The 144,179-nt window shown below is 38.2% G+C and overlaps 3 protein-coding genes and 1 long non-coding RNA gene across 9 annotated transcripts in view; all 4 read left to right on the forward strand.

The window, feature by feature from the left end:
• The first annotated feature begins 49,571 nt into the window (after positions 1-49,571).
• LOC133245190 (guanylate-binding protein 6-like) lies at positions 49,572-75,458 on the forward strand. The gene is made up of 9 exons (XM_061413162.1): positions 49,572-49,761; positions 50,536-50,663; positions 61,729-61,936; positions 63,486-63,731; positions 69,066-69,346; positions 70,029-70,241; positions 70,562-70,664; positions 71,026-71,219; positions 72,161-75,458. Exons 1-9 carry the CDS (start codon positions 49,572-49,574, stop codon positions 72,383-72,385), a joined length of 1,788 nt encoding a protein of 595 aa, XP_061269146.1. The 3' UTR covers positions 72,386-75,458.
• An 8,078-nt stretch (positions 75,459-83,536) lies between these two features.
• LOC133244307 (guanylate-binding protein 6-like) lies at positions 83,537-103,562 on the forward strand. Its single transcript, XM_061411305.1, has 10 exons — positions 83,537-83,727; positions 85,549-85,676; positions 86,327-86,436; positions 86,617-86,813; positions 94,008-94,253; positions 94,972-95,252; positions 96,105-96,317; positions 99,977-100,079; positions 100,409-100,602; positions 101,601-103,562. The coding sequence occupies exons 1-10, from the start codon at positions 83,538-83,540 to the stop codon at positions 101,820-101,822; spliced, it is 1,884 nt and encodes a 627-aa protein (XP_061267289.1). The 5' UTR covers position 83,537; the 3' UTR covers positions 101,823-103,562.
• A 12,192-nt stretch (positions 103,563-115,754) lies between these two features.
• On the forward strand, positions 115,755-119,014 carry LOC133245328 (uncharacterized). The gene is made up of 2 exons (XR_009735642.1): positions 115,755-116,052; positions 118,808-119,014. It is a non-coding gene; the product is annotated as an uncharacterized LOC133245328 (long non-coding RNA).
• A 20,830-nt stretch (positions 119,015-139,844) lies between these two features.
• LOC133244308 (guanylate-binding protein 5-like) overlaps positions 139,845-144,179 on the forward strand; it is a 16,219-nt gene continuing 11,884 nt past the window's right edge. For 4 of the 6 annotated variants that reach the window (XR_009735359.1, XM_061411309.1, XM_061411311.1 and 1 more), the window contains exon 1: positions 139,845-140,063. The gene's annotated coding sequence lies outside the window, so the exon portion shown is untranslated. Of the gene's footprint in view, positions 140,064-140,400; positions 140,458-144,179 lie in introns of all 6 variants that reach the window. The other 2 variants (XM_061411308.1, XM_061411306.1) reach the window with 2 other exon arrangements.

A 144,179-nucleotide genomic window follows, 5' to 3' on the forward strand; every position in this document is an offset into this window, starting at 1 on the left:
TGGACTGCAATGTTCGGATACTGGCTTTAGTTCTGGGAAAGCCTAGCTTTTCCATTTGAACCAATGGTAGCTAGAAGGTGACAGCCCCACATCCTGTCATATAACCAAGACAGCAGCAGATGGAGTGGAGAGAACCCTGCCTGAAGAGATGAGAAATTAAGATCTTTTCTTATATATTTGTGGGGAAGGTAGGAGCAGGAGGCATTTTCTCCATCCATGACCTCAAGTTTCCTCACTTGCATATGCATTGCTGCTGCTGCTGCTAAGTCACTTCTGTCGTGTCTGACTCTGTATGACCCCGTAGACGGCAGCCCACCAGGCTCCCCGTCCCCGGGATTCTCCAGGCAAGAACACTGGAGTGGGTTGCCATTTCCTTCTCCAAAGCATGGAAGTGAAAAGTGAAAGTGAAGTTGCTCAGTTGTGTCTGACTTACCGACCCCATGGACTGCAGCCTACCAGGCTCCTCCATCCATGGGGTTTTCCAGGCAAGAGTACTGGAGTGGGGTGCCATTGCCTTCTCCTGCATATGCATTAAGAGAGACTCATTACTGGTTCTCAACCAGGGCTCCACACTAGACTCACTGTCTACATTTTTTTTTTTTTTTGAGTGAAAATCATACTTGGCTCAGGCAGTTCTGGTTGCATTTATTTATTGAATAAGGAAGAAACCTGTATGCAGGTCAGGAAGCAACAGTTAGAACTGGACATGGAACTACAGACGGATTCCAAATAGGAAAAGGGGTATGTCAAGGCTTTATATTATCACCCTGCTTATTTAACTTACATGCAGAGTACATCATGAGAAACACTGGGCTGGAGGAAGCACAAGCTGTAATCAAGATTGCCGGGAGAAATATCAATAACCTCAGATATCCAGATGATACCACCCTTATGGCAGAAAGTGAAGAAGAACTGAAGAGCCTCTTGATGAAAGTGAAAGAGAGTGAAAAAGTTGGCTTAAAGCTCAACATTCAGAAAACGAAGATCATGGCATCCAGTCCTATCACTTCATGGCAAATAGATGGGGAAAGAGTGGAAACAATGGCTGACTTTTTTTTCCTGGGCTCCAAAATCACTGCAGATGGTGATTGCAACCATGAAATTAAAAGACACATACTCCTTGGAAGGAAAGTTATGACCAACTTGGAGAGTATATTCAAAAGCAGAGACATTACTTTGCTAACAAAGGTCTGTCTAATCAAGGCTATGGTTTTTCCAGTGGTCATGTATGAATGTGAGAGTTGGACTATAAAGAAAGCTGAGCGCCAAAGAATGGATGCTTTTGAACTGTGGTGTTGGAGAAGACTCTTGAGAGTCCCTTGGACTGCAGGGAGGTCCAATCAGTCCATCCTAAAGATCAGTCCTGGGTGTTCATTGGAAGGACTAATGTTGAAGTTGAAACTCCAATACTTTGGCCACCTGATGAGAAGAGCTGACTCATTTGAAAAGACCCTGATACTGGGAAAGAATGAGGGCAGGAGGAGAGGGGGATGACAGAGGATGAGATGGTTGGAATGCATCAGCAACTTGATGGACATGGGTTTGGGTGAACTCTGGGAGCTGGTGATGGACAGAGAGGCCTGGCATGCTGTGGTTCATGGGGTTGCAAAGAGTCAGACACAATTGAACAACTGAACTGAACTGTACTGAACTAAAGGAAAAAACGAGACCTCAAAACCAATGGGCAAACTAAACATGGCAGCCACACTTTTACCCCAAGTCACACCTTAAAAGTTGGGAAAAAAGCATGTTGTCTCCTGGCCTTGGCTATAAGTCATTGCTCTGGCCCAAGCTTGCCTCTGACACCCCAGGGAGAAGCTTCTTTCTCGGTAAAGTTTGAAAATTGTGAAGGACCAACTCAGCATTCCTGGAAAATAAGTAGTTCTTTCTTCTTTCTTAATGAAGTCTTGTGGTAGACATGTCTAAGTTATGCAGACCCAACTGAGGGTAGGGTTTGATTCTGAATTCTTTCTCATGGATATTGTTGAACAGATACATAGAAAGAAGAACCCAATTCTGTTTCCTTTTTGGAATCTTAGACTGTTTCAGTCCCTTAAATAGCATAAATGGTTCTATAGATATTGCATTTCATTGAACTATCATATGTCAAACCAGAATTGTCAGTTTTAAAACTCAGATTTTGATGAATGCTTGCTATCCTCATCACTAGTTCTAAAACTGTAATCAACAACTAAGACCAAGAGACAAAAGATATATGAAATCTCTGTCTTAACATTTTCCGTTAGGATGACCTAGTCCCTCAGCCTTGGCTTCACTGATTAATTTTCTCTTAGCATGTGCCTTAGGTCTGGGGAGAAGATGGTCAATGAGGTGATGAATTTGCTTCTCAGAAATGATGACCACTCTTCCTCCCTCTTCCTCCCACCTCCTCAGCTTTAGTAGAGTTGCTGTATTGCATCACAGGATGTGGTTGCCCTGTGCCAACAAAAACATTCAATCTGAGATCCTCACAGCATTGGGGGTACTTTAGCCATCTTAGATATTCATTTTAAGTTAGGAACCAAAAATAGATGAATTTTTAATTCTAGGCCTTAACCTATGCGCACTGTGTCAAGAACATAGCAAGAAGAATGACTAAACTCAGAGACTGCTAAAGAGCAGCCTAGATCTGAAGACTATTTGCACAGAGTCATCAGGTGATGATTATCTCTGTTAGTATTGGATTGATGGTTAGGGACGCCCCAGAAAGAACTGTTGTGTTTCCTTTTGGTTACTCATTTTTTTTCCTTTGTTTGTTTCTTTTCTCCCAGTTTCCCTGAAATATAATTAAGGAATAGAGTTTCCCCCAGGACCAGAATGTAGGCTGTTGAGTGGGTTGGCCTCAAAAACTATCAAGGTCTTGATGGATGTTTAAAGGGAAAGGGTCAAGTATTTATGGTTACCAAGGTTTGTTTTAGTGAAGATTTTCTTATTTTATCGGTCTTTTGTTTGGACATCAGGCATGTCTCTGGTCCTGTGATGGTCAGGGATAATGTCAGCATTAAGAGCTTGGAATAGCTCACATATTCTCAGGGGCCTTCTATGTACATTTTCTTCATGGCAGAAGCACCAGTGGAATAAATAAAGATCTCATATGGCCAAATATAAAAGCTAGTATTACAATAACAGCATTTTACAACTCTACTTTTTGCTTTCAACTATTTTTGAGATGAATTCATTAAAAAAAATAGCCAAAAAGCTAGTATTATTTTAGTTTTGATATATAATCCAGATTTTCTCCTGTATGATTTAAGAGACTAATACTTTAAAAGAAAACAATAATTAGTTTATGTTTTGGACACACAAGTATAAAGGTGTTATTCTGTGACATCAACAATAGAAAAGAATGGGAACAGAACTGTAAAGGAGCAGAGTTTGTTTATATTATTCAGTTAAACTGGTATAAATTGAAATGAGTGTATCACAGATTTAGGATATTAAATTGAACCCCCATTGTAACCACAGGAAAAAGTAGCTGGAGGATAGAGACAAAAGGAAATCATTGAGGAATTAAAATATTTTAATACAAAGAGCCAACTAAACATAAAAGAAGATAGTAATGCAGGAAATGAGGAACAAAAAAGCTATCATGTGAATAGGAAACAAACAGCAAAATGACAGAAATAACCACTTTATCAGTAATTACTCTAAATGTAAAAGACAGAGACTGGCAAAATTGACTTAAAATTGAGCAAACTATATACTGGCTATAGGAGACTTACTTTAGAGCCAAAGATACAAATAGGTTGAAAGTGAAAGGATGGAAAATCATATTTCATGAAATTGTAACCAAAGGAGAGCATGGGTGGCTATACTAATATCAGACAAAATAGACCTTAAAATTAAAATAAAAAGTTACAAGACACAAGGAAGGACATTATGTATTAATAAGATTTCAGTATGGATAGAAAGTATAAGAATTAGAAGAATTTATGTACCTAATAATAGCAGATTATCAAAACACACAACAAAAATTGAACAAATTGAAAAGAAAATTAAGAGTTCTAGAACAGTAGCTGGTGATTTCAATATCTAACTCTTTATTATGGATTCAATAACCAGACAGAAGATAATCAAAGAAATAGAGGACTTGAGAATTAAAGTAATCCAGCTAAATCCAGCAGACATATAGAGAATACTCTGCAAACAAAATCAGAACACACTTTCTCCTCAAGTGCATATGGGCCATTTTCCAGGATAGATGATATATTGCTGCTGCTGCTAAGTCACTTCAGTCGTGTCCGACTCTGTGTGACCCCATAGACGGCAGCCCACCAGGCTCCTCTGTCCCTGGGATTCTCCAGGCAAGAACACTGGAGTGGGTTGCCATTTTCTTCTCCAATGCATGAAAGTGAAAAAGTGAAAGTGAAGTCGCTTAGTCGTGTCCAACTCTTAGCGACCCCATGGACTGCAGCCTACCAGGCTCCTCCATCCATGGGATTTTCCAGGCAAGAGTACTGGAGTGGGGTGCCATTGCCTTCTCCGAGATGATATATTGGGGCACAAATTAAGTCTCAGTAGATTTTAAAGTCTAGGTATCATGTCTTCTATGACCACAGTGGATGAAGCTTAAAATCAATAACAGAAGTAAAACTGGAAAGTTAACTAGTGTGTGGAAATTAACAGACTCTTAAACAATCAGTAGATCAAGCAAGAGATTACAAGAGAAATTGGAAAACACTTAGAAATGAGTGATAACAATAACACTTAGATAACCTAGATGAAATGGACAAATTTCTAGACATGGAACCTACCAAGACTAAATCATGACAGAAATCTTTATGGATCCATAATTAGTAAAGAAATTAAAGTGAAAAGTGAAGTCGCTTAGTCATGTCCGACTTTATGCGACCCCATGGATTGTAGCCTACCAGGCTCCTCTGTCCATGGGATTTTCCAGGCAAGAATACTAGAGTGGGTTGCCATTTAAATCAGTAATCAAAAATTCCTATCAAAAAACCCCTGAACCTGATAGCTTCACTGGTAATTCTCCCAGACAAACTGGACTTCATAGACATTTTAAAAAATGTGCACCAAAAGTATCAATAGAGTAAAATTTCAGCTCAGATAGTGGGAAAAAATATTTACAAGTCGTATATACAGTTAGGGCTTAAATCCACAATATATAGAGAACTCCTAAAACTCAAGAACACAGAAACAAACAATACAATTAAAAATGGACAAAGGACTTGAATAGACATTTCAAGAAGATATACAGCTATCATAAAGAGGATACACAGATAACCAATAAGCACATGAAAAGATGCTTAACAATACTAATCAGAAGGGGAATACAAATACAAACTAAAAAGAGAAACTACTTCATGCCCATTAGAATGCTGCTGCTGCCCAGTCCCTTCAGTCATGTCTGACTCTGTGCGATCCCACAGACGGCAGCCCACCAGGCTCCCCCGTCCCTGGGATTGTCCAGGCAAGAGTACTGGAGTGGGGTGCCATTGCCTTCTCCGGCCCATTAGAATGACTATCATTAAAAAACAGAAAATAGCAAGTGTTGGGAAGGATGTGGTGAAATTGGAACTATTGTGTGCTATTGATAGGAATGTAAAAAGATACAGTCACTGGAAAACAGAATGATGTTTCCCACAAAAATTCAAAATATAGTTTCTATACAATCTAGTAATTCTAGTTTAGAATACATATCCACCCAAACTAAAAGTGGGTCTCAAAGAAATATTTGTATATACATTTTTATAACACCATTGCACACAATAGGTAAAATGTAGAAGTCACCATAATGTCCATCAGTGGATGAATGGAAAAGCAAAATGTGGTACACACATATGATAGAATATTATTTAGCCTTAAAAACAAAGGAAATTCTGACATATAGTACAACAAGAGTGAATCTTGAGGACATTATGCTTAGTGAAATAATCCAGTCACAGAAGAGAGATACTGTGTTATTCCACTTATATGAAGTATTTTGAGTAGTAAAAATTATATATAGAGAAAATAGAATGGTGGTTACCAGGGGCTAGGAAAATGGGGGCTTGGAGAGTTATTGTGTAAAGACTATAGAGTTTCAATTTTATAAGATGAAAACTGTCTGTCCATGGATGGTGGAGATGATTATACACAATATGAATGTACTTAATACCACCGGATTTTCTACTTAAAAATGGTTAGGATGGTAAATACTATGTTATATGTATTTTACTACAATTAAAGAAAAACTTTTAAAAAGTGCTTCTGTACCCATTTTCAGAATGGGGGTTCAATTCTCTCTGTAGACCTCCTTGATCAAATACCATCCCCTTACAGAAATGGTGTTTTATGGATCCAGAGAACAAAGATAGAAAAAAAATTATCTTTGGAAGAGATCATTTCATATTTATAGAATACTGCAGTAAGGGCTTTAAAAATCATCAGGTAAGAATGAATTTAATTCATCATATCACAAATTTTTATCACAAAAAATTACTATAGTCAAAACTGAGTTTTTTGTAGACATGTTTCCCATAGAAACATTAGAATCACTGGTGGCTTTTGTTATACTCAGAGACTGGGGCTTGGGACTCTAGGTTTTACAATCATGCCAGATGATCCTTGTGTATGTCAAATTTTGAAAATCACTTCTGAACAGGAGTTTTTAACACTGCTTTGTTTATATGAATCTAAAATTTGTGCTTCTTTCAGAGCTGATACAACACAGACTAGTTAAAAAAGAGTTTGCAATAAAATTCGTATCTTTTTATAGTTTCCCTTAATCTTGTTGCTGAAAAGGGGGAATGCAAATCCAGTGATTATAATGTAGTTATTAGAGGTTATGCTTTATACAACCAAATGACATTTTTCAGAGTCTAAAAAATCCAATAGAAGAATGGTGAACAGAAATGGTAAGTTTTCAGCAGATTACTGTTTTGTTCTGGTGAAAAATTTATTTCTGTACTTCATGTCTTTGTAATTTACAGTTCATACAATGCATTGAAATATTATACATTAATTGACTAAATTGTCATTATGTCATTCATCTACTACTGAAAGCATATTTTGTGCTAGACGTTCTGCTAAGACAAAAGCTTATAGCATCTCAATAAAACCTCAAAACAAGCCTTGAGGTAGGATTTATTATTTTACCTATAACACTCTTACAATTACTTAAAATGTGAGTTAGCCAGGTTAAGCCCCTTGCAGAGGTCACATGGGTAGCAAACTACAGAGTCAGAAAATTGAAAGTAAAGATGTGCTTTAAATATTTAATATATAAAACATAAAAATATTTCACACTGACTAAATGCTTTTACATGTTCTTACAATAAAAAAATTTAGAGATATCATAGAGAAATATTTCAAAGAATAAGTATTTGCTGGAGACTCATACAATAATGATACATTTAATATTTAATTATTTCAAATTAAACTATTTTGAAAAATAATCTGAATTACAGAGAAAGTTTGATTACAATGAAATATCATATACATTTCATTTATACTTATTCTTGGTGGTATTTTGGGACATTTGCATTCTCTTCTTATAAATAGATGTATAAGTTTTCTATTTTCTAATTCTGATTATTATTTGGGAGTATCAGTAGCAGAGGCCATGACCTTCAGCACCAAACATGTAAGCACATAACTCTTGAAATCCAGATACCTTCCAACCTTCCTTCTTGGAAGAGAGTTGCATTCCTGGCTCTCCCTCATTCCCATGGCTGTTCCTTCCTTCAACTCTGGCTCCTGGTCCATCACTGTAGTGAATGTGTGTTCAGGAAGATCATTCTTGGCCTCCTTGCTTACAACTACAGTGAGATCTCTCTGTGTTTACCATCAATGGCTTCTCCCATCTCTTCATTGTTCAGTGTCTCCTTGCCTCTAAAAACCCATGCTCTCCCTGTACTATCACCCCTTAGAGTTCCTCAAGGTTTTTCTTCTTTGTACTGTTAAGCTAAATTCAGTTCAGTTCAGTTCAGTCACTCAGTCAGTCGTGTCCGACTCTTTGTGACCACATGAACCACAGCACGCCAGGCCTCCTTGTCCATCACCAACTCCTGGAGTCTACCCAAACCCATGTCCATTGAGTTGGTGATGCCATCCAACCATCTCATCGTCTGTCATCCCCTTCTCCACCTGCCCTCAATCTTTCCCAGTATCAGGGTCTTTTTTTTTTTTTTATCAATTTTTAAATTTATTTATTTATTTATTTAATTTGATTCTTTTTTTAAATTTTATTTTATTTTTAAACTTTACATAATTGTATTAGTTTTGCCAAATATCAAAATGAATCCACCACAGGTATACATGTGTTCCCCATCCTGAACCCTCCTCCCTCCTCCCTCCCCATACCATCCCTCTGGGTCATCCCAGTGCACTAGCCCAGTAAATTTATTTTTTTAATATAAATTTATTTATTTTAATTGGAGGCTAATTACTGTACAATATTGTAGTGGTTTTGCCATACACTGACTTTTCAAATGAGTCAACTCTTCACATGAGGTGGCCAAAGTATTGGATTTTCAGCTTCAATATCAGTCCTTCCAATGAACACCCAGGACTGATTTCCTTTAGGATGGACTAGTTGGATCTCCTTGTAGTCCAAGGGACTCTCAAGAGTCTTCTCCAACACCACAGTTCAAAAGCATCAATTCTTCGGTGCTCAGCTTTCTTCACAGTCCAACTCTCACATCCATACATGACCACTGGAAAAACCATAGCCTTGACTAGCTGGACCTTCGTTGACAAAGTAATGTCTCTGCTTTTTAATATGCTGTCTAGGTTAATTAGGTCACCTCAACACATGACACTGTTACTATGTATACACAACTTTCTCTCAGATACATAAAACTCACCCAGACCCTTTTGCCTCAGAATAATTTCAATTTAACAGGTGTTGACTGAGTGTATTCTATGTGCCCAGCATAGGGACTGAGCCAAGAATAAGAGAAACATGGTACCTGTCCCCCCAAGCTTGGACTTTAGTGGAAATAATTGTAAGTGTGATAAGCAGTGAATTGTGATCAGTATCGTATCATCTGTGGTTTTCCTAGTTTGAAGTGGTTACCGGAAAATTCTTGTAGCTGTCCCCTCATGTCCATTTTCCCCTTCCCCCATACTCATAGAACCTTTGCTTGTCTGCTATGTACATGTTTTCCCAGAATACTCACGGCAATTTCAGCTTCTCTTATGGCAGTATATGGTAATTTAATAATTTAAGAGCTATTTTTTAAAAAGTAGAAGTGGTTAGTTCTTAAAGGAAGGATCTATTCTTCTAGCTATTCTCTAATTCACTTTGATTACAAATAATGATGGTACACAATCTTGGACCTTGGGCTACTCCTTATATTTGGGCTGCTCCTTCCCTGGGTCAGGAAGATCCCCTGGAGAAGGAAATGGCAACCCACTCCAGTACTCTTGCCTGGAGAATCCTATGGAGGGAGGAGCCTGGTAGGCTACAGTCCATGGGGTCGCAGAGTCGGACATGACTGAGCGACTTCACTCACTCTTATATTTGGTTGAGCTTATGATAGAAAGGTTCTGGGTTACAGGTCTTTTTTGAGGGAATATTATATTATTTTATTTATTTTTGAGATATATCTATTTACAATACTTTATTAGTTTCAGGTGTACAGCACAGTGATTATATATCTTTATAGGTTATATTCCATTTAAAGTTATTATAAAATATAATGGCCATATATCCCTGTCCTGTACAATATATTGGGCTAGAGTTCTTTACGAAACAAATTTCTACTCACTAGTTGTGGACTACTAATCCTAGAATTTATATAAGAGATTAATTTAATTAAGTTGTCTATGCATCTTTTGTCCTATTTGTCACAACTAAACCTAATCCTAACTGATACAGTTAATCTAGTATTGCTTTGAAAGCAGGAGCCATAGCTTGTAAATAATTTTATCCCAGGAAACAAAGATAGTTTCAGGAGCATAGCAGATGTTCATCCAATTCATTTAAATAAATAAAAGACAGTATTAAGAGAAGGAAAACATGAAAGCACACCATTCAGAAAATACTAAGTCACCCAGAACCTTGATGGAACACTGGTCAGGCAAGAAAAGATAAGAGCCTGGTATCAAACCACTGAGTGGTTTGTGGAGGGAGAGCCTGATTCTGCAGAAGTAGGAAGAATTGATCTCATCACATTAGTTCATTAGCGAATGTGTTGTTGGTATAGCAGAGTCAACAGAAAGCCTCTATACATCAGAGATCCAACCAGTCCATTCTAAAGGAGATGAGTCCTGGGTATTCTTTGAAAGGACTGTTGCTAAAGCTGAAACTCCAATACTTTGGCCACCTCATGAGAAGAGTTGACTTATTGGAAAAGACTCTGATGCTGGGAGGGATTGGGGGCAGGAGGAGAAGGGGACGACAGAGGAGGAGATGGCTGGATGGCATCACTGACTCGATGGACGTGAGTCTGAGTGAACTCCGGGAGTTGGTGATGGACAGGGAGGCCTGGCGTGCTGTGATTCACGGGGTCGCAAAGAGTCGGACACGACTGAGCGACTGATCTGATCTGATCTGATATCCACATTAGTGAGAGGTTTTTTTTTTTTTTTTAACATCATGACTGGATGTTGAATTTTATCAAATACTTTTTTCTGCATCTATTGAGGTGATCATGTGGATTTTGCCATTTTAATTACAATGTATCTTGGTATAAGTCTCTTTGGGTTCATCTGTTTGGAATCCTCTTTCTTTCCTGTATCTGAATATCTGTTTCCTTCTTTAGGTTTGGAAAAATTTCAGCCATAAGTTCTTCAAATGCTTTTTAAATCCTCCTTTCTCTTTCTTCTTAGATCCCTACTATGGGTAGATTGGCATGCTTTATATTATCTTATAATCCCATATATTGCTTCCTGCCTCCCCCCATTTTTCTGTCTGCTATTCTGACTGGGTGATTTTCATTATTCTATCTTTCATATCACTTACTTTTCTTTTTTGTATTATTTAGTTTGCTATTTTTTGCTTTTAGAGTAGCTTTTATCCTGGCAAATGTGTTTTCTAATTTCAGCTGGTCTCTGCAGTTTTTAGTTTTTTGTTATAGGGGTCTGCATTTTTACTGGTAGCCTTTCTTGATTCCTTTAGCATTTTTATTGCCTCCTTTTTGAACTCGGAGTCTGGTAGACAGTGAAACAAAGAATTTCACTGTTTGTTCTTTCAGGGGAATTCTCTTGATTTTTTAATTGGGAGTGGTTCCTCTGCTTCTTCATTTTACTTTTCTCTGAACGAATGAGAACTTCAATGAATTGAGAAGAATTCAGTTATCTGCTGTGGTCTAGAAGGGCTGTTTTTATGTGGGAGAGTTCCTGTGTGGCCTGCAAGAGTCTAATGTTTTTGGCGTGAGTGCTGTTCTTAGCCCTGGTGCCTGCCACATCTTTCCTCGGTGTGTGCTGCCCATTAAAGGGCATGTGATTAGTGTCGTGGTGAATACAGCCTGCACTGGATGTTGAGTGTGGTCTTCTCTTTGCTCTGTGGTTTTCATGGCCCTGGTGGGGGAAAACTCTGCTCCCCAGTTGTTGGAGTTGAAGCCATCTGTTTCTGAGATGTGGCCTGTGTTAGGAGGGGCTGGGAGAAAAGCCACTGAGTATTCCTCTGCTGGACCTATCCATCAGGGAGTACACTCTGTGGTGCTACCTGCTACCCACTGTACTGGCGTACAGGGTACACTGTTCTTGGCACTGCTCTTGGCCCTGCCTCAATTGTGGAGATGCAGGCTATCAGCCTGGGTGCCCCTCAGGTGCTGTGCTGACAAAATCAGCAGTGCAGATCTGTCACCATAGATATTCTGAGGTCAGGCACCAGGACTGCTGTCATCACATACCTGGACCTGCTATGGAGGCGGTGGAATCAGCCCAGATCCCAGGTCCCACCTCAGTGTGCAAGTACCCACAACACTCACAGCTGCTGGCATCAGACCCACCCTAGCCATGGGAGCACCAGTAATCTACTTGGATGTCCCACAGGTGCTGAGTTTACACAGGTCACAGGGCTGACTGGGACAAGGGTCAGATTTCAGCCCTGCCTCTTCCTGTGGTCAACTCACAGGTACTGATGGGTTCCCAGAGCAATTAGAGGTGGGGGCCACCCATTGTGAGCAGACAGAGATTGTGGCTGCAGTGACAGGCCCTGTGCCTCTATATCCAAGCTGTAACAATAGGGCTTCTAATGGCGGATCTGGGCTCCACCCTGCAAACACTCTTGTTTGCAGCTCCTACCACATTCCTGCCCCTTCAGGCTGTATCTATGAGCCAGTCCCAGTCTTCTCCTCAAGTCTGTCCACTGAAACCCGAGTATCCTTACCCAGCCTCTGTGTGCACCAGCCAAGGCATATCTTGGGAGGGGGAGTGCAGTGATGGGCACAGACCCTCTGTGCTGGTCTCCCTGTCTTCTGCCTGCTGCAAGCTTGCTGGTGCTCTCCTCTGAGTCTCTAAACCTCCCTATCTGTCCCAGTTGATCTCCTGGCTGGTTAAGGGTATTCCCAGGGTGAGGGAACATTTCCTCTTTCACAGCTTCCTCCCAGGGCTGCAGTTCCTATCCTAATTCCTTTTTTTCTTTCTTCCTACTTGGTTATGTGGTGATCTTTCTTACAGTGTTCATTGTATGAGATATTCTTTCAGAGTTCAGTAGGCAGTCTGCCAGAACTATTCCACACGTAGATGTATTTTTGAAGTATCTATAGGAGGAGGTGAGCTCCACATCCTTCTATTCCATTATTTGGTCTCCCTCGACATATTCATTGTTTTTATTTGATATAATGATTATCAATTTCATTGCTTAGGTTCACTGCTAATATGTAAACCCTTTGAATATATTGTCATCTTCATTGTATTTGTTTTTCAAGTGTTTTAAAATGTTTGTAAATACTATGAGACAGTCTTCTTGAGTGTATTCACTATCATATTTATCTGCTTTTTATAACTAATAAAGATAAGTAATGTTTAGTAGCAGCACATAGACATTTAATTTAATTAGATCTATTCTGAGTTTTCAGTTGTGACTAGCATAGTATACCTTGTGACTTACTTTTTGTTAAATGAATATGTGATGTTGCTTATTATTGAACAATGAATTGCTCAAAGGCACTCTAAGTTGTTTTTCACTCATACTATCTCATTTTATCCCATTCAGGAAAAAAAAAGAGCTCTTTGTGGAATGTATTATCAGAATTCCTTTTTAGATGAGGAAACTGAGGTCACAGGAAATGTCAATGTAATTGACAAAACTCAGATTTTACTTTTAATTCTGTTTTCAAGGTTTTTCCTTTGTATCAATACTTTACTATCTGAAATAACAAATAGAAAACTGATTAAAGAAATAAGAATGAATTTCTGAAGAGAAGACTGCTAGTGCTTGCTCTAATATATTTTCCAGGGTGATCTTTGCCCTAGCTGTGCTTCTGAGCAGTACTCTAGTAAACAACAGCATGAGCACCATCAACAATGATGCACTGGAGAAAGTACAGTATCCTTCCCAGTTTTATTGAGAAATTGATGAGAATGGAGACCAAAATGGATTTCCCGTCCCTGTGGCTGAGTTGCCTTTGGTGGAACAGTGGGAACCAAGGGCAAAAGAGAATGTTTATAATCATTTTTATGAGGAAAATGTGGGAATTATGGGTAGAAATTTCTTTTTCCTTAAACAAGTCCTAGGTATGTGTCAGAGCTCACAGAAATCACCAGGGCCAAGTCCTCTCCACATTGGATGAAGTAGAAAATTCCACAGAGTTTATGAATTTCTTTCCAGACTTTACCTGGGCTGTACTGGATTTCACCCTGAAGTTGAAGGTACACATTTACCCTATCACAGAAGATGAGTACCTGGACAATGCCTTGCCTTGAAGCTGACTACTAGGCAGTGAGTAGTCAAGTAGAGGGTAGGATCTACTAAATACTGTCCATCATCTCTGGAGTTGCATTTATATTTGAAACTAGATCAAGGGCCATAGATGACTGCGATCTAGGCTGTTATTCCTTGATAAGTTCTAGTGACTACAGTTATGCTCACCCAAGAAGAATAGGGCTTAACAAAGTGAAATTATTCAAAACTAGTTTGTACTGAAGATAATTTGTACCTTAACATTCAGATACAGTAGGAACTAAGACTTTTCAAGAACCAGATGCTTGCTTCCCTTATTATGCTTCTCCCAGAGACATTGCTTTGCCAACAAAGATCTGTCTAGTCAAGGCTATGGTTTTTCTAGTGGTCATGCATGGATGTGAAAGTTGGACTGTGAAGAAAGCTGAGCACCAAAAAATTGATACTTTTGAACTGTGGTGTTGGAGAAGACTCTTGAGAGTCCCTTGGACTGCAAGGAGATCCAACCAGTCCATTCTAAAGAAGATTGGTCCTGGGTGTTCTTTGGAAGGAATGATGCTAAAGCTGAAACTCCAGTACTTTGGCCACCTCATGTGAAGAGTTGACTCATTGGAAAAGACTCTGATGCTGGGAGGGATTAGGGGCAGGAGGAGAAAGGGATGACAGAGGATGAGACGGCTGGATGGCATCACCGACTCGATGGACGTGAGTCTGAGTGAACTTCAGGAGTTGGTGATGGACAGGGAGGCCTGGTGTGCTGTAATTCACGGGGTTGCAAAGAGTCAGACATGACTGAGCAACTGAACTGAACTGATTTGAGTTGAGAAAAACAATGACATAATTGTTAGGCATAAAATAATAATGAAAGATATTTCCATCAGTTTTTATTCGTCTCAAGGAAGGGTATAACTTTCTAGAGTGTAGATAGGAAGGACATAACTTTCTAGAGTGTGGATAGGAAGGCTGTAACTTTCTAAAGTGTGGATAGTTGTATCTTCTACAAAAAGTGACTTTAAACCTTAAAAAACCTGATGATCTTCTTTCAATCTATACTTTTTCATTATTTCTGATAACAACCAGATCTTTCATTTTATTTTCCTCATCATATCATTCTTTTTATTTTAACATATTCAGTCACTATTTAGTCATATTTAGTTACTTGGTCACTATTTTAAATTAATAAGTCATTGTAATGAATTACATTTAAAGGTGGGTGAGTACTTGAAAAAAGTGCTGTGTTTATGGAGTAGTGGTAAGTTCTTCAAATTACATTTAGGTTCCTTTTAGTCTTCAGAGTTTCTACCCAAAATGGCTAGTCTTATTTGTATTATGTGAATTCAATCAATGAAGTTTTCCTTAACTGAACATGGTATCTATGTCCCATGTTAATCATTACTCCATTACTTTTGTTTGTAGTTCTTCTTCATTTTTTTCCTATGATTTACTTCCTAGATGAGTTGGAGTAAACCGGAAATTGATATTTGATTATCATTCATTAAATCTTTTATTTGATAAACATCTAATGAACTGAGTACCATGTGTATTTCTGTGCATTGAAGATGTAAGTTTCTTTACTTGGAGCTGCTGTTTCCTAAAATTGCTCTCCAGGGATATGCCATTCATGTGAGTTTGATTTTTAATTTTTATGTATATGTTAGAGGAGTTCTATGAGAATAGAAGACTCCAAAGATAAAAAAAAATCCCCTCTCATAAAAATTTTAGTTGCCTTATGCCAAGACTCTGTTTTCTTTCTTCTTTAGGTCAGAATTCCAAAGTTAAAGATTCCAACATATCCAGGGAGTGTATCGGGCATCTTTTTTCCAAAATGGAAGTGTTTCATCTTTAACCAGCCAGTACATGAAAAGGAATTCCTAGCCCATATTGAGGAAATTTTGGAAAGCCAAGTGGATCCTACATTCAAGGAACAATCAAATAATTTCTGTTCATGTATCTTTATCTATGCAAGGACCAAGACCCTCAGGGAAGGGGTGAAGGTCACTAGAAATAGCGAGTTTCATTTTTCAAAATTATATTTCTGTGTGGCCTGTTATGTGTTGACTATTTATAATATATTTTCTTTAGTAGTTTTGCTTCATTGTATGTAGAAGTGTGTAGTTATTTTAATTTTTTTTTAATTTTATTTTATTTTTAAACTTTACAATATTGTATTAGTTTTGCCAAATATCGAAATGAATCCACCACAGGTATACCCGTGTTCCCCATCCTGAACCCTCCACCCTCCTCCCTCCCCTCCCCTCCCTCTGGGTCGTCCCAGTGCACCAGCCCCAAGCATCCAGTACCGTGCATCAAACCTGGACTGGCGACTCGTTTCATACATGATATTATACATGTTTCAATGCTATTTTCCCAAATCTCCCCACCCTCTCCCTCTCCCAGAGTCCATAAGACTGATCTATACATTGGTGTCTCTTTTGCTGTCTCTTACACAGGGTTATTGTTTCCATCTTTCTAAATTCCCATATATATGTTAGTATACTGTATTGGTGTTTTTCTTTCTGGCTTACTTCACTCTGTATAATAGGTTCCAGTTTCATCCATCTCATTAGAACTGATTCAAATGTATTCTTTTTAATGGTTGAGTAATACTCCATTGTGTATATGTACCATGGCTTTCTTATCCATTCATCTGCTGATGGGCATCTAGGTTGCTTCCATGTCCTGGCTATTATAAACAGTGCTGCGATGAACATTGGGGTACACGTGTCTCTTTCCCTTCTGGTTTCCTCAGTGTGTATGCCAAGCAGAGGGATTGCTGGATCATAAGGCAGTTCTATTTTCAGTTTTTTAAGGAATCTCCACACTGTTCTCCATAATGGCTGTACTAGTTTGCATTCCCACCAACAGTGTAAGAGGGTTCCCTTTTCTCCACACCCTCTCCAGCATTTATTATTTGTAGACTTTTGGATCGCAGCCATTCTGACTGGTGTGAAATGGTACCTCATAGTGGTTTTGATTTGCATTTCTCTGATAATGAGTGATGTTGAGCATCTTTTCATGTGTTTGTTAGCCATCTGTATGTCTTCTTTGGAGAAATGTCTATTTAGTTCTTTGGCCCGTTTTTTGATTGGGTCATTTATTTTTCTGGAGTTGAGCTGCAGGAGTTGCTTGTATATTTTTGAGATTAGTTGTTTGTCAGTTGCTTCATTTGCTATTATTTTCTCCCATTCTGAAGGCTGCCTTTTCACCTTGCTAATAGTTTCCTTTGTTGTGCAGAAGCTTTTAAGTTTAATTAGGTCCCATTTGTTTATTTTTGCTTTTATTTCCAATATTCTGGGAGGTGGGTCATAGAGGATCCTGCTGTGATGTATGTCGGAGAGTGTTTTGCCTATGTTCTCCTCTAGGAGTTTTATAGTTTCTGGTCTTACATTGAGATCTTTAATCCATTTTGAGTTTATTTTTGTGTATGGCGTTAGAAAGTGTTCTAGTTTCATTCTTTTACAAGTGGTTGACCAGTTTTCCCAGCACCACTTGTTAAAGAGATTGTCTTTAATCCACTGTATATTCTTGCCTCCTTTGTCAAAGATAAGGTGTCCATATGTGCGTGGATTTATCTCTGGGCTTTCTATTTTGTTCCATTGATCAATATTTCTGTCTTTGTGTCAGTACCATACTGTCTTGATAACTGTGGCTTTGTAGTAGAGCCTGAAGTCAGGCAGGTTGATTCCTCCAGTTCCATTCTTCTTTCTCAAGATAGCTTTGGCTATTCGAGGTTTTTTGTATTTCCATACAAATTGTGAAATTATTTGTTCTAGCTCTGTGAAGAATACTGTTGGTAGCTTGATAGGGATTGCATTGAATCTATAGTTTGCTTTGGGTAGTATACTCATTTTCACTATATTGATTCTTCCAATCCATGAACATGGTATATTTCTCCATCTATTAGTGTCCTCTTTGATTTCTTTCACCAGTGTTTTATAGTTTTCTATATATAGGTCTTTGGTTTCTTTAGGTAGATATATTCCTAAGTATTTTATTCTTTCCGTTGCAATGGTGAATGGAATTGTTTCCTTAATTTCTCTTTCAGTTTTCTCATTATTAGTGTATAGGAATGCAAGGGATTTCTGTGTGTTGATTTTATATCCTGCAACTTTACTATAATCATTGATTAGTTCTAGTAATTTTCTGGTGGAGTCTTTAGGGTTTTCTATGTAAAGGATCATGTCATCTGCAAACAGTGAGAGTTTTACTTCTTCTTTTCCAATTTGGATTCCTTTTATTTCTTTTTCTGCTCTGATTGCTGTGGCCAAAATTTCCAAAACTATGTTGAATACTAATGGTGAAAGTGGGCACCCTTGTCTTGTTCCTGACTTTAGAGGAAATGCTTTCAAATTTTCACCATTAAGGATAATGTTTGCTGTGGGTTTGTCATATATAGCTTTTATTATGTTGAGGTATGTTCCTTCTATTCCTGCTTTCTGGAGAGTTCTTATCATAAATGGATGTTAGATTTTGTCAAAGGCTTTCTCTGCATCTATTGAGATAATCATATGGTTTTTGTTTTTCAATTTGTTAATGTGGTGTATAACATTGATTGATTTGCGGATATTGAAGAATCCTTGCATCCCTGGGATAAAGCCCACTTGGTCTTGGTGTATGATCTTTTTAATGTGTTGTTGGATTCTGATTGCTAGAATTTTGTTAAGGATTTTTGCATCTATGTTCATCAGTGATATTAGCCTGTAGTTTTCTTTTTTTGTGGGATCTTTGTCAGGTTTTGGTATTAGGGTGATGGTGGCCTCATAGAATGAGTTTGGGAGTGTCCCTTCCTCTGCAATTTTCTGGAAGAGTTTGAGCAGGATAGGTGTTAGCTCTTCTCTAAATTTTTGGTAGAATTCAGCTGTGAAGCCATCTGAACCTGGGTTTTTGTTTGCTGGAAGATTTTTGATTACAGTTTCAATTTCCGTGCTTGTGATGGGTCTGTTAAGATTTTCTATTTCTTCCTGGTCCAGTTTTGGAAAGTTGTACTTTTCTAAGAATTTGTCCATTTCTTCCATGTTGTCCATTTTATTGACATATAATTGTTGATAGTAGTCTCTTATGATCCTTTGTATTTCTGTGTTGTCTGTTGTGATCTCTCCATTTTCGTTTCTAATTTTATTGATTTGATTTTTCTCCCTTTGTTTCTTGATGAGTCTGGCAAATGGTTTGTCAATTTTATTTATCATTTCAAAGAACCAGCTTTTGGCTTTGTTGAGTTTTGCTATGGTCTCTTTTGTTTCTTTTGCATTTATTTCTGCCCTAATTTTTAAGATTTCTTTCCTTCTACTAACCCTGGGGTTCTTCATTTCTTCCTTTTCTAGTTGCTTTTGGTGTAGGGTTAGGTTATTTATTTGAGTTTTTTCTTGTTTCTTGAGGTATGCCTGTATTGCTATGAACTTTCCCCTTAGGACTGCTTTTAAAGTGTCTCACAGGTTTTGGGTTGTTGTGTTTTCATTTTCATTAGTTTCTATGTAAATTTTGATTTCTTTTTTGATTTCTTCTGTGATTTGTTGGTTATTCAGCAGGGTGTTGTTCATCCTCCATATGTTGGAATTTTTAATAGTTTTTCTCCTGTAATTGAGATCTAATCTTACTGCATTGTGGTCAGAAAAGATGCTTGGAATGATTTCTATTTTTTTGAATTTACCAAGGCTAGATTTATGGCCCAGTTTGTAATCTATCCTGGAGAAGGTTCCATGTGCGCTTGAGAAAAAGGTGAAATTCACTGTTTTGGGATGAAATGTCCTATAGATATCAATTAGGTCTAACTGGTCTATTGTATCGTTTAACGTTTGTGTTTCCTTGTTAATTTTCTGTTTAGTTGATCTATCCATAGGTGTGAGTGGGGTATTAAAGTCTCCCACTATTATTGTGTTATTGTTAATTTCTCCTTTCATACTTGTTAGCATTTGTCTTACATATTGCGGTGCTCCTGTGTTGGGTGCATATATATTTATAATTGTTATATCTTCTTCTTGGATTGATCCTTTGATCGTTATGTAGTGACCATCTTTGTCTCTTTTCACAGCCTTTGTTTTAAAGTCTATTTTATCTGATATGAGTATTGCTACTCCTGCTTTCTTTTGGTCCCTATTTGCATGGAAAATCTTTTTCCAGCCCTTCACTTTCAGTCTGTATGTGTCCCCTGTTTTGAGGTGGGTCTCTTGTAGACAACATATGTAGGGGTCTTATTTTTTTATCCATTCAGCCAGTCTTTGTCTTTTGGTTGGGGCATTCAACCCATTTACATTTAAGGTAATTACTGATAAGTATGATCCCATTGCCATTTACTTTATTGTTTTGGGTTCAAGTTTATACACTGTTTTTGTGTTTTCTGTCTAGAGAAAATCCTTTAGTATTTGTTGGAGAGCTGGTTTGGTGGTGCTGAATTCTCTCAGCTTTTGCTTGTCTGAGAAGCTTTTGATTTCTCCTTCATATTTGAATGAGATCCTTGCTGGGTACAATAATCTGGGCTGTAGATTATTTTCTTTCATCACTTTAAGTATGTCTTGCCATTCCCTCCTGGCTTGAAGAGTTACTATTGAAAGATCAGCTGTTATCCTAATGGGAATTCCCTTGTGTGTTATTTGTTGTTTTTCCCTTGCTGCTTTTAATATTTGTTCTTTGTGTTTGATCTTTGTTAATTTGATTAATATATGTCTTGGGGTGTTTCGCCTTGGGTTTATCCTGTTTGGGACTCTCTGGGTTTCTTGGACTTGGGTGATTATTTCCTTCCCCATTTTAGGGAAGTTTTCCACTATTATCTCCTCAAGTATTTTCTCATGGTCTTTCTTTTTGTCTTCTTCTTCTGGGACCCCTATGATTCGAATGTTGTAGCGTTTAATATTGTCCTGGAGGTCTCTGAGATTGTCCTCATTTCTTTTAATTCATTTTTCTTTTATTCTCTCTGATTCATTTATTTCTACTGTTCTATCTTCTAATTCACTAATCCTATCTTCTGCCTCTGTTATTCTACTATTTGTTGCCTCCGGAGTGTTTTTAATTTCATTTATTGCATTATTCATTTTATATTGACTCTCTTTTATTTCTTCTAGGTCCTTGTTAAACCTTTCTTGCATCTTCTCAATCTTTGTCTCCAAGCTATTTATCTGTGATTCCATTTTGATTTCAAGATTTTGGATCAATTTCCCTATCATTATTCGGAATTCTTTATCAGGTAGATTCCCTATCTCTTCCTCTTTTGTTTGGTTTGGTGGGCATTTATCCTGTTCCTTTATCTGCTGAGTATTCCTCTGTCTCTTCATCTTGTTTAAATTGCTGAGTTTGGGGTGTCCTTTCTGTATTCTGTCAGTTTGTGGAGTTCTATTTATTGTGGCGTTTCCTCGCTCTGTGTGGGTTTGTACAGGTGGCTTGTCAAGGTTTCTTGGTTAGGGAAGTTTGTGTCGGTGTTCTGGTGAGTGGAGCTGTATTTCTTCTCTCTCCTTTCGAAGACTTGGGTTGCTTTTCTGGGTGCCTGATGTCCTCTGCCGGCATTCAGAAGTTGTTTTGTGGAATTTACTCGGCGTTTAAATGTTCTTTTGATGAATTTGTGGGGGAGAAAGTGTTCTCCCCGTCCTACTCCTCCGCCATCTTAGCTCCTCCCCCAGAAGTGTGTAGTTATTTTAAAAAGTGTCCTGCCTCAGAGATAAATATGTAAATGTTTTAGAAATTCTTTGTCATTATGGGATTAACAAATTCCTTTCCAAAACCCTTGTCACTGCTATCTGGGGTTGCTGGAGGGAGGAGGGAGGAGGGTTCAGGATGGGGAACACATGTATACCTGTGGCAGATTCATTTTGATATATGGCAAAACCAATACAATATTGTAAAGTTAAATAAAATAAAATTAAAAAAATAAATAAAAGTTGAAAACTGAAAAAAAAGAAAAACCCCACCATTGGTAATAGAATCACTAACTGGGTATGAAAATAGAGTATTTGTCTTCTCAGGGAAAGTTCTATACTATGTCTTTTTCTCAAGGAGATTTCTTAAGAGTTTAAATCAGTGCAAAATAACTATTAGTTTCTGAGTCCCTGAAAATCCATAAACAGTTTAGGAATTAGGAATGAACATTATTTTTATTATCCTGTAGAATTTATTTGTGCAGTTTATATTCTTCTTTTAATTTGTGTTAACCTGAAATAATTTTTCTCAGACACCTCTAATTATGTTAGATGAAGATAGATATTTAATATTTTTTAATGTTATGAACTGGAGAATAATAAAGAGTGTGAAAATGAAGGTGATGACAGTGGAAATAAGTAGGGGTGTGTGTGTATGTGTGTGTGTGTGTGTGAATGTGTGTGTCTGGTTTAAGAATTGCAATTTCACAACCTTGAATCTCACTGAGTGAGAACTTGATATTTATTCATATTTCTACTTTATTCAGGGCTGGGTACTCTGGTGGTAACTTAGGTGGATGCCGCTAATACTGGAACAATTCCTTGTTTGGAGAATGCAGTGACAACTCTGGCCCAGCTGGAGAACTCAGCAGCTGTGAGCAGATGGCCCACTGAATAAGCTTCCCTGTAGACACGCTCCAGGAGCTGCTGGAGGTGCACATAACCTGTGAAAGGGAAGCCATTGTCATCTTCATGGGGGTGCTCCTTCAAGGATGACCAATAGAAATTCCAGAAGAAGCTCATGGTACTTTGTCTTAGCATTTGTCCTTTTCGATTCTTGCCCTTCTAGAGTGATGCCTGGGTTTATCTGCTATTCAGGGCAAAGTAGTCTGGATTCTCATGAGAGAGAGAGAATGCTAGAGGACTATATTTCCTTCTTTTTCCTTAAAGCTTGGGAAAGTTTTCAGGATCTCTCTGATTTCTCAAGCAAAAGTAGCATTGAGCATTGATTTCTCCTTTAGTGATTGTGGCATGGTTCCAGAACTCCACTAAGTCATTCCTGAGATGGTTGTTCCCTGCGTATAATCATTCCTATTCCTAGATAGGAGACAGAGGTTGAGATGGTTGGATGACATCACTGACTCCATGGACATGAGTCTGAGCAAACTTCAGGAAATAGTGAAGGACAGGCAAGCCTGGTGTGCTGCAGTCCATGGAGTCACAAAGAGTTGGACATGACTGAACAACATTCCTTGATACTTGATTTCCATGGGCAAACTTTCTTAACAAAAGCAAGTTTGTTATATTTACTTTATTAGTTGTCATTGTTTTATTGAAGACAGAGCCATGGGATGTTATAGCTACTAGGAATGATAGAGAATAGATAACTGCAGTATTTTACAGATCGGGAACCTGAGGCTCAGGGAGGTTAAGAAACTTTTCCATACTCTTGCAGAGGTTTCAGTGTGTGCATGCATACTTAGTCTCTTCAGTCATGTCTGACTTTTTGTGGTCCTATGGACTATAGCCCACCAGGTTCTCCTCTCCATGGGATTCTCCAGGAAAGAATACTGGAGTGGGTTGCCATGCCCTTCTCCAGGGGATCTTCCCAACCCAGGGACTGAACCCACATCTCTTATGTTTCCTGCATTGGCAGGCAGGTTCTTTACCACTTGTGCCACCTGGGAAGACTGCAGGGTTTCAGAGTTGGGAATAAACATCTGTATTTTGGCTACATTGCTTGTGTGGCTCCACTGCAATGGTTTTTTTTTTCATGAGGACCACCTTAGATCAATTCTTCTACCATATTCCTTGGAAATTTATCTTCTCTGTTCCTTGCTTCTGGTGACATTCCTCTACATTTACCCTGTAGGCACTTATAAAGAATAAGGAAGGTTTCTTGCTGCAGAATGAAGAGGCATCTTCTAAATACTGCCAGGCTAAACTTGATCTGCTTTCAAAGGCCCTAATGAAAAGTATTTCAGAAGGCAGTTTCTCTGTTCCTGGAGGGAACAAACTCTACAGGAAAGCAATGGAAAGGTTACAATGGGACTATTTCCATGTGCCCAGGAAAGGAGTGAAGGTGAGGAAAAAGGGGATCATGGTGAGCCTACAGAATAGAGTTCAGGGGGTCTCCTGAAAATCTGAGAGCAAAACACCATGTGTGGATAATGAGAAAGCATGGGGATATCATGACAGGTTTAGTTTTTAAGGCCCACTACATGGCATTTATCCCTGAGGAGAAATGTCCATCCTCCCCGCCCCTCGCCCCCACCCCCCCACCTCCCCACCGGCCACCGAAATGGATTTCTAAAATCACAAGAGACAGAACAGAAATTATTCATTTCTTCATATAACAAAGTAACATTTTATGTGCCACATGTTGAGGATTTATGATGCAGTCAGAATCTTTGTATTCAAGGCTGGATCAAAATGCAAGAGGAAGTCAAATAAATAGACAAATGCATATAAAGGGATAGCACTTTATGTAACTGTGATCCTGGGCTTCACTGATGGTGATAATAAACCTAATGATAATAACACACCAGAGTATATTGAACCATTATTGCCTATAGGCATACTGCTAAGCTGTTTCTCTAAACATTTTAATTTAATCCTGGTAAAAATGTTTCATAACACTTATAAAAATCTACTTTTATAGATGTTACAGATCTAGGAGGCACAGGGTGGCTAAATAACTTGCCTAAAGTTACACACCTGACAAGAGGCAGTAGAGAACAGCAGCATATATTAGAGTCTGATTTTCACATTGGGCACATAGTTTAGGAAAATTCCCTGGAAAAGGAGGGGGATATAAGTTGAAATATTTTTCAAGTTGAGATGTTATTCAAAGGGAAGAGCCCCAGGTAAATGTGCAAACATACGACATTGTGAGTTTGTACAACTGCATGTATTTCTGACTCCTTGATACCTGGAGCAGATGAAAGGAAATATCACTGGGCAGGGGACTGGAGGGTTGCCATTTCCTACTCCAGGGGAGCTTCCCTAGCAGCCGAGCAAAATTCACACCCTAATGGTGTGTGAATGTTAGTAAGATTGGGAACTATCGTTCCTCTCACTGTCCAGATCTAACTCAGAAGATATTCTCTGCTGTAAATATTATCCTTTGATGATCTAATGCTTCTGCTGCTGCTAAGTTGCTTCAGTTGTGTCAGACTCTGTGCGACCCCACAGATGGCAGCCCACCAGGCTCCCCGTCCCTGGGATTCTCCAGGCAAGAACACTGGAGTGGGTTACCATTTCCTTCTCTGTGATGATCTAATAAAAGAGAATAATTATATGTGTCAAACAGATAATTTAACAAAGTTCTTAAATATAAAATCTGATTCTTGAAAAAATAAGAATTTTCAAACTTTGCATTTTCCTCTCTTACCTTCCTTTAGGTTCAAATCAATCTGCTTATTGAAGGAGTTAGTGGGAAAGCTGAGGGGATGAAAGCAGAGATGAATCATCTCAGAAGCAATTGAGAAGACGAAAAAGGATAAAGCTCCTTGGATTTCACAGACCTTGGACACAATTGCCACTGAAGCACCTGCAATTCTGTCTGCTCCTGATAAACTAATTGGCCAGGGTCTGAAGGACTGGAGCTCACTGGTTAAATAGGATTAGCTTTTATTTTAAGTATATCACAGAATGTGGGTATATGCTCCACCCTAATTTTGGCATGCATGTTTTTTAGTTTCATTCTGAAAGCTTTTAAGCATAAAAAGTGCCTACTAGATGATATCACTGCCTGACACACTTTACATAGACTAAATGTTGGTTTTACCAGTTAGTTTAAAGGGAAAAACAGATAACTTTATACCAGGAGTTGGAAAACTTTGGCTTCTAGACCAAATCTGCCCTGCTGCCTCTTTGTCTAAAAAAACTTCATTGGCACACTACCATACTCATTCATTGCATATTGTCTCTGGCTGCTTTCATGCCACAACAGCAGAATTGAATAGTTTCCACAAACATAGTTTGACTCACAAAATCAAGATATTTCCTTTTGTTTCCTTGACAGAAAAAGTTTGCCACCTGCTGTTTTAAAAGGTTGAAAGATACTAAATTTGCAATAGAGGTAAAAATTACCTTGAAAAAAAAGTGTCAAGAATGCCACTGAAAATCACAAAAGAAGAATCATATAGTTTAAATATATTAAAACCAATTCTCCTCTAATTTGTTTGTAAATTTAATGTGTTCTGTAGTAAAAATATGTTTTTGTAAAGAGAGGTAGACTACTAACTTTCTACATATTTATATGGGATTGCTTAACATACTTTTAAAAATTATCAGGATAATACAGAAGAAAAGTAAAGAGGAGGAGCCATGTCTACTCCATATAAAAGCCTGTTGTAGAGCTGCATTCATCAGATCAGTGCACTCTGGGTCCTAACCATACAGACAAAGGTACAGAAGAGTTTACATAGTCTCGAGATAGAGAGAAACACTTCTAGAAGCTATCTTGATGATTTTATTTCATATTAGCAGGAAATAATGAACTGTTGAATAAATCGTGTTAAGACAACTTGACAGCCACTTAGAAAAAAAAGATTATATATTATTTATACATATACATACATATATATATATAATGGCAAAGTAAATTCCAGATTTCCTACATTTAAACATGAAAATTAAAATCATACAAGTTGGTTAACACAAACAATTTTTGAAAATGTCAGAATGTGGTAGTCTTTTCTAAGCAAGACACAAAACCCAGACTACATCAATTCAGTTCAGTTTAGTCACTTAATTGTGTCCAACTCTTTGTGACCCCATGAACCGCAGCACGCCAGGCCTCCCTGTCCATCACCAACTCTGGGAGTTTACTCAAACTCATAGCCATTGAGTCGGTGACGCCATCTAACCATCTCATCCTCTGTCATCCCCTTTTCCTCTTGCCTTCAATCTTTCTCAACATCAGGGTCTTTTCAAATGATTCAGCTCTTCACATCAGGTGGCCAAAATATTGGAGCTTCAGCTTCAACATCAGTCCTTCCAACTGCATAAAACTGAAATAAATCCTTTATGTTCAAAAAACCAAAAGACAAAAGGCTCTCTGAAAATGCATCTTCAACTTTTATCATAGGAAAAGCTTAAAGTTTCACATTTAAACAACATGAAAGAGATTATGTGAGTAGAAGTTAACAGAAAATAACTAAAACATATACAAAATTATTCATAATTAGTAAATAATATAATCATTCACTTCTCAGGTTGACAAAAGTAAAAATATTTGATAACAAGTTATGTGAGAAAGTGTGGAAAGAAAGGCTGTCTCATATAGGAGTGTGAGTGAGTGAAGTTGCTCAGTCGTGTCCAACTCTTTGTGACCCCATGGATTGTAGCCCACCAGGCTCCTCCATCCATGGAATTTTCTAGGCAAAGAGTACTGGAGTGGGTTGCCATTAGTATAAATTATAAAATTTCTGTTGAGAATTGATCTTAATATTTCTTATGTTTAATGTGTGTATGACTTGATATAACATGTTCACTTTTAAGAAAATATATGCACACAGTTATACACACACACACATAAATGAGAGAAATTGTGGTGTTAATAAAAATAAATAATAAAAGTTGTAATATAAACATAAAGTTAGTACACATATGTAGTAGATGTCTAAGTAGCCACTGAAATAATTTGACAATGGAGTTTATATATACTATTATAGAAAAATCTTCAAGATATATTTTAAGGTGAAAAAAATGAGTTGTCAAAGCTTAAGTCTAGTGTAGTTTTTGTGGATAAAAAATTGGAATTCATGAAAACTGGTAACATTTGTTCTTTCTGGGGAAAACTGGGTGGGATCAGGTGGAGGAAGGACACATAGTTTACATTATATATTCTACCTTTGAAATTTTGTAATAAATAAATTTATATTCAAAAATAATAAAAATGAAAGAATCAAAAAATTTGTAAAAAATATTCAAAAATAAAGCATAAATTATAATAAAATACTAATAATCAATACTAATGGGATGTGAAACTGACCACTAAATGATGAATTGTTCCCTGCTCCAAGAAATGACATCAGCCAGTTCAATGAAGCGTTTAAGGCTAAGAATCGAGGACTGGAAAACACAAAATTTGCATCCTAATCTTTTTGTTTCATTTTGGCCTTGATTCTTTAATTCTTATATTCACTTCTAAACTAAGGCAAAAATTTTCTGGTGATCCTTTGAAATAGTGCAGTAGCCTTCATTGTTTATCTCTGAAGGGAACTTTAAGGTTTTAGAAGGAAAACTAGCCAAAAAAAAGAATGTGCACTATTGAGAGGGATCCTGTCATCCTGTCTTAAAACTTCCTGCTATGTGTCAGGGCAGGTGGGATGACGTGCCACCTCAGAACTGGACTCCTGGTGGTGTTAACCAGGAGAGATGAGAGACCCTGTCACATGGAGGTGAGGTGTTCACTTTTACACATATTGAAGTGACAGTGGAGCCTGACCACAGAGAACTCAGAAGAGGATGAATAAAACATGATCAAGTGAAATAGGGAGGAAACAACTAATGGATGGAGTCAAGGATAGCTTATGAGGCTGCTGCTGCTGCTAAGTTGATTCAGTCATGTCTGACTTTGTGCGACCCCATAGACTGCAGCCCACGAGGCTCCCCGTCCCTGGGATTCTCCAAGCAAGAACACTGGAGTGGGTTGCCATTCCCTTCTCCAATGCATGAAAGTGAAAAGTGAAAGTGAAGTCGCTCAGTCATGTCCGACTCTTAATGACCCCATGGACTGCAGCCTACCAGGCACCTCTGTCCATGGGATTTTCCAGGCAAGAGTACTGGAGTAGGGTGCCATTGCCTTCTCCACTTATGAGGAGGCAATGGATTTATAGCCCCAAAGAAGTTTTTCAATCCCTAGTCTTGATCTGAGCCAGTTTCAGATCAGGAACTCATTACCTGGAGGATCTGGATCCTCAGGAAGAAGGATCCTGAAACTCCAGGACAAGAAAAATAAAAATGACTTTTTCTATCTCCCTCTGGAGGACTATTTATTCAAGTAGATATGCAGTCAGGAAATGAGACATTTAAGGACTTGACTCAGGATCCAACTTGGCATTGTTACCCAGGTATCAGAAAGATGCACACACTACCCTGTTAAAGTAGGGGCATATTGATTTAGGTAATAACAAGTAATTACTAGAGTCCTTATCCAGGTGTAATTAACTGGTGTCTAGTAATTATTTTAAGGTGGCAAATATTTCAGTATTTTTTCAATAAATATTTTCAGTATTTTAACACCTTAAAGCTCATCTAAGGGCAGAGACCATTTTTCTGTTCATCCTTTCAAGTTATATGCATAAAATGTGCATCAATTCTTCAGCATGCAGTTTTCTTTATGATCCAACTCTCATTTCTGTACTTGACTACTGGAAAAACCATAGCTTTGATATATAAACCTTTGTCAGCAAAGTGATGTCTTTCCTTTTTGATACTTGTAAACTAAGTATATAGATTAAGAAATATATTAAAAGTGCTTCCTTAACCAAATTACCCAGGAATCCCAGCTAAGAGAAAAATGCTTGAAATATACTTGCTTTATACAGTTTTGCTTACATTTGTGCTATGGATTTTCTATTTTTCTTGTTGCCAAGAAAACTGAAGCCAACTGAGAGAGAGGTATAGAGAAGAGAAGCTATAAAGGCCTTCCAACATGGGAAGGCCTAAAAGAAGCTGTAGAAATATCTTATTAGGATGTGGCCATTGAGTGAGTGACTTTTTCTAATCTTCACCACACACCTGTATTTCTGGTATGACCAGTGGATTTGGTAAGACTCTGATAACTCTAAAAATACCAGGAATTATTTATACTTTCAATTTCAGTGAAACCACACCATTTTACTGGAAGAAATGAGTAATTTAGTCTTTTTTACCTTTGATAAATGAAGGACAAAGAGGTGAAAGGACTGAGTGAGCAACGGGTGAGAGGCAACTGAGAAAATTCTTGGACCTGTGGTGTGTGGAGCAGGTACGTCTATATCTTTTAGTGCAACTTCAGCTTGAACTCCAAGTTGATTTCAGGTTAAGAGTAACAGTTGGATAGGGAAGGAAGGCACATTGCCTACTGTCTGGCTTCCAGGAGTCTGTGGTTGGCTTTAGTTTACGGTAAGCTCGACCTCTCCATTTAGAACAGTAGAGGCTGCAAAGTGGGGTGGACAACCAGAAACACTATGTCCTATCTGAGAAAGTCAACTCAGGGCAGCAAGTGGGGTGGAAAAACTCATAGGAACCTATCTGCCTATCTTGCTTGTCAAGTTCTGTAGGTGGCATCAATTCAGTCACTCACTTGTGTCCAACTCTTTGTGATCTCATGGACTGCAGCATGCCAGGCTTCCCTGTCCATCACCAACTCCTGGAGCTTGCTCAAATTCATGTCCATAGAGTCGGTGATGCCATCTAACTGTCTCATCCTCTGTCATCCCCTTCTCCTCCTGCCTTCAATCTTTCCCAGCATCAGAGTCTTTTCCAATGAGTCAGTTCTTTGCATCAGGTGGGCAAAGTATTGAAGCTTCAGCTTCAGCATCAGTGCTTCCAATGAATATTCAGGACAGATTTCCTTTAGGATTGACTGGTTGGATCTCCTTGCTGTTCATAGGACTCTCAAGAATCTTCTCTATACACTTCACAAAACAAGACAGTCTCCTTTAAGGAGGTTACAAGCAATTATAAGCTAAAGGGATAGTTTCTTTTAAATATTTAGATTAGTCATACTTAAGGAAGCTTCAGAGTGAGAGCTCTGTAAATCTCTATGTGGAGGTAAGCATTGTCCCCAGATCCCTGATCTTTATTTGTTAAAAATTACTATTGTTCAAAACCCTCTTGCTCTCTCTCCCTCTTGCTCATTTGCTCTCACTGGCACTTGTGATCACTCTCTGTCTGTTGGTCTGTTTTTTATAATTACATTGGAGTCATTTGTGACATTTATTCAACATGGAGAATCAATCCTGTCCAGTGATTCTTCTGTAGATCCAATTTTGAAGATCAATCCTAAACAGGATTGAAAAGCTTTGTTAATTTGAAGTTAAAAGTCCTCTGACTCATTCGAACTAAGAAGCCACACACCTGGATTCTATAAAGTTGTTTGCAGTTGTTCCTCTCACATCTTCCTACAGATTCCTTTAGTCTTCACTGGAAAGAATGACTTAAAACAATGGTGAGTTATAATAACTGTTAGAGGCTCATGTTTTACTTTCCTATTCTTTGCTTCCTCAACTGAGGAATCAGACAAAAGGAGATGATGCAAGAACAGTGTTTGAACTCAGTTGCTTTTTTGATCTGATAGCAAATTTTATTTGTAGACTTTTTCTTCTTGGTAGCCTAGCATTTTCAGATTGTGTTGAAATGGACCGAATGAACAAAATTGTTCAGTGCAATTATTTTGAATAAATCTCCACCTAACACAACAAACATATATTGCACACGCTATACTAAGAAATAGGATTATAGTATCAATTTTATCCTCAAAATATCCTCTGGGCTGGACCTATAATTTTATTCACATCACTCCTATACTTCTCTTTAAAAACTTGGGTTTAACTAGATAAGGATCCCTGTGTAAGGACACACAAGTAATAACTGAGGAAACTGATATTTTTGATGGTATTAAATGCATATTCAATATTTGACCTATAAATAGAAGACTGAATATTTGAGACATTTTAATGTAATATGTTTACATATTCCAATTATGAGACAGGCTTAGATATTGTAGAAAATCAAATTAATATAAATTACAAACACAAATATGCCAGGAGATTTATGGTTTAATTGCATCTTTGGTACTTAGTTTTTAAAAGTAAACTTTGCCTTAAAAAGGGGCATACACACTGAGGAAACCAGAAGGGAAAGAGACACATGTACCCCAATGTTCATCGCAGCACTGTTTATAATAGCCAGGACATGGAAGCAACCTAGATGTCCATCATCAGATGAATGGATAAGAAAGCTATGGTACATATACACAATGGAGTATTACTCAGCCATTAAAAAGAAAGCATTTGAATCAGTTCTAATGAGCTGGATGAAACTGGAGCCTATTATACACAGTGAAGTAAGCCAGAAGGAAAAACACCAATACAGTATAATAACACATATATATGGAATTTAGAAAGATGGTAACAATAACCCTGTGTACAAGACAGCAAAAGAGACACTGATGTATAGAACAGTCTTATGGATTCTATGGGAGAGGGCGAGGGTGGGATGATTTGGGAGAATGGCATTGAAACATGTAAAATATCATGTATGAAACGAGATGCCAGTCCAGGTTTGATGCACGATACTGGATGCTTGGGGCTAGTGCACTGGGATGACCTAGAGGGAAGGTATGGGGAGGGAGGAGGGAGGAGGGTTCAGGATGGGGAGCACATGTATACCTGTGGCGGATTCATTTTGATATTTGGCAAAACTAATACAATTATGTAAAGTTTAAACATAAATTAAAAAAAAAAAAAAAGCAATTGTAAGGAGAGACTTCTGTGGAGGTCTAGTGATTAAGACTCTGCACTTCCTCTGCAGGTTCGACCTCTGCTTAGGTAACTAAGATCCCACATGCTGAGGGGCATGGCCAAAAACTAAAAAAAAAAAAAAAAAAAACATTATGAGGAAATCACATATCTCTTTCAACTCAATTTATCTTTTGGTAACATTTTGCCAAATTTGTTTTCTCTCTAAATATGTGCATATGTCTTTCAGGATAATATAAAATGATATTTGCATTATTTTTTTCTTATTCTTATCCTCATTTGTGGGAGTTGCAAAAAACCTGACCCTTCTCAGCTAAGGACTATACAGGACATTCTCCTGCCTTCCCTTTTTGAAAGGGAGGTTGCAAGCTTTCAGTTCAGTTCAGTTCATTGGCTCAGTTGTGTCTGACTCTTTGCAATCCCATGAATTGCAGCATACCAGGGCTCCCTGTTCATCACCAACTCCCGGAGTTCACTCAAACTCACGTCCATCAAGTTGGTGATGCCATCCAGCCATCTCATCCTCTTTCGTCCCCTTCTCCTCCTGCCCCCAATCCCTCCCAGCATCAGGGTCTTTTCAAATGAGTCAACTCTTCGCATGAGGTGGCCAAAGTACTGGAGTTTCAGCTTTAGTATCAGTCCTTCCAATGAACACCCAGGACTGATCTCCTTTAGAATGGACTGGTTGGATCTCCTTGCAGTCCAAGGGACTCTCAAGAATCTTCTCCAACACCACAGTTCAAAAGCATCAATTCTTCAGTGCTCAGCTTTCTTCACAGTCCAACTCTCACATCCATACATGACCACTGGAAAAACCATAGCCTTGACTAGCTGGACCTTTGTTGGCAAAGTAATGTCTCTGCTTTTTAATATGCTATCTAGGTTGGTCATAACTTTCCTTCCAAGGAGTAAGTGTCTTTTAATTTCATGGCTGCAATCACCATCTGCAGTGATTTTGGAGCCCCCCAATAATAAAGTCTGACACTGTTTCCACTGTTTCCCTATCTATTTCCCATGAAGTGATGGGACCGGATGCCATGATCTTAGTTTTCTGAATGTTGAGCTTTAAACCAGCTTTTTCACTCTCCTTGTTCACTTTCATCATGAGGCTCTTTAGTTCTTCTTCAGTTTCTGCCCTAAGAGTGGTGTCATCTGCATATCTGAGGTTATTGATATTTCTCCTGGCAATCTTGATTCCAGCTTGTGCTTCTTCCAGCCCAGTGTTTCTCATGATATACTCTGCATAGAAGTTAAATAAGCAGGGTGACAATATACAGCCTTGACATACTCCTTTTCCTATTTGGGACCAGTCTGTTGTTCCATGTCCAGTTCTAACTGTTGCTTCCTGACCTGCATATAGTTTTCTCAAGCTTTAAATTGGCCTAATTACCACACAGCTACTGCCTTTTGTACTTATCATTCTTCTACACCTGCAGATGAAAAATGAGCATTTGGGAACCAATAAGCAGTAGAGTGCACATTTGGTGTATGATAGTCACTAGAAAGCTACTGCACATTATTGATAAAGGAATTCTAAGACAACCAATGTGTTTGAGGAAGATTATTCTGCCAAGTAATTTGTTGCTCTAGACTGGATACACTTAACATAAAATTTATCATCTTATCATATTTAAAAGTACAACTTAGTAGCACTAACTGCATTCACATTTTTGTACAACTATCACTACTGTCTATCTCCAGATATTTGGGTTTCTCTCATAGCTTAGTTGATAAAGAATCAACCTGAAATGCAGGAGACCCTGGTTTGATTCCTGGGTCAGGAAGATCCGCTGGAGAAGGGGTAGGCTCCCCACTCCAGTATTCTTGGGCTTCCCTTGTGGCTCAGCTGGTAAAGAATCTGCCTGCAATGCAGGAGACTTGGGTTTGATCCCTGGGTTGGGAAGAGCCCTTGGAGAAGGGAAAGGCTACCCACTTCAGTATTCTGGCCTGGAGAATTCCATGGACTGTATAGTCCATGGGGTCGCAAAGAGTCAGACACGATCACTACTGTCCATCTCCAGATATTTACATCATTCCAAATAGAATTTCCCTGGTGGTTCATACAGTAAAGAATCTGCCTGCAATGTGGGAGATGCAGATTTGATCCCTGGGTCAGGAAGATCCTCTGGAGAAGGGAATGGCAACCCACTCCAGTAGTCTTGTCTGGAGAATTCCATGAACAGAGGAGCCTGGAAGGCTACAGTTGACTAAGTGGTTGACACTTTCGGTTTTATCACCATTGTCCATTTCCAGATATTTACATTATTCCAAATAGAAACTTGGGCTTCCCAGATGACTCAGTGGTAAAGAATCTGCCTGCTAATGCAAGAGACATGGGTTCCATCCCTGGATAGGGAAGATGACCTGGAGAAGGAAATGGTAACCCCCTCCAGTATTCTTACCTGGGAAATCCCATGGACAGAGGAGTCTGGTGGGCTACAGTCCACTGGGTCATTCACAACTTAGTATCTAAACAGCAGCAGCAACAAATGAAAACTCAATACACTTAAACAAAAATGTCCCTCTCCCGCAGACCCTGCCCCAGCCCATGGTGAATACTATCCTATTTTCTGTCTGTATTAGACTGTTTTAGCTACCACATATAAGTGGAACCATAAAATATTAGTCTTTTTGTGTCTGACTTTTTTCAATTAGCATCATGTCTCCAAGATTTGTCAATGTAATATGTATCTGAATTTCCTTGTTTTTACAGGTGAATAACATTCCATAGTATGATATGTTGCATTATGTTTATCTATTCATCCCTTGATTGACATTAGATTTGTTTTCCCCTTTTGGATATTGTGGACACAGTTGCTATGGACATAAGTATATAAATATATGTTTAAGTTCCTTCTTTTAATACTTTTGTTTGTGTACCTTGAAGTGAAATTGCTGGATCGAATAGTAACTCTATGTTCTATTTTTTGGATGATCCATTATAATGTTTTCTGCAGTGACTGCACCATTTTATATTCCCACCAGTGAAGCACATGTATTCCAATATCCCTACATGTTGGCTAGCACTTGTTTGCTGGCTGGTTGGTTGGTTAGTTTCTTCATAGTAACCTAATGTGTATGAGGTGATAGCTCATTGTGGTTTTGATTACATCCACCTAAGGATAAGTAATGCTGAATATGTTTGCATGTGCTTTCTGGCCATTTGTGTATTTTCTTTGGAAAAATTTCGATTTGAGTCTTTTGCCCACTTTTAAATCTCATTATGGTTGTTGAGTTTTAAGTGTTCTATGTTCTGGGTATTAACTCTTTATCAGATGTATGGTATGGAAATATTCCCTCTTATTCTGTGGTTTGCCCTTGTTACTCTTAATGCAGTAAAGTTTTAGTTTTGATGAAGCCCATTTTATTATTTTTGACAATTTTTGCCCATGCTCTGGTGTCATATCCAAGAAAGCCAAATCTAATGACATGAAGGTTTTCTCTGTGCTTCTTCTAAGATTTTTAATAGTTTTAGCTCTTATATTTAGGTCTTTGATACATTTTGAGTTAGTTTTTATACATGATGTTAAGGTGATTGTCTATCTTCATTCTTTTCATGGTCTATTTTCATTCTTTTCTCAGTCACATTTGTTGAAAGGACTGCTTTCCAGATTGAATGGTCCTGGCACCCTTGTTGAAAATCACTTTTTTTGTTTGTGTAGCTCTATGGTAAATTTTTTAATCAGGAAGTGTGATACTTCCAAATTTACTTATTTTTTTCAAGATTCTTTTTGTCTATCTAGGATTCCCTGAGATTCTATATTCATTTAAAAATTCAAAGACCTTTATTTTTGTGAAAAAATATTGTTCAGATTTGACAGGAGTTTCATGGATCTGTAGATCATTTTGCTGGTATTTGCATCTTAAAAATTTTAAGTCTTCTAATCCATGAACACAAAATGACTTTCTGTTTACTTATGATGTCTTTCGGCAAACTTTGATAGTTTTCATTGTGTGAGTCTTCCACCTCCTTGGTTAACTTAATTCTTGAGTGTTTTATTCTTTTTTATAATATTTAAAATTAAGTTTTCTTAAATTCCTTTCTGCTTTTCATTTGTCAATGTATAGAAAAACAACTGATTTTTATGTGTTTACATGATATTTTACAACATTGCTGGATTCATCTGTTTGTTTTAATAGTGTTTTGTGAAATCTTTAGAGTTCTTACATGTAAAATCATGTCATCTGCAGTAGACATAATTTATCTCTTCCTCTCTAATTTGTGTGTTTTTCATTTCTTTATCTTTTCTAATTGGTCTGGCTAGAACCTCTAATACTATGTTGAATAAAAATGGCAATAACAGGATTTCTTGTCTTGTTCCTGATCTTAGAGGAAAAGTTTTTACTATTTTATCATAGAGTATGAAGTTACCGGTGAGTTTTTCATATATAGCCTTTATTATGTTGAGGTAGTCTCTTTCTATTCCTAAATGATGAGTGTTTTTGATCATAATAGTGTTGAATTTTGTCCAATGCTTTTTCTGCATTGATGAACCTGTAATCTTTTTCTCTTTTATTCTTCTAATATGGTGTTACATATTTATTGATTTTGTATGAGGAAACATCCTTGCATTTCAGGAATAAACATTGCTTTGTCATAGTGTACAATGTTTTTAATATGTGGCCAATTTTGGTTTACTATGGCACCCCACTCCAGTACTCTTGCCTGGAAAATCCATGGATAGAGGAGCCTGGTAGGCTACAGTCCATGGGGTCGCGAAGAGTCGGACATGACTGAGCGACTTCACTTTCACTTTTCACTTTCATGCATTAGAGAAGGAAAAGGCAACCCACTCCAGTGTTCTTGCCTGGAGAATCCCAGGGATGGGGGAGCCTGGTGGGCTGCCATCCATTGGGTCACACAGAGTCGGACACGACTGAAGCGACTTAGCAGCAGCAGCAGTATTTTCTTGAGAATTTTTGCATAAATCACTATAAAATATATTATTGTAGCTTTCCCTTGTCCTGTAGTATCTTCACATGGCTTTGGTATCATGGTAATACTTTTATCATAGAATGAGTAAGGGAATATTTTCTCCTCTTCACTATTTTTTGAAAGACTTCAGAACTGGCATTGTTAGTTCTTTAAATGTTGGAAGTCACCGGTGAAACCATCTGCTTGTGGCTTTTCTTTGTTGGAAGTTCTTTTTGATTCAATCTCCTTTCTCATTATAAGTCTATGCAGATTTCTTATTTCTTTATTATTCAGCCTTGGTAGGTTTTATGTTCTAGGAGTTGGTCAATTTCATCTAAGTTATCCAAGTTTATTGGCATACATCATTCATTCATAGTATAATTATAATTCTTTTTATTTCTATAGAATCTGTAACTGTGTAACCACTTTGATATTTGTTTTTCTTTTTGTCATCCAGTCATCTCTTTTTTCTCTAGTCAGACTAGCTCAGTATTTGTAAAATTTTTTTATCTTTTTGAGGAAGTAGTTTTTAAAAAATATTTTTTCTTTTGTTTTCTATTATTTTTTTAATTTATGCTCTAACCTTTCTTATTTCATTTGTTCTGCTAGCCCCAGAATTTTTCTTTTTCTATTTAAGTGGTAAATTTAGGTTGTTGATTAATGGATTCTTTTCGTCTTGTCGTAATCATTTAAAGTTATAACTTTCCATATTAACACCATTTTGCTATACATTGTAAGGTTTGTTATGTAGTGCTTTTATTTCATTTGTCTCTATTATATAATACTTAAGATTTCATCTTTGACCTATTAGTTAAAAGTGGTTTGTTTAGTTTCCACATACTTATTCCAGTTTTACTCCTCCTGTTTATTTCTAGTTTTATTTCACTGTAGTCATTAAAGGTATTTTGTATAATTTGTCTTTTAAACATTTATTAAAATGCATTTGTTTGATAACATGTATTCTATCCTTCAAAATATTTCATCTGCAGTTGGGAAATGTGTATTCTCTTGTTCAGTTGGGTACTTGTGGTTGTTGTTCAGTTGCCAAGTTTTGTCTAACTCTTTGCAACCCCATGGAGTGCAACACATCAGGCTTCCCTTCCCTCACCATCTCCTAGAATTAGCCCAAGTTCATGCCCAATGAATCTGTGATGCCAACCAACCATCTCATCCTCTGTTGCCCTCTTCCAATTGATTTATAGAGTTGTTCATGGCCTCTGTTTTGTTACTGATCTTCTGTCTGGTTTTTCTACCCATCACTGAAGGTAGGACATTAAAGTCTCCTGCTATTATTGTTGAGTGGTCTGTTGCTCAATTCTCTCACCGTTTGCTTTGTATATTTTGAAGCCCAGATGTTTGGGGGCATATCACCTTAAAATTGTCTTATCTTAATGATGTGGTAATTTGGTCTTTTTGTCTCTTGAAACAGGGTTTTTATACACCCTTTTTAAAGTTCATATTGTTATAGCTACTGAAACTCTTTTTCCATTACTTTTTGCATAAAATATCTTTTTTTTTCAAACTTTCAGTTTCAATCTATGTGTATCTTTGGCTCTAAAGTGGATTGCTTATAGACTGTCTATTTGGATAACCTTTGTTTTTTGATATGCTTCTGCAAATCCATGCTTTTATATTGGAGAATTAACCCACTTACATTTGATTGCAGGAGTTTCACACATTTTACATTTAATGTAATTACTGATAAGGAAAAATTTTTTAAATATATTTTGCTATTTATTTTCCATGTGTCACTGCTTTTTATTCCTCATTTTCTTTATTTCTGCCTTCTTTTATGGTTAGTTGATTTTTTGTAATGATAGTTTTTACTCTCTTCACCTTTCCTTTTGCATATATTCTATAGATTTTTTTTTTTTTTTGCAATGGTCATAAGGATTACATGTAACACTCTTATGCTATAAAATTTATTTTGAATAGACACAGACTTAACTTCAAATGCATGCAAAAACTCTACTCTTTAATTGTTCTGCCTTCTCTCTGCTTTAAGTTTTTGTTGACAAAAATTACATTTTTATGCATTTTCTATTCATTAACAAAGATTTGTAATTTTTATGTATTTATTTCTTAAATGCTATAGAAAATACAAAGTGGAGCTACAACAGAAAATTACAATAAACTTGGTTTTATATTTACTCACATATTCCCTTTCCCAGAAAACATTAAATATTCCTATGGTTTCCAGACATTGTCTAATATTCTTTTATTTCAAACTGAAGGACCCGTGTTTGCATTTCTTATAGGGCACACCCATATGAAATGAATATCATAATAATGAATATCACCACTTTTGTTAATTTGGAGATCTCTTAATTCCTCCTCATTTCTGAAAGATGATTGTGGTGGAAATAGAATTCTTGATTAACTGAATTTTACCCCCTTTTTAGCACTTTAAATATGTAATTCTATTGCCGTTTAACCTCCAAGACTTTTGCTGAGAAATTGGCTGATTGAATTGGAAGAAATAGGTTGTTTCTCTTTAGTTGCTTTCTAGATCCTCTTTTTGTTATTTAACATTTTCTTTATAATTGGTCTCAGCATGAGTCTCTATGGATTTATTCTATTTGGGTTCTTAGGCTTCTTGTATTTGTAGATTTTTTATCTTTCACCAGATTGGGAATTTCTCTGGCCATTATTTAGCAAATAATCTCTCTGCCCCACATCCTACCTTCTCCTTCAGGGACTTACATAATGCATATATCAGTCTACTTGACTATATCCCATAAATCTCTTAGGCTATATTCACTTAAAAAAAAATTCTTCCTTTCTTCTGTTCCTGAGAATTGATAATTTCAAATGTCCTGTTTTCTGGCTTTGCTGATTATTTCCTTTGTTTGATCAAATCTGATTGCCTCTGGAATATATCTAAATTCAATTATTTTCCAGCTTCAGAATTTCTGTGTGGTTTGTCTCTCTTGATTTTCTGATTTTGTTCACATGTTTTCCTCCTTTCTTTAGTTCTTTGTCTGTTTCCCTTTCGTTTGTAAGCACACTTGTTAAAGTCTTTGCCTGGGACATCCAATGCATGTGTTTCTTTGGAGATGTTTTCTACCAGCTTATTTTTTTCATTTGGTCATATTTTCCTGTTTATTTATATGCCTTATGATTTTATTGTTGATGCTGAAAATTAAGAATTTACAAAAGCATCCACCTTCCCTGTTCTTTGCATACTGACTTTCTGCCAAGAAGTCTTTTTCTAAGCTAGTACTTGATTTTGAGTATTGAGAATAACCTAAAGAGATGCCTTATGGCCTTTTCTGAAGGCCTCAGGCTTTTCTGAATATGTATCTTTCATGGGTCTCAATGTGGCTTTTTTCAATTTTTCCATATATGTTTTGCATTTAAATATCTTAATATCCTGAAGTGTATCTCCTTGGCACTTTTGATCACTTGTTTTTTTGTCTCCACCATGAAAAGGTAAAATTCCATTTCTCCTCTCAAAACTATTGTTCACTTCTGGTCACTAGATGTATAGGTATTTGTTTCACACCAAGCAATTCTTTTTAAATTTTTTAAAATTAATTTATTTTAATTAGAGGCTAATTATTTTACGATATTATGGTGGTTTTTGCCATACACTGACATGAATCAGCCATGGGTGTATATGTGTCCCTCTGTCCCAAACCCCCTTCCCACTTCCCTCCCCATTCCATCTCTCTGAGTTGTCCCAGTGCACCGGCTTTGAGTGTCCTGTTTCATGCATCGAACTTGGACTGGTCACCTATTTCACATATGGTAATATATATATTTCAATATTATTCTCTCAAATCATCCCACCCTCGCCCTCTCCCACAGAGTCCAAAATTCTGTTCTTTATATCTGTGTCTCTTTTGCTGCCTTGCATATAGGGTCATCCTTACTATCTTTCTAAATTCCATATATATGCGTTAATGTACTGTATTGGTGTTTTTCTTTCTGACTTACTTTACTCTGTAGAATAGGCTCCAGTTTCATCCACCTCATTAGAACTGACTCAAATGCATTTTTTTAAATAGCTGAGTAATATTCCATGTGTACATGTACCACAACTTTCTTATCCACTCATACGCCAGTGAACATCTAGGTTGCTTCCCTGTCCTAGCTATTGTAAATAGTGTTGCAATGAACATTGTGGTCTCCTTCAATTCTAGTTTTCTCGGTCAAACCAAGCAATTCTAATACTAATTACTTAAGTTATTCCATAAGCTTCTGGTTAAGAGTTCAGTCCCACAAGACTATCACTGAGTTCAGACGCCTATTACAAGTTCTGGTTTTTCGTGTGCTTCTGACTGCTGCTGCTGCTGCTAAGTCACTTCAGTCGTGTCCGACTCTGTGCAACCCCATAGACGGCAGCCCACCAGGCTCCCCCACCCCTGAGATTCTCCAGGCAAGAACACTGGAGTAGGTTGCCATTTCCTTCTCCAATGCATGAAAGTGAAAAGTGAAAGTAAAGTCGCTCAGTCGTATCCGACTCCCAGCGACCCCATGGACTGCACCCCTCCAGGTTCCTCCATCCATGGGATTTTCCAGGCAAGAGTACTGGAGTAGGGTGCCATCACCTTCTCTGGTGCTTCTGACTAACTGGCTATAAATTGAATTTTCCCATCATCTTTTCCTCAGGCACAGTAATTTCCTAGAATAGTAGATGAAACTGAGACCAGTTCCTCAGGTTGCCCATGACAGGTTAAAACATTGTAAATACTGTTTCTCAGTTCTATTTTGTTTGAAGAAGGGAATTGGAAACTAGAATGCTGCCTTAGATGGTCTTTTTTGTGTCCTAACAGTTATCTCTTGCCCCAATCTTTGTGAATCTGTTTCTTTGTGTTTTTCTTAAGCAATTTTCATTGCTTCTTTTCAACTGATATCCAAGTTGTGTTGTTACCTACTCCTCCTCTATCCCTGCCTGGGATCCATGTGAGGTAGACAAAGATATGAAAATGTAGCCTTTCAGATCAGATCAGATCAGATCAGTCGCTCAGTCATGTCCGACTCTTTGCAACCCCATGAATCGCAGCACGCCAGGCCTCCCTGTTCATCACCAACTCCTGGAGTTCACTCAGACTCATGTCCATTGAGTCAGTGATGCCATCCAGCCATCTCATCCTCTGTCGTCCCCTTCTCCTCCTGCCCCCAATCCCTCCCAGCATCAGGGTCTTTTCCAAAGAGTCAAGTCTTCGCATGAGGTGGCCAAAGTACTGGAGTTTCAGCTTTAGCATCATTCCTTCCAAAGAAATCCCAGGGCTGATCTCCTTCAGAATGGACTGGTTGGATCTCCTTGCAGTCCAAGGGACTCTCAAGAGTCTTCTCCAACACCACAGTTCAAAAGCATCAATTCTTTGGTGCTCAGCCTTCTTCACAGTCCAACTCTCAACATCCATACATGACCACAGGAAAAACCATAGCCTTGGCTAGACGAACTTTTGTTGGCAAAGTAATGTCTCTGCTTTTTAATATGCTATCTAGGTTGGTCATAACTTTCCTTCCAAGGAGTAAGCGTCTTTTAATTTCATGGCTGCAGTCACCACCTGTAGTGATTTTGGAGCCCAGAAAAATAAAGTCTGACACTGTTTCCACTGTTTCCCCATCTATTTCCCATGAAGTGGTGGGACCGGATGCCATGATCTTCATTTTCTGAATGTTGAGCTTTAAGCCAACTTTTTCACTCTCCACTTTCACTTTCATCAAGAGGCTTTTGAGTTCCTCTTCACTTTCTGCCATAAGGGTGGTGTCATCTGCATATCTGAGGTTATTGATATTTCTCCTGGCAATCTCAATTCCAGCTTGTGTTTCTTCCAGTCCAGTGTTTCTCATGATGTACTCTGCATATAAGTTAAATAAACAGGGTGACAATATACAGCCTTGATGTATTCCTTTTCCTATTTGGAACCAGTCTGTTGTTCCATGTCCAGTTCTAACTGTTGCTTCCTGACTTGCATATAGGTTTCTCAAGAGGCAGGTCAGGTGATCTGGTATTCCCATCTCTTTCAGAATTTTCCACAGTTTATTGTGACCCACACAGTCAAAGGCTTTGGCATAGTCAATAAAGCAGAAATAGATGTTTTTCTGGAACTCTCTTGCTTTTTCTATGATCCAGCGGATGTTGGCAGTTTGATCTCTGGTTCCTCTGCCTTTTCTAAAACCAGCTTGAACATCAGGAAGTTTAGACAGGTTATATTACACAAATCCTTGGTTTGCCTCTTGGTGGGTCTCTAGCCAAAAGACAATGAAGACAAAGATTGGGAGAAGGATTTATTACATGCAACAATGAAGGAGAACACTGAGGATATTTCCCAAAGCAGTGTCTCCTTGAACAGCAAAATTGGAGAAGTTTTAAGCTAAGAGTATATGCATATTCATGAAGGGGCTTGAGTAGAGAGAATTCAACACCAAATTAGGGCAAGGTTGACAGAGTTCAAGCTTAGTTGATGGAAGTCACAAGGGTCAGAAAGGTGAAAATCACCTTTCCTTAAGTTCTGACCATTCTAGGGTCTCATCATGTAGCTACCATCCTCCACTTGGGTGGAGGTGCTAGTTGCTGTTGGACTCAAAAATATGTATCAGATTGGTATGTATATTTCTTGAGTAGGATCTAGGACTGTGTTTTATTGCTGAACTATTGTTTTTGCAACGGTTTTTGCTTTTTTCCTGCATTCTTTCTCTTACCTTAAGATCATTAATTACTGAAATCTATTCAAGAGGAAGCATCATGGCCAGGTTTATCTCACAAAATGACAGATAAAAAATGATTTCTCTTATGTCAGTGTAGCTCTAAGCTCTTGCTTTGAATGATTCTATGAAGACCTATAAGACCTTCTAGAATTAACACCAGAAACAGGTCTCATTTTCATCATAGAGGATTAGAATGCAAAAGTAGGAAGTCAAGCGATACCTAGAGGAACAGGCAAATTTGGCTCTGGAGTATAAAATGAACCAGTGCAAAGGCTAACAGAGAAATGCCAAGAAATGCACTGGTCATAGCAAACACTCTTCCAACAACGCAAGAGTTGACTCTACACATGGACTCACCAGATGGTCAATACTGAAATCAACTGATTGTATTCTTTGCAGCTGAAGATGGAGAAGCTCTATACAGTCAGCAAAATCAAGATCAGGAGCTGGCTGTGGCTCAGATCATTGGATCCTTATTGCAAAATTCAGGCTTAAATGGGAGAAAGTAGGGAAAAACCAGTAGGCCTTTAAGGTATAACCTAAATTTCTTACAATTATACAGTGGAAGTGAAGAATAGGTTCAAGGGATTAGATCTGGTAGATGGAGTGCCTGAAGAACTATGGACAGAGGTTCCCAACGTTGTACAGGAAGTGGTAACCAAAGTTCTCCCCAAGAAAAAGAAATGCAAAAAGGCTAACATTGTCTGAGAAGGCATTAAAAATATCTGAGGAAAGAAGAAAATTAAAAGGCAAAGGAGAGGGAAACATATACCCAACTTAATGCAAAGTTCCAGAGGGTAGCAAGGAGAAATAAGAAAGTCTTCTTAAGTTAACTTGCAAAAAAAAAAAAAAAAGGAAAACAATAGAATGGGAAAGACTAGAGAGCTCTTCAGGAAAATCAGAGATACCAAGGGAAAACTTTATGCAAAATGGGCACGATAAAGGACAGGAATGGCAAGGACCTAAGAAAAGCTGAAGATATTAAGAAGAGGTAGTAAGAATACACTGAAGAACTATACAAAAAAAGGTCTTAATGACCCAGATAACTATGATAGTGTGGTCCCTAACCTAGAGCCAGACATTCTGGAAATTGAAGTCAAGTGGGCCTTAGGAAACATCACTACAAACAAAGCTAGTGGAGGTGATGGAATTCCAGCTAAGGTGTTTCAAATTCTAAAAGATGATGCTGTTAAAATTCTACACTCAATATGTCAGCAAATTTGGAAAACTCAGCAGTGACCACAGGACTGGGAAAGGTCATTTTTCATTCCAATCCCAAAGAAAGGCAGTGCCAAAGAATGTTCAAACTACCGTATAATTGCGCTCATTTCACATGCTATTAAGATAGTGCTCAAAATCCTTCAAGGTAGACTTCAACAGTACATGAAACAACAACTTTCAGATGTACAAGCTGACATTTAGAAAAGACACAGGAACCAGAGATCAAATTGCCAACACCAGCTGGATCATAGAAAAAACAAGGGAATTCCAAAGATACATCAATTTCTGCTTCAATGACTATGCTAAAGCCTTTGACTGTGTACATCACAAAAAATTGTGGAAAATTCTCAAACAGATGTGAATATTAAACACCTTACATGCCTCCTGAGAAACCTGTATGTAGGACAAGAAACATCAGTTACAACCAAACATGGAACAATGCCCTGGTTTCAAATTGGGAAAGAGGTATGTCAAGGCTGTATATTGTCACCCTGATTATTTAACTTATATGTGGAGTACATCATGCAAAATGGTGGACTGGATGGCTCACAAGCTGTAATCAAGATTGCTGGAAGAAATATCAAAAACCTTAGATATGCAGGTGATACCACCCTAAGGCAGAAACTGAAAAGGAACTATAGAGCCTGAGAATAGAGGAGAGTGAAAACCTACTTAAAACTAGACATTCAAACTAAGATCATGGCATCTGGTGCCATCGCTTAATGGCAAATGGAAGGGGAAAAAGTGGAAGTACTGACAGATTTTATTTTCTTGGGCTCGAAAATCACTGCAGATGGTGACTGCAGCCATAAAATTAAAAGATATTTGCTCCTTGGAAGAAAAACCATGACAAACCATCAGTTCATTCAGTTGCTCAGTCGTGTCCAACTCTGCGATCCTATGGACTGCAGCATGCCAGGATTCCCTGCCATCACCAACTCCCAGATCTTGCTCAAACTCATGTCCCTTAAGTCAGTGATGCCACCCAACCATTTCATCCTCTGTCATCCCCTTATCAGGGTCTTTTCCAATGATTCAGTTCTTCACATCAGGTGGCCAAAGTATTGGATCTTTAGCTTCAGCATCAGTCCTTTCAATGAATATTCAGTATTGATTTCCTTTAGAATGAACTGTTTGGATTTCCTTGCAGTCCAAGGGACTCTCAAGAGTCTTCTCCAATGCCACAGTTCAAAACCATCAATTCATTGGCACTCAGCTTTCTACATAGTCCAACTCTCACATCCATACATAACTACTGGAAAAATCATGGCTTTGACTAGACAGACCTTTGTCAGCAAAGTAATGTCTCTGCTTTTTAATATACTGTTTAGTTTTGTCATAGCTTTTCTTCCAAGGAGCAAGTGTCTTTTAATTTCATGGCTGCAATTACCATTTGCAGTGATTTTGGAGCCCAGAAAAATAAAGTCAGCCACTGTTTCCCCATCTATTTGCCATGAAGTGATGGGACCGGATGCCATGATCTTAGTTTTCTGAATGTTGAGTTTTAAGCCAACTTTTTCACTCTCCTCTTTCACTTTCATAAAGAGGCTCTTTAGTTCGTCTTCGCTTTCTGCCATAAGGGTTGTGTCATCTGCATATCTGAGGTTATTGATATTTCTCCCTGCAATCTTGATTCCAGCTTTTGCTTCATCTAGTCTGGCATTTCACATGATGTACTCTGCATATAAATTAAAAAATCAGAGTAACAATATACAGCCTTGACATACTCCTTTCCCAATTTGGAACCAGTCCTTTGTTCCATGTCTGGTTCTAGCCGTTTCTTCTTGACCTGCATATAGATTTCTCAGGAGGCAGGTCAGGTGGTCTGATATTCCCACCTCTTTCAGATTTTTCCAGAGTTTGTTGTGATCCACACAGTCAAAGGCTTTAGGATAGTCAATGAAGCACCTGTTTTTCTGGGACTCTCTTGATTTTTCTGTGATCCAATTGATGTTGGGAACTTGATCTCTGGTTCCTCTGTCTTTTATAAATCCAGCTTGAATATCTGGAACAGTTCACCTACTGTTGAAGCCTGACTTGGAGAATTTTGAGCATTACTTTGCTAGCATGTGAGATGAGTCCAATTGTGCAGTAGTTTGAACTTTCTTTGGCACTGCCTTTCTTTGGATTGGAATGAAAACTGACCTTTCCAGTCCCGTGACCCCTGCTGAGTTTTCCAGATTTGCTGGCATATTAAGTGCAGCACTTTCACAGCATCATCTTTTAAGATTTGAAATAACTCAACTGGAATTCCATAACCTCCACTAGCTTTGTTCGTAGTGATGCTTTCCATTTGACTTTGCACTCCAGGATGTCTGGTTCTAGGTGAGTTATCACACCATTGTGGTTACCTGGTTCATGAGGATCTTTTTTGTATAGTGTTTCTGTGTATTCTTGCCACCTCTTCTTAATATCTTATGCTTTTTTTAGATCCATACCATTTCTTTCCTTTATTGTGCTTATCTTTGCATGAAATGTTCCTTTGGTATCTCTAATTTTCTTGAAGAGATCTCTAGTCTTTCCCATTCTATTGTTTTCCTCTTTTTCTTTGCACTGAGGAAGGCTTTCTTATCTCTCCTTGCTATTCTTTGGAACTCTGCATTCAGATGGATGTATCTTTCCTTTTCTCCTTTGCCTTTCATTTCTCTTGTTCTCTCAACTATTTATAAGATCTCCTCAGACAACCATTTTGCCTTTTTGCATTTCTTTTTCTTGCATATGGTTTTGATCACTGCCTCCTATACAATGTTACCAGCCTCTGTCTACAGGTTTTCAAGCACTCTATCTATCAGATCTAATCCCTTGAATCTATTTGTCACTTCCACTGTATAATCATAAAGGATTTGATTTACATCATACCTGCAAGATCTAGTGTTTTTCCCTACTTTCATCAATTTAAGTCTGAGTTTTTTGATAAGGGGTTTGTGAGCTGAGCCACAGTTGGCTCCTTGTCTTGTGTTTTGCTGACTGCATAGAGCTTCTCCATCTTTGGCTGCAAAGAATATACTCAATCTGATTTTGGTATTGACCATTTGGTGATGTCCATGCTTAGAGTCATGTCTTGTGTTTTGGAAGAGGCTGTTTGCTATGAAAGCAGAGACATCATTTTGGCCACAAAGGTTCATATAGTCAAAGCTATGGTCTTTCCAATAGTTATGTATGGATTTGAGCATTAGACCATAAAGAAGGTTGAACTCCAAAGAACTGATGATTTCAAATTGTGGTGCTGAAGAAGACTCTTGGAGAAGACAGCAAGGAAGTCAAACCAGTCAATCCTAAAGGAAATCAACTCTGAATATTCATTGGAAGAACTGATGCTGAAGCTTAAGCTCCAATATTTGGCTACTTGATGCAAAGAACTGACTTATTGGAAATGACCCTGATGGGGGGAAAGATTGAGGGCAAGATAAGATGGGTGCAGTGGAGGATAAGACAGTTAGATGGCATCACTGACTCAATGGACATGTATTGCTCTGGGAGATCATGAAAGACAGGGAAGCCTGGCCTCCTGCAGTCCACGGGGTTGCAAAGAGTCAGACAAGACTTAGTGATTGAACAACCGCACAAAACTCTTGTGTCCCCGATGAGACAGCAAAACAACCAAATTGTTGGTTAGAATAACATCTGATAGTTCTATGAAACAGTTGAAAGTCTAAAATAAGTTCCTCTTTTTCTGAGAACCCTATAACCATGCACTTACAGTTATAATGTTTTAAATAAGATCTGCTCCATTTCTTCTGGATAAGGAGATGAAACTAGAGAATGGGTTATCTCCTTCTGACAAAGACTGCACCACCCTGGTGGTGTTGGGCTAAAGGCAACAAAAACACCACTAATTTCTGTACCATTTTAAATGTGGCTTCCTGACTGGGTATTTATTTGATTGTTTTAGACTCTCAACTGTTTCATAGAACTACCAGAAAGTTATTTTAGCCAAAAATTTGGTTGTTTTTGATGTCTGCTTGGAGAAGCAAGAGTTTAGAGCTTTCCAGTCTGCCATTTGCTCAATTGTCTAGAATATAATCCTGGTTCTATTACTTATTCACTCAGATTTTGTGAGGCCCATTTATCTCCTTGGCAAAGGTATATAATAATTTCTAATTTGTAGATTCCAATAAGTACCAGCGTATTAATAGCTGGCTATTGAGTCAGACACGAATGAGCGACTTCACTTTCACTTTTCACTTTCATGCATTTGAGAAGGAAAAGGCAACCCACTCCAGTGTTCTTGCCTGGAGAATCCCAGGGTTGGGGGAGCCTGGTGGGCTGCCGTCTATGGGGTTGCACAGAGTCGGACATGACTGAAGCGACTTAGCAGCAGCAGCAGCAGAAGCAACATTGTCAAGTATGTATCATAGGATTTGGCATATTGGAGGCCTTCAGTGCATGGTAACAACTATGTGAATTAAATTCTTGCTGTTGAAGTGAAATTATGGAGAGTAATGTTACCTTTTCTTTTATTAATGATATCATTAGTGGTTTGAGAGAATGATATAAGATTCCCTCTGCAGTATGCTATTTCTAGGTTACATTCTGTCTCATGGAAATTAAGGAAGTCTCACTCAGTCCTAAATGGGTGTGTGCTTTGAATAACTTGGAACTGGAGAAAACTTTGTAATTTTATTTCTGCAGGGAGACTCTTAAGTTTGCAGGTAGCCATGGCATCTGGATGGGACATGATGGTCCCTATTTCTCTGGTAGAAAATGACAACGAGCAACTGTCAGTGAACCAGGAAGCTATAGAGACTCTTGAGAAGATTTCTCAGCCAGTGGTGGTAGTAGCCATTGTAGGACTGTATCGTACGGGTAAATCCTACTTGATGAACCGTCTTGCAGGACAGAAACATGGTGAGTGTTGTACTGGGGCAGAGGTCATTGCATGACTCCAACTATACCTCATATTCTTAGTTTTTTCCCTGTGCATGTGAATGGAGAATCAGATTCCCCTCAATAAACCAACCTTAAACTTAACCTTAAAATTCTTACCACTAAATCACTACCTTATCATCATTTGTTGCCATATTTGTTGTTTTACTCCTGTTAACAAAAATCTCTCCTACTAATGCCCTAAATTCTACCTTATTTCACTTGCTGAAGCACTGGGTTCTTGCCTTGTAGTCTGCTTTATCTTGAAACACATTTTACTTTTTTATGAAATATTCCCAATAATATATAACTGTGTTTGAATATCTATCATGTTCCTTCTTGAATTTTATATCTTTTTGGGTAACTCCCCTTTTAAAAATACTATTTAGTCTGGCAAAAAAATAATTTTAATTTTTTCCACTTTTCCTATGTCTCTTATCAATACAATTGTCTCTGGCTTTGAACCTCACCATTTGTTCAAAATGCCCTTATAATGGTTATCAATTACCTCCTTTTTGTCTGCTTCATGGATACGTTTTTGTCTTCATGTTGAACCCATGCTTGGCATCATTTTCACAATTAATATTCCTCCTCCCTGAAATAGATGAAACACAAAAGTAGGACATTCTTGAGGAAATAGAGAAAGCAGAATAGTGCATCCTGGGGTACTTGCATTCCAGTAAGTCTGACTTTATAGCCCTGGGCTATTTAGATTATCCTCTGTCACTGAATGTTGCTCTCTCTTTTCATTTGCAGGTTTCCCTCTGGGCTCTACAGTGCAGTCTAAAACCAAGGGCATTTGGATGTGGTGTGTGCCTCACCCTTCCAAATCAGACCACACTCTGGTCCTTCTGGACACTGAGGGCCTGGGAGATGTTGAAAAGGTAAGACAGGGAGTCACAGATGAATCCTTTTTATTCTGTATTTTCTCCTTATGTTTTTATGATCCTTTGTAATTTAGTTACTGAGATGTGTTTGTAAAATTTAGAAATTCAGGCATACTAAATGAGGCAAATCTTGGTTTGTTTGAACCCTTAGGTAAAAATCTTTTTTGTAAAGATGTTAGGTAAAAATGTTAGATAAAACTTTTTATTTATTGGCACTTGGTGGATGATTCGATTAAATTTAATAAATAAGTACCATACAGCTTAGTTCCAAGCCTTTGGGCTCAGTGCTGTAGACATCAGTGACTAAATTAATGGTCATGTTTTCAAAATGTCTTTAGTCTAGTTGATAAGACCACATGTGTGCTGTCAGATTTAATAAAGTGTGATTGAAAAAGAAACAGGTTGGAGAGAGGAAGAAGATGCACTTAAATGTAACGCCTGATAAAAAGTCAGTGTTTGTCCTACTAGAAATATTTTAAGATGAAATTTTGTTATTTTAGCTTTGTACTAGTGGATGAAATAAATTATGTCTTCTATTTGCCTTACTTTGATAATTATTTGAATATGATATCTAAATTTATGTAGTTTTCCATTTCTGCCCAAAAAGGAGTTGGAAATCATGTGTTTACTTGTTATCAAACTTTTAATTTGTAATGGGGTATACCCAGTTAACAAACAATGTGATGATAGTTTCAGATGAACGGCAAAGGAACTCAGCCATACATATATATATATATATATATATATATCTCCATTTTCCCCCAACTGACCTCCCATCCAAGCTGCCACGTAACATTGAGCAGAGTTCCATGTGCTACATACATGGTCCTTGTTGGTTATCAACTTTAAACATGTGTTTATCCAATCCGAACTTTCTAACTATCTCTTCCACATGGTCTTCCCCCTGGCAACCATAAGTTTGTTCTCTAAGTCTGTGAGTCTCTTTCTCTTTTGTGAGTTAATTTGTATAATTTCCTTTTAGATTCCACATATCAGAGATGTCATAAGCTATTTTTCCTTCTCTGTCTGACTTACTTAACTCAGTATGACAATCTGTAGGGCCATCCATGTTGCTACAAATAGTATTGTTTCATTGTTTTAATGGCTGGGTAATATTCCATTGTACATATGTACCACATCTTTATCCAGTCCTCTGTTGATGGACATTTAGGTTGTTTCCATGTCTTGGCCATTGTAAACAGACTACAATGAACATTGGGGAGTGTGTGTCCTTTCAGATTATATTTTTTTTCCAGGTATATGCCCAGGAGTGGGATTGCAGGTCATATGACAGCTCTATGTTTACCTTTTTAAGCAATCTCCATACAGTTGGAGTGGCTGTACAAATTTATCTTCCCACCAGGTGTGTAAGAGGGTTCTTGTCTCTCCACACACTCTTCAGCATTTATAATTTGAGGATTTCTTGATGATAGCCACTCTGACTGGTGTGAGGTGATATCTCTTTGTATTTTTGATTTGCATTTCTCTAATAACTAACAGAAATAGATGTTTTCCTGGAACTCTCTTGCTTTTTCCATGATCCAGTGGATGTTGGCAATTTGATCTCTGGTTCCTCTGCCTTTTCTAAAACCAGCTTGAACATCTGGAAGTTCATGGTTCACATATTGCTGAAGCCTGGCTTGGAGAATTTTGAGCATTACTTTACTAGCATGTGAGATGAGTGCAATTGTGCAGTAGTTTGAGCATTCTTTGGCATTGGCTTTCTTTGGGATTGGAATGAAAACTGACCTTTTCCAGTTCTGTGGCCACTGCTGAGTCTTCCAAATTTGCTGGCATATTGAGTGCATCACTTTCACAGCATCATCTTTCAGGATTTGGCATAGCTTAACTGGAATTCCATCACCTCCACTAGCTTTGTTCATAGTGATGCTTTCTAAGGCCCACTTAACTTCGTATTCCAGGATGTCTGGCTCTAGGTCAGTGATCAAACCATGGTGATTATCTGGATCATGAAGATCTTTTTGTACAGTTCTTCTGTGTATTCTTGCCACCTCTTCTTAATATCTTCTGCTTCTGTTAGGTCCATACCATTTCTGTCCTTTATCGAGCCCATCTTTGCATGAAATGTTCCCTTGGTATCTCTAATTTTCTTGAAGAGATCTCTAGTCTTTCCCATTCTGTTGTTTTCCTCTATTTCCTTGCATTGATCACTGAGGAAGGCTTTCTTATCTCTCCTTGCTATTCTTTGCAACTCTGCATTCAAATGCTTATATTTTTCCTTTTCTCCTTTGCTTTTCGCTTCTCTTCTTTTCACAGCTATTTGTAAGGCCTCCCCAGACAGCCATTTTGCTTTTTTTGCATTTCTTTTCCATGGGGATGGTCTTGATCCCTGTCTTCTGTACAATGTCACGAACCTCCGTCCATTGTTCATCAGGCACTCTATTTATCAGATCTAGTCCCTTAAACCTATTTCTCAGTTCCACTAAATCAAATAAGGAATTTGATTTAGGGCATACCTGAATGGTCTAGTGGTTTTCCCTACTTTCTTCAATTTAAGTCTGAATTTGGCAATAAGGAGTTCATGATCTGAGCCACACTCAGCTCCTGGTCTTGTTTTTGTTGACTGTGTAGAGCTTCTCCATCTTTGGCTGCAAAGAATATAAACAATCTGATTTTGGTGTTGACCATCTGGTGATGTCCATGTGTAGAGTCTTCTCTTGTGTTGTTGGAAGAGGGTGTTTGCTATGACCAGTGCGTTTTCTTGGCAAAACTCTATTGGTCTTTGCCCTGCTTCATTACATATTCCAAGGCCAAATTTGCCTGTGACTATGCCAAAGCCTTTGATTGTGTGGATCACAATAAACTGTGGAAAATTCTTCAAGAGATGGGAATACCAGACCACCTTACCTGCCTCTTGAGAAACCCATATGCAGGTCAGGAAGCAACAGTTAGAACTGGACATGGAACAACAGACTAGTTCCAAATAGGAAAAGGAGTACATCAAGGCTGTATATTGTCACCCTGCTTATTTAACTTATATGCAGAGTACATCATGAGAAACACTGGACTGGAAGAAACACAAGCTGGAATCAAGATTGCCAGGAGAAATATCAATAACCTCAGATATGCAGATGACACCACCCTTATGGCAGAAAGTGAAGAGGAACTCAAAAGCCTCTTGATGAAAGTGAAAGTGGAGAGTGAAAAAGTTGGCTTAAAGCTCAACATTCAGAAAATGAAGATCATGGCATCCGGTCCCACCACTTCATGGGAAATAGATGGGGAAACAGTGGAAACAGTGTCAGACTTTATTTTTCTGGGCTCCAAAATCCCTGCAGATGGTGACTGCAGCCATGAAATTAAAAGACACTTACTCCTTGGAAGAAAAGTTATGATCAACCTAGATAGCATATTCAAAAGCAGAGACCTTACTTTGCCAACAAAGGTCCATCTAGTCAAGGCTATGGTTTTTCCTGTGGTCATGTATGGATGTGAGAGTTGGACTGTGAAGAAGGCTGAGCGCCGAAGAATTGATGCTTTTGAACTGTGGTGTTGGAGAAGACTCTTGAGAGTCCCTTGGACTGCAAGGAGATCCAACCAGTCCATTCTGAAGGAGATCCAACCAGTCCATTCTGAAGGAGATCAGTCCTGGGATTTCTTTGGAAGGAATGATGCTAAAGCTGAAACTCCAGTACTTTGGCCACCTCATGAGAAGACTTGACTCATTGGAAAAGACTCTGATGCTGGGAGGGATTGGGGGCAGGAGGAGAAGAGGACGACAGAGGATGAGATGGCTGGATGGCATCACTGACTCGATGGACGTGAGTCTCAGTGAACTCCAGGAGTTGGTGATGGACAGGGAGGCCTGGCGTGCTGCACTTCATGGGGTCACAAAGAGTCAAACACGACTGAGGACTGAACTGAACTGAACTGAGGAACTAGCAATGTTGAATACCTCTTCATATGCCTCTTGGCCATCTATATGTCTTCTTTGGAGAAATGTCTATGTAGGTCTTCTGCTCATTTTTGATTGGGTTGTTTGTTTTGATGCTGTTAAGTGGTATGAACTGATTATAAATTTTGAAGACTAATCCCTTGTTGGTCACATCATTTGCAAATATTTTCTCTGAATCTGTGGGTGGTCTTTTCATCTTTTTACTGTTTACTTTGGTGTGCCAAAGATTTTGAGCTTAAGTAGGTCCCATTTGTTTATTTTTGTTTTTATTTCCACTATTCTGGGAGATGGATCAAAAAAGATATTGCTGCAATTTATCTCAGAGAATGTTCTGCCAATGTTTCCCTCTAAGAGTTTTATAATGTCCTGCTCATATTTAGATCTTTAATCCATTTTGAGCTTTTTGTGTGTGTGTATGGTGTTGAAAAATAATCTAATTTCATTTTTTTCCATGTAGCTCTCCAGTTTTCCCTGCACCATTTGTTGAAGGGATTGTCTTTCCATCATTGTGCAGTATTGCCTCCTTTGTCATAGATAAATTGACCATAGGCACATGGCTTTATTTCTGGGTTTTCTGTCCTGTTCCACTGATCTATATTTCTATTTTTGTGCCAGTATCACACTGTTTTGATGACTGTAGCTTGATAGTATAGTCTGAAGCCAGGAAATCTGATTTCTTCAGCTCCATTTTTTTTTTCTCAAGATTGCTCTGGCTGTTCAGGGTCTGTGTCTCCACACAAATTTAACATTTTTTTTTGTTGTGATTCTGTGAAAAATGCCATTGGTAATTTGATAAAAATTATATTGAATCTGTAGATTGTGTTGGGTGTTATGCTCATTTTAACAATATTCATTCTTCCAATCCAACAACACATTATATCAATCCATCTGTGTCATCTTTTATTTCTTTCGTTTGTATCTTATAGTTTTATGAGTACAGATGTTTTGCCTCATTGGATAGGTTTATTCCTAGCTATTTTATGTTTTTTGATGCAATGGGAAATGGGATTGTTCCCATAATTACACTAGGTGATTTTTCATTGTAAGTGTATAGGAACACAAGAGATATCTGTGTATTAATTTTGTATTCTGGAATTTTACCAGGAAAAAAATTGATGACCTAAAGGAGTTTTCTGGGAGTATCTTTAGGGTTTTACATGTATAGTATCATATTATCTGCAAACAGTGACAATTTTACTTCTTTCCAATTTGGATTCCTTTTCTTTCTTTTCCTTCTCTGAATGCTGTGGCTAAGACTTCCAAAACTGTGTTGCATAATAGTGGCAATAGTGGACATCTTTGCCTTGCTCCTAATCTTGGAGGAAATGATTTCAGTCTTTCACCATTGAGAATGATGTTTGCTTTGGGTTTGTCATATATGGCCATTATTATATTGAGGTAGGTTTCCTCTATTGTCCACTTTCTATCTTTTTTATCATAATTTGTTGGTGAATTTTGTCAAAAGCTTTTTTTTTTTTTTTTTGCCTCTATTGAGATGATCATATGGTTTTTATTCTTCAGTTTGTTAATGTGGTGTAACACACTGATTTGCAAATATTGAAAAATCCTTGAATTCTTGCACTAAAACCACTTGATCATGGTGTATGATCTTTTAATGTGTTGTTGGATTCAGTATACTAGTACTTTGTTGAGGATTTTTGCATTTATGTTCATCAGTGATGTTTGTATGTTTTTCATGTGATATCTTTGTCTGGTTTTGGTATCAGGGTGGTGATGGCTCATAGAATTGGGAGTATTCCTCCCCTGCAATTTTTTGAAAGAGTTTCATAAGAGTAGATGTTAATGCTTCTCTAAATGTTTGATAGAATTCACCTGTGAAGCCATCTGGTTCTGGACTTTTGCTTGTTGAAAGATATTTAATCAAAATTTCCATTTCAGTACTTGCGCTTGGTCTATTAATATTTTCTATTTCTTCCTGGTTCAGTCTTAGAAAGTTGTGGCTTTCTTAGAATTTATCCTTTTCTTTTAGATTATCCATTTTATTGGTATATAGTTGCTTGTAGTAATCTTTTATGATCCTTGTGTTTCTGTAGTGTCCATTGGAATGTCTTTTTTTTCCTTTCTAGTTTTATTGATTTGGATCTTCTCCCTTTTTTCCTGAGGAGTCTTGCTAAAGGTTTATCGATTTTGTTTATCTTCTCAGAGAGCCAGCTTTTAGTTTCATTGATCTTTGCCATTGTTTTTCTGTCTTTATTTCTTCTCTGATCTTTTTGACTTATTTCCTTCTAACTTTGGGTTTTGTTTTTTTCTCTAGTTATTTTAGGTGTTATGATAGGCTGTTTACTTTAGATTTTTCTTATTTCTCAAGGTAAGATTGTATTGGTAAAACCTCCCTCTTAGAACTGCTTTTACTGCACTCCAAAACTTTTGGATCATCATGATTTTGTCATTTGTCTCTAGGCATTTTTTTGGCTTCCTGTTTGATTTCTTCAGTGATCCATTGATTATTTAATAATGTATTATTAAATATTTAGCCTCCATGTGTTTGTGTTCTTTACAGTTTTTTTCCCTCTGATTATTGATAATTACTGATCTCTTAGTGTTGTGGTTCGGAGAAGGCAATGGCACCCCACTCCAGTACTCTTGCCTGGAAAATCCCATGAGTGGAGGAGCCTGGTAGGCGGTAGTCCATGGGGTCGCTAAGAGTCAGACACAACTGAGCAACTTCACTTTCACGCGTTGGAGAAGGAAATGGCAACCCACTCCAGTGTTCTTGCCTGGAGAATCCCAGGGACGGGGGAGCCTGGTGGGCTTCTGTCTATGGGGTCGCACAGAGTCGGACATGACTGAAGCAACTTAGCAGCAGCAGTAGCAGCAGCAGTGTTGTGGTTGGACAAGATCAGGATATGATTCCACCATTCTTAAATTTAATGAGGTTTGATTTGTGATGCAACATTTGATCTATAATATGGAGAATGTTGTTCATGTACTTAGAAAAAAAGTGTATCCTGGTCCTTTGGACTGCGTGGTCTATAAATATCAATTAAGTCTATCTGGCCTAATAGACCATCTTAGGTCTATTAGGCTTAGGTCTGTCATCTTAGGCTTATATTTCCCTCTTAATTTTTTGTTTGGATGATTTTCCCATTGGTGTATGTGGAGTATTTAAGGCCCCCACTATTATTATGTTACTGTTGATTTCCCCTTTTTAGGATTTTAGCCTTTGCCTTATGTATTGAGGTGCTCCTGTGTTGGTGCATATAAATTTACAATTGTTCTATCTTTTTCTTGGATTGAATCCCTTGATCATTATGTAGTATCCTTCATTATTTTGCATAACAGTCTTTATTTTAAAGTCTACTTTGTTGGATATAAGTATTGCTACTTCAGCTTTCTTTTGATCTCTATTTACAAGAAATGTCTTTTTATATCCCCTCACTTTCAGTCTGTATGTTTCTCTAGGTCTGAAGTGGGTCTCTTGTAGATGGTATTTATATAGGCCTTATTTGTGTATGCATTCATCCAGTCTATATCATTGGGTTGGAGCATTTAATGCATTTCCATTTAATGTAATTATAAATATATATGTTTTTGTTAACATTTTCTTAATTGTTTTGGGTTTGTTTTTTGTTGGTCTTTTTTCTTTCCTTCCTTTTTCCCCTTTTATCTTGTGTTTTCCACATAGAGAAGTTCCTTTAGCATTTGTTGCAAAGCTGGTTTAGTGGCACTGAATTCTCTTAGCTTTGCTTGTCTGTAAAGCTTTTGATTTCTTCATTAAATCTGAATGAGAGCCTTATTAGGTATAATATTCTTGGTTGTAGGTTTTTCCCTTTCATCACTTTAAATATATCATGCCATTTCCTTCTTGCTTTCTGAGTCTCTGCTGAAAAATCTGTTGATAACATTATGGAGATTCCCTTGTGTGTTATTTGTTGCTTTCCCCCTGCTGCTTTTAATATTTTTATTTGTATTTAATTTTTGTTAGTTTGTTTAATATATGTCTCAGCATGTCTCTTGTTGAACTTATCCTATATGGAACATCCAGGACTTGGATGACTATTCCTTTCTCTTGTTAGAGAATTCAACTAAAATTTCTTCAAATATTTTCTCATACCTTTTCTCTTTTTTTCTGAGATCCCTATTGTTAGAATATTCATACATTTAATGTTGCCCCAAAGATCTCTGAGACTTTCCTCATTTATTTTCATTTCTTTTCTTTATCTTGTTTTAAAAGCAGAGATTTCTACCATTTGTCTTCCAGGTCACTTATTCATTCTTTTGCTCTAGTTATTCTGTTATTGATTCCTACTAGTATATATATATTTTTATTTCAGTTATTTTATTATTCATCACTGTTTGTTCTTTAGTTCTTCTACATCTTTATTAAAAATTTCCTTTATCTTCTCAATTAATGCCTCCTTTCTTTTTCTTGAATCATCTTTTCTGACTTTGAAAGTGAAAGTGTTAGTTGCTCAGTCTGGTTCAACTTTGTGACCCCATGGACAGTAGCCCACCAGGCTCCTCTGTCCATGTGATTCTCCAAGCAAGAATACTGGAGTGGGTAGCCATTCCCTTCTCCAGGGGACCTTCCTAACCTAGGGATTGAAAGGGGGCCTCCTGCATTGCAGGCAGATTTTTTTACTGTCTGAGCTTCCAGGGAAGTCATTCTTTTGGAAGTAGATTGCCAGTCTCTTCTTCATTTATTTGGTCTTATAGGTTTTTACCTTGCTCCTTTGTCTGCATTGGGCTTCCCTGGTGGCTCAGATGGTAAAGCGTCTGCCTGCAATGTGGGAGACCTGGGTTTGATCCCTAGGTCGGGAACATCCCCTGGAGGAGGAAATGGCAACCCACTCCAGTACTCTTACCTGGAGAATTCCATGGATGAAGGAGCCTGCTAGGCTACAGTCCATGGGGTCACAAAGAGTCAGACATGACTGAGTGACTTCACTTTCACTTTCTTTCTTTGTCTGCATGGTATTTCTCTGTAATCTCTGTAATTTAATCTCTGTAATCTCTGTTTTGTCTCACTTACTCTGCTTGTGATCTTATTTTGCAGGGTGCAGGATCATAGTTCTTGCTTCTTGTATCTGTCCCTTGGTGGATGAATTTAACAGGGGTTTATGAAATCTTCCTGTTGAGAAGGACTGGTGTCTGCCCTCTGGTGGGAGGAGCTGGGTCTTATCCCTCTGGAGAACAGGGCCCTGTTGAAGGGTCCACAGTCCACAGTCACTAAAACGAGACCCATCTCAGTTGTGGGAGCACTCACTGTCCATTCAGATGTTCTATAGGCACTTTTTCCAAGCCATTCATGGGGGTTTAACCCTTGGCTTCTACAACTATAAAAAGAAGTTTCAGTTCTTCTTCCTTAGCCCCACAGCCTCTGGGGCTCAGCTTTGGTTTCAACCACACCCAGGAGAGAGGGGGGTGAAGGCAGCTACTGACTAGACCACATTTTTTCACTAAGGTGGGAGGGGCAAGAGGTTGCAACTGACCAGGCACACACGCTCACTCAGTTGTAAGTAGGACAAGGCAGCAATGACTAGGGCACACACACTTGCTCTGACAGGAGTCCTCCAAGTGCCCACAGAGTCAGGGGCTGGAGTTTGGGGAGAGAGGCCATGATGGTGGCCCTGCCCTCTGTGTGCTACTCAACAAATGGCACCTTGCTTCCATGGCAGTCTGTGCTTCCTCGAAGAGCATTTAGAGGAAGAGTATTCCTATCTGTGGAGCTCCTCACTCCCATCCCCTCAGGCTGTCTCCATGCAGCCTGAAGCAGCCCTTTTCCTAGGTTCACGCCCCAAACCCCATGCTTCAACACCCAGTCCACCCCAACACTGGCAGACACACATCTCAGGCTGGAGCATACAAGGCTGTAGCATGGACCATCTGTATAACTCTCTGCTCTGCCTCCACAGACCACCATCTGCACTTTACTCTAATAGCCCCCAAACTCCCCTACTTTTTCAACTGATCTCGCCACTGGTGAGGAAGCTTCCTTAGGTATGGCAACCTCTTTTTTCCATCAGCTCTCCACCAGGATGTTGGTCCCCTCCCATTTCCTCTTTCTTTTCTTAAGGATCCTACCCAGTTATGTGGAGAACTTTTCTTGTTCTTTTAGATGTATGAGGTCCTCTACTAGTGTTCAGCATGTGCTCTGTGTGAATGGGTCCACTTGTAGATTTATTCTTAATGTGCTTGTTGGAAGAAGTAAACCCCAGGTCCTACTATTACAATTCTATCATCTTAACTGAAACTTGCTACATTTTTAAATCTAAGAATATTGGGAAATGTGCAGTAGCTTATTTATTGTTTGGATATAATTTAAATACCCAGTTATGCCAACTATGTTTATTTTATATCACTTATGATTAATACATGTGTGCATAATGAATATGTTCTAACATTCATCAAAGAATAACTAATTATACACCAGTACTGTTATTTTATTTCCTCTAATTGAGGACAAAGAAATCCCTATGAAGAATCTTCTTTTATTTGAAAATATGGTGGCTCAGAAGGTAACACATCTACCTACAGTGCAGGAGACCAGGATTCAATCCCTGGGTCATGAAGATCTCCTGGAGAGAGAAATGGCACCCCACTTCAGTATTCTTGCCTGGAAAATCCCATGGATGGAGGAGCCTGGTAGGCTACAGTCCATGGGGTCACAAAGAGTCAGACACGACTGAGCAACTTCACTTCACTCACTGTTGTAATCACAAGAAATGCCTTTGTAATTGTCAAAGCCAATATGTCTGTCTTCAAACAATTTCTTTGCATGGTGATTAGGCTAGCTGAAATAATAGATAAGGACATGATAGAATAAGTCTATGAATAAATTTCTAATTTACAAGTAAACTCTTAAATCTATTGTTTTAATGTACTCTCTAGGGTGACTCCAAGAATGACTCATGGATCTTTTCTTTGGCCGTGCTTCTGTGCAGCACCTTTATCTATAACAGTATGAGCACCATCAACAACCAGGCCCTGGAGCACTTGCAGTATCCTTCTAGGAACTGAACTATCAAGTTTCACTGAATTTATGGGGATGGAGATGGAATCACATTTCCTTCCCTGTCACAAAATTGCCTTTAATGGTGCAAAGGGGACTCAGAACTAAAGAGAAGGTTTTTAATATTTTATTAGGAATGTGGGAATTGTGAGTAAGGAATTTCTTTTCCTTAATCAAGTCCTAGTTATGTGACAGAGCTCACAAAACTAATCAAAGCCAAGTCCTCTCCCAGCCCTGATGGAGAAGAAGATTGCCCAGAATTTGTGACTTTCTTTCCAGACTTTATATGGGCTGTACGGGATTTCACCCTGGAGCTAAAGTTAAATGGTCATTCTATCACAGAAGATCAATACCTGGAAAATGCTTTGAAGCTGACTAAAGGTTACAGGGCATGGCCTGGGCAGTGGGTGTTTGAATAGAGTGTGGGATCTACTAAATACTGTCCATCATCTCTAGGGTCGCATTTATATTTGAGATTAACATCTGTAGAAATGGTGATTAGAAACTGGGTTGCAAAGCCCTAGGGACTGAATTTTAAGTTTACTTAAGAAAAGTATGAGTGAAATTATTCAAAGCCAATTTTTTCTTTATACAATTTTTAATTTAGCACCGAGATTACATTCAGTGCTAAATCCTTCTGAAGTCAGACACTTGTGCTCCCTATTTTAGTTTCTGCTTTTCTCCAGTAGGGAAAACAATATACTAGATAATTGCAATATAAGAAATCACAAAGAGAAAGTCTGTGTAATGAAAAAAAAATTTCACACAGTTACATGTTATTCTTCTCAAAAAGGGATAAATTGTTCTAATTCTTGTATAGTTAAATCATCTACAAAATGATTTTACGTTCTAAATAAACCTGGAGTGTGCTTTTTAATCTATGACTTATCAATATTTCTGATAATTATCAGAACGTTCATTTCATTTTCAAACCACAGCTTCTTTTAATTCCCACTTACTTTTTCATTATATAATTTGCAAATAGTATGTTAGTTTAAGGGCTTCCTTCGTAGCTCAGTTGCTAAAGAATCTGCCTGCAAAGCAGGAGACCCAGGTTTAATTCCTGGGTTGGGAAGATCTCCTGGAGAAGGAAATGGCAACCCACTCCAGTATTCTTGCCTGGAGAATCCTATGGACAGAGGAGCCTGGCAGGCTACATTTCATGGGGTTGCAAGAGTCGAGCATAATTTAGTGACTAAACAACCACCACCAACTTGTTAGTGTAAAAGGTAACATTCATAGTGATGTGCACCTTGTGAAACCTGAGAGGAATATTAATTCTAATCTACTTATTTCTTGCTTTCATATTTCTATTTATGGTTTTTCAAAAAGTTATTGGGAATTCGACTAGACAGAAGAGGACCACTGTCAAAGCAAACATAATCCTTTATGACAAAGAGTTTATAGATTAATGGTGACATCTTAAAATATCAGTTTAGTTACACTTACCTTTCAGAGGTTTTTGCTAAAAATATGTAGCTTTGTACAAATAATTTTAACATCAAAATAGTTCTCCTTCAATAATCAAATGTCATTCCTAACATTTCTGATATTGTCCACTATCCTGTTTGTGGCTCTTCTTTTTGGTCCCAGAGATCAATTCTTACATAAGACTAAGTAGAGCAAACATTTATATTTGACCTTTTATTCTTTTAACCATTAGTACAGCAAACATCTAATGAAATATTCTACCATGTTCAGTTCCTGGGATGCTAGCTATAGGTTTCTTTTACTGGATTAGACATCTCCCCAAATATCTCTCTGGTTATATCATTGGTGTAAGTCTGATGTGCAAAGAAGTACTGAATGTCTGTTTTAAAGGAGTTATTACCATAAAAGTTAACAAGAATACACAAATCTGTCGTGAACACTTTTGGCTCTCTTGCTGTAAGACTGTTTCTGCTTTAATCTCTGTTTCTCTGTTCCTTAGGCAAGAATATGAAGGTACAAACATCAAATTTATGCAGAGAGTGCATCAGGGAGTTCTTTCCAACACGGAAGTGTTTTGTCTTTGACCGACCAACAAATGACAAAGAACTCCTAGCTGATATTGAGAATGTGTCTGAATACCAACTGAATCCTAAATTCCAGGAACAAACAAAAAAATTCTGTTCTTACATCTTCACCAATGCAAAAACCAAGACACTCAGAGAGGGAGTCCTGGTAACTGGAAATTGTAAGTCTTTTTTTCCTATTATTATGAGTAGCAATATACTGCAGATATTTTATATAATGTGTTTTTCAGTATTTCTGTTGGATTTTATATGGAATTCTGGGCTTATGGACATTCACACTCCATGAAAAAAATGTGTATATTTTATAATTATCTTATTTGGGGGATTATAAATCTCTCCCATAAACTGCAAATTTTGTCATTGATATCTGTGACTTCCGTTTATCTGAAAAATTTCTCTATTCAGAATAAAAATCACTATCTCAGTATAAAAACAGAATGTGCCATTTTCTCAGGGGAAACCTTATACAATAAAAGTTCTTTGCAAGGTGAAAACAAAAAATATTTTGAGAGTTTTGTGTGGTTCAAAAATCAGTACCAGCCTATAAATCTCTGAAAGTACCTTTAAAGCCTCAGAATTAGGAATAAATAAAATCTGATATACATTGTCTTATCTGAATACTTACATAAGCTATTTTGCTTTTAAGGTTTTAGTAGGATACTATATTTTCAGATACTCCTTAATATGTTGGATACAGGTAGATTTTCAATTTTTTTTTAGTCCCAAGGCCTGAAGAACCATAAAAGTGAAGAGTCAGTAGGAAAACAAAGGTGATGATAGTAAAAGGAGATATGGCTCTGTGTGTGTGTGTGTGTGTGTGTGTGAGAGAGAGAGAGAGAGAGAGAGAGACTTTAGAAATGTAATCGCATAATCTTGTATTTTATGGACCAATTACTTGATATTTATCCCTTAAATTTGATGACCTATTTAGGGCTGGAAAAGTTGGTTGTGACCTACATGAATACCATCAACAATGGAGCTGTACCTAGTTTGGTGAATGCAGTGATGACTCTGGTTCATCTGGAGAACTCAGCAGCTGTGCAGAAGGCAGCTGGCCACTACAGTGAGAAGATGACCTAGAGACTGAGCATCCCACAGCCCCATAAAAATATAAGCAGTACACTCTTTGGAATAAATGACAGCAAGATTCTCTATGACCCACCTCCCAGAGTAATGGAAATAAAAACAAAGATAGGATGCAGAACAAAGGAAGAAAAAGATAAACAAATAGAACCTAATTAAAGTTAAAAACTTTTGCACAAGGAAGGAAACTATAAGCAAGGTGAAAAGACAGATTTCAGAATGAAAGAAAATAATATCAAATGAAGCAACTGACAAAAAATTAATCTCCAAAACACACAAGCTACTCGTGTAGCTCAATACCAGAAAAATGAACGACCCAATCAAAACCTAAGCAAAAAAACCTAAATAGACATTTCTCCAAAGAAAACATAGACATGGCTAATAAAAACATGAAAAAATGCTCTCAACATCTCTCATTAGAGAAATGCAAATCAAAACCACTTTTGTGTATCATCTCACACTGGTCAGAATGGCCATCATGAAAAAGTCTACAAACAATAACTGCTGGAGAGGATGTGGAGAAAAGGGAACCCCCTTACACTGTTGGTGGGAATGCAAACTGGTACAAACCACTGTGGAGAACAGTTTGGAGATTACTTAGAAAACTGTGAATAGATCTGCCACATGACCCAGAAATCCCACTGCTGGGCATATACATTGAAGAAAACAGAATTGAAAGAGACACATATACTCCAGTGTTCATTGCAGCACTGCTTACAATAGCTAGGACATGGAAGCAACCTAGATGTCCATTGGCAGATGAATTGATAAAGAAGTTGTGGCACATATACACAATGGAATATTCAGTTCAGTTCAGTTTAGTCGCTCAGTTGTGTCCAACTCTTTGCAACTCCATGAACCACAGCATGCCAGGCCTCCCTGTCCATCACCAACTCCCGGAGTTTACTCAAACTCATGTCCATTGAGTTGGTGATGCCATCCAGTCATCTCATCCTCTGTCATCCCCTTTTCCTCCCGCCCTCAATCCTTGCCAGCATCAGGGTCTTTTCCAATGAGTCAACTCTTCGCATGAGGTGGCCAAAGTATTGGAGTTTCAGCTTCAAAATCAGTCCTTCCAATGAACACTCAGGACTGATCTCCTTGAGGATGGATTGGTTGGATCTCCTTGCAGTCCAAGGGACTCTCAAGAGTCTTCTCCAACGCCACAGTTCAAAAGCATCAATTCTTTGGCACTCAGCTTTCTTTATAGTCCAACTCTCACATTCATACATGACTACTGGAAAAACCATATCCTTGACTAGAAGGACCTTTGTTGACAAAATAATATCTCTGCTTTTGAATATGCTATCTAGGTTGGTCATAACTCTCCTTCCAAGGAGTAAGCATATTTTATTTATTTTTTTTTTTCTTTTTAAAAAAAAAATACAACGTTTCCCACCAGGAAGTCCCAGTGGCCTCCTTCCTGGAGAGTCAAAAGGCAGAAACAGGTACAGGTGTGATTCTTTCTCCTGCTGGGCTCAAGTCAGCATATTTTAATTTCATGGCTGCAATCACCATCTGCAGGGATTTTGGAGCCCCCCAAAATAAAGTCAGCCACTGTTTCCCCTGTATACCCATCTATTTGCCATGAAGTGATGGGACCGGATACCATGATCTTAGTTTTCTGAATGTGGAGTTTTAAGCCAATCTTTTCACTCTCCTCTTTCACTTCCATCAAGAGGCTCTTTAGTTCTTCACTTTTTGCCTTAAGGGTGGTGTCATCTGCATATCTGAGGTTATTGATATTTCTCCCAGCAATCTCGATTCCAGCTTGTGCTTCTTCCAGCCCAGCATTTCTCATAATGTATTCTGCATATAAGTTAAATAAGCAGGGTGACAATATACAGCCTTGACATACTCCTTTTCCTATTTGGAACTGGTCTGTTGTTCCATGTCCAGTTCTAACTGTTGCTTCCTGGCCTGCATATGGGTTTCTCGAGAGGCAGGTCAGGTGGTCTGGTATTCCCAACTCTTTCATAATTTTCCACAGTTTATTGTGATCCACACAGTCAAAGGCTTTGGTATAGTAAATAAAGCAGAAATAGATGTTTTTTCTGGAACTCTCTTGCTTTTTTGATGATCTGGCAGATGTTGGCAATTTGATCTCTGGTTTCTCTGCCTTTTCTAAAATGAGCTTGAACATATGGAAGTTCATGGTTCACATATTGCTGAAGCCTGGGTTGTAGAATTTTTAGCATTACTTTACTAGTGTGTGAGATGAGTGCAATTGTGCAGTAGTGTGAGCATTCTTTGGCATTACCTTTCTTTGGGATTGGAATGAAAAAACTCAGCCATTAAAAGGAATGCATTCGAATCAGTTCTAATGTGGTGGATGAAACTGTAACCTATTATACAGTGTGCAGTAAGTCAGAAAGAGAAAGACAAATACTATATATTAATGCATATTTGCAAAATTTAGAAAGATAGTAATGACTGTCCTACATGTAGGGCAGCAGAGGGGACACAGATATAAAGAAATTTTGGACTCAGTGGGAGAAGGTGAGGGTTGGATGATTTGAGAGAATAGCATTGAAATTGTACATTACCATTTATAAAACAGATGACCAGTGGAAGTTTGATGCATAAAGCAGAGCACCCAAAGCCGGTGCTCTGGGACAACTCAGAGGGATAGGGTGGGGAGGGAAGTGGGAAGGGGGTTAGGATTTGAGTAGACATGTATACTCATGGCCAGTTCATGTTGATATATGGTAAAAACCATCACTATATTGTAAAGTAATTATCCTTCAATTAAATAAATAATTTAAACAAAATGAAAATTCTTAAAGAGATGGAAATACCAGACCACCTTCTTGCCTCCTGAGAAATCTGTATGCAGCTCAAGAAGCAACAGTTAGAACTAGACATGGAACAATGGACTAGTTCCAAATTGGGAAAAGACTACATCAAGGCTGTATATTGTCACCTTGCTTATTTAACTTATTTACAGAGTACATCATGCGAAATGCCAGGCTCGATGATGCACAAGCTGGAATCAACATTGCTGGGAGAAATATTAATAACCTCAGATATGCAGATGACACACCATTGTGGTAGGAAGTGAAGAGGAACTAAAGAGCCTCTTGATGAAAGTGAAAGAAGAGAATGAAAAAGCTCACTTAAAACTCAGCATTCAAAAGATGAAGATCAAGGCATCTGGTCCCATCACTGCATGGCATATAGATGGTAAAACAATGAAAACATTGAGAGACTTCATTTTCTTAGGCTCCAAAATCACTGCAGATGGTGACTGCAGCCATGAAATTAAAGATGCTTGCTCCTTGGAAGGAAAGCTGTGACAAACATAGACAGCATATTAAAAAAAACAGAGACTTTACTTTGCTGACAGAGGTCTGTATAGTCAAAGCTATGGATTTTCCAATAGTCATGTTTGGATGTGAGAGCTGGATCATATAAAGAAGGCTGAGCGCCGAAGAATTCATGCTTTTGAACTGTGATGCTGGAGAAGACTCTTGAGAATCCCTTGGACTGCAAAGAGATTCAACCAGTTAATGCTAAAGGAAAGCAGTCCTGAATATTCATTGGAAGGACTGATGCTGAAGCTGAAGCTCCAATTCTTTGGCTACCTGATGGAAAGAACTGACTCATCGAAAAAGATCCTGATGCTGGGAATGATTGATACAGGAATAGAAGGGGATGACAGAGAACAAGATGGTTGGGTGGTATCACTGACTCAATGAACTTGAGTTTGAGCAAGCTCCAGGAGTTAGTGAAGGACAGGGAAGCCTGGCATGCTGCAGTCCATGGGGTCATGAAGAGTTGGACAGGACTGAGCAATTGAACAATATCTGGGGAACTATAAATCTCTCCCATAAACTGCAAATTTTGTCACTGATATCTGTGACTTCCATTTATTTGAAAAATTTCTCTATTCAGAATAAAAATCACTATCTCAGTATAAAAACAGAATATGCCATTTTCTCAGGGGAAACCTTATACAATAAAAGTTCTTTGCAAGGAGAAAACAAAAAATATTTTGAGAGTTTTGTGTGGTTCAAATATCAGTACTAGCCTATAAATCTCTGAAAGTACCTTTAAAGCCTTGGAATTAGGAATAAATAAAATCTGATATACCCTGTCTTATCTGAATACCTATGTAAGCTATTTTGCTTTTAAGGTTTTAGTAGGATACTATATTTTTCAGATACTCCTTAGGTTGGATACAGGTAGATTTTCAATTCTTTTTTAGCCCCAAGAATCATAAAAGTGAAGAGTCAGTAGGAAAACAAAGGTGATGATAGTAAAAGGAGATATGGCTGTGTGTGTGTGTGTGTGTGTGAGAGAGAGAGAGAGAGAGAGAGAGAGACAGATACTTTAGAAATGTAATCTCATAATCTTGTATTTTATGGACCAATGACTTGATATTTATCCCTTAAATTTGATGGCCTTTTCAGGGCTGGGAAAGTTGGTTGTGACCTACGTGGATACCATCAACAATGGAGCTGTACCTTGTTTGGAGAATGCAGTCACATCTCTGGCTCATTTGGAGAACTCAGCAGCTGTGCAAAAGGCAGCTGACCACTACAGTGAGAAGATGACCCAGCAACTGAGCCTCCCCACAGACACGTTCCAGGAGCTGCTGGAGGTGCATGCAGCTTGTGAGAAGGAAGCCATTGCCATCTTCATGGAGCGCTCCTTCAAGGATGAAAATCAGGAATTCCAGAAAAATCTTGTGGTAACTCGTCTTAATACTTACCATTTCTCCCCTCCCCTTGATGAATGAAACCTAGAAATGCCACTACCAGCCGCATGGCTCACCCCTCACTCAAAAGCAGTCTGTGTTCTCAGGAAGGATAGAGTTACAAAGGAGTATATTTTGTTTTTTATTCTGTTAAACCTCAGTAGTTTATCTAGAAATCTCTCTAGTTTTCTGATGAAAAATAAGTATATATATCCTCCTAAAGTATATATATCTTTGGATTCCAAATATGTCTGGAACACCCAAAAGTCATTCTTAAGTTGCTCTAGTTTTCTGTGAACATCATCCCATGAAGAAGAATCCAAATTTCTCTAATCAGACCCTTATGCCAGGCCATTTTCAACCTAGGTTGCTCCTTGCTGTAGCATTGAATATAGAATCAATAGCTGCAATGAACTGTAGAGATTAGATAATGCAACACCAACATTTCAGATGAAGAACCTGAAGGGAGGTTGAGAAACTTTCCTGTGGTCTTTCAGAGAGTTTTCAGGGTTGGGAGTAAATCAGAACTTGTGATTGCTTTTTTAATTTTGTGTCCTCCAGCAAAATATTTTTCTAATAAGGACAGCAGTTAGACCATTCTTTCTATCAAATTCTTTGAAATTTTATCCCCTCTTTTTCATTCTTCTTGTGACATCCCTCTACATTTCACTTCCAGGAAATTATAAAGAACAAGAAGGAGGATTTTGTGTTACAGAATGAAGAGGCATCTGTCAAATACTGCCAGGTTAAACTTGATGAGATTTCCAAGACCCTAATGGAAAGTATTTCAGCGGGCACTTTTTCTGTTCCTGGAGGTTATGAACTCTACAGGAAAGCAAAGGAAAGGTTTGAACAGGATTATCATCAAGTGCCCAGAAAAGGAGTGAAGGTGAGGACACATAGAGCATGGGGAGTCTACAGAATAGAGTCTAAAGGGGTCTCCTGAAAATCTGAGAGCACAGAACTAGGTGTGGGCAATGAGAAAGCATGGAGATATCATGACAGCTTTAGCTCTTAAGATCTACTACTTGAAATTTATTCCTGAGGAGAGTAGAGATATGTATTCTCAAAACATGAGTATGGAGCTTGGACTTGCTGTAGGAAACCACCACAGAATTTTAAACATGAAGCAAAAATTACATACATGTTTTTGCAGCACTAATCTTCTCAGTGGAAATCTAAGTTCTATGCTCCTTCATGGTTCCCCAGGCAAATGAAGTCCTTCAGAGCTTTCTTCAGTCACAAGCAGCATTAGAGAAATCCATCCTGCAGGCAGATAAAGCACTCACTGATGGGGAGAAGACTGTAGCAGGTATGGGGTAGCACTCTGCTCACAGTGGGATGGGTAGGTTCCTGCAGTGACCTCTAATAGGTACAAGAGCAAAGCCTTCCTGATACAAGGAACTTCCTCTCCTTCTGTGAAACAACTCTACTACATCTGAAAACAGCAAGAGATGTGGTTGGATGTGGTTAGATGTCAGCCAAACAGTTTTTCCCATCACATTCTGAAATGTGCTCTTGATGGTGTGGACACAGGGTTTGGGGTGTGGGGTATGGCAGTGGGAATTCAGAGATTTCTCCTCTCTTTCTAATTTGGTTTGGTCTCTGAGCTCTGGAGCATAAAGATCTGTCTTCATCTTACTTTTATTCCTTTCTGAACTTTCCTGGGGCAGAAGAGCGGGCTAGGAATGAGATAGCTGAGAAGGAACGGGAGCTGCTGAAACAGAAACTGCAAGAACAGCAGCAGGAGATGGAGGCGCAAAAGAAGAGTTTCCAGGAAAACATAGCCCAGCTGACAGAGAAGCTGGAGAAAGAAAAAGAAAACCTACTGAGAGAGATGAATATGATGTTGGAGCATAAGATGAAGGTAAGTCAGGCTGTGGCCTTAGTCGTGCTCAATGGTCATTACCCTGGGACATCAGGAAGGGATGGGCGAAGTTTACAGCAAGACCATGGAGGAAGCATCATTGCCATTTACTGCTTCTGATTCATTAAAACCCTTAGAATTATTCCTAAATAATTAAAAATATTAAGAATAAAAAAATAAGGCTTTAATTTCTACTATACATGTAGACTTTGAAGAGTTCAGGACGAGTATTGATTCCTCAAACCCTTGGAAATTACAAATAGGGTTTAAGTAGCTATTTGGGGAAATTTTAAATGATCCTGGGAAGCTCAATTAGACAGATATTCCAACAGTATATATTTAATATGAGCAGCAACTAGTTTGCTTTCAGGATCCCTGCCAATTACCAGGAACTCTGTTCTCAGCCATAGGCCCTGAGATAGAGCTATGCTGCAATAAAACTATCAAAAATGTCCAAACTTAAAAACACTGGGATGTGGCAGCTTCTAAACTTGCTGCATTGCCTCCAGGGGTGGAGAGATACCCAAGATACTGTATGGCATAAAGAGAATTCTATCATTGTCCACTTGGATGTCCTTATAGCAGATTTCTATAATTCTCACCATCCTGAGAATTATTGCAGCCTGATCCAAGGTTACCTCTGAAATGCATAACATTTATCTGAAATGCATAACATTTGTCCTCATGTGAGGCTTAGCCTCCTGGCAAAACCCAATAGTGTGTGAATATTAGTAAGGCTGTAAACTACACTTTCTCTTAATAGTCCTGTCAAAACCAGGAGATAGTCCCTGTTACAAAACTCCCCTTTCTTGATTGAGTAAGAGAGAACAATTTTATGAGTAAAACAAAGATAGTTTGACAAAGTTCTTAAATGCAAAATGTAGTCTTTGAAAAAAATGAGAATTTAAAACATATTACTTCCCTCTTTGCTTTATTTCTAGGTCCAAGAAACTCTGCTTAATGAAGGTTTTAGAGAGAAATCTGAGTTGATGAGTGCAGAAATAAATCAGTTAAAAAATATGATTGATGATACTAAAGAAAAGGATACTCCCTGGGTTACAAAAGCCTTGGACAAATTTGGTGATGAGCTCACTTCAATATTGAGTTCTCCAGCTAAACTTCTTGGGCAGATTGTGAAAGGGATAGGCTCTTTATTTAAAAAGTAGCTCTCATTTCAAAGAAATTATGGAGCATGGGTATATGTTCTGGACTCTTTTTGTTATGCATGCTTTTCATTTTTGTTCAGCAAAGCTTCAAATATAAAAAGTGGCTACTAGAGGATATCAATGTCTGGCCCATATTAGATAAAATAAATATGGACATTTTGAAATAGCAGGTTCACTTTTAGGATATGTATCTGTATGTGGAAAATCATGTATTATATATCTGAGTGCACACACACACACACACACACACACACATATATACATACATACATGAAAGAGGTTCATCAAAGCACTACTTTTAAAGGCAAAAGATTGGAGTCTAGTTAAATGTCCATCAGGAATCTAGTTAAATGTCCATCTATAAAAATTGGTAATATACTTTATGTATGTGCAATACTGAAATACCTTGTATTTAGCCAATAAATGGACTGCTGCTGCTGCTGCTGCTGCTGCTAAGTCGCTTCAGTCGTGTCCGACTCTGTGCGACCCCGAAGACAGCAGCCCACCAGGCTTCCCAGTCCCTGGGATTCTCCAGGCAAGAACACTGGAGTGGGTTGCCATTTCCTTCTCCAATGCATGAACGTGAAAAGTGAAAGTAAAGTTGCTCAGTCGTGACCGACTCAGCGACCCCATGGACTGCAGCCCACCAGGCTCCTCCGTCCATGGGATTTTCCAGGCAAGAGTACTGGAGTGGGGTGCCATTGCCTTCTCCGAATAAATGGACAATGCAGCTCCATCTGTATGAATATAGAACAAACTTGAAGATATACTATAGAGTGAAAAAATAAGGTACAAGTATTATGGATAATATTTTCACTGCAAAAAGATATGGGCACCCATATGTATGTAGAGATAAAACATCTCTGGAAAGATTTATTAGAAATTGGAATCATTGATTCTTTCTGAGGAGAACAGCATGTGGAAGGGGCACATGATTTTCATTATATACTCCATATTTCAGAAAGATTGTATTACCATTTTGTAAATAAGTTACTAGGAAAGCATAAAATGTAATACAATTATAATACTAACAAAAAATGTGAAATTTGCTATTAGATGATGAAATTGCTCATTGCCTCTAGAAATGACATTAGCTTGCTCAATGAATTAGATCAGAATACTAAAAAGTATAAAATTTGCATCCTAACCTTGCTTTCATTTTGTCCTTGGCTTTTAATTCCTTGTATTTGCTTCAAAAATAAGGTATAAACTTTCCTGTTACCCTTTGAAATCACAGCTAGAGTAGTATTTACTTCCTATGTTTGAATTATACTTTTAAGATAGTAGAAGCAGATCACTAAACATTAAGAATATGCCCTGATGAGAGGAATCCCATCACAGTTGAATGTTCAGTGGTGGCCTGGCTGCAGTAGGCAAGTGCAGAAGCGGGGATTTACCACTGCAGAAATAGGTGCCCTGATGCTATTGGGGATGATATGCCCTGATGATGGAGGCCAGGTGTTGGCATTTAAATAATCAGAAGTCAAGTACATGCAATGATAGTAATGAGCATCATAGTTTGTCTTATCTTAGGTTGCTATAACAAATTACCATAGATTGGGTGGCTAGCAAAACAAATGTTTATTCCTCCCATTCTGGAGGCTGTAAGTCCAAAAGCAGTGTGCCAGCATTGTTGGATTCTTGGTAAGCATCCTACTCCAGCTTTACAGATGGTAGTTTTCTTGTTGTGTCCTCACATATTGGGAAAAGAAAGAAAACTCTTATGATATGTTTTTGTTTTAAGGGCACTAATCAGATTCATGAAGGTCTCAACTTCATGCCTAATTTCCTCCTAAAAGTCTCAGTTCCAGATAACATCATACTGGGGAAAATTTGGCATTTAGGGTTTCATTAGATGAATTTTGAAGAACACAAGCATTCAATTGATAACATGATTGGACATGGCAGCCAGTTGGATGTGACCAGGTGTAACTAACTCTGGTACTTATTTTCAAATAAAAGTAAAGTTCCTTTGAGGACAAGAACAATTATATATATATATTTTTGTATATCTCCATGGGGTATGTTTAGACAAAGAATGTACATAATAAGTATCAGCTTGGAAAAAAAAAAAAAGGATACATGTGTGACTGTTTTCAATTGCCAGAAAGACATGAATACTCAAAAGGTCTGTGGTAATACTTCAGATTTTAGACACCAGATAAATGTCTCTAAGGTGATTTAAGGCTAACAGAATGAAAGAAACTTTTCTGGCATAACACCTTCCTCTGAGTCCTCGTATATCACAGTCTGTGCCTCTGCAAAGATGTTAACACATCTTTACTGAAGAGTTTAAATGGTTCCATCCAGTTGTGGCCTCAAATGTTCAAAAGGAAGAATGACTTTGCCCTTTTAAAGCAAGAAACTTTATATCAATGAATATGTGACCAATAAATTGAAAAGTTTAATGTAAAGGCAAACTATACTATATAAATATTTGTTTCCACTGACAACTCAAATCAAATATGTGTTCTAATCTCTTAGAGATGCTCTGAATTGAAGAACAAGAAGAAAAAAATTGACATTTTCAAATTGGATGCATATGGGATATCATCCAGTGCTTGTATTTCTCTGACTTATTTCACTTAGGTGTTCTAGAAGTCCATCCATGTTGTCTCCAATGACAGGATATCCTCCTTTTTTGTGTGGCCAAATAGTGTTCCATTGTGTGCATGTGTCAAGTCTTTTTTTATTCTTTCAAGCATTAGGGAGCATTTAGGTTATTTTCCTATGGTGTCAATTGTGAGGAATGCATCAATAAACATGAGAGTGCATACATTTCTTTGAAATACTGTTTTTATTTCCTTTCAATAAAAATAATAGAACCAACATGTAGTGATCATTTAAAGAAAGACAAAGTCTTTTAGAGGTTGTTAACTGCATTGTTGCTGTTCAATTGCTAAGTCATCTCCGACTCTGCAATCCCATAGATGGTAGCATGCCAGGCTCTTCTGTCCTCCACTATCTCCTGGAGTTTGCTCAAACTCATGTCCATTGAGTCAGTGATGCTATTTAATTATCTCATCATCTGTCATCTCTTCTCCTTGTGTCTTCAGTCTTTTTCTATCAGCGGGGTCTTTTCCAATGAACTGGCTCTTTGCATCAGGTGGCCAAAGTTTTGGAGCTTCAGCTTCAGCATCAGTCCTTCCAATGAATATTCAGGGTTGATTTCCTTTAGGATTGACTGGTTTGATCTCCTCGCAATGCAAGGGACTCTCAAGCGTCTTCTCCAACACCACAGTTTATTTATTTATTTTAAATTTAAATTTATTTATTTTAATTGGAGGCTAATTTCTTTACAATATTGTATTGGTTTTGCCATACATCAACATGAATCTGCCACGGGTATACACATGTTCCCCATCCTGAACCCCTCTCCCACCTCCCTCCCCGTACCATCCCTCTGGGTCATCCCAGTGCACCAGCACCAAGCATCCTGTATCCTGCATTGAACCTGGACTGGTGATTCATTTCTTATATGATATTATACATGTTTCAATGCCATTCTCCCAAATCATCCCACCCTCTCCTTCTCCCACAGAGTCCAAAAGACTGTTCTATAAATCTGTGTCTCTTTAGCTGTCTTGCATACAGGGTTATTGTTACCATCTTTCTAAATTCCATATATATGCATTAGTATATTGTATTGGTGTTTTTCTTTCTGGCTTACTTTACTCTGTATAATAGGCTCCAGTTTTATCCACATCATTAGAACTGATTCAAATGTATTTTTTTAAATGGCTGAGTAATACTCCATTGTGTATATGTACCACAGCTTTCTTATCCATTCATCTGCTGATGGACATCTAGGTTGCTTCCATGTCCTGGCTATTGTAAACAGTGCTGTGATGAACATTGGGGTACACATGTTTTTTCAATTCTGGTTTCCTCGGTGTGTATGCCCAGCAGTGGGATTGCTGGGTCATAAGGCAGTTCTATTTCCAGTTTTCTAAGGAAGCTCCACACTGTTCTCCATAGTGGCTGTACTAGTTTGCACTCCCACCAACAGTGTAAGAGGGTTCCTTTTTCTCCACACCCTCTTCAGCATTTATTGCTTGTAGACTTTTGGATCACAGCCATTCTGACTGGCATGAGATGGTACTTCATAGTGGTTTTGATTTGCATTTCTCTGGTAATAAGTGATGTTGAGCATCTTTTCATGTGTTTGTTAGCCATCTGTATGTCTTCTTTGGAGAAATGTCTATTTAGTTCTTTGGCCCATTTTTTGATTGGGTCGTTTATTTTTCTGGAATTGAGCTGCAGGAGTTGCTTGTATATTTTTGAGATTAGTTGTTTGTCAGTTGATTCATTTGCTATTATTTTCTCCCATTCTGAAGGCTGTCTTTTCACCTTGCTTATAGTTTCTTTTGTTGTGCAGAAGCTTTTAAGTTTAATTAGGTCCCATTTGTTTATTTTTGCTTTTATTTCCAATATTCTGGGATGTGGGTCATAGAGGATCCTGCTGTGATTTATGTCAGACAGTGTTTTGCCTATGTTCTTCTCTAGGAGTTTTACAGTTTCTGGTCTTACGTTTAGATCTTTAATCCATTTTGAGTTTATTTTTGTGTATGGTGTTAGAAAGTGTTTTAGTTTCATTCTTTTGCAACCGGTTGACCAGTTTTCCCAGCACCACTTGTTAAAGAGATTGTGTTTTTTCCATTGTATATTCTTGCCTCCTTTGTCAAAGATAAGGTGTTCATAGGTGCCTGGATTTATCTCTGGGCTTTCTATTTTGTTCCATTGATCTATATTTCTGTCTTTGTGCCAGTACCATACTGTCTTGATGACTGTGGCTTTGTAGTACAGCCTGATGTCGGGCAGGTTGATTCCTCCAGTTCCATTCTTCTTTCTCAAGATTGCTTTGGCTATTCAAGGTTTTTTGTATTTCCATACAAATTGTGAAATTATTTGTTCTAGCTCTGTGAAGAATACCACTGGTAGCTTGATAGGGATTGCACTGAATCTATAGATTGCTTTGGGTAGTATACTCATTTTCACTATATTGATTCTTCCAATCCACGAACATGGTATATTTCTCCATCTATTAGTGTCCTCTTTGATTTCTTTCACCAGTGTTTTATAGTTTTCTATATAGGTCTTTAGTTTCTTTAGGTAGATATATTTCTAAGTATTTTATTCTTTTCGTTGCAATGGTGAATGGAATTGTTTCCTTAATTTCTCTTTCTATTTTCTCATTATTAGTGTATAGGAATGCAAGGGATTTCTGTGTGTTGATTTTATATCCTGCAACTTTACTGTATTCATTGATTAGCTCTAGTAATTTTCTGGTGGAGTCTTTAGGGTTTTCTATGTAGAGGATCATGTCATCTGCAAACAGTGAGAGTTTTACTTCTTTCCAATTTGGATTCCTTTTATTTCTTTTTCTGCTCTGATTGCTGTGGCCAAAACTTCCAAAATTATGTAGAATAGTCATGGTGACAGTGGGCACCCTTGTCTTATTCCTGACTTCAGGGGAAATGCTTTCAATTTTTTACCATTGAGATTAATGTTTGCTGTGGGTTTGTCATATATAGCTTTTATTATGTTGAGATATGTTCCTTCTATTCCTGCTTTCTGGAGAGTTTTTTTTTTTTTTTATCATAAATGGATATTGAATTTTGTCAAAGGCTTTCTCTGCATCTATTGGGATAATCATATGGCTTTTATTTTTCAATTTGTTGATGTGGCAACACCACAGTTTAAAAGCATCAATACTTCAGTGCTCAGTCTTCTTTATGGTCCAACTCTTACATTTGTACATGACTACTAGAAAAACCCAGCTTTGACTATACTGACCTTTGTCAGAATAGTGATGTCTTTACTTTTTAATATGCTATCTAGGTTTGTCATAGCTTTCCTTCCAAGGAGCAAGTGTCTTTTAATTTCATGGCTGTGGTCAATGCTAACACTGATTAATTCACACACCCATTAAGGGATAGTAGGGCTTCTTTGGTGGCTCAGATGGTAAAGAATCTGCCTGGGATGCAGGAGACCTGGGTTCAGTCCTTGAGTTGGGAATATCCCCTGGAGAAGGGAATGGTTACCCACTCCAGTATTCTGGTCTGGAGAATTCCATGGACTATACAGTCCATGGGGTCACAAAGAGTCAGATACGACTGAGCAACTTTCACATTCACTAGTTCAAGGGTTTGTTTATTGATTATTTCAAAGAACTAACTCTTTTAAAAAAAATTCCTGCCTTATTTTAATGTTATTAATTTTCTTTATCTCCATGATAATTCATATCATTTACTCTGATAGTCCTGGATTCTGCTTATTTTTCTATTTATTTAAATAGTAAGGTCAGGTTGATGATTTCAGGGTTCTTCATATTTGTTTTTTTTTTTTGGTAATCATTTACAAGTATAATTTTCCAACTTAGCTCTGATTTTGCTACATATTGTAAGTTTTTTGTGTGTGCTTTTATTTTCATTTTTCAATAAGTATTATATAATATTTCTTGTGATTTTATCTTTGACCCATTTGTTAAAATGGTGTTATCTAGTTTACACATATTTGTGAACTTCCCAGCTCTATTCCTGCTATTTATTTCTAGTTTTATTCCACTGTGGTCAGAAAAGAAACTTTGTATGATTTCAAGCATTTAAAAGTTTATGAACACTTTTTTTTTTCATAACATGTATTCTGTCCTTGAAAATATTCAATGTGCATCTGGGAAAATCTGTATTCTTTTCTTGTTTGATGAAGTTTTGTTAGATTGAATTAATCTAGTGTTGTTCAAGGCCTCTACTTTGTTATTAACTTTCAGTCTGATTTTTCTATCCATTATTGATTGTAGGATATTAAAATCTCCTGCTATTATTTGTGAATGTCTTCTTTCCTCTTTTCAATTTCAATCTCTGTGTACTTAGACCTAAAGTAAGATTTTTATAGATAGCATATAGTTGGACCACTTCTAAAATTTAATCCATTCTGCCAATCTACTGGTTTGATTGAAGAATTAATGCATTTACATTTGACAGGGAAGCGATTAATCAATTTGCATTTAAAGAAATTATTCGTAAGATAGAACTGTTTCATTACTATTTTGTTATTTCTTTTTCACTTTTTTGTCCTTCATTTGTTTTATTTATGCCTTCTTTTATGGTTAGCTCTTTTTGTAGTAGACATATGTAGACATATTTTGATTCCCTTCACCTTCCTTTTGCATATATTCTAAAGATATTTTCTTTGTGATAGCCATGGAATTACATATGATACTTTTATGTTATAAAATCAATTTTAAATGGATAAAAACTTGACTTCAAATGCATACAAAAATCCTACTAAATTATTTCTCTGTCTCCCCTGCCACTTTATGTTCTTGATAAAATAAAATTACATCTTTAAATATTGTCTATTATACAGAGTGAAGTAAGCCAGAAGGAAAAACATCAATACAGTATACTAACACATATATATGGAATTTAGAAAGGTGGTAACAATAACCCGGTGTATGAGACAGCAAAAGAGACACTGATGTATAGAACAGTCTTATGGACTCTGTGGGAGAGGGCGAGGGTGGGAAGATTTGGGAGAATGGCATTGAAACATGTAAAATATCATGTAAGAAACGAGTTGCCAGTCCAGGTTCGATGCACGATACTGGATGCTTGGGGCTGGTGCATTGGGATGACCCAGAGGGATGGTATGGGGAGGGAGGAGGGAGGAGGGTTCAGGATGGGGAACACATGTATACCTGTGGCGGATTCATTTTGATATTTGGCAAAACTAATACAATTATGTAAAGTTTAAAAATAAAATAAAATTAAAAAAAAATAAATATTGTCCATTCATTAACATAGATTTATAATTTTTATGTATTTGTTTTCTAAATACTGTAGAAAATAAAAAGTGGAGTTATAACCCAAAATTACAATAATACCAGTTTTTATGTTTACTTATAATCCTTTGCCAGACATCTTTATATCTTCATATGCATTCCAGTTACTGTCTAATATTTTTTATTTAAACCTGCAGGACTCACATTATAATTTCTTGTAAAGCAGGTCCAATAGTAACGAAGCTCTCAGCTTTTGTTTTCTGGAAATGCCTTAATTTCTACCTCGTTTTTGAAGGAGAATTGTATTAGAATTCTTATCTGACAAGGACTTCCCCCCCCTCAACTTTCAATACTTTAAATGTATCATTCCACTGCCTTCTGGCCTCCAAGGTTTTTGCTGAGAAAGTTGGTTGATTGTCCTATTAGATGTGATGTGTAGCTTCTTTCTTGGTTTCAAGATTCTCTTTTTGCCTTTTGACAGTTGACTATGTCTCAGCTTGAGTCTCAATGGATTTATGGTTTTTTGAGTTGAGATTTGTAGACTCATGTCTTTCATCACATTGACATTTTTTTTTCCTGCCTTTGTTTTCTCAAATAATCTCTTTGCCTTTCCTCTTGCCATCTTCTTCACTGACTTCCATAATGTAAATATTGGTATCCCACAAGTCTCTTAAAAATTATTTCTTCCTTCTGTTCCTGAATCTTGATAATTTCAAATGTTTTATCTTCAAGTTTGTTGATTCTTTCTTCTGCCTGCTGAAGGCTGATTCTCTCTAGAAAATTTCTAAATTCAGTTATTTTCTGGCCTCAGAATTTTTGTTTAGTTCCTTTTTATAATTTCTGTTTTTGTTGCTCTACTGATTTTGCTCACATATTGCTTATTTGATTTTCTTTAGTTTTTTCCCTTAATTTTTAGGGTAATTAGAAAATAATTTTAAAGTCTTTGCCTAGAACATCTAGTGTATATGTTTCTCCAGGGATGTTTTTTGCCGTTTATTTCATTCCTTTGATAGGCCATGATTTCCTATTTCTTTGTACGCCTTATGATTTTTGTTGTTATTGAAAATTGGGCATTTATAAAACTATCCAACTTTCCCATTGTATTAATTCTGGCTTGTGCCAAGGAAGTCTTTTACTGAACTTGCCCTTGGTTTTGAGACTTGGGAATTATCTAAGGAAAAATTTTAGTCATTTTAGATCATTTCTGGGCATCCATATTCCTTGGACCTGTGTATGGCTTTTTCAATTCTTTCATGGATGTGCTGCTTTAAGTGTGTTAATTTTTAAAGTGTCTTTTTGGATCTTTAGATGTTCTGCTGTTTGTCTCCATTCTGAAAAGGAAATATTCTATTTCTCCTCTCAACACTCTATTCTTTACACTTTACTTCTGGTCACCATAGCATTTTCTTCACACTAAGCAGTTCTGATAGTAACTGTCAAGAGTTACTCTATAACCTAGAGGTTAAGGGCCCAGTCCCTCAGGACTTCCCTTGCTTCATCTGTCAATTGCAAGTCTAGATTGTCACCTGTACTTCTGACTAACCAGCTACAGACTGGAGGCTCAAATGTCTCCTCTTCAGAATCAATAATTTGCTAGAGTGCTCTACAGAACACAGAGAAAACTGTTTGCTTGCTATCTTATTGATCTACTAAAAAAGGATACAATCCCTGAAACAACAAGATAGAAGAGATTAATAGGGCCAGGTATTTAAAAAGTATGGACCTTCTGTGCCCCTTCTAGACATGCCACCCTTTGACACCTAACCATCTTTACCAAAACTGAAGCTCCCCTAGCTTCTTTAGTTAAAATGTTTTATGAAGGCTTTACAAAATAGGAATGATTAAGTCATTGGTAACTGGTGATTAAACCTTCAGTCCTTCCCTGCTCCCCAGAGGTTGGGGGATAAAGCTGAAAGTTTTAACTCTCCAATAAGGGCAGCTCCGCTGGCAACCAGCCTCCTTTCTGTGATTATCTAGGGGATTTCCACAGTCATTTCATTAATATAAACTGTTGTGGTTGAAAGAAGCTTTTGATGAATAACAAAACTCTTCTTTCCTCTTTATCCCTTTATAGCTATTTCAGGTACTGGGGGAAAAGGCCAAACGATATAACAAAGATGCATCCACCACTCCCATCACTTGGGAAATTGCAAGGGATTTAGGAGCTACCTGTCAGGAACAGGGATAAAGGCCAAATAAATATTTCTTATTATAAATCACAATGCCGCATACCAATATTGTCTGGTCACAAAGGTCTGCAGGTTAGCCTTTCTTCAACTTTCTCAATCAATTCTCTCTGCTGCTCCCTACCTGAGATCCAAATTAGTAGAAGGAGACACCAGTCCTTTAGGAAGCTCATAATAGATTATAAGATTGTTAATAGTCTGCTCTGCTCCATTTAATTTGAAGAAGGAAATTGGAAACTGGAATGCTTCCTTAGATGGTCTCTTTGATGTCCTTATTGTTAATCTCTGGCCCCAGGCTTTTGTCTCTCTGCATTTTCTACTGTTTCTTTCCAACTGATAATTAAGTTATGCTACTACATATTCCTTCACAACCTTTGGCCGAGATCCATGTGAAGTAGTACAGAGACTAGGATTGGTAACTCTCAGATAGGTTAGAATACTATAAATAAATTCTGTTCTCTTCTTTCTGGATAAAAGTTGTAAATGGGTTACTACCTCCCTCAGACAAAGATTACACCTCATTGAGTAGTGTGTGGACCAAGGACAAGAGAAAATACCACATATTTTCCTACCATTTTAACAGGGCTTTTTAAATTCAGGTACTTGTTTGGTTGCTTTAAACCTTTGACTATTTAACAGAATAATTACATGGTTGTTCTAGGTGACATTTTTGTTTATGATGTCTCTTTTGGGAAACAAGAGCCTAGAGTTTGTTAGTCTTCATTTTGTTCAATTGTCTTAAGTTTTCACTCCAGGCTCTATGACTTACTACATTAGGCTTTGTGAGACACGTATCTCATTTTCAAAGTGGAGATAATATTTTGTAACTTGTAGGCTGACACTTATAGTATCAATGTAGCTGGGTATATAAGGTATGTGTCATAGGGCTTGGGATATTGTGGGCCCTCAATGCATGGTGACAATTATGTGTATCTTATTATTATTATAGTAGTGAAAATATGGAGAGTGATAATACTTTGTTTCATTACCAACATCATCAGAGATTTGGGGAAATGATGGAAGAACCCTCTGTAATATGCTAATTTAGGTTACATTTTGTCTCACAGAAAGCACAGTAGTTTCACCCACTCCTAAATAATAAGTACTTTGGATACCTCAGAATCACAGAATAACTTTGTAATCTTATTTCTACTAGGAATCTCTCCTAGGTTGTCAAGTTACCATGGCATCTGGACCCAACATGATGGATCCCATCTGTCTGGTAGAAAACAAAAATGCACAGCTTTCAGTGAATCAGAAAGCTCTACAGATTCTTGAGAACATTTCTCAGCCAGTGGTGGTGGTGGCCATTGTAGGACTGTATCGTACCGGCAAATCCTACTTGATGAACCGTCTTGCAGGACAGAACCATGGTGAGTGTTGTACTACATTAAGAGCCAGTTACTTGAATCCAGGTACATCCCAGCTTCTTAATTTTCTTACCTGATCATGTGCAGGGAGAACCAAATTCCTCTCAATAAACCAAACTTCCAGCTATAATTCTCACCACTAAATCAGTACCTTACTATAATTTGTTGTCATATTCTTTGCTTTATTCCTGTTAAGGAAAATCTCTCTTATGAAAGAGATGGGCATACCAGACCACCTGACCTGCCTCTTGAGAAACCTGTATGCAGGTCAGGAAGCAATAGTTAGAACTGGACATGGAACAACAGACTGGTTCCAAATAGGAAAAGGAGTACGTCAAGGCTGTATATTGTCACCCTGCTTATTTAACTTATATGCAGAGTACATCATGAGAAACGCTGAGCTGGATGAAGCACAAGCTGGAATCAAGATTGCAGGGAGAAATATCAATAACCTCAGATATGCAGATGACACCACCCTTATGGCAGAAAGTGAAGAAGAACTAAAGAGCTTCTTGATGAAAGTGAAAGAGGAGAGTGAAAAAGTTGGCTTAAAGCTCAACATTCAGAAAACAAAGATTATGGCATCTGGTCCCATCACTTCATGGCAGATAATGGGGAAACCGTGGAAACGTGGCTGACTTTATTTTTCTGGGCTCCAAAATCACTTCAGATGGTGATTGCAGCCATGAAATTAAAAGATGCTTACTCCTTGGAAGGAAAGTTATGACCAACCTAGACAGCATATTGAAAAGCAGAGACATTATTTTTCCAACAAAGGTCCATCTAGTCAAGGCTATGGTTTTTCCAGTATTCATGTATGGATGTGAGAGTTGGACTATAAAGAAAGCTGAGCACCAAAGAATTGATGCTTTTGAACTGTGGTGTTGGAGAAGACTCTTGAGAGTCCCTTGGACTACAAGGAGATCTACCCAGTCCATCCTAAAGGAGATCAGTTCTGGGTGTTCATTGGAAGGACTCATGTTGAGGCTGAAACTCCAATACTTTGGCCATCTGATATGAAGAGCTGACTCACTGGAAAATACTCTGATGTTGGGAAAGGTTGAGGGCAGGAGGAGAAGGGGACAACGGAGGATGAGATGGTTGGATGGCATCATTGGCTTGATGGATGTGGGTTTGGGTGGACTCTGGGAGTTGGTGATGGACAGGGAGGCCTGGTGCACTGTGGTTCAGGGGGTTGCAAAGAGTCAAGCACGACTGAGCGACTGAACTGAACTGAATGGTCAAAAATCCTACCTTCTCAGACCTCCTCAAGCACTATTTCCTGCTTTTGTGTCTCCTCCGTCTCAAAAACACATTTTATTTTTCTATGGACTATTACCATCAACATGAGAAAATGTTTGAATATCTGTCTTAAAAAATCCTTACTGGATTTCACATGATATTATGGCTAGCATCCCTGTCCCTTATTAAAAAAGTTTTTTTTTTTTTGGGCAAAAAATATTATCTTAGTTTCCTTTTTCCACTTTTCCCCTTCCTATGTCTTTCATCAATTCAATTCTCTTGGGCTTTGAGTCTCATCTTTCTTTCAAAGTATTCTTGTTACAGTTATCAGGGACCTATGTTTTGTCTGATTCATGGATATCTGTTTGTCTCCATCTTGAGCCATTGCTTGGCATCATTCTCAATATTAATATTCCTTCTTTCTAGGAATAGAAGACATAAAAATTAGAACATTATTGAAACAGAGAAAGTACCATCTTGTGTACTGGGATACCCATATTCTAACAATTTGGACTTTGTAGTTGCTTGGCTGTTTGGACAATCTGCTGTCACTGAATGTTGCTTTCTTCCCTCCCTTTGCAGGTTTCCCTCTGGGCTCCACAGTGCAGTCTAAAACCAAGGGCATCTGGATGTGGTGTGTGCCTCACCCTTCCAAATCAGAGCATATCCTGGTCCTTCTGGACACTGAGGGCCTGGGGGATGTGGAAAAGGTAAGACAGATTTATTCCGTGTGACAGATCCATTATTTTTACTATAATGGCTATTGGTTTTACTGCTTAGATTCACTACTAATATGTAAGATATTTGAATATATTATTATCTTTGTTGTATTTGTTTTTAAATATTTGTAAATACCATGAGATAATATATCCATTATCATTTATATTTGCTCCCTATGTATAAGAAAAATGTGTAACATTTAGTAACAGTTTTCATAAATATTTATTTTAACTGCATCTATTCTGAGCATTCAGTTGTGACCAGCAAAGTATACATTTTGTGGTTTACTTTTTTGTTAAATGAGCATGTGGTGTCATGTATTATTGAAAAATGAATTGATTAAGAGGTATTCTACTTTTCTTTTTTTAACCTATATTATCTTATTTCATCCCATTCAGAAAAAAAGGGACACTTGGAGGAATATATTATCTGAATTTTTATTGATGGGGGAACAGAGATCACAAAAAATGTCAGTATAATTGCCCAAGTTAAGTTGTTCCTTTAATTCTGTTTTCAAGGTTTTTTCTTTCTACAACATTATATTAATTATCTGAAATAACAAATAAAAGATATTAAACAAATAACTGAATCCGTTTTTGAAGAGAAGATGGCTAAGTGCTTGCTTTCATATGTTTTCCAGGGTGACTCTAAGAACGACTCATGGATCTTTGCCCTGGCTGTGCTTTTGAGCAGCACTTTCGTCTACAACAGCATGAACACCATCAACAGTGATGCCTTGGAGAAATTGCAGTATCCTGGTTTTACTGAAAAATTGATGAGAATGGAGACCAAACCAGATTCCCCTTCCCTGTGGTTGAATTGACTTTGTTGTAGGAGAGGGGACCCAGGTCAAAAGAGAGAGCTTATAATTTTTTATAAGAAAAATGTGGGAATTCTTCATATGTATTATTTTTCTTAACCAAGTGCTAGTTATGTGACAGAGCTCACAGAACTCATCAGGGCCAAGTCCTCTCCAAAAATGGATGGAGTAAGAGATTCCGTAGAGTTTGCGAGTTTTTTTCCAGACTTTATCTGGACTGTACGGGATTTCACCGTGGAGCTTAAATTAAATGATGACCCTATCACAGAAGATGAGTACCTGGAGAACGCCTTGAAGTTGATTAAAGGTATCAGAAAATGGCTTGGGTGTGGATGGTCCTAAAGAGGGTCAAAGCTATGAAACACTGCCCATCATCTCTGTGATAGCATCTGTATTTGAAACTATAGGTCAAGACTCATAGAAATGGTGCCTGGGAAATAGGTTGTTACTCCTTGATAAGTTCTAGCAACTAGAGTTTTGTTCACTGAAGAATAGGGTTTAAGTCAAATGAAATTATTCAGAACTATGTATATTTGCTTTTTAAGTGATATCTTATAGCATTTGTCTTTCTTTGTCTGACTTATTTCACTAGCATAATATTCTCTAGGTCTATCCATGTTCCTGCAAAGAATTTTGTTCTCTATAATGGCCAAGTATTATTCCATAGATTGCTTCAGCATTTTGGCTATTGTTTCATAGTGCTGCTATGAACATTAGAGGGAATGTACCTTTTCAAATTAGTGGGTTTCCCCCCCCCACGCTTTATATCCAGGCATGGCATTATTGAATTATATGGAAGTTCATTTTTAGTTTTTGAAAACTTCCACATTGTTTTCCATGGTGGCTGTACCAATTTATATTCCTACAAGAGTGTTTATCCCTTCATGGATCACAGCCATGTCATGGTGAAGGGGCTTGCATAACTCAATGAAGCTATGAGTCATGCCATGCAGGGCCACCCAAATGGATGAGTCATAGTAGAAAGTTCTGATAAAACCTGGTTCACTGGCGGAAGGAATGGTAAACCTCTCCAGTGTTGCCTCAAGAATGCCATGAACAATATGAAAAGGCAAAAAGATGTGACACCAGAAGATGATCCCTCCAGGTGAGAAGGTTTCCAACACGCTACTGGAGATGAGCATAGAAATAGTTCCAGAAAGAATGAAGAGGCTGGGCCAAAGCAGAAAAGATGGTCAGTTGTAGATGTGTCTGTTGGTGAAAGTAAAGTCTGATGCTACTAAGGACAAAGTCAAATAGGAACTGGAATGTTAGGTCCAAGAGTCAAGGTAAATTGCACATGGTCAAGCAGAAGATGGCAAGAATGAACATTGACATTTTAGGAATCAGTAAACTAAAATTGATGGGAATGGGTGAATTTAATTCAGATGACCTTTATATCTACTACAGTTGGCAAGAATCCCTTAGAAGAAATGGAATAGCCCTCACAGTCAACAAAAAAGTCCATAATGCAGTACTTGGGTGGAATCTCAAAAATGACAGAATGATCTTGGCTTGTTTCCAAGACAAATAAATGATTCAACATCACACTAATTCAAATCTATGCCCTAACCACTAATGCTTAAGAAGCTAAAGTTGAACAGTTCTATGAAGACCTATGAGACCTTCTAGAACTAACAATCAAAAAAATGTCCTTTTCATCACAGGGGACTGGAATGCAAAAGTAGGAAGTCAAGAGATACCTGGAGTAAGAAGCAAGTTTGTCCTTGGAGTACAAAATGAAGTAGAGCAAAGGCTAACAGAGTTTTGTCAACAGAACACACTTGTCATAGCAAACACCCTCTTCCAACAACATAAGAGACAACTCTACATGTGGACATCACCAGATGGTTAATATCAAAATCAAATTGATTTTATTCTTTGCAGCCAAAAATGGAGAAGCTCTATACAGTCAGCAAAAACAAAACTTGGAGCTGACTGTGGCTCAGATCATGAACTCCTTATTGCAAAATTCAGGCTTAAATTGAAGAAAGTAGAAAAAATTCAGGGTTCCCTGTGAGCTCAGCTGGTAAAGAATCTGCCTGCAATGCAGAAGACCTGGGTTTGATCCCTGGGTTGGGAAGACCCCTGGAGAAGGGAATTGGCAACCCACTCTAGTATTCTTGGCTGGAGAATCCCCATGGACAGAGGAGTCACAAAGAGTCAGACACGACTGACTGACTAAACACAGCACACAAAAAACTACGAGGCCGCTCAGGTATGGCCTAAATCAAATCCCTTATGATTATACAGTGGAAGTGGTGAGTAGATTCAAGGAATCTGATCTTGTAGACAGAGTGCACGAAGAACTATGGACAGAGGTTAGTAACATTATATAAAAGACAGTGACCAAAACCATCCCAAAGAAAATGAAATCAAGAAGGCAAAATGGTTGTCTGAGGAGGCTTTATAAATAGCTGAGAAAAGAGAAGTGGAAGGCGAAGGAGAAGGGGAAAGATATACCCAAGTGAATGTAGAGTTCCAAAGAAAAGCAAGAAGAGAGAAAAAAATCTTCTTCAGTGAACATTGTAAAAGAAAAAAAAAATAGAGAAAAACAATAGAGTGGGAAAGACTAGAGATCTCATCAAGAAAACTGGAGATATCAGGGGAAACTTTCATGCAAGGATGGGCACTCTAAAGGACAGAAATGGTAAGGACCGAACAGAAGCAGAAGATATTAAGAAGATGTGGCAAGAGTACACAGAAAAACCAGACACAAAAAGGGTTTTAATGACCCAGATAACCACGATGGTATGATCACTCACCTAGAGCCAGACATCCTGGAATGTGAAGTCAAGTGGGCTTTGAAAGTGAAAGTGTTAGTCACTCAGTCATGTCTAACTCTTTGCAACCCCATGAACTATATTCCCGGCTTCTCTGTCCATGGTATTCTCCAGGCAGGAATACTGGAGTGAGTTGCCATTTTCTTCTCCAGCAGATCTTCCCAACTCAGGGATTGAATCCAGGTCTCCTGCACTTCAGGTGGTTTCTTTACTAGTTGAGTAACCAGGAGAGGTAGTGGGCTTTAGGAAGCATTGATAGAAACAAAGCTAGTGGAGATGATAGAATTCAGCTGAGCAACTTAAAATCCTAGAAGATGATGCTGTTAAAGTGCTGCACTCAATATATCAAATTTGGAAAACTCAAATTTGGAAAACTCAGCAAGGAACACAGGACTGGAGAAAGTGTTTTCATCCAACCCCAAAGAAGGACAATACCAAAGAATGTTCAAACTACCATAAAATTGTGTTCACTTCACATGCTAGCAAGATAATTTGCAAAATCCTTCAAGTTAGGCTTCAGCAGTATGTAAACAGAGAAATTCCAGATGTACAAGCTGGATTTAGAAAAGGCAGAGGAACCAGAGATTAAATTGCCAACATTTGCTGGATCATACAAAAAGCAAGGGAATTCCAGAAAAACATCTACGTCTGCTTCACTGACTATGCTAAAGCCTTTGATTGTGTGGATCACAACAAACTGTGGAAAATTCTTAGATTCAGGAATAGCTTACCTCTCTCCTGAGAAACCTGTATACAGGTCAAGAAGCAACAGTTCAAACCAGACATGGAACAACAGGCTGGTTCCAAATTGGGAAAGGAGTACATCAAGGCTGTGTATTACTACCTTGCTTATTTAACTTCTATGCAGAGTACATCATGCGAAATGCCAGGCTGGATGAATCACAAGCTGGCATCAAGATTGCTGGGAGAAAAGTCAACAACTTCAGATACGCAAATAATACCACTCTAATGGCAGAAAGTAAAGAGGAACTAAAGAACCTCTTGATGAGCGTGAGAAAAGAGAGTGAAAAAAGCTGGCTTAAAACTCAACATTCAATGAATTAAGATCATGGAATCCAGTCCCATCACTTTATGGCAAATAGAAGGGGGGAAAGTGGAAGCAGTGACAGATTTTATTTTCTTGGGCTCCAAAATTACTGTTGATGGTGACTGCAGCCATGAAATTAAAAGATGCTTGCTCCTCAGAAGGAAAGCTATGTCAAGTCTAGACAGTGTACTAAAAAGCAGAGATATCACTTTGCCAGCAAAGGTCCATATTGTCAAAGCTACGGTTTTTCCAGTAGTCATGTATGGATGTGAAAGTTGAACCATAAAGAAGGCTGTGCACCAAAGAATTGATGACTTTTGAACTGTGGTGTTGGAGAAGACTCTTGAGAGTACCCTGGACTGCCAGGTAACCAAATGAGTCAATCTTAAAGGAAACTAAGCCTAAATATTCACTGGAAAGACTGAAAGCTGAAGCTGAAGCTCCAATACTTTGGCCACTGATGTGAAAAGCTGACTCACTGGAAAAGATCCTGATGCTGGGAAAGATTAAGGGCAGGAGGAGAAGGGTGTGACAGAAGATAAGATGGTTGGTTGGGATCACCGACTCAATGGTCATGAGTTTGAGTAAACTCTGGGAGATAGTGAAGGACAGGGAAGCCTGGCATGCTGCAGTCCATAGGATCATAAAGAGTCAGACATGACTTCGGGACAGAACAAAAACAAGAGTGTTCGAGTATTTCTTTTTCTTTACATCCTCATCAGTATTTATTATTAATATATGTAGACTGTTTTTGATTTGTAGCTCTCTAATAGTTATCATTGTTGAGCATCTTTCCCTGTACCTGTTGGCTCTGTATATCTAGTTTGGAAAAATGTCTATGTAGGTCCTCTGCTCATTTTTGATAGGATAGAAGAGTGATTCAAAAATAATATAGCTACTATTTACATCAAAGAGTGTTTTGCCTATGCTTTTTTCTAGGAGTTTTATGCTTTAGTTATTACTTTTACATCTTTAATTCATTTTGAGTTTATTTTTATATATGGTGTGAGGGAATGGACTAATGTCCTTGTTTTATATGTAGCTGTCCAGTTTCCCACAACGGCTTATTGAAAAGACTCTTTTTCCAGTGCATAATCTCACCTCCTTTGTACATTAGTTAACTGTAGGTGCATGAGTTTATTCCTTCTATTCCCTTGATCTGTGTGTCTGTTTTGTGCTGCTACCATGCTGTTTTGATGACTGTATCTTTGTATATAGTCTGAAGTCTGGGAGGGTCATACCTCAGACTTGCTCTTCTTTCTCAAAGTTGCTTTAGCAATTTAAGATCACTTGTGATTCCATTTGAAGTTTAGGGTTATTTGTTTCAGTCCTGTGAAAAAATGTCCTGGGTATTTTAATAGGAATTGCAGTAAATCTGTAGATTGTTTTGGCTAGTATGGCTATTTTCACAATATTATGTTTTTCAATCCAAGAGCACAATGTATTAAAAAATAATGAGGCTTAAGTGAATTATCTAAGTATACTTATCTAGGAATTAGAGTAAAAAGTACTCAAAATTAAGTTACACTTAAAGTAAACTGTACCTTAACATCCAAATACAATGTGTTAAAACTCTTCAAAAACAAGACACTTGTGTTCCTTATTATGCTTATCATTTTTTGTGACAATGAAAACAATGAACTGTTAATGTTAATGTAAGGCATAGTATCACATATGTAAGGCATAATATCACAATGAAGAACAGATTCCCCTTACTCTACTCAAAGACAGATGTAACTTTCTAGAGATTGGATAGTTGTATAATCTACAAAAAGTGACTTTACACCCTGAATACACCCAGGATTCAATTTCAGTCTATTTGTTGTTCAGTCCCTCAGTCATATCCAACTCTTTGTGACCATATAGACTGCAGCAAGCCAGACTTCTCTGTCCTTCACCATCTCTGGGAGTTTGCTCAAACTCATGTCCATTGAGTCGGTGATTCAATCTAACCATCTCATCCTCTGTTATCCCCTTCTCCTCCTGACTTCAGTCTTTCCCAGCATCAGGGTCTTTTCCAGTGAGTTGGCTCTTTGCATCATGTGGCCAAAGTATTGGAGCTTCAGCTTCAGCATCAGTCCTTCCAGTGACTATTTAGAGTTGATTTCCTTTAGGATTGACTGATTTGATTTGATTGCTGTCCAAGTGACTCTCAAGAGTCTTCTCCAGCACCACAGTTCGAAGCCATCAATTCTTTGGTGCTCAGCCTTATTTATCATCCAGCTCTCATATCTGTACATGACTACTGGAAAGACCATAGCTTTGACTATATGGACCTTTGTTGGTAAAGTAATGTCTCTGCTTTTTAATATGCAGTCTAGGTTTGGCATAGCTTTTCTTCTAAGGAGCAAGCATCTTTTAATTTCATGGCTGCAGTCACCATTTGCAGTAGTTTGGAGCCCAAGAAAATAGTCTGTCACTGTTTCCATTGTTTCCCCATCTATTTGCCATGAAGTGATAGGACTGGATGCCATGATCTTAGTTTTCTGAATGTTGAATTTTAAGCTAGCTTTTTCACTCTCCTCTTTCACCTTCATCAAGAGGCTCTTTAGTTCCTCTTCGCATTCTGCCATAAGGGTGGTGTCATCTGTATCTGAAGTTATTGATATTTCTCCCAGCAATCCTGATTCCAGCTTGTGCTTCATCTAGCCTGGCATTTCACATGATGTACTCTGCATAGACGTTAAATAAGCAGGGTGACAATGTGCAGCCTTGATGTACTCCTTTCCCAATTTTGAACCAGTGTGTTGCTGGTTGAACAGTTGAACCAACTGTTGCTTCCTGACCTGTGTACATACTTTTTTATGATTTCTTATAACAGATCCTTCATTTTACTTTCCTCATCATATCATTATTTTTATTCTAACAGATTTATTCATTATAATTATTTTGGGTTAAAAATTATTTTAATGAATTACATTTAGGTTGGTGACTATTGGGGAAAACCAATGTGTTTATGGAGTAGTCATGAATTCTTCAAATTACATTTAAGTCACATTTAGTATTCAGAGTTTCTACTGAAAAATAGCTAATCTTATTTGTAGTGTGTGAATTTTGACTGCATCTGTCAATGAAGTTTTTATGTCCTATTTTAACTGTTACTCCACTATCTTTGTAGCTCCTCTTCATTATGTTCCTACAGTTTACTTCCAACATTGGTTGGACTCTACCTGAACTGGACATTTGATCATTCATTAAATTCATTAAATTTGATAAATATCCAATAAAGCAGGCAGGCTTCCTCTGTGGCTTAGGGGTAAAGAATCCACCTGCAATGCAGGAGAGGTGCAGGAGACATGGGTTCAATCCCTGGGTCAGGAAGATCCTCTGGATAGAATACTGGCAACCCACTCTAGTATTCTTACCTGGAGGGTTCCATGGTCAGAGGAGTACATGGAGTCGCAGAGTCAGACATGACTGAGTGACTGAGCACACATGTAAAGTGGGCAGTATATTTGGTTCTGTGGATGCAAAATACATTTACCTGAGACAAATATTTCCTAAAATTTCTCTCCAGAGATGTCATTCATATAAGTTAAATTTGGGTGAGTGCATTAAAGAAGTTCTATGAGCAGAGAAGACTCCAAAAATTAAAAATCCCCAGTCATTAAAATTTCTAGCTGACTTATTTGAATACTGTGCTTATTGTATTTCTGTTTTCTCTCTTCCTCAGGTTCACATCCCAATGTTAAAAAGGCCAGCCTACCCAGGGAGTGTATCAGGCATTTTTTCCCAAAACGGAAGTGTTTTGTCTTTGACCGGCCAGTAAATGATAGGGAACTCCTAGCCCATCTTGATGAAGTTTTAGAAAGTCAACTGGATCCTAAATTCAAGGAACAATCGGATACTTTCTGTTCATATATCTTTACCCATGCAAGAACCAAGATCCTCAGGGAAGGGGTGAAGGTCACTGGGAAGCGTGAGTCTACTTTTCCAAAATCGTATTTCTTTATGGCCTGATATAAATTAAACATTCATTTATATGTTCTTCAGTAGTTTCATTTTATAAAGAAGTATGTAATTCTACATTTTCATACTCCAGAGATAAGTATGTATGTGTTTCAGAAATTATCTGTCATCATGGGATTAGTAAATTCCTTTCTAAAATCACTTGTAACTGATACCTGGGGTTCCTACATTTAAAAAGATCCCCACCATTGATGACAAAAGTCAATAAATGATCAAATACTTCTCAGAGGAAGTCTTATACTGCAAGTGTTCTTCTTAAGGAGACTACTTAGAAGTGAGTTTAAATCAGTCCAAAATAAATATTAGTTTCTGACTCCCTGAAAAATCCATCAAAAAGTTAGGAGTTAGGAACAAATATTATTTAAATTATTCTACTAATCTGTTTACCTGTGTAGTCAGTATTATTCTCTTAATTTGTGCTATTATGAAACAATTTTTCTGAGACACCTCCAATTATGTTGGATGAAGGTAGGTATTTGACATTTCCTTAAAGTTATGGCTCAAATAAATAAAACAGTAAATGTAAAAATGAAAGTGATGAGAGTAGAAGTTGAGATGTGTGAGTTTGTGTGTGTGTGTGTGTGTGTGGTTTTAGAACGGTAATTTCAAAACCTTGGATCTCACTGAGTGAAAAATTGATATGTTTTCATGTTTCTTATTTTATTCAGGTCTGGGGACTCTGGTTGTGACCTATGTAGATGCCATCAACAGTGGAGAAATTCCTTGTTTGGAGAATGCAGTGACAACTCTGGCCCACCTGGAGAATTCAGCAGCCATGCAGAAGGCAGCTGACTACTACAGTGAGCAGATGACCCAGCGACTGAACCTCCCCACAGACACGCTCCAGGAGCTGCTGGAGGTGCACACAGCCTGTGAGAGGGAAGCCATTGTAGTATTCATGAATCAGTCTTTCAAGGATGAAAATCAGGACTTCCAGAAGAAGCTCCTGGTACTGTGTTTAGCATTTGTCCTTTCAAATTCATGCCCTTCTGGAATGACGTCTGGAATTGTATATATTCATCCTATAGTTTATCTCCTATTCAGGATAAAGTTGCCCAGATTCTCATGGGACAGAGAATCCTAAAGGACCATATATCCTTTTTCTTTGAACCTTGGGGAATTTGTTCAAGATCCAACAGATCTGTCAAGCATTCATTTCTCCTTTAGTGAATTGTGACATTATTTCAAAACTCTCCTAACTCAGTCCTGAGATGATTGCTCTTGATTTCCCTGGGCAGACTCTCTCAACAAAGATTGTTCTTTATATTTAGTTTCTTTTTTATTTGTCGTATTGCTTTTGTTGAAGATAGAACCACAGGATGTTAGAGTTACTAGTAATAAAAAAGAAAGTGAAAGTCGCACAGTTGTCTCCAACTCTTTGCAATCCCATGGACTCTAACCTGCCCTGCTCCTCTGTCCATGGTCTTCTCCAGGCAAGAGTACTGGAGTGGGTTGCCATTTCCTTCTCTAGGGGATCTTCCCGACACAGGGATCAAACCCAGGTCTTCTGCATGCAGGCAGATTCTTTACCAACTTGAACCACTAGGGAAGAGTTAATTCAAAAGTGGGATTTCACAAAAGAAGAAACTGAATTTCAGGGAGATTAAGAAACTTCTGTATAGTCTTACAGAGGTTTCAGAGTTGGGAGAAAATCTCTGTATTTTGGCTACATTGCTTGTGTTGCTCCACTAGAATGGTTTTCTCATGAGGATCACCTTAGACCAATCTTTCTATTAGATTTCTTGAAAATTTATCTCCTCTGTTCCATGCTTCTGGTGACATCTCTACATTTACCCTGTAGGAAATCATAAAGAATAAGAAGGAAGGTTTTTTGCAACAGAATGAAGAGGCATCTGCTAAATACTGCCAGACTAAACTTGATCAAATTTCGAAGACCCTAAAGGAAAGTATTTCAGCAGGGAGTTTCTCTGTTCCTGGAGGGCACAAACTCTACAGGAAAGCAATGGAAAGATTACAACAGGACTATTGCCATGTGCCCAGGAAAGGAGTGAAGGTGAGGAACAAGGGGAGCATGGGGAGCCTACAGAATAGAGTCCAGGGGGTCTCCTGAAAATCTGAGAGCAAAACACCATGTGAGAGAGAGCATGGGGATATCATGACAGCTCAGGGCCTTGTTGTTGTGCAGTCTCTCAGTCATGTCTGAATCTGTGACACTGTAGACTGTAGCACATCAGGCTTCCCTGTCTTTCATCAACTCTGGGAGTTTGTTCAAATTCCTGTCCATTGAGTTGGTGATGCCATCCAACCATTTCATCCTCTGTCATTCCCTTCTCCTCCTGCCTTCAATTGTTCCCAGCATCAGGGTCTTTTCTACTGAGTAGGCTCTTCACATCAGGGAGCCAAATTATTGGAGCGTTGGCTTCAGCATCAGTCCTTCCAGTGCATATTTAGGGTTGATTTCCCTTAGGATTGACTGATTTGATTTGATTGCTGTCCAAGGGACTCTCAAAAGTCTTCTCCAGAACTGTAGTTTGAAGGCATCAATTCTTTGGTGCTCAGATATTTTTATTGTCCAACTCTCACATCCATATATGACTACTAGAAAAAACATAGCTTTGGTGATACAGACCTTTGTCAGCAGTGTCTCTGTTTTTTAATATGCTATGTAGGTTTGTCATTGCTTTTCTTCCAGGGAGCAAGTGTCTTTTAAATCATGGCTGAAGTCACCATCTGCAGTGATTTTGGAGACCAAGAAAATAAAGTCTGTCACTGTTTCCATTGTTTCCCCACTTATTTGCCATGAAGTGATGGGACTGGATGCCCTGATCTTAGTGTTTTGAAGGTTGAGTTTTAAGCCAACTTTTTCACTTTCCTCTTTCACCTTTATCAAGAGGTTTTTAAAATTCTTCTTCACATTCTGCCATAAAAGGATGATGCCATCTACATATCTGAAGTTATTGATATTTCTCCCTGAAATCTTGATTCCAGCTTGTTTTTCAGCCAGCCAGGTATTTTGCATGATGTACTATGCATAGAAGTTAAATAAGCATGGTGATAATATACAGTCTTGATGTATTCCTTTCCCAATTTTGAACCAGTCTGTTGTTCCATGTCCAGTTCTAACTGTTGCTTCTTGACCTGCATACAGGTTTCACAGGAGGCAGGTAAGGTATCTGGTATTCCCATCTCTTTAAGAATTTTCCACAGTTTGTTGTGACCCACATAGTCAAAAGCTTTAGTGTAGTCAATGAAGAGAAGTAGATGTTTTTCTAGAATTCTCTTGATTATTCTGTAATCTAACATATGTCGGCAATTTGATCTCTGGTTCCTCTGCCTTTTCTAAATCTAGCTTGAAAACCTGAAAGTTCTTGGTTTGCATACTGTTGAAACTTAACTTGAAGGATTTTGAGCATGACCTTGCTAGCATGTGAAATGAGTGCAATTGTGTGGTACTTTGAACATTCTTTGGCATTTCTCTTCTTTGGAATTGTAATGAAAACTGACCTTTTCCAGTCCTGTGGCCATGGTGAGTTTTCCAAATTAGCTGGGATATTGAGTGCAGCACTTTTACAGCATCTCCTTTTCAGATTTGAAATAGCTCAGCTGGAATTCCAATACTTCCACTAGCTTTGTTTGTAGAGATGCTTCCTGAGATCCACTTAACCTCACACTCCAGGGATGTCTGGCTCTAGGTGAGTGATCATACCATCATGTTTATCTGGTTCATTAAGATCTTTTTTGTATAGTTCTTCTGTGTATTCTTGTCACCTCTTCTTAATATCTTCTTCTATTAGGTCCTTACCATTTCTGTCCTTATTTGTGCCTATCTTTGCATGAAATGTTCCCTTGGTATCTCTCATTTTCTTGAAGAAATCTTTAGTCTTTCGCATTCTATTGTTTTCCTCTATTTCTTTGCATTGTTCACTTAAAAAGGCTTTCTTATTTCTCCTTGCTGTTCTCTGAAACTCTGCATTTAGATGGATGTATCTTTCCTTTTCTCCTTTGCCTTTGACTTAATTTCTCTTTTTTCTCAGCTATTTGTAAGGCTTCCTCAGACAACCATTTTGCCTCTTTGCACTTCTTCTTCTTGGGGACGGTTTGGATCACCACCTACTGTACAGTGTCACGATCCTCTGTCCATAGTTCTTCAGGCACTTTATCAGATATAATCCTTTGAATCTATTCATAACTTCCACTATAATCATGAGGGATTTGATTTAGGTCATACCTGAATGGTCTATTGGTTTTCCCTACGTTCTTCAATTGAAGTTTAAATTTTGCAATAAGGAGTTCATGATCTGAGCCACAGTCAGCTCCCAGTCTTGTTTTTACTGACTGTACAGAGCTTTTCCATCTTTGGCTGCAAAGAATATAATCAATCTGATTTCAGTATTGACCATCTGGTAGTATTGTTCCATGTGTAGAGTCTTCTTTTGTGTTGTTGAAAAAGGGTGTTTGCTATGAACCTTGAATTCTCTTGACAAAATTCTATTAGCCTTTGTCCTGTTTCATTTTCTATTCCAAGGCCAAATTTGCCTGTTACTTTAGATATCTCTTGACTTCTCACTTTTGCATTCCAGTCCCCTATGATGAAAAGGATATCTTCTTTTGGTGTTAGTTCTAGACGGTCTTGTAGATCTTCATAGAACTGTTCAATTTCAGCTTCTTTGGCATTATTGTTTGGGGCACAGATTTGTATTATTGTGGTATTGAATGGTTTGCCTTGGAAACAAACTCATATCATTCTGTCATTTTTGAGATTACACCTAAGTACTGCATTTTGGACTCTTTTGTTTACTATGAAAGCTACTCCATTATTACATGTTATTTATTCTCGAGGAGAAATGGCCATTCCCCCAAAATGAGTATCAATTTCTGATATCCATCAGAGAGAGAATGGAAGTCATTCATTTTCTTTATCCTATAACATGATATTTAATGTGCCACATGCTGAGTATTTATGATGCAAAGTCAGAATCCTTATACTCAAGGCTGATCAAAGTGGACAGATGTCAAATAAACAGACCCTCAAATATGGAAAGATAACATTTATGAACCTGTGATCTTGGGCTTCACTGGTAGTGATAATAAACATAATAATAATACAAATAATATATATAAAACTGTTATTGCCTATAGGCATAATGTTAAGCTTTTTCTCTGGAAATTTAAACTTAATCCTCCTAAAGTTGTTCTGAAGCATCTAGTTTTATTATCCACATTTTCTATATGTGAACTAGGAAGCACAAACTGCTTAAATAAATTGCCTAAGATTACACACTAGCAAGTAGCAGGAGACAACAGCAGCATGAATTACAATCTGACAATCACATTGGACATATAGTTTAGGAAAATTTCCTGCAAAAGAAGGGGAATATCAGTTGAAATATTTGTGTATGTTGTTTAGGTTGAGATGTTATCCAAAGGGAAGAGCCCCAGGTAAACATGCAAATATATGAGATTGTGAGTTTGTACAACTGCAATTAATTCTGACTGCTTGATACCTGGGGCATATAAAAGAAAATAGCACTGGGCGGGGGACTGAAAGGAGACATGCAGAGTCTCTGGTGACACTCAGAAGCTTGAATGCTTTGTAAGAAGCTCCTGGAACATTTTAAGCAGAAAGTGAAAATGACACAGAAGGACTCATTTATACAGAACAAGTCTCCTTGGTAGGAATCTAAAGTGCTTTGGTTCTTCTTAATTCCTTAGACAAATGAGGTCCTCCAGAACTTCCTGCAGTCTCAGGTGGCAATCGAGATATCCATCCTGCAGTCAGATAAAGCCCTCACTGATGCAGCAAAGGCCATAGCAGGTATGGGGCTCATATCTTAGCAGGGTGGGGATGTTCATTCAATGCCCTTTAACAGATCAAATAAAGATCTTTCCAAAATAATGAGCTTCCACTTCTTCTGTGGAATACACACTGCTAAATCTGAAAATAACAGAGTTGTGGTTGGATATCAGCCAGATGGTCAAGACCTTTCCCATCATATTCTCAAATCTGCTCCTGATGTGTGGCACCAGGTGAATTCTGAGATTTCCTACTCTCTTTTCAAAGTTGATTTGGTTTCTAATCTCAAGAAAGTAGAGTTTGAGTCTAATCTGTTACTTGCTTCTCTTTCTGAAACCTTTGTTGGGCAGAGGAGCAAGCCAGGAAGGAGGCAACTGAGAGGGAACGCGAATTGCTAATACAGAAACAATACGAGCAGCAACAGCAGATGGAAGCTCAAGACAGAAGTCTCAGGGAAAACATAGCCCAGCTGAGAGAGAAGCTGGAGAGAGAAAGAGAAAACTTTGAGAAAGAGAAGGAAAGGCTACTGGAACACAGGCTGAAGGTAAGTCTGGCATGGTCTTACCAGTTCCTGACAGACACTGAGCTTACACATCAAGAGGGAATGGGTAAAAGTTAAAGCAAAATAAAAAAAAAAGAAAAAGCACTACTGGCATTACCACATTTGCTTTAATCAAAGTTTTGAATCCTGGCTTTTCAAAAGACCTTTGAATTTTGCTCCACACTGAGACCCTGGAGAGGCTATGATGACTTTGGTCCCCCTAAGTACTTAAAGAATATAAATATCATCTCCAAGGTTTTAGGTGCTATGTAGTTGTGATTCTAGGATGATCTCATGGGGATTTCATGGATTATCAAACAACAATTCCATCCAGATGTTTTTAATATTAGCAGCAACTTGGTACTTTGCTAAGATTACTGTCAATGATCAGGAACCTTACAAGCACAAAGACTCTAATTTGGATCTATGTTGACCTAAAACTATCTGATATGTTCAGACATAAAAATGTGGGGAGGTTATGTCTTCTAAACTTGCTGTAGTTGTCTCCAGGTGTGAATAGCTTGCCTGAATCACTACATAGCTTGTGTGGGAGGTGTGTTCCTTTCCCATCTAGACATGTTTATGTGCAATTTCTTGATCGGCTTATAAGTTCCCGTATTTCCACAATATAAGTGACCATGCCATCCCAAATGAAACTGATAATTTGTGCAAGTGGACTAATAGTTCTCTTCCAACCCAGAGTTTTGGCTGGAACATATAAATGCATTTGTCCTCATGCTTGACTTTAGCAGCCAAGCACAACCCTAATGGTGTGTAAACATTAGTAAGGTTGGGAACTGTTCTTCCTCTCACTGTCCAGGTCTAACTCAGAAGATATTCTCTGCCACAAACATTATCCTTTGATAATCTAATAAGAGAGAATAATCATATGTGTCAGATAGAGACAATTTAACAAAGTTCTTAAATACAAAGTCTGACTCTTGAAAAAATGTGTTTTTCAAAAGTTTGCAGTTTCCTCTCCCCACCTTCCTTTATTTCAGGCTCAAAATGATCTGCTTACTGAAGGATTTAGTAGAAAAGCTGAGGAAATGAAAGCAGAGATAAAACACCTAAGAAACATAATTGAGAAGAGTAAAAAGGATAAAGCTTCTTGGATTTCAAAGACTCTGGATGGACTTGCCACTGAAGCAACTGCAATTCTGTCTCTTCCCGCTAAAGTAATTGGTTGGGGTCTGAAGGGCTTGAGCTCACTGTTTAAATAGCATTAGCTTTTACTTAAGTATATCACAGAATGTGGATATTTGCTCTGCCCTAATTTTGGTATGCATGTTTTTTAGTTTTATTCTGAAAGCTTTTAAGCATAAAAAGTGCCTACTAGATGAAATTACTGCCTGACATACTTCAGATCAGATCAGATCAGATCAGTCGCTCAGTTGTGTCTGACTCTTTGCGACCCCATGAATCGCAGCATATCTAACATACTTAAGATAGACTAAATGTTGGTTTTGTTGTTGTTCAGTTGCTCACTCATGTTTGACTCTTTGCAACCTCATGGATTGCAGCACATCAGACTTCCCTGTCCTTCACTATCTTCCAGAGTTTGCTCAAACTCATGTCTATTGAGTCAATGATGCCATCCAACCGTCTCATCATCTGGTGCCCCATTCTCCTCCTTTTGGAGCTTCAGCTTCAGCATCAGTCCTTCCAATGAATATTTAGAGTTTATTTGCTTTAGGATTGACTCATTTGATCTTGCTGTCCAAGGGACTCTCAAGAGTCTTCTCCAGCACCATAGTTCAAAAACGTTAATCTTCAGTGCTCAGCCTTCTCTAGGGTACGATTCTCACAATACATGACTACTGGAAAAACCATAGCTTTGACTATATAGACCTTTATCAGCAAAGTGATATCTCTGCTTTTTAATATGATGTCTATGTCTGTCAACCTTTTCTACCAAGAAGCGTCTTAATTTCATGGCAGCAGTCATGATCTGCAACGATTTTGGAGACCAATAAAATAAAGTCTGTCACTGTTTCCATTGTTTCCCCATCTATTTGGCATGAAGTGATAGGACTGGATGCCATGATCTCAATTTTTTGAATGTTGAGTTTTAAGCCAGTTTTTTTACTTTCTTTTTTCACTTTCATCAAGAGGCTCTTTAGTTCCTCTTTGCTTTCTGCCATCAAGGTAGTGTCATCTACATATCTGAGGTTATTGATATTTCTCCCTGCAATCTTGATTCCAGCTTGTGCTTCATCCAGCCTGGCATTTTGCATGATGTACTATGCATAGAAGTTAAATAAGCAGGGTAATAATATACAGCTTTGACGTACTCCTTTCCCAATTCTTAACCAGTTTGTGGTTCCATGTCTGGTTCTAACTGTTGCTTCTTGACCTGCATACAGTTTTCACAGGAGGCAGGTAAGGTATCTGGTATTCCCATCTCTTTAAGAATTTTCAACAGTTTGTTGTGACCCACACCAGTCAAAGGCTTTAGTGTAGTCAATCAAGCAGAAGTAGATGTTTTTCTGGAATTCTCTTGATTATTCTGTGATCCAATACATGTTAACAATTTGATCTCTGGTTCCTCTGCCTTTTTAAGTCCAGCATGTACATCTGAAAACTCTCAGTTCAAGTACTGTTGAAGCCTAGCTTGAAGGATGTTGAGCATGACCTTGCTAGTGTGTAAATGAGTGCAATTATGTGGTAGTTTGAACACTCTTTGGCATTTCCTTTCTTTTCAATTGTAATGAAAACTAACCTTTTCCAGTCCTGTGGCCACTCCTGAGTTTTCCAAATTTGTGGGCATTGAGTGCAGCACTTTAACAGCATCATCTTTTAAGAATTGAAATAGCTCAGCTAGAAATTCCATCATCTCCACTAGTTTTGTTAATAATAATGCTTCTTATGGTCTACTTAACCTCCTGCTCCAGGATGTCTGCCTCTAGGTGAGTGATCACAGCATTGTGGTTATCTGAGTTATGTTGGTTTTATCAGTTAGTTTAAAAGGGGAAAAAAATAACTTTATACCAGGAGTTGGCAAACTTTGGCTTCTAGACCAAATGTGCACTGTTACCTGTTTTTCTAAATAAAGTTTTATTGGTACACTACCACACTCATTCATTTGCATATCATCTCTGGCTATTTTCATGCCACAACCACAGAGCTGAATTGTTTCCCAGAAACACTGCTTTACCCACAGAATCAAAATATTTCCTTTTGTGTCCTTTACAGAAAAGTTTGCCACCTGCTGTTTTAGAAGGTAGAGACTAAATTTGCAATAGAGGTAAAAATTAAGGAAAAAATGTGTCAAGAATGCCACTGAAAATCACAAAAGAAAAATCATATAATTTAAATATATTAAAATCAATTCTCCTCTAATTTATTTGTAAATTTAATGTGCTGTGTAGTAAAAATATATTTTTGTAAAGAGAGGTAGGCTACTACCTTTCTACATATTTAAATGAAAATGCTTAACATACTTTTAAAAATTGTCAGGATAATATAGAAGAAAAACAAAGAAGAGGAGCCGTGTCTGCTCCATATGAAAACCTTTCTAGGGCTGCGTTCATCAGACCAGTGCACTCTGGGTCCTAGTCATACAGACAAAGCTACAGAACAGCTTACATCATCTAGAGATAAATACTTTTAGAAACTAACTTAAAGGTTTTATTTCATATCAGCTGGAAATAAACTGTTGAATAAATTGTCTCAGACAACTTGACAGCCACCTAGAAAAAAGCAGATTAGATATCATATTCATATATGTGGTAGTGGTGGTGGTTTAGTTGCTAAGTCATGTCTGACTCCTTGTGACCCCATGGACTGTACATGGACTGTACAAGCTCCTCTGTACATGGGATTTTCTAGGCAAGAATGCTGGAGTGCGTTGCCATGCCCTCCTCCAGGGCATCAGCCTGACCTAGGGATTGAACCTGAATCTCTTACATGTCCTGCATTGGCAGGCAGATTCTTCACCACTGAGCCAGCTGGGATTCCCATATACATACACATATAATGGCAAAGTAAATTCCAGATTTCCTACATTTAAACATGAAGATTGAAATTATAAAATTTAGAAATCACAAATAATTTTTTAAAATCTTAGAATGTGGTAGTCCTTTCTAAGCAAGACAAAAGTCCACAAGATCTAAGATATATTCAAAAGTGCAGAAAACTGAAGTAAATCCTTTTTGTCAAGAAAACAAAGATGTCTGAAAATATATTTTCCACTTTTTTATTATAGGAAAAGCTAGTTTATTTAAGCAACATGAAAGAAATATATGAGTAGAAGTTCACAGGAAAGAAATAAAACATAATCAAACTTATGATCAGTGAAATGAAACTAAAACTACCAGATATAATCTTTCACTTTCAGACTGACAAACGTCAAAAAATTCGATAGCAAGTTTTGTTAGAAAGCTGTGGAAGGAAGGGCTGTCTCATATGGGAGTATAATGTATAATTTCTGTTGAGTATTTGTCTTAATATTTCTTAAATTTTAATGTATTTATGTCTTAATAGAGCATATTCACTTTTAGGAAAAGACGTGCACAATTACACATACACACAACACACACAAATGAGATCCATTGTAGTATAACTTTTAATAAAAAGTGGTAATTAGTTTCCATGTATTTACTTTTGCTTTTATTTTTATTACTCTAAAAGGTGGGTCAAAAAAGGTCTTGCATAAATTTATGTTAAAGAGTGTTCTTCATATGTTTTCCTCTAAGAGTTTTAAAGTTTCTGGCCTTACATTCAGGTCTTTAATCCATTTTGAGTTTATTTTTGTGTATGGGGTTAAGAGAGTGTACTTTTGTAAAAATTTATTTTTTATTTGGAGGAAAATTTATTTGTAATGTTGTGTTGATTTCTGCCATACAAAAATGCAAATCAGCCATAATTATACATATATCACTTCCCTCTTAAGCCTCTCTCCCCTCCCCCAATCCTCATCCCACCCTCTTGGTCATCACAGAGTGCCAGGCTGGGCCCATGTTATATAGAAACTTTTCACCAGCTATCTATCTTACACATGGTGGTGCATTTATGTCTGTGCTACTTTCTCCGTTTGCCCCACTCTTTCCTTCCCCCATTGAGTCCACAAGTCCATTCTTTCCATCTGTGTCTCTACTCCTTCCCTGCAAACATGCTCATCGATACGATTTTTCTAGATTCCATATATATGTGTTAATATACTATATTTATTTTTTCTTTCTGAATTATTTCATTCTGTATAACAGGCTCCTAGGTTTATCCACCTTACTAGAACTGACTCAAATTCATTTTTATGGCTGAATAATATTCCATTGTATGTATGTACCACATCTTCTTTATCCATTCATCTGTCAGTGGACATCTAGTAGCTTCCATGTCCTAGCTATTGTATATAGTGCTTCTATGAACATTGGAGTGCATGTGTCTTTTTCAATTATGGTTTGCTTAGGGTATATGTCCAGTAGTGGAATTGCCGGGTCATATGGTAGTTTTATTCCTAGTTTTTAAAGGAATCTCCATACTGTTCTCCATAGTGGGTGCATCAATTTACATTCCCACCAACAGTGTAGAAGGGTTGCCTTCCCTCCACATCCTCTCCAGCATTTATTGTTTGTAGATTTTTTGATGATGGCCATTCTGACTGGTGTGAGATGATACCTCATTATAGTTTTGATTTGCATTTATATAATAATTAGTGATGTTCAGCATCTTTTCATGTGTTTATTGTCAATTTGTATGTCTTTGGAGAAATGTCTGTTTAGGTCTTCTGCCCATTTTTTAATTGGGCTGTTTGTTTTCCTGATGTTAAGCTGTATGTGCTGCTTATACACTTTGGAGATTAATCCTTTGTCAATTGTTTAATTTGCAATTATTTTTGCTCATTCTGAGGGGTGTCTTTTAATCTTGTTTATTGTTTCCTTTGCTGACTAAAAGTTTTAAGTTTAATTAGGTCTCATTTGTTTATTTTTGTTTATACTTCCATTACTTTAGGAGGTGGGTCAAAGAGGATCTTGTTGTCATTTATGTCAGAAGTGAAGAAAGAAAGTGAAGTCGCTCAGTCGTGTCTGACTCTTTGCGACCCCATGGACTGTAGCCTACCAGGCTTCTCCATCCATGGGATTTTCCAGGCAAGGATACTGGAGTGGGTTGCCATTTTCTTCTCCAGGAGATCTTCCTGACCCAGGGATTGAACCCGGGTCTCCTGCACTGTAAGCAGACGCCTTACCATCTGAGCTAGGAGGGAAGTTCATTTATGTCAGAGTGTACTGCTTATATTTTCCTATAAGAGCTGTATAGTTTATGGCCTAACATTTACGTCTTTAATCCATTTTGAGTCTATTTTGATGTATGGTGTTAAGAAGTGTTCTGCTGCTGCTGCTAAGCTGCTTCAGTCATGTCCAACTCTGTGCGACCCCATAGACGGCAGCCCACCAGGCTCCCCTGTCCCTGGGATTCTCCAGGCAAGAACACTGGAGTGGGTTGCCATTTTCTTCTCCAATGCATGAAAGTGAAAAGTGAAAGTGAAGTTGCTCAGTTGTGTCTGACTCTTAGCGACCACATGGACTGCAGCCCACCAGGCTCCTCCGTCCATGGGATTTTCCAGGCAAAAGTGCTGGAGTGGAGTGCCATTGCCTTCTCCAAGTGTTCTAGTTTCATTCTTTTATATGGAGCTGTCCAGTTTTCCCAGCACCACTTACTGAGGAGGCTATATTTTCTCCATTGTATATTCTTGCCTCCTTTGTCATAGATTAGGTGACCATAGGTATGTGAGTTTATCTCTGGTCTTTCTATCCTGTTCCCTTGATCTATATTTCTGTTAGTGTCATACAGAGTGAGGTAAGCCAGAAAGAGAAAAACAAATATTGTATATTAACACATATATGTGGAATCTGGGAAAATGGTATAGATGATTTTATTTGCAAAGCAGAAATAGAGACACAGACATAGAAAACAAATATACAGATATCAAAAGGGAAAGAGGGATAGGTGGGAGGAATTAGGATATTGAGACTGATACCTACATATTGATACCATGTATAAAATAGACAATTAACAAGAACATACAGTATTAGCTCAGGGAACTCTACTTAATGCACTCTGATGACCTGAATGGGAAGGTAGTCCAAAAGGGAGGCTATATATGTTTTTATATGGCTGATTCATTTTGCTATACAATAGAAGCTAATACAACATGTAAAACAACTATACTCCAACAAAATTAATTTTTTTTTTTAGAGAAGTGGTAATATAAATACAAAGTTAGTACACACATGTAGTGGAATTCTATGTAGTGGTTAAATAATTTGACAATGGACTTATATATACCACTATAGCACAGTCTTCTAGACCTATTTTAAGGTGAAAAAATGAGATGTCGAACCATGTGTATAGGGCATTTTTCATGGGGAGAATAAAGAGGCATTCATGAAACCTAATAATGATAGTTTATGAGGAGGCCTGTAAGCAACAATACATCTTGCTCAAGGACATGTTTTTCCTTAGGCCCTCTGCTGATGATTATATAACAACAAGTACCTTGTTCAAGGACATGTTTCTCCTTAAGAGGAACCTGTTCCTTCTGGCTAATCTTGTACTGATGCTATCTCAAGATGTACGTTGTGGGAGAGGGTCTAGTAGAACGTCTACAAAGTTGAGCTATTCTTCCGCTCCATTGTTAGTAACTAATCTAAAGGTATATACTGTTTGGCTCAAGTTAACCACTCAGGTATTCTCTTTTACCCCCTTCTGATACCTATGTCAGAAGTCTTCTCTGTTTCTTTTCAATAAACTGTCTTTCCTTTCTACAACCCTCAGGTGGTCTCTGCTGTCTTCCTGACTCGGTGGGGGAATTCCTCTCCCCACAAAAGCCATTGGCTTGGGTATACCCAGTGGCCTCATCACATTGTGACCAATTTCAATATGATCCTATTCCCTGACCACTGTTTTTGTGACCACTAGTCCCATGTTGCATGAATACGGTGCTGCTCTTGGGCCAGTTGATTGGTCCAGTAAAGACAGCTTTGTTTTTTTCCTATAATCCACTTATGAAACTGTCTGACAGTATCTGTAAAATAGACTGAGCTGATCACATGCATTTATAGCAATATACTCCTGGATACATATACAGGAATATACATGAAGAATATGAAGATATGTGCAAGTATGTTTATAAAAACCCTTTCTATAATAATCACAAAATTAGGCACTACTCAAATGTTTGTCAATATATGAGTAAACAAATAAATTATAAAATATTCTTACTGTATCTACAACACAGGATAGCAGCCAAATAATCTATAGCTATACACGAAAATGTAGGCTGCTTTCACAACCATAATATTGAGTAACAGATACCAGATGTTCAGCTAAAACATTTTATGAATCTACTTATATCACATGTCAAAGCTGCATAGTGCTTACCTTGTATGGGCAGGGGAGGATAGTAGTGATGAAAGGGAGCCTGAGGAGACATGCACCTGGCATAGCTAATGTGATTTTCACAGAGCTCTTAGTGTTTCAGGACAAGGTCAGTTCTTATACATGAGAAGGTTAATTGGCTATTTGAAAAGCTGCTCCTAGGCTGCTGTTAGGCTTTAATAGATACTGAGCTCCTCACTCCTGGATATTATGTCACTGTGGGAACAGGACTTATCATCATGAGCTTTGAACTGCCAAATCTTCCAAATCTCATGTTTCCTTGGGTTCAGCAGGAATAGGTGGTCTATAGGACAGAAGAAAGTTACATGAGTAGGGGACCCAGCCACCATATCACCAACCTCTGTTACACTGAAGGACTCTCCCTTAATTAAACCTACAACTAATGAGACATTCTCAGAGACTAGTTGAATTGCACTCACAGAACCCCAAGAAAGACTGAGTTCAAATACTCAGAGTGGCCCAAAATCATGTTCTTGGATTTGTTTACCTCTTTTCTTGTTTCACTCTTAACTAAATATTTTCCTGACTGAATTTTCACCTTGTATTATTGTTGTTTAGTCACTCAGTTGTGTCTGACTCTTTTGCGACCCCGTGGCCTGTAGCCCACCAGGTTCCTCTGTCCAGGGGATTTCCCAAGAAAGAATACTGGAGTGGGTTGCCATTCTCTTTTCCAGAGGATCTTCCTGATCCAGGGATTGGACTCATGTTTCCTGTGTGTCCTGAATTGCAGGTGAATTCTTCACCCTCTGAGCCATTGGGGAAATCCCCACCTGCTATAAGCAGAAATAAATCCCTGAAAAGTTTTAAAACACATGAAATTTGAATGTCTTATAAAATCCCACTCAGATCCATTGACAAAGGGTATTTACTGGCATAAGGTGTTTAAGCATAAGCTCTGACCTACCTCTGGCTTATCAATAACCTATTATGACTCAAGAGTGAACTCTGGGAAGTCAATCTCAAAAACTAAAAGAATACAAATTTTAAGGTATAACCGAGAAGAGACACCAACAGCTGCACGTGGGAAGGTCATCAGACTACACAGAAATAGTCCAGGTAAGTCACCAAAGAACAAAGTACAGAACCAAAAGTAATCCCTAGAGTGGTGTATCACAATCCACAGACATTGCATGCTAAGTTGCTTCAGTTGTGTCTGACTCTTTGCAACTCAGTGAACTGTAGCCTACCAAGCTTCTCTGTCCATGGGGTTCTTCAAGCAAGAGTACTGGATTGGGTTGCCATTTCTTACTCCAGGGGATCTTTCCCACCCAGGGATCAAACCTCTGTCTCTTACATCTGCATTGGCAGGCGGGTTCTACCACTAGTGCCACCTGGGAACAGACAACATTACTGAAACCTGGAAGCAAATTCATTCCATGTTGAGCTTCCCACTGAGAACCCAGTCCAAGCCACCACTTTGACTGTGGCTTTGCAGATTCTGTGGCCAAATTCCTGACTCACAGAAACTATGAGAAAATAAATATGGGTTGTTTTATGCTAAAAAAAACTGGACATATTTATGTGTCCGTTTTTTCATAAAAAATTATCAGGCATACCAAGAAACAGAAAAAATAGACCTAAGCATAGGAAAGGAATTCTGTTCATAGAAACTGTCTCTTGTGGGGCCCATGTGTTGAACTTAGCAGACAACTTTAAGGCAGCTATTATGAGTATGTTTAAAGAATTAAGGGTATCTAGGTTCAAAGGATTAAAGTATAATGGAAATTATTTGTTATATAGAAAATAATACAAGATCAGAAGTCATTACAAGGGACAAATTAGATATTCCAAATGGAATAACACAAGTACTGGTACCAAGAATATATTTCCTTTGCCAGCTGTGACCTAGCAAAGGAAAAGATCTTCTAACTTAAAGATAAATCAGCAAAGATAATCCAGTGTGAGGGGAAAAAAAGAAATGAAGAATGATATACGTATCCTCAGGGAGCTGTGAGGCAGAATCATGTGTGCCAATGTAGACACAAAGGAAATCACATCAATAGACAAAAAGTGGTAAAAAAAAAAAAGAAAAAAAGAAAAATAATAACTAAACCTTAAATAATCAGATGGAAGACATTAATGTACCCATCCCAGAAGCTCCATGAATTGCAAAAAGTATAAATACAACAAAATGCACATTTATACATATCATAATCTATTTGTTGACAAATAAAGAAGGATAAAAATAAAGTTACAAGGATATTTACTAGAAGTTACCTACAGAATGACTGAAGTCCTCTAGTCTTCTCACTCTATACTTTCTCAGGCTTGAAAGAGTAGCCAAGATGGTGGAGTAGAAGGACATGCGCTCATCTTTTCCTGTGAGAATTTAACCACTAAACAACCATCAACAGGAGAAGGTTGAATTTCACCAAAAAAATATACCTCACTTCCAAAGGCAGAGGAAAAGCCCCAACAAGACAGTAGGAGGGACAAAATCAGTAGGAGGGACAAAACAGGAGGGACAAAATTTAGAATCAAACCTCATATCTACCAGAGATGCTTGGAGGGCTCAAAGAAGACCTTGTGTGCATCAGGACCCAGGGACCCCACAAGAGACTGAGTCAGACCTGCCTTTGAGTGTTGAATGCTCCTATGGAGGCACAGGTTAGCCGTGGCCTGCCGCAGGGACAGAGGCTCTGGCTGCAGCATACCTGGGAGGCATGGCATGTGAGCCCCACCACAGAGCCACTGAGCAGACAACCCACAAACTGGAGGACAATTATACCAAAGAAGTTCTTGTACTGTTGCAAAAGTTCTAGGGCCCACAACAGATTTCCCAACCTGGGGATCCGGCAAAGGGACTGAGAACTCTCAGGGAATTTGACATTCAAGGCCAATGGGATTTGATTATAGAATTTCCACAGGACTGGGGAAACAGACTCTTGGAGGGCATGAACAAAAGCTTGTGCTTACCAGGACCCAGGAGAAAGGTGAAGTGACCCACTAGAGACTGAGTCAGACTTGCCTGTGAGTGTCCAGGAGTCTCTGGCAAAGATGTGGGTCAACAGTGGCCTGCTGTGGGGTCAGGGGCACTGAACAGTTCTGGCTTAAGTCCTTTTGAAGGAAGTCACCATTACCCCTAGTTTGGCCTCAGGCCAAACTACAGAGAAGGAACACAGCCCCACCCAACCAACAGAAAATTGGATTAAAGATTTACTGAGCATGGCCAACCCCCATCAGAGTAAGACCCAGATTCCCCCATAATAAATCCCTCTCATCAGGAAACTTCCACAAGCCTCTTATCCTTATCCATCAGAGGGCAGACAGAATAGAAACCACAGTTACAGAAAACTAACCAAACAGATCACTTGGATCACAGTGTTGTCTAACTTGATGAAACTATGAGCCATGTCTTGTAGGGCCAGCCAAGATTAATGGGTCATGGTGAAGAGTTCTGACAATATGTAGCCCACTGGAGAAGAGAATGGTAAACCACTTCAGTATTTTTGCCTTAAAAACCCCATGACGAGTATGTAAAGGCAAAAAGATATGATACGGAAAGAAGAACTTCCCAGGTCAGCAGGTGCCCAACATGCTACTGGAGAAGAATGGAGAAATAGCTACAGAAAGAATGAAAAGGCTGAGTGAAAGCGAAAACAATGCATAGTTGTGGATGTGACTGGTGATGGAAGTAAAGTTTGATGCTTTAAAAAACAATATTGCATAGGAACCTGGAATGTTAGGTCCATGAATCAAGGTAAATTGGAAGTGGACAAAAAGGAGATGGCAAGAGCAAACATTGACATTTTAGGAATCAGTGAACTTAAATGGACTGGGATGGGAGAATTTAATTCGGATGACCATCATATCTACTACTGTGGGCAAGAATCGCTTAGAGGAAATGGAGTAGCCCTCATAGTCAACAAAAGAGTCTGAAATGCAGTACAATCTCAAAAACGACAGAATGATCTCTGTTCATTTCCAAGGCAAACCATTCAGTATCACAGTAATCCAAGTCTTTAGCCCAATCACTATTGCTGAAGAAGCTGAAGTTGAATGGTTCTATGAAGACCTGCAAGACTGTCTAGAACTAACACCAAAAAGAGATCTCCTTTTCCTCATAGGGGACTGGAATGCAAAAGTAGGAAGTCAAGAGATACCTGGAATAACAGGCAAATTTGGCCTTGGAGTACAAAATGAAGCAGGTCAGAGGCTAACAGAATTTTGCCAAGGGATGCACTGGTCATGGCAAACACCCTCTTCCAACAACACAAGAGACGACTTTACACATGGACATCACCAGATGGTCAATACCAAAGTCAGATTGATTACATTTCTTGCAGCTAGAGATAGAGAAGCTCTATACAGTCAGCAAAACCAAGATCAGGAGCTGACTGTGGCTCAGATCATAAACTCCTTATTGCCAAATTCAGACATAAATTAAAGAAAGTAGGGGAAACCACTAGACAATTCAGGTATGACCTAAATTAAATCACTTATGATTATACAGTGGAAGTGACAAATAGATTCAAGAGATTATATCTGATAGAGTGCCTGAAGAACTATAGACAGAGGTTCATAACATTGTACAGGAGGTGGTGTTCAAAACCATCCTCAGAAAGAATGGGAGAGGGAGAGGGTGGGATGATTTGGGAGAATGGCATTGAAATATGTATAATATCATATATGAAATGAATTGCCAGTCCAGATTCGATGCAAGATAGAGGATGCTTGGGGCTGGTGCACTGGGACTACCCAGAGGGATGGTATGGGGAGGGAGGAGGGCGGAGGGTTCAGGATGGGGAACACGTGTATACCTGTGGTGGATTCATGTTGATATACAGCAAAACCAATACAATATTGTAAAGTTAAATAATAAAAAGTTTTTCTCAATTTGCTAAAAAGAAAATCTTAAACAAAAAAAAGATTTCAATAAAAAAAAAAGAAATGCAAAAATGGCAAGATGGTTGCCTGAAGAGGCCTTACAAATAGCTGAGAAAACAAGAGAAGCTTGTTTCTCAAAGGCCAAGGAGAAAAGGGAAAATATATCTGAAGATATATTTTTCTTCAGAGTTCCAACGAATAGCAAGAAGAGATAAGAAAGTGTTCCTCAGTGATCAACTCAAAGAAATAAAGGAAAACAATACAATGGGAAAAACTAGAGATCTCTTTAAGAAAATTAGAGATACCAAGGGAACATTTCATGCAAAGATGGGCACAATAAGGGACAGAAATGGTATGGACCTAACAGAAGCAGAAGATACTAAGAAGAGGTGGCAAGAATACACGGAACTATACAAAAAAGATTTTCATGACCCAGATAACCACAATGGTGTGATCACTCACTCAGTGCCAGACATCCTGGAGTGCAAAGTCAAGTGGACCTTAGGAATTATCACTGGGAACAAAGCTAGTGGAGGTGATGGAATTCCTCACCTAAATTGTTGAGATATTTCAAGTCCTAAAAGATGATACTGTGAAAGTGCTGCACTCAATATCCCAGTAAATCTGGAAAACTCAGCAGTGGCCACAGGACTAGAAAAGGTCAGTTTTCATTCCAGTCCTTAAGAAAGGCAATGCCAAAGAATGCTCAAACTACTGCACAGTTGCACTCATTTCAAACGCTAGCAAAGTAATGCTCAAAATTTTCCAAGATAGGCTTCAACAGTACATGAACTGAGAACTTCCAGATGTTCAAGCTGGATTTAGAAAAGCCAGAGGAGCCAGAGATCAAATTGCCAACATGTGTTGGATCATAGAAAAAGCAAGAGAATTCCAGAGAAACATCTACTTCTGCTTCATTGACTACACTAAAGCCTTTGACTGTGTGGATCACAACAAACAGTGGAAAATTCTTAAAGGGATGGGAATACCAGACTACCTTACCTGCCTCCTGAGAAATCTGTATGGAGGTCAAGAAGCAACAGTTAGAATCGGACATGGAACAACAGAGTGGTTCAACTTTGGGAAAGGAATACATCAAGACTGTCTATTGTCACTTTGCTTATTTAACTTCTATGTAGTTATGTGAAATGCTGGGCTGGCTGAAAAACAAGCTGGAATCAAGACTGCAGGTAGAAATATCAATAAACTCAGATATGCAGATGACACCACTCTTATGGCAGAAAGCAAAGAGGAATTAAAGAGCCTCTTGATGAAAGTGAAAGAGGAGAGTGAAAAGGCTGGCTTAAAGCTCAACATTCAGAAAACTAAAATTATGGCATCCAGTCCCATCACTTCATGGCAAATAGATGGGCAAACAATGGAAACCGTTGCAGACTTTGTTTGCTTGGGCTCCAAAATCATTGCAGATGGTGACTGCAGCCATAAAATTAAAATTTGCTCTTTGGAAGAAAAACTATGACAAATCTAGACAGCATATTAAAAAGCAGAGACATTCCTTTACTGACAAAGGTCTGTATAGTTGAACCTATGATTTTTCCAGTAGTCATGTATGGATGTGAGAGTTGGACCATAAACAAAGCTGAGCACCAAAGAATTGATGGTTTTGAACTATGGTGTTGGAGAAGACTCCTGAGAGTCCCTTGGACAGCAAGGAGATAAAACTAGTCAGTCCTAAAGGAAATGAGTCCTGAATATTCATGGGAAGGACTGATGCTGATGCTGATGCTGAAACTTCAATACTTTGGCCACCTGATGTGAAGAACTTACTCATTGGAAAAGATCCTGATGCTGGGAAAGATTGAAGGCAAGAGGAGAAGGGGATGACAGAGGATGAGATGGTTGGATGGCATCACTGACTCGATGGACTTGAGTTTAAGTAAGCTCCTAGAGTTGGTGATGGACCAGGAAGCCTGGTGTGCTGCAGCCTATTGGGTCACAAAGGGTTGGACACGATTGAGTGACTGAACTGAATTCAGCTGCCTGATCCTGGCATGCTTCTTTAACTACCTACCTGCTATGAACTGCTTTTGCTTTCAGGTTCAGTTTTATGCTTCATTCCATTTTCTGAGAATCAATAACATCCTCAGCTTGTTTTGAGCTTCTATAAATAAGCAACAGAACAGTGAGAGAAGGAAACAAAGCAAGGTAAAGTTTACAGGTAACCAGACACCTGTTCTTGAACATACTAGCAGTGTTGTGAAGCAGGTATGTTCATTTATAAACTTTCTTTTATAATACATGTACTTGAGGTCTGGGCATAAAGCACTTTGAATATTTCTGAGATCAAAATAATAACTCAGAAAAAGACTTGGGAGTAAAACTTTCCTTATTGCCATATGTATGAGTATAGTCTTATCAATAATTCTCAACTCTATTTGCATTCTGAGATGCAGAGATTATAAAATCCTGAGATTTTAGGAAGTACTGATAGCTACCTCTCTTTTTCCCATCTCATCTCCTATTTGGAAGGTTTCTGGAGACATTTCTTTTTTCTTGTGGGCCATTCTAATATGTATCCAAGTTTAAGAAACTCTAGCTAGAAGGACTAATCCCCAAATTTCTCTCATATACCTACATAGAATATGCAACCAAACATTCCATGTTTTGAATCTTGCTTCTACTACTTACCCACTATAAGCTTTGGGAAAATACCTTAGATTTTCTGAGCCCTACTCATCTTAGTTGCACATGAATATACTAAGCCCTGGGCTTCCCAGGTAGCTCAGCAAGTAAAGAATCCACCTGCAATGCAAGAGACAGTTCAATTCCTGGGTTGGAAAGATCCTCTGGAGGAGCGCATGGCAACCCACTTCAGTAGTCTTGCTTGAAGAATCCCATGGACAGAGAAGCCTGGTGTACTGCAGTCCGTAGGTTTGCAGAGTTGGGCACTACTGAAGCAATTAGCATGCACACACGCACAGGGTTGTAGGGCTTCCTAGGTGGCTCAGACAGTAAAGAATCTGCCTGCAATACAGAAGACCTGGATTCAATTCCTGGGTCAGGAAAACTGGGTTGGGGAGAGAGTCCCTTGAACAACAAGGAGATCAACCCATTCAATCCTCAAGGAAACCAGTCCTGAATATTCATTGGAAAGACTGATACTAAAGCTGAAGCACCAATACTTTGGCCACCTGATGCAAAGAGCTGACTCATGAGAAAAGACCCTGATACTGGGAAAGATTGAAGACAGGAGAAGAAAAGGGCAACAGAGGACGAGATGGTTGGATGGCATCTTCAACTCAATGGAGTTTGAGCAGACTCCAGGAGATAGTGAAGGACAGAGAAGCATGGCATGTTGCAGTACGTGCGGTTGCAAAGAATCGGACTTGACTGAGCTACTGAATAATACAGGGTTGTAAGTAAGGCGTGTATGGGAAAAGTTAGCAAATATTAGACTGTCAATGCATGCTTAAATCTTATTATTTTACAGAAGTAAAACATAGGAGACAACACCTTGTATTTCATCACTAACTTCATCAGAGACTTGAAATAATGAGGCAGCACTCTGCAGATGTCTAGTACTAGCCTACATTTTGTGTCATAGAAAATACAGAAGAGCTAACATACACATGCTTTGGATAACTCTGAGGCAGGAGAATGACTTTGTGATCTTATTGTACTGTGAGACTCTGGTGGCTTTTCAAGTTACCATAGCCTTCAAGGAGCCATCCTATAAAAATAAGTGCTAATCTCAGACAGAACATAAACAACATATGCAGTTTTTATCCAAAGAAATCTAAATTTCAAACATAGCTTCCTTAAAGCTAGGTAAAATGGCAATAGGAGCAAATATAATCTCATTATGTGCCTCTCTTATTTACCTTTCATCTCTTTATTTATTTATTTAAAATGTATATTTATTGTTACAATTGATGTGAAACATTGTGCAAAGTTAAGGTATACAAGCTGTTGCTTTCATAATTCATATATTGAAATGTAAACATCACCGTAGCCACAGCTAAAATCTCTGTCATATCATCAAATTATCATGTGGGTTTTTTTGTATGATGCAAACAAATAGGATCTAGTCTGTTAGCAACTTTGAATATTATGAGTACTTCTTTCTATAAACTGTATGCTGTTCCTTAGCTCTCCAGAACTTATCTTCTAGTTAAAACTTTGTTCTCTAACACCATAAATCCTCAGCTCCTCCATCCACCCCATCCTCTGGTAACTACTATTCTGCTCTGTTTTTTATGAGTTCAGCTATTTTAGATTCCACAAAAACATGAAACCTTACAAAGCAGTGACTATTGTAAATAATGCTACAGTAAACAAGGGATTGCATACATCTTTTCCACTTCCTTTTCATATATACCCAGAAGGGGAATTATTGGATCATATAGTCATTTTACTTTTAATTTTTTAAAGAATCTCGATACTGTTTTCCATAGTGGCTGAACCAATTTCTTACCCTCTCAGTAGTGCACAGGGTTCCTTTATCACCACATCCTCACCGATACTTGTTATCTGGCATCTTCTTCATTATAACCATTCTAACAGGTATAGGTGATATGTCATTGCGGTTTTGATTTCCATTTCCCTAGTGATTAGTGATGTTGAGCATTTTTTGATGTACCTGTTATCATTTATATCTTCTTTAATAACATGAAAATTTTGTTCTATGTTCATTTTTAATTGTATTATTTATTTATTTACCTACTTTTGCTATCCAGTTTTATAATAGTCTGTTTTATTTTTAATATGCTTTGCTAGGAAATTCTTTTTCCAGAATACATGGGAGTATATTAGCCAAAGGAAGACACAATATTTTTAAATTCAGACACCTGAAAAACCAAAGAATAAACAGTTAATAGGAAGGAAAATACTAATTTAATAGGAGGAGATGCTGGTTACAAAGAGTTTCATGTTGTATAGAACCAAAATATCATCTTAGAATGGTAGTTTCTAATTATGAATGGGATTAAGCATTGATACCCCATTTCCTGTCTCATTCAAGGCTCAGGATTCTGGTGGTGATATTCATGGATGCCTTCAACTATGGGTGGATCTGTATTTGAAGAACTTCTGTCTTTCTACTGTGACAACTTAGAGGCTAAGCAGATTAAAACTTACACAAAAATGATCCCCAAACAGTCAAACAAATAAGACTTAATGAAGTACTCCATCAAGCATGACAAATTAAAGTTACTGGAGCAGTACATGATACATGATAATTTGTCTTAATAATTGATTCTTCATACTATATATTCTACAAAGAGGCCAGTTTACTGACCCCAGATTAACTACCATTAATAATAAAAGGATCATGATTCTTCTAAGAGAGTTAGATTATATTACTCTAATTTATTATTTTTATTCAGAAGCCAGGCATTTTCTTTGGAAACCTGTCTGAACTCTGAAACCAAGTCCATACAGGCACTAAGATGTTCTCCTTGACTGAAAACTTGTAAAGTCTCCTTGTGTACTTGGAACACAATCAAGTTATTTTGAGCTTGTTGCTTTTTCTGCCCTTGCTCCTCCATTCAAAGCAACCTAAGTTTCTCTGGGAAGATTCTCTTACCAGATCTTTTTTTATCTTTGTTTTGCTCTTAGTTGGATTACTGTTAATCACACCTTGTGGATAGTATCAAACCATGCTGCACAGCTTCAAGGAACCTTAGGGATTATATAACACAAACCAAACATTTCACAACAAAGACTCAGGGAGTTAAGGAAATTACCAGTAGTTTCAAAGACAGTATTTGGGGTTTTCCTGAGATGGAAGTAATTCAAATTTCTTTAAATAGTTTTATTGAGATATAAAACCATCACCATAAATTTAATACATTTAAAATGTGAAATTGATAGAAATGTACTAGTGTAAATGTACAATGTTTTCTCATGGAGAAGGTGGTTAAGGTGGTTTAGGAAATCTTCCTGGAGGAGATGTGTGATGTAAATTTTGAAAACAATTTGTGCATATTATAAAGAGTGAAATGTTACCAAAAGGGCTGCAAGCAGAAAAACAGATTGTGAAAAATGTGGAAGCACCCAAGATACATATTTGTAAAACTGCACGTTCTTCCGACAGGTGGAAGCTATCATGTTTCTGGGAAGGGTTTCTTTGGCAGAGGAGGCTGGAGGGATACTAAGGAAGGCAGGATCTTGGAAAACGCTTGTAGGCTGTTGGAAGAAATCAAGGAATCTTATTTAGAACAGTTCTTTTCTCAGAATGTTTCAGTGGAAATTCGGGATTATCCTACCTGACGTGTCTTTGGCCCTTTCTTGTCTCTAGAACTTACTGAACATAATAGGAGCCACAGAAATCCTACAGGAAAAATGAGCTCCTTTGTGACACAGAAAAGACCTCAGCATGTGCAGGGGAGGACTTGTTTTACAGTGGAGTGGGTAGGTTCCTGCAATGCCCTCTGAGAACTATGAGGGAGGAAATTCCTGAAGTAAGGGGCTTCTCCTCTTGTGCACACACTCTGCTACCTCTGAAAATAGCAAGGAGAGCTGTGGTTGTATGTCCAGGCAGCCAGTCAAGATCTTTCTTAACACACTCTCAAACCTATCTTTTTTCTGTGATTACTAGTGAATTCAGACCTGTTCATCTGATTTTTCAAAACAGTTTGTTTGATCACTGAGATGCTGGAGGATTGGAAGTGAGGAGTTGTAGCTTTCAGGGCTGACAGCTCTTTTTTTTCCTTTCTCAATTCTGCCTGGAGCAGAAGACAGTCAAGAAAAGAGGCACTGGGAGGGAAGACAAGCTTCTTGAACAAAAGGTTAAAGAGCTGTGGCAAAAGTTGAAGGAACAAGAAAGAGCCTTCAAGGAATACATAGCACAAATGAGAGAAGAGATAAGAGATATAGAAGAGACTTCAGCAGGTATATGTGTCTTATTGGGGGGAAACGAGGACTGCAGCCTGGGAGGATAGTACCTCAGCTAGCTCTGAGAGACTGCTCCAAAGAGGCAGTGGGAAAAGGTCAAGATATAAGATTTTGGTGAAGAGGGAGTTCAATGCAATCAAGTGCTTACTTTACAAAAGGTTTTCTGCTAGTCATGAGGAGCTGATGTCATCATGAATGGATTTAGCAACTTTCTATATATGAGGAGATACAAAGATTGTAGGGCCACAGATGGGTCATGGTGGAGAGTTCTGACAATGAGATTATGAGCAACACCATGTAGGGCCACTCAAGATGGATGGGACATAGTGGAGAGTTCTGACAAAATATGGTCCACTGGAGAGGGACTGTCAAACCACTGCAGTTTTAGTGCCTTGAGAACCCCATGAATAGTATAAAAAGGCAAAAAGATATGACACTGAAAGATGAACTCCCCAGGTCAGTAGGTGCCCAATATGCTACTGGACAAGAGTGGAGAAACAACATCAGAAAGAATGAAGAGATGGAGCTAAAGCAAAAACAATGCCCAGTTGTGGACGTGACTGGTGATGGAAGTAAAGTCCAATGCTTTAAAGAATAATACTGCATAGGAACCTGGAATGTTAGGTCCATGAATAAGGTGAATTGGAAGTGGTCAAACTGGAGATGGCAAGAGTGAACACTGACATTTTAGGAATCAGTAAACTAAAATGCACTGAAATGGGTGAATTTAATTCAATTGACCATTATATCTACTACTGTGAGCAAGAATCCCTTAGAAGAAATGGAGTAGCCCTCATAGTCAACAAAGAGTTTGAAATGCAGTACTTAGGTGCAATCTCGAAAAAAACAGAATGATCTCTGTTCATTTCCAAGGCAAACCATTCAATAGCACAGTAATCCAAGTCTATAGCCCAACCACTATTGCCGAAGAGGCTGAAGTTGAATGGTTCTATGAAGACCTAGAAGGCCTTCTTGGAGAAGGCAATGGCAACCCACTACAGTACTCTTGCCTGGAGAATCCCATGGACGCAGGAACCTGTTAGGGTGTAGTCCGTGGGGTCGCTAAGAGTTGGACACGAATGAGCGACTTCACTTTCACTTTTCACTTTAATGCATTGGAGAAGGCGATGGCAACCCACTCCAGTACTCTTGCCTGGAGAATCCCATGGACGCAGGAGCCTGGTGGGCTGCCATCTACGGGGTCGCACAGAGTTGGACACAACTGAAGCGACTTAGCAGGAGCAGCAGCAGAAGGCCTTCTAGAACTAACACCAAAAAAAGATTTCCATTTCATTATATAAGACTGGAATATAAAAGTAGGAAGTCAAGAGATACCTGGAGTAACAGGCAAATTTGGCCTTGGAGTATAGAATGAAGCAGGGCAAAGGCTAACAGAGTTTTGCCAAGAGAACACACAGGTCATGGCAAACACTCTCTTCAAACAACACAAGAGACAACTCTACACATGGACATCACCAGATGGTCAATACTGAAATCAGACTGATTATATTCTTTGCAGCCAAAGATGGAGAAGCTCTATACAGTCAACAAAAGCAAAACTTGAGGCTAACTGTGGCTCAGATCATGAACTCCTTACTGCAAAATTCAGACTTAAATTGAAGAAAGTAGGGAAAACCACTAGACTATTCTGGTATGACCTAAATCAAATCCTTTACAATTACACAGTGGAAGTGACAAATAGATTCAAGAGATTAGATATGATAGACAGAGTGCCTGAAGAACTATGAATGGAGGCTCGTGACATTGTACAGGAGGCAGTGATCAAGATTATCCCCAAGAAAAAGAAATGCCAAAAGGCAAAATGGTTGTCTGAGGAGGGCTTAAAAATAGCTGAGAAAAGAAGAAAAGCTAAAGGCAAAGGAGAAAAGGAAAGATATATCCATTTGAATGCAGAGTTCCAAAGAATAGCAAGGAGAGATAAGAAAGCCTTCCTCAATGATCAATGCAAACAAATAGAGGAAAATAATAAAATGGGAAAGACTAGAGACCTCTTCAAGAAAATTAGAGATACCAAGGGAATATTTCATGCAAAGATGAGCACAATAAAGGACAGAAACGGTATGGACCTAACAGAAGCAGAAGATATTAAGAAGAGGTGGCAAAAATACACAGAAGAACTATACAAAAAAGATCTTCACAACCCAGATAATCATGATGGTGTGATCACTCACCTACAGCCAGACGTCCTGGAATGCAAAGTCAAGTGGGCCTTAGGAAGCATCACTAAGAACAAAGCTAGTGGAGGTGATGGAATTCCAGGTGAGTGATTTCAAATCCTAAAAGATGATGCTGTGAAAGTGCTGCACTCAATATGCCAGCAAATCTGGAAAACTCAGCAGTGGCCACAGGACTGGAAAAGGTCAGTTTTCATTCCGATCCCAAAGAAAGGCAATGCCAAAGAATGCTCAAACTACCTCACAATTGCACTCATCTTACATGCTAGCAAAGTAACGCTCAAAATTCTCCAAGCCAGGCTTCAACAGTAAGTGAACTGAGAACTTCCAGATGTTCAAAACGGATTTAGAAAAAGCAGAAGAACCAGAGATCAAATTGCCAACATCCACTGAATCATCGAAAAAGAAAGATAGTTCCAGAAAAACATCTACTTCTGCTTCATTGACTACGCTAAAGCTTTTGACTGTGTGGATCACAACAAACTGTGGGAAATTCTTAAAGAGATGGAAATACCATACCACCTGACCTGAATCTTGAGAAATCTGTATGCAGGTCAAGAAGCAATAGTTAGGGCTGCACATGGAACAATAGACTGTTTGCAAATAGGGAAAGAGTATGTCAAGTTTGTATATTGTTACCCTGCTTATGCAGAGTTCAGTTCAATTCAGTCACTCAGTCATGTCTGACTCTTTGTGACCCCATGGACTGCAGCACACCAGGCCTCCCTGTCCATCACCAACTCCCAGAGTTTACTCAAACTCATGTCCATTGAGTTGGTGATGCCATCCAGTCATCTCATCCTCTGTCATCCCCTTTTCCTCCCACTTTCAACTTTCCCATCATCAGGGTCTTTTCCAGTGAGTCAGTTCTTCACATGAGGTGGCCAAAGTATTGGAGTTTCAGCTTCAGCATCAGTCCTTCCAATGAATACCCAGGAGTGATCTCCTTTAGGATGGACTGGTTGGATCTCTTTGCAGTCCAAGGGACTCTCAAGAGTCTTCTCCAACACCACAGTTCAAAAGCATCAATTCTTTGGCACTCAGCTTTCTTTATAGTCCAACTCTCACATCCATACATGAATACTGGAAAAACCATAGCCTTAACTAGATGGACCTTTGTTGGCAAAGTAATGTCTCTGCTTTTTAATATGTTGTCCAGGTTGGTCATAACTTTTCTTCCAAGGAGCAAGTGATTTTGGAGAAGAACTAATGCTGAAGCTGAAACTCCAATACTTTGGCCACTTGATGCGAAGAACTGACTCAGTGGAAAAGACCCTGATGCTGGGAAAGATCGAAGGCAGGAGGAGACGGGGACAACAGAGGATGAGATGGTTGGACGGTTGGATGGCAGATTATATCATCCAAAATTCCAGGATGGATGAAGCACAAGCTGGAATCAAGATTGCTGGGAGAAATATCAACAACCTCAGATACACAGATGACACCACCCTTATGGCTGAAAGTGGAGAAGAACTAAAGAGCCTCTTAATGAAAGTGAAAGAGGAGAGCAAAAGAGTTGGCTTAAAACTCAACATTCAGAAAACTAAGATCATGGTATCCAGTCCCATCACTTCGTGGCAATTAGATGGGGAAACAATGGAAACAGTGACAGACTTTATTTTTTTGGCTCCAAAATCACTGAAAATGTGCTAACTTTGGGTAGAGAGCTTGTAACAAGTAAGATAGTCAAATCATTCAGAATAAGAGAAATGAGATGAAAACAATGAGATGCAATGTTTCAGTTCACATGTTGTCAAACTTTGTTCCCAATGTGTTTGAAAATATGTACATTATTTTTGGAGTACAAATTGTATAGTATCTATTGAAAATCATGTCTAAATACTTCTTAAATGTTAACATGTTAACTTGGCCACACATTCAGTTTTAAGACATACACACACATAGAAATTATATTATTTATATTAATAATTTTAAAGATGGACAACTGCTTTTCCATGCCTATCTATATGAGATTGGTAATATAAATTTTAGCACACTCATATAATGGAATACTGTTTATCCAGAAAGTTGAGAGACATTGTTCTTTTTGTAATAATACAGAATAATTTACTAGGTACATTGTAATACGGGAAAAGTGAGGGTAAAAATCAGTAGGAATAGTGTTCTATTTCTGCAAAAACATGCAATCACATATACATGTATGAATACATTTAGATGTTTTCTGGAATAATACATGGGCAACTAGAACTTGCCTCCTGAGAAAACTAGGTTGCTGAGATCAACAATGAGAGGAATATGTACTTAATTCCACGTATCCTTTTATATCTTTTGAACTTTTTAGTGACTACATAATATTTGTTTAGAAGTATAAGAGAAGAAATAAATGATGATGATGATGATGATAATGGTGATGATGGTGATAATGGTAATGAAGATGATGATGGTTATATGGAATTTTGTATTCCCAGGAAACAATCAACCAGCTTGAAAAGAGTTCTAATACAGTGGTCCAGATACTGAAAAAAAAATAAAATAAAATTTATATCCTAATCTTATTTGTATAATGTAGTTGACTTCTATTAATACATCCTTAAATTCTCTGAAAATAAAGCATGAAGTATTATGTGTCTGGAATACCAGCTTGTGTATCTTCTTTCCAACACAAATTAAAGTTTTAAGGTGTTGAAAGCCTGTGCTTGCTTGTTGTCTTTGTGGGAATATCCTTCTCTGTTTGGGGCTTGCTAGGCGCATCTTTGTTTTCCTGAAAGCGTTGATGTCATATGTCACCTGGCCATCCCCACTGCCATCTCTTTTCCTGGAGAAAAGGGAAGGGGGTCCTTCACCTGCAGCGAAGGAGGGATATGTGCAAACCACATTCCTGCATTAGCTGCAGAGCAGGACCTGCTGGCCATAGGGAGACTGATACTATTGTAGTTGATTGTGCTCAATCTCTTCTCTGAGTTTTATCTTTTTATGAAGACCCTAACACCTGGGTTGACATCCTGGAAGAGCTGCTCCCAGTGGTTGGCATGGTTAGGCTTTTTGCTATCCTCTACTCAGTGGGACTCCTCCCACTGGTAACAGTGTAAGGGATAATAAGTGTCACAGTGTCCTTTCTTGACATTAATTTTATGTGAAAACTTGACTAGGCTATGGTGCCATGCATGCTAAGTCGTTTCAATCACGTCTGACTCTGTGCAATCCTATGGACCATAGCCTACCAGGGCCCTCTGTCCATGGGATTCTCCTGGCAAAAATACTGGAGTGGGTTGCCATGCCCTCCTCCAGGGGATCTTCCTGACCCAAGATCTCTTACATCTCCTACACTGACAGGCAGGGTCTTTACCACTAGCACCACTGGCAAAGGCCCTCTATGGTGCCCAGCTGCATGCTAAAATACTAGTCTAGATGTCACTGTTAAGGTAGTTTTTAGATTGATCTATCTATCAATCTTGCTCTGGAGAATGCTGCTTTATAAACCACAAGTGCCAAAGACGTTATACAACTATGCTGTGGAAGAGGTAGCAATTTTATGCATTTTCTATGCTTATGGTAATAAAAAATAAGCTTTAAAATATCTGCAGGAATTAATAATCTACAAAAATGGTGTAATGCATTATAAAGTAAAACTATAGACTATCTAAAAACAAACATTAGCATAGTTGAATTTTAAAAGTCAAAAGATCAATTCAAAGCAGACTAGACTTAACTGGAAAGAGATGTAATGACCTGGAATACAAATTAAGGGAAATGGTTTCAGGGTGAAGGAGAAGATAGAAAGGATAAAACAAGAGGTTCAATTTATATGTAATCAGTAGATATAAGTGAGGAAACAGGGAAATGGGGCAAAGGTCATATGATTTTCTAGAAATGATGAAATTATTTGTAAATGCAAGAAGTATACTGAATCTAAGTAGAAAAAAATGGTAAGTTCACACTTGGATAAATGAGCAAAATTATAGAATACTAATAGGAATGTCTGGAGAAGGCAATGGCATCCCATTCCAGTACTCTTGCCTGGAAAATCCCATGGACAGAGGAGCCTGGTGGGCTGCAGTCCATGGGGTCGCTGAGGGTCGGACACAACTGAGTGACTTCACTTTCACTTTTCACTTTCATGCATTGGAGAAGGAAATGCAACCCACTCCAGTGTTCTTGCCTGGAGAATCCCAGGGACAGGGGAGCCTGGTGGGCTGTCATCTCTGGGGTTGCACAGAGTCGGACATGACTGAAGCGACTTAGCAGCAATAGGAATGTCTATTTAGAGAGATCAAGATGGGAGAATAGAAGGGTGTGGAGCACATTTCCTACAAATACATCAAAAATACATCCACAGGTGGGACAATTCTCATGGAACACTTACTGAACTCAGAAGATCTCATACAGTCAGAAGTACAAGAAAGATCACCATGTAACTGGGTAGGCCAAAATAAAAAAGAATCAGGACAGGACCTGTTTTCCTGGGAGGGAGCTGTGAAAGAGGAGAGGTCCCTCACCCTAGACCCTGGAACTCCCTTCAACAGCTGGGAGATCAGCTCTGGGACAGACAGGCAGCTTCACAGGCTAAAAGAATGCAGTAGCCAGATTGCAACAGGCAAAATAGAGAGAGACCAGCACAGAGGGTCCATGTCACCTGGCTGCATTGCTTAGCCTGAGACATGTGTCTGCTAATGTATGGGAGTGGAGGGCAGGGGTCAGGGGGCAGGGTGGGGGCGGTGGCTGGGTGCTGAAACTCAGGTTTCAGAGGACAGACCTGGGGAGAGGACTGGGTTTGGATGCGCAGATTTACATTGCCAGTGCCCATGGGCCATCCAAGCAGAATACTGGTACATGGTTGGTCTGGCTGCTATGGGCTTTGCAATATAGGCACACAAGGGTGGGGCCAGGGTCTGGGCTGATTCCATAGTTCCCGTGGTGGATCCTGGTGCCTGACTTTAGTGGATCTGTGCTGGTGGCTTTATGAAAGCATCTGAGGGACATCCAGGCTGACTGCCTGTATCCCCATGGCTAAGGTGGGACCGACGGCAGAGCCAGCAACAGTTACCCATTTGTTACCCACGCAGTGGGAAACCACACCACAGAGACACCATAGAGTGCAATTCCTGGTGGACAGATCCTGCGGAGTAATTCTCAGCCACTCCTCTCCCAACAGAAGCACTCCAGTCTGGCCTACCTAACACTGCAGCCCAGAAATGGACCTGGAGACCTCTAATCTTCCATGGATTAAAGCCTTGTGTAACTCAATGAAACTATGAGCCATGCCAGGCAGGGCCACTCAAGACAGATGAATAATGATGGCCTGTTCTAACAAATAACAGATTGTCATTTGTTAGAGTTCTAACAAAATGTGGTCCACTGGAGAAGGGAATGGCAAACCACTCCAGTACTTTTGCCTGAAAACCCCTATGGCATGCTATAGTCCATGAGGTCACAAAGAGTCAGTTACAATTTAGGGACTCAACAACAACTCCAATGACTTGGCCCCCTACAGGGCTGTGACATCCACAGAGCAAAGAGGAGTTTCCACTCAATATCCAGTGCAGGCTCTGGACACCACATCACTAATCACAGCTCCTCTCAAGGGGATAACAGCAAACACACACTGAGGCAGGCTACGCAGGAACACTCTCACATAAAAACAGCCCTTTAAAACCAGACTAGATAACTATAACTCCTAAATCCACAAAGTAAGATAAAAATATGTAAAATAAAGAAGGAGAGCGACCATTCCCAGTTAAAAGAGCAAGAGAAATCCCCTGAAAGAAAACCAATGAAACAGACCTCTCCAGACTACTAGATTTTGAGTTCAAAAAGGAGGTATTTGCAGTAAGCCAGGCTTTCTTCCTGCAAACATATACTACCAAAAGATGAGATTAAATTATTCTTGCCATAAAACATACACCTACAGGGTGATTGTGACAAAAAGGCCCATTGGTTCCATCTACCAGTGATCCCAAGAAAAATAGTTTTATCTTATCCCAGCTTGGTGGCACAATTAATTATAAAAGGAGGAAAAAAGAAGTGTGGAACTTTTTAGAAAAGAAGTAGCAAATATAATAATTCCATTCAATAAGGATCAACTACAAGTCTTTTACAATATAGTGATTGGCAAGTTGCCCTGATAGATTTCAGGGGTCAAATTTTGTTTCATTTGCCCTCAAGCCCCGACAGTCGTTAAAAGTTCAAAAATGTTAGATTGGCAGTTTGAGGATACCTGTGGAACTTTCCAACCATATGTAGTTCCTATGCTCCACTTTACCCTGTGGGGGAGGGACGTGCTGTCTCAAATAGGAGATACTCAGAGAAGGGTTTTCTCAATTTCTTAGTTATCAACAGGAGGTACAATTAACAATACTTTATATATTGTTATAAATACATAATATAAATATATTTGCCTAATTACAGTTTGCCTAATTAGATATGGGTATAAATAAAATATAATAAAGGTATACCTAATTCTATTTATAGATCTATACTTAATTAATTTGTATATAAATTAGTATGTATACTATATATGCATATTATATATATACTGTATAATTAAATGTATATTGCAGTAATATAATGTGTGTGGCTGATATTAATTGGTATAGATTGATGTGCTGTGATGATATATGTCCTGTATACTGTATAATTATATATGTGTGACATGTATTATTACAGTACATTGGTTTGTGTTGGTTGGTATTAGCTGTCTACGTGTTGTATTGCTGTAATATATATTAATTAACATTAATTATAAAGATTAATTCAAGTATATTATGTCAATAAGTCTATACTTGTTGCCATATATAAATACATTTTGCATTTAGGTATATCTGTATATCAAAATGAGATAAGGAGGTTATACATTTATTATTTAAATTTATAGAGACCTAAACTAAACATTAGACCTAAATTAACATATCTCTAAATTTATATTGTTAAAATGTAAATTTTAAAAATTAAATTGACAACTGCTTGATAATTCCTTTGCCATAAAACCCCCATAGGTGTAACTGGGGTAACCAGACAAAAAATTGGCAAAACGGCCCCCCTAGAGTGGGTCCATCTTCCCGCTCAAACTAAAAAAGTAGTGGCTTCTTATCCAGGATTGATAGCTACTTTGATATTAAAGGAAAAAAGCAGAACATTGGATTATTTGGTAAAGAGCCATCAGAAATTGTAATTCCATATAATAAGGAACAACTTGTTGCTCTTCTAATGTTTGATAAAAATTGGCAGATTGCTATAGGAAACTATTTTGGTCAAAATTTTGCATCATTTACCCTCACATGTTTTGCTGAATTTTATATCCAGACATCCAGTTATTTTTCCTGTCAGATGTAAACAATCTCCTATTCCAAATGCTCAGATAGCCTTTACTGACGGGTCAGCAAATGGTAAAGCCTCCATAGTTACTAAAAATCACCAAAAGGTTTTAGAAACACGGGAAACTTCAGCTCAAAGAGCTGAAATAACAGCAGTCATAGAGGTTTTTGCTATGTTTGCAGATGAGGAATTTAACCTTTATTCTGATTCTCAGTATATTGTAAGGTTGTTTCCACACATTGAAACTGCGGTTTTGCCTGAAAATAAAACTACCATATTTAATTTGTTAACTAAATTTGGAAAAGAAATAAAGTATTTTTCACTGGACACATTTGGGCTCATTCCAGATTGCCCGGCCCTTAAAATGCCTTTAATGATTTGGCTAACTTGTTAACCAGAAATACAGTGGCTACTGTGATTGAGGAGGCCAGATCCTCTCACTTACTTCATCATCAATACGCTACTGCTTTAAGATATCAATTCCAAATTCCCAGAGAGACTGCTCGAGAAATTGTGCGTTCTTGCTTATATTGCCCCACTGTTTATAATAGTCTACCTATGGGAGTTAATCCTCGCAGTCTCAAACCTAACGTATTCTGGCAAATGGATGTAACTCATGTCTCTTCATTTGGAAAACTCCTTTGTTCTTTAACTGTAGACACCTTTTCTCATGTTATTATTGCAACTGCTCGTACAGGGGAAGCAATTAAAGATGTAATACAACATCTCTTTACTTGTTTTTCATATTTGGGCCTACCAAAAGCTTTGAAAACTGACAATGCTCCTGCTTATACTTCTAAGTCTTTTCAGGAATTTTGTATAAAGTTTCAAATTAAACATAATACAGGCATCCCTTATAATCCCCAGGGACAGGCCATTGTGGAAAGAGCACATCAAACATTAAAAATCCAAATTCAAAAACTAAAAGAAGGGGAGTTTAAGTATAGCTGTCCCCATCAAATCTTGCAACATGCTCTTTTCGTAATAAATATTTGCTCTTTTCGTAATAAATATTCTAAATACTGATCTGGCTGGAACTACTGCAATGCTTCATCATTGGTGCCTGGAGCAATTAAATGCAAAACCGTTAGTCAAATGGAAGGACCTTCTCTCAGGACAATGGAAGGGTCCTGACCCCTTATTAACTAGCGGTCGAGGATGTGCTTGTATTTTTCCACAGGATGCAGATTCTCCAATTTAGATCCAAGACAGGTTGATTCGCCATGTTGCAGACCCCCAGACATCCAGTTCCCCCATTGCTTCGATCACAAAAGAGGAGCCCGCCGGAAGGGGAGGCAAGATAAACATCGAGATCCCGGCAAGACTGACGGGGCTGCTGCAGTGCGAACTCCAACCAGAAAATAATTCTACTTATTCTGCTTTGGCTTGTCTACCCTCTCCTTATGTTTTTCTCTTTACCAATGATTCTGGAAAACTTAATGTACATGTGACTTTCACTGGTGGACCCAATGTAGTGACTTGTGAACAATGCATGCTCTCATCTTGTTTAAACCCTCAATATAATGTTTGCTCCTTTGTAGTGTTACAACGTCCACCTTATCTTATGATGTAACCACTTATTGATATGTTAACTATAGTCTTGCTGTGTTACAACAACTACAAGATTTAATGTGATCACGACGATCTGTGGGCTTACTTATTTTAGGAATATCAGCTTTAATAGCAGCAATTACTTCTGTTACTGTGGCAGCAATATCATTGACTCAACAAGTGCATACTGCCCAATATGTTGATACCATGTCTAAAAATGTTTCTTTAACTCTAGCAACACAGAAAGTTATAGATAGAAAATTGGAGATGAGAGTAGAGGCCTTAAAAGAGGCAATAATGCATATTGGGACTGAGTTACAGGCTTTAAAGGTGAAAATGGCTCTGTCTTGCCACGCTGATTACTGGTGGATATGCGTGACATCTTTAAAGGTAAACGAGACAGATTATAAATGAAAAAAATTACAAATCATATTTCAGGTATTTGGAACAGCTCTGACATTGGCTTAGGGAAACTTCATAATCAAATACAGGCCCTGGAACACTGTCGACTGGATTTTACCACCGCTGGAGCAGCTAATGACTTACTTCACACCTTCTCTAACTTTACTTCTGGAAAAAACATTCTGTCTAATATCTTTAGTTCCAATTTTGCTTCTCATAATCATTCTTCCTTGTATTGTCAGGATTCTTCGGCAGAGCATTCAAAAGCTCGAGACTGAGCTGCCTCTGGCTGTTTTAAGAAATAAAAAGGGGGAGATGCGGGGAGCGAGCTCCGCCTCTGGCAAAGGTCATGAGGAAGGAGGCTTGGCATACGCAAAGGCGGGATCAAGCCTCAGGAGTCTCCCTGGAAATTCTTGAGCAATCTACCCCCAAAACCAGAGTCTGCCTACTTTCTGCTTTGTGCTTTCACCTACACCTCTGACTTTACGGGGGGCTGTCCCCCACGACCTCTCTGAAAAAAAGAGTTAGCTTACAGCTCCAGTTAATAATTCCTGGGTGTGACAGTGTTTAACCTACAAACTCCTTTGGAAATCCTCTAGCCTGCCTGAATACGTTTTTCCGGCCACATGTGATTGTTCAGAGCCTCCCAACTGTGAAAGGCAGGAGATGTTCTAAACTGTCTAAACACAGATTCTTTTGAGTAGTTAAAAGATTGATTAGAAATTGTATCGGTGAAGGGATTTTCACTTGTTGGGCCAATGTTTGCTGCTAAGTTTCCATATCCCTTACCTGCTGTGTCCCTGGCAGTGTATTGATTAATATAGTTGGTGTAAGTAGTAGCTTTAATGTTTGTAACCTGGGACCCTTGAGTTAATTCTTTTTCTTGTTATAGCCCACCACACCTTTGCTCTGTAGGAATGCAACTTTATCTAATGCTTTTTGGAGGCTGGCGCCTGACTTGAGAATAATCACCTTTAGAGAAAAAGGCCTCCGGGCCAGAAGATGATGCAAATCACCTAAACTTTTGCATATGATATGTTTGCAGGAAGAAAGCCTGGCTTACTGCATGACTCTACCCCTTCCCCCATTATCCTCTACGCATAACTTAAGGTATAAAAACTACTTTGGAAAATAAAGTGCGGGCCTTGTTCACCGAAACTTGGTCTCACCATGTCGTTCTTTCTCTTACCTTCTGGCTGAATTATTCAGCCTCTTTTCTCCACTGAATTTCCTCACTGAGCTATCCTTATTTCAGCCTCTTTTCTCCACTGAATTTTCCTACTGAGCTATCCTCATTCTATTACTCTTTATATCCTTAATTAACGTTTAATTAAGCAATTGTTTCCTGATCTTCGCCGACGCCGTCCCCGCTTCGAATTCCCTGGATCAGCCGGGGCTGGTCCCCGGCAGGTATTAAAAATACCACACACACACACACAAATTATAAGCAATATCACTGATGAACAAAGATGCAAAAATCCTCAAGAAAATACTAGCAAAACAAATTCAACAATACATTGAAAGAATCATATACCATGATCAAGTGGGATTTATTCCAGGGATACAAGGCTTTTTAATATCCACAAATCAATGTGTGTGATACATCACATTAACAAATTGAAGAATAAAAATCATACAATCATCTCAATACAGGCAAAAAATCTTTTGATGGAATTCAACATCCATTTATGATAAAAGCTCTCCAGAAATTGGGCATAGAGAGAAAATACCTTATCATAATAAAGGCTATATATGACAAACTCACAGCTAATATTATATTCCTGGTGAAAAGCTGAAGGCATTTCCTCTAAGATCAGAAACAAGACAAGGATGTCCATTCTCACCACTTTTATTCAACACACTTTTAGAAAACAAACTTATAGTTACCAAAGGGAAAGGTGGAGGAGGGACAAATTAGGAGTTTGGGACTTAACATATACACAATACTACATATAAAATAGATGATCAACAAGGACCTATTGTATAATATAGGGGATTTTACTCAACATTTTGTAGTGACCTATTTGGGAAAAGAATCTGAAGAAGAATAGATATGCATATATGTATAAATGAATTTCTTTACTGTATACCTGAAATTAATACAATATTGTCAATCAACTATACTCCAAAATAAAGAAAAAAGAAAGTGTTATTCACTCAGTCATGTCTGACTCTTTGCAACACCATGGACTGTAGCCTGCCAGGCTTCTCTGTCCATGGGATTTCTCAGGCAAGAATACTGGACTGGGTTGCCATTCCATTCCCCAGGGGATCTTCCTGACCCAGGGATTGAACCCAGGTCTCCTACATTGCAGGTGGATTCTTTACTGTCTGAGCCACCAGGGAAGCCCAATATAGAATAAACATTAATTTTAAAAAGAAAATATTGTCAGTATCAAAAGTCTCTTGTAATTCTTTTTATTTCTACTCAGAATAATATTAAATAAAGAACTGCAGGACTTCTCTGATGGCCCAGTGGCTAAGATTCCACACTCCCAATGCAGGGGGTGGGCCTAGGTTCTATCTCTGATCATGGAACATAATCCCACATGCTACAACTAAAAAGTTTGCAAGTAGCAACTCTTCAACTACAGATCCCCCATGCCAAAATGAAGATCAAAGATCCCAAGAGCTGCAATAAAGACCTGGCACAGTCTTATAAATAAATATGTAAGAAAGTAAATATTAAAAAAAACCTGGTATCAGAATAAAATCCAACATCATCATTAAAATGATGATAAGACAAATCTAACTTCTAAGGTTACTGCCTCTTGTACGATATACTTATTTCACAGAGACAAGTGTTTCTTTTGGGTCATAGAACCATGAAGCTAAATCTAACATGAGATGATAATGGTGATGATGAAGACAATGACAGTAACAAATACAGTAGTAGAAGGGCTCACATTCATGAAATCATGTTTGAACAGAATGGGATGGATTTCCCACATTTTGTTCTACCAGGTCAAACACTCAAATGCTGTAAACCAAACTCAAATGTAGACCTGACAAAGTGCATGTTCTTTTAAACATGATTGCATTTAGTTATTCAGTAAACAGGTCTTGACTGCTGACCATGTTCTGGATACTGTGGAAAGCACTGGGGAAGGCAGCAGGAATACTATGGTCAGTAAAAGAGCTATGGTCCCCATGTACATACAGTTTTTTTGTTCATAAGTAAGACATCAACAAATTGGCATCCCAACAAGTGTAATATTTCAATTTCTGATAAGCACTGAAAAGGACTAGGATGCATGAGGGTAAAGGGATAACCCAAAGTACATGAGTTGGTCGGAAATGTTTCCCTGAGAAATTCAGTTTATATATATATATATATTCTTACTTAGATTTAGAATACATATAATCTTTTTCAGGTTCCTTTCCATTATAGTTTATTACAAAATATTGAATATAGTACTCTGTGTTATACAGTAGGATATTATTGTTTATCTGTTTCATATACATTAGTTTACATCTGCTAATCCCAAACTCCTAATTTATTTCTCCTCCTCTGCCTTTCCCCTTCAGTAACCATAGTTTGCTTTCTATGTCTATGAGTCTCTTTCTTTTTTGTAAATAAATTGTATCATTTTTTAGATTCCTCATACAAGTAATATCACATCGTATTTGTCCTTTTTCTGACTTACTTCACTTAGAATGATAATCTCTAGGTCCATCCATGTTGCTGCAAATTCCATTATTTCATTCTTTTTATAGCTGAGTAATATTCCATTGTGTGTGTGTGTGTGTGTGTGTGTGCTCAGTCATGTCTGACTCTCACGAACTGTAGCCCTCCAGGCTCCTCTGTCCATGGGATTTTCCTGGCAACTGTACTGGAGTGGCTTGTCATTTTCTTTACCAAGGGATCTTCCTGATTCAGGGATAGGACTCATGTTTCTGCATCTCCTGCATAGGCATATGGATTTTTTTTACCACTGAGCCACCAGGGAAGTTCATATATATATGAAAGTTCATATATATGTGGCATAGATATATATGCCACTTCTTTATGCATTCCTCTAAGGATGGCTATTTAGATTGCTTCCATGTAAGATGAATTTTTACTAAGGGAAAATTGAGTCAGGAAAGGAATGAAAGAATGGATTTCCAAGCGTATGGAAACTTTGTTTAAAACTCTTCATTGAGCAGCAGTATGGTACGTTTGGTCCTGAATGCAGGTCCATGTGGTAGAGATAGTTTGGGTTTAGAGATGGGCGGGCAGGAGCCATATTCTATAGATTCTTGCAGGCCACAGAAAAGACTGGATGTTACACCCACTGAAACAGGAAGCTTTCAACTTTTTAAAACTTTTGGACATAAAAATGACATGATTCCTTGAGATGTTGTGTATTTTTTTTTTAAATTCACTGCCTACTGAGTGGAGAATGAATTGAAAACAATAAAAAGTAATAAGTCATGACATCAGTCCCGGCAATAGTCCCACCTGCAGCTCACTATGTTAACCAGCCTGTTTTTGGAGAGAATTAAAATATCTAAATGCCTCACACTTGGTCCTGAGAAGCAACAATAAAAAGGGAAGTGCTGGAACTCTCTTCTTATCACCATAAATTATAGGCATTTCCAGATATTATGCTTTTATTTACCTAGTGTAAATGCTTTCCAGACAGGAAAATAATCCCTATCAATTCAAGGCTATGAAACAGCATTTGCTGGAACAGAATTTAGATTGAAACTGAAATTAACAAGCAGCTACTTGTATAAAAGGCTCAATTCTAGGAAATCAGTGGGTTTTCTGTTCTAGCAAAACAAGAATGTGATTTTTTAAATATTTTAACTTATACCAGATTGCATTAAAATTGTTCAAAGGGCAATGAAGCCACTGTCCCTGAGGTTGCCTTTGAAGATGGTTTCTAAATACCTCTTTCTTCCACTGTGCCCACCGGTTTTTCACTGGCTAGAAAAATTTCACAAGCAGCTGCTGCTTGTCTGGAAACATCACCAAAGACTCAGGAGCCCTCAAAATGTAATTCATTTTAAGCTGCATGCCTCTACACTCCTGTAAGACATTTTTCCACATGGTTTTCAGAGCAAGGGTGTCTGTGCACAATTTATAATGCCTCAAATTTTAAATTCAGCCCTCTACTTTCTAGCAGTGTAACATATGTTACTGGGATAACATATGATAAAAAAGATGAAACACACATTTTGTATTTGAACACTTCACCCCAAAATTCTTGATAGGAGGGGAAATGTGTATGTTTATAAAAATCTATTCACACGTCTGTTAGAGCAGAGGTGGTAAATAGAAGGATGTAAGTCTTAGCAGAAATGTTTGCTCTAAAACTCAAAGTAGTGAGTAGAGGAAAGCAGACAGAGTAAGAACGGAGTGTGGAGTCATCAAGAATGAGATGAGTTTTGGTGGAGTGTAAGGCTTGTATAACCATCAAAGTTGTGATGAGCAAAGAAGTCTTGGGAAAAGAGATGCCTCCTACAGTACATCTTTAATAGAATCTACTATACTCACATATGACTTTTATATAGCTTGCATTTGGGAGTGGAGTTTATAGGAGCTGATATTTCCAATTCCACCTCAGAGTGTTCATCACTGTGACTAAAAATTCATGCTACAAGAGATCAGACAATGACCTCAGTATGGTCTCAGCTTGCCGTGGAAAACCAACCAAATGTGATATCGTAGGAATAAAATAGAGTCACTCTTAGTTGATTTTCCCTTTAAGGGATGTATGTTAGGGTCTCTAGAGAAGGATCTGCCACTTTGGTGCCCCAGATGGTGATATCAGGGATACCAGCCAGCAGCAAGGCCCCAGCAACCCCAGAGGCACAAGTCTGGACAAGTAGACACCGAGGGACAACTCTGCCAGAGGCAGTGGAGGGTGGAAAGTGCTAACCCTCAAGTATAACCAGAGGCAGCTCAGATAAATAAAACTTTAGTAAGTGCTGTTTTCCATAGTGCCACCTATGGGAAAACAAAAGGTGGGCTCCTATTTCTAAAGAATCTAAATGTCCTAAATGTCCACTGACAGAGAAACTGGTAAAGGAGATGTGGTACATAAATAAAATGGAATATTACTCAGCCATAGGAAAGAATGAAATAATGCCATTTGTAGCAACATGATGAACCTAGAGATTATCACACTAAATGAAGTAAGCAAGCAAGTCGCTTCAGTCGTGTCCGACTCTGTGTGACCCCATAGACGGCAACCCATCAGGCTCCACCGTCCCTGGGATTCTCCAGGCAAGAACACTGGAGTGGGTTGCCATTTCCTTCTCCAGTGCATGAAAGTGAAAAGTGAAAGTGAAGTCGCTCAGTCTTGTCCGACTTAGCGACGACCCCATGGACTGCAGCCTACCAGGCTCCTCCGTCCATGGGATTTTCCAGGCAAGAGTAAGTGAAGTAAGTCCCACAAATAAAAATATTATGGTATTACTTATATGTAGAATTTGAAAAAAAGGATACAAATAAACTTATTTACAGAACAAAAACAGACACACAGACTTCAAAAACAAATTTATGGTTACCAAAGGGGACAAGTAGGGGGGATAAATTAGGAGTTTGCAATTAACATATACATCCTACTATATATACAGTAGATAATCAACAAGGATATATAGCACAAGGAATTCTACTCAATATTCTGTAATAACTTACATGGGAAAAGAATCTGAAAAAGCATGAATATCTGTGAAAATAAATAGTTTTCTTTAAAAAAAAAAAAAAAGTGGAACCAGAGACACACACACGGGCTTTACGTAAAGAAGAAAGATGTTCACCACTTCAAATGCATCAGCACAGAACCAATGACTCTTCACTACATGAAGAACAGTAATACTGTATCACACAAAGAAAATGACAGTGCTCCAGGAATTCAGAAAGGCAGTTCAATGAACTCGGGAATAAAATAAATGAACAGAAGGAATACTTTGCCAAAGAGACTGAAACACTAAAAAAGAGTCAAATAGAAATTCTGCCGCTGAAGGACTCAATAAACAGAAAAAAGAGTGCATTAGAAAGTATTAGAAATAGAGCAGACCACACGGCAGAGAGAATTAGTCAGTTTGAAGATAGAAATCTAGAAATAATAGACGCAAAGTGGAAAGAGAATGAAAAAATGGGGAAATTCTGTAAGAAGTATCTGACTCCTTTAGGAAAGGCATTAGGGTAATGGGTTTTCCAGAAGGAAAAGAGCAGAAGAAGGGAACAATTTATTTAAAGAAATGATAGCTGAGAATTTCTTAAGCCTGAGCAAGGAACTTGACATTTAAATTCATGAAGCAAACTGGTTGCTTTGAATATTTGCCTGACTGATGAAAGATGCAGTTGCAAAAATCCATTTGTTGACCATTTAATGACAGATTGTTTTTAAAATTCTTTAAAACTGTTTAGCAGGGTTTATCTATTTAGGAAGATTTTTTTTTCACTGAAATTATATAGCAGTTTATTCTGTCAAACTCAGGTTTTCTCAGAAAGAAAATTCTATCAAAATTCCTAAATATTTAGCAAGAGAGGACCTGAATTGCATTAGGATGGCTGCTTCCTTACTTTGGGGTTATAATCACTGTTATTGTAGACTTACTGTGGCTTCTCACAGCCTTGAAGGCAGTTTGGAGAAGGAAAAAATGCAAATGATTTCAAAGTTCTCTTCCATGGACAATACGCAGTTTCTGGGAAATCAGTCCAAATACATTCAAACCAAGAAACTACGTCAGGAATCATTTAGTCACTGAGTTTGGCTTTTGGTTTCAGTTTCCTTCAGCGACATTTCAAAAACCCCTTTCACGGTGAGTTTCCGTTTCATATTCTAATCCTTTGTCCTCTGGCAGAATGGGGTGAAGAGAAAAGAAATCCCTAGGATTGGTAAGGAAAAAAGATACCAGAAACCAACACAAATAAGCTAAGAGAAGGAGCAAGAACTCAAGTTTTCAATGAAGCAGCTTTCTTAACAGCTCCAAAAGATTTCTGCTACTGAATTTACAGTTAAGGTAATACCTGGGGAAGGGTGGGAAAATGTTTGCAAGGGTCAGGATGCTTTTTTGTGGAACAGTAGGAGAAAGAGAGGGTGGGACGAATTGAGAAAGTAGCATAACATATATACAATATCATGTGTAAAATAGATAGCTAGTGGGAAATTGCCGTATAACATGGGGAGCCCGGCCTGGTGCTCTGTGACAACCTAGAGGAGTGGGATGAAGGGAGGGGAGGGAGGCTCCACTGGGAGGGGCTATATATAAATATATATAAAATTATGACTGATTAGCATTATTGTATAGCAGAAACCAACACAACATTGTAAAGCAATTTTCCTCCATTTAATAATAGTCTGTTCATGGTACGATGCAGCTGAGCTCGATGTGGACTGTCAGAGCCCCGTTAAAGGTAAATTGTGGTGATGTTAGCCAGGCAGCAGAATTCATTGTCAGTTCCTTTTGTTTACGGTTGAATTAGACAGGAGCATGTTCGGGGACAGAGAGTGTGAAATGTCTTCATCCTGTTTTTCTTTCTTTGCCACCTTATGACTCATGGGGATTGTAACTGCCACTTAAATTACCTTTGTCTTTGATAAAACCTGATTAAGATCCTTCAAATTGCAGCCTGAAGTTTTCAAGAACTATGTATATTTCTTATTTTTATTTTATTTATTTTCTTGAGAAACAACATTGAATGAGATGTAATGTAAAGGCTTGCTTATATTAAGAACAAAAGAGAAAAAAGGAAAAATGTTGAATCCCAGAATGTACAATGAAGCAAGGCTTCATGAAAATGGCTATACATTTTACTCCTAGTGTTGTACTTTGTTTGAAGATGGATTTCTTTGTTCAGAAAGAATCCTAAATTAATTAGCTTTGATTTCTTGACACCTTCTCATTCCTTAAGGCCTTTTGTGCTTTGTATTGTTTCTGCTACTCTATTGATTTTACTATTAAGAATCACTTAATATAACAGTAGCCCTCCTTGAGCACTTAGAACCGTCTGGCAATTTTGTTCACTCCTTGGAACTCTCTCCTCCTTTGAATGTATTATTGTTGTAGCCACGCATTCCGGAAAACAAACTCACTCAGAAGGGCAATGCAGATAGTGGAGTGCAGTTTATTACACCGGCAGGCCCAAGGCAGAGTCTCCTTTTAGCCAAGGACCCTGACCAGTTTTTGTGAAAACCTTGTATACCCTAAGTGCACAAACCCGCCTCCCCAATTCCCTGAAACTAGTCTGAACAAAGGAAAAAGAAAGATACAATCAAAGTTAACCCATGATTCATATGCCTTAAGCCTAGGTAGTTAACAATGGACAATTATCAATAGGCCTGTGGTCAGACCCTAATAAGCATAATAGAATGTATGATTCTATTAGGTTACACAGATAATTAGGGTATTCTTTAAGGCAGCGGAGAGTCTAGGTACAAGCCCTGGGGCTCTTCTTTCTGGGGGCCAGGTTTTCCAGTTGGTTTGTTGTTTCCATAGATACTGGGCATATAGCTCAAAGTCCACAGTCTGGCCCAAGATGGAGTCTTGCTTTCAAGATAGAGCCTGTTCTGTCTGTTTCCTCCTTCATTATCATGGCACATACTTTGCACATCTCCTTCTTGTTTGATTTCCATTTTTCTCCTTTATAAGAGCTTTTCCTCTACAAATTCAAACCAAAAACAACACAGAGCAAAGTAAAGGCAAACAACAATAACAAAAGCACACATCATAAACTGAGTTATGATAGCAGAGCGACAGTTACACATGAGGCTCAAACACAATGAATCTGCAAAGATGTTTTGGAGGCTGGGTTATTCGATTAACATTAAAGATGCTACCCAGATAACATTTTAGCATATAAAATACTTCCACTAGTATAAATACACGGCCCTGATGTTATTTATTAAGTGGCCTGAAAATTCAGACAAATTCATTTCCTTTCTCATTTCCTTTCTCATTAGTGACATTATCCCATAGCAAGAGATCTGATAAGCTCTCAAAATCTACAAATAAATTTTGATTGTTTATCTTCTGTTTTTCTAGATAATTGTTGTAAGTCAGGTCTCCATATCTTTCTAATTTAAAAATGATTGTGATTCCTGCTATAAACAAATCAGACAATAGGACTCAACAAACATAAGATGCCAATATTGCTTTGGAAATGGGTTAAAGTAAAAAGAGATCTGGCCTTTGGTAATGTAAAATTGTGTGGAATCCTCTCTTTTTGGATCTGGCTTGGACTGGGCATTTCTGGCTCCCATGTCCTGGGGCTATGTCATTTGCAATGGATCTCTTATCTGCTCCCAAGCAGTTTCTATTTATTTGTCACCTGGATAATCTCTCTTCACACTTTTCAAAAAAGGAAATTTTACATTAGCTAACAAGGGAATCCAGACGTTTTTATTGTAGGATATCCCTTTAAAAAAAGGCAAGCAGATGGTGAGATTTTAGCTTCTGTTGTAAATAATCACTTCTAAAATGGAAGATAATCATTCTTTATAATATGGCAAGGCAGAAAAGCAAGCATTTGTTTACATTTCAGATAGCTTTAAAACTGTTTTATTGGGGATTCTTTAGGTTACAAGAATTAACATTAAGAAATTAGAAAATAGTTGTTACAGTGAAGGCAGTTTGGGGAACCAGTTGGGGTGTCAGGGATACCAATTGATGATTTTCAATGGGCCATTCTGCAGAGCTATTAAGTCCAGACATACTAAACAAAAAAGAAAACACTGCTACAAGAGTTCTCAATTGCTAAAATTGAATCATATATATATATATATACACATTCAAATATAACTTTTCAAATTATAGAAAGTGCCCTGAGTGAATAGGAAAAAAGGCTTTATTTTAGCAAGCAGCATCAAAATTATGAATAATAGAATTCAAGGAATCTCACACATATTTAGGTTTTTATACATTTTATTCCATAATCTGAATCTTATAATGATTAAGTGTTAAAATATTTTCCCTCACTTTCTCATTCATAAAATGGTCACTCATTGAAGTTTTGATTGAATAATACATATTAATAGTTATATAAAAATTCTTTAAAAGTGAAGCTTTAAAAAGTAAACAATTACTATTTGCTAGACAATGGTACTTAAGGACCTGGCAGGATTTACTTTAATGCACTTTGGCTGGACATAGTCCTAAATTAGAGAAAAGTAGGTTAATATTGGGTCAAGGAAAAAAGTGTAATAGAACAAATAGTGGTCATAAAGATTCAATCTGGGGACCCAGGGAGATACAAACTAAGAAACATAAGCAAGACAAAAGCCAATGGAGAAAAATGAGACTCAAACTAGCAGTAGTTTAGACTCAGAAAATGCTTTTCTATACATTCACCAAATACTTAAGAACCAGTCGGGCAGCATCTAGTAGAACTCTGAAGGGCCTCATTTCAGTTCAGTAGCTCAATCACGTACAACTCTTTGCAACCCCATGGACTACAAAACAGCAGGCTTCCCTGTCCATTACCAACTCCAGGAGCTTGCTCAAACTCACACCCATTAAGTTGGTGATGATGTCCAACCATCTCATCCTCTGTCATCCCCTTCACATCCTGCCTTCAATCATTCCCAGCATCAGGGTCTTTTCCAGTGAGTCAGTCTTCTCATCAGGTGTCCAAAGTATTGGAGTTACAGCTTTAGCATCAGTCCTTCCAATGAATATTCAGGACTCATTTCCTTTAGCATTGACTGGTTTGATCTCCTTGCAGTCCAAGGGACTCTCAAGAGTCTTCTCCAACACCCCAGTTCAAAAGCATTAATTCTTCAGTGCTCAGCTTTCTTCATAGTTCAATTCTCACATCCATACATAACTACTGGAAAAACCATAGCTTTGACTAGACAAATATTTTTCAGCAAAATAATGTCTCTGCTTTTTAATATGCTGTCTAGGTTTGTCATAGCTTTTCTTTCTTCCAGGAGCAAGCATCTTTTAATTTCATAGCTGCAGTCACCATCTGCAGTGATTTTGAAGCCCCCCAAATAAAGCCTCTCATTGTTTCCCCATCTATTTGCCAGAAAGTGATGGGACCAGATGCCATGATCTTAGTTTTCCGTATGTTGAGTTGTAAGCCAACTTTTTCACTGTCCTCTTTCACTTCCATCAAGAAGCTCTTTAGTTCTTTGT

This window comes from Bos javanicus, chromosome 3 (genome assembly GCF_032452875.1).
Source record: "Bos javanicus breed banteng chromosome 3, ARS-OSU_banteng_1.0, whole genome shotgun sequence".
Classification (NCBI taxonomy): domain Eukaryota; kingdom Metazoa; phylum Chordata; class Mammalia; order Artiodactyla; family Bovidae; genus Bos; species Bos javanicus.

Excerpts from the sequence above, each read along its gene's own strand:
- LOC133245190 (XM_061413162.1), top strand. The coding sequence starts at position 49,572 with ATGGCATCTGGATGGGACATGATGGTCCCTATTTCTCTGGTAGAAAAT. Across the intron at positions 61,937-63,485 it reads TGCTTTGAAGCTGACTAAAG|GCAAGAATATGAAGGTACAA; the intron begins GTTACAGGGCAT and ends TCTGTTCCTTAG. Across the intron at positions 63,732-69,065 it reads AGTCCTGGTAACTGGAAATT|GGCTGGGAAAGTTGGTTGTG; the intron begins GTAAGTCTTTTT and ends TGGCCTTTTCAG.
- LOC133244307 (XM_061411305.1), top strand. The coding sequence starts at position 83,538 with ATGGCATCTGGACCCAACATGATGGATCCCATCTGTCTGGTAGAAAAC. Across the intron at positions 95,253-96,104 it reads ACTTCCAGAAGAAGCTCCTG|GAAATCATAAAGAATAAGAA; the intron begins GTACTGTGTTTA and ends TTTACCCTGTAG. Across the intron at positions 100,603-101,600 it reads TACTGGAACACAGGCTGAAG|GCTCAAAATGATCTGCTTAC; the intron begins GTAAGTCTGGCA and ends CCTTTATTTCAG.